At 43.3% G+C, this 144,179-nt stretch overlaps 1 protein-coding gene and 1 non-coding gene across 3 annotated transcripts; both read left to right on the forward strand.

Annotated features, from left to right (window-relative positions):
- Positions 1 to 25,177: 25,177 nt before the first annotated feature.
- On the forward strand, positions 25,178 to 118,300 carry SLC44A1 (solute carrier family 44 member 1). 2 transcript variants are annotated; one of them, XM_077817929.1, is made up of 16 exons: positions 25,178 to 25,404; positions 56,718 to 56,807; positions 59,592 to 59,734; positions 71,369 to 71,505; positions 84,545 to 84,638; positions 89,686 to 89,855; positions 92,651 to 92,740; positions 94,758 to 94,897; positions 95,711 to 95,897; positions 99,405 to 99,570; positions 103,095 to 103,251; positions 103,479 to 103,562; positions 105,520 to 105,657; positions 107,451 to 107,687; positions 112,906 to 112,986; positions 115,850 to 118,300. In XM_077817929.1, exons 1-16 carry the CDS (start codon positions 25,378 to 25,380, stop codon positions 115,871 to 115,873), a joined length of 1,965 nt encoding a protein of 654 aa, XP_077674055.1. In that variant the 5' UTR covers positions 25,178 to 25,377; the 3' UTR covers positions 115,874 to 118,300. The 2 variants fall into 2 exon arrangements, with proteins under 2 accessions (XP_077674055.1, XP_077674054.1); XM_077817928.1 differs by lacking the exon at positions 115,850 to 118,300 and having other exon boundaries at positions 112,906 to 113,196.
- On the forward strand, positions 64,981 to 65,087 carry LOC144265461 (U6 spliceosomal RNA). Its single transcript, XR_013346278.1, has one exon. It is a non-coding gene; the product is annotated as a U6 spliceosomal RNA (small nuclear RNA).
- Positions 118,301 to 144,179: the final 25,879 nt, after the last annotated feature.

The raw sequence follows: 144,179 nt of genomic DNA on the forward strand, positions 1-144,179 counted from the left end.
GAGACGTCCTGCTCCTCTGGCCACTCTGGCCCAATTGAGCTGGAGGGCCAGCCTTTTATAGTTCCAGTTCCTGTCCCGCTCCTCTGCTTCCAGCGGGGTGACCACAAGTATCCCAGTTCTGCCCACCAAGGGGCGGTCATGGTTCTCTCCCCATCCGTCATGGAGGGAGACCATGCCCCCTCGCTACACATTGCTAAACTATTTAACCAACACACAGGTAAAAATCAACAAATGAACGTCAGGAAACAACATAAAGCCCCCCCTCCCCCCTCCCAAAAAACCCTAATTGATAAAAAACATTAAGTTATACAGTAAATACAAAATCCCTGGTAGTACCAGTCACACATTGGGGTCAGTAACACTGCATCCTAATTAAGGCACATGTTATTCAAACCAATCATGTTCAATGTCTGGGTACTAATACTAAATCCGAACCCAGCAATATTTAATAAATTGGTTACTGTCCATTCAGTAGGTTATCTAAAACACAGCATTCATAAAAAAACAACTAACCCTATGTCAGCTACTGGTATATCACAAAGCAATAACCAAAGAGTGACAATCAGCAGTAAGGGTAACCCTGCAACATGAATAAGCAGTACCAAGCAGTAACTAATTACAAAACATTTATATATAAAGGCCTCATTTGTAATGTCACTCCTCCAAATTTCTGTTTTACTTCTCATATACATAGCATAGTGGAATACAGTGCCTGCTTCAGCACTTCACAGCACTCAGACGACTGCCCGGTAATAACCCCAGGTAATAACCCCAGGTAATAACCCCAGGTGCCCTACTAAAAATGTGTTGCTCTCTGCAAGACCACAAGGGTCGAACTACAACAGCAAATTTAAAAAAAAATGGTTATGCTGAATATAAGGTGGTGTCATATGTACATATACGTCCCATATACATATATACCCATACACACTACAAATATATACACCGTATCCATATTATTCATATATATTAACTATTTGGAAGTGCCTCTATAGCTCAATAATAAAACTACATTCCTCAATCAAAGTCCCAGTCCTAACATTCCCAGGCCCACCATAAAAAACTGCAATCAATCTGTCCATCAGTCATACAAAAAATGCAAAAACTAAGAAACAAATGGGGGGGCATAAACGTATAAGTGGATGGATCTAGACTGTTCTCAGTGGTAGCTGATGACAGAACGAGGAGTAATGGTCTCAAGTTGCAGTGGGGGAGGTTTAGGTTGGATATTAGGAAAAACTTTTTCACTAGGAGGGTGGTGAAACACCGGAATGCGTTACTTAGGGAGGTGGTGGAATCTCCTTCCTTAGAAGTTTTTAAGGTCAGGCTTGACAGATCCCTGGCTGGGATGATTTAGTTGGGGATGGGTCCTGCTTTGAGCGGGGGGTTGGACTAGATGACCTCCTGAGGTCCCTTCGAACCCTGATATTCTGTGATTCTAGGATTCTAAGTGGTAAAGTAAGGTAACCACATAACAGTGTTTAGCCCACTGGGTCATCTTCAGTCCATGCATTATGCTTTTCTGGAACGATGGGTACACATCCTCCCCATAAAAAGAGAAAAAGTGGGGGAATGTAGTCGGGGGCGGCTCTACCAGTTTTGCTGCCCCAAGCAGCCACCGCCAAATGGCCGCCGCCAAAATAGTGGCGGATCTGCCGCGAAATTGCCGCCGCCCCCCAGAAGAGCGGCGGGGCTCCCTCCCAAAAGCCGCCACAGCGGGAAGAGTGGCGGAGCTGCCACCAAATTGCCGCCCCGGGACACGACGGCCGCCCCGTTCTCACTGCCGCCCCAAGCACCTGCTTGGAAAGCTGGTGCCTGGAGCCGGCCCTGAATGTAGTAGGAAGAGAGCCTGAAACGTAAGGCCTTGTATCAGAGGCCTGGTATGAGGCCTGAGGCCTGAACTAAAGTAGCTGTCAAAACTTTGCTGCCATAAAGCAAAGTTAAGCTGTGAGCAAGGTGCTCACGGACTCTGGCAAGAACAGGGCTGATATTGCAGAAACACATATTCCTAAGGTACAAAAATATACACGCAACCACATTGCAGGAGGGTGGTACCAGAACACCTCAATACCAACACATTCCCACAAGATAAAAGGAACACACTGACCCATCCTAAAGATAAGGTCAGGATGACAGTGAGATGTACGAGGTGATGGGTGGTAACCAGCTATGTCAGAGGCTGTCAACTAACTACGTCAGAGGGGCAGTACGTAACTTGTTTTTATTAATGTATAAAATGGAGTCTCAGAGGGAGTGTCTCTGGCTGGCTGAGGGAGGAACAGAAAGTCCTGCCGTTCACTGAGCTGGTACATTGTTACAGGCATACATGTCTTAGTGGTGCGGTACGGTCTGCGGGATATTAGTACCGTGCTTCGTCGACAATAATCCCGGCTGGGTGCCTTCATACCTTAACGGATCTTGTGCTCATGGGATGGTTCACCCGAGGTCTGCTGTGCCAACTGTCTGTTAAGAGCTGGGACAGCACACAGGGCAAACACAAACACGCAGCCAAACATCTTGCCACACATTTTGTTACAACATGTTAAATCCAACCTGGGCCACTCACAAACAGCCTGCAGGTCACCCCCTGAGTGTCTGTGTATAGCCCCAGCCCTGGGTCAGCAGCCTGTCAGCAACACTCCAGCCACACTCTGGCTTCCCCAGCTTGATCTCCTACTTGCAGGGTGGCCCCACCAGACTCCCAGTCCCAAATTTTTACCAAAACATGTGTTCTGCATTGACCAACCATCTCCCGGGCACTTCTGATTTTAGAAGTGCTTTGCCCCTGTAAGCGGTCAATATTCAACAGTTTGCTACTTTAACTAGAGTTACCAAACAGTTCCATTTAACACAACACTGGATTAGTTTTGATTAAAAAATAAAACTAGTTTATTTAACTACAAAGAGAGATTTTAAGTGAGTACACATACACAGTATTAAAAGTCCAAAATGTTTACAAGTGAAATAAAGAGAAAACGCTTTCCAGTTGGTCAAACTTAACAAGCTAGACTTGGTTCAAGGTAAAATCCTTACCACATGTTCCCAGCAAAAGGACCAACAAAATTCTCAAGTCAGGATCTCCCCCAAAGTCAATGGGCTGGATCCTTTGTCGTCTTAGGTGAAAGAGAGAGAGATGCCTTGGGATGTTTTTGTCTCTCACTTTTATAGTCCAGTCTCCCTTTGAAGTGGATTCTTTTGAGGATTACCCTTCAAAGCAAAGTTTATTCAAACAATAAAGAAGGTGATGTGGAGTCTAATGATGAAAGTGGCTCCATGCTCTTCTCCCCTCTGTGTGCTGAAATGTGGATTTGCCTTGTCTCCTGCCATTTGCCCCTCTTACTGTCTCAAGGACCCTATTTACTACTTATATGTAAGGCTACAATTTAGTCATGGGTATTTAGTCATGAGGCTGCTTCGGCCAGCGGGGGACTGCTGCCTGGGACCGCTGGAGCAGCCCCTGCTCCTGCCAGCGGGGACCGTGACTTCCGCAACCTCTGTGACAGACATGGAGCCCTACGTATATGCAAATTGAGGTAAGCAGATGTTCTTTTGTTTAGGAGAGACCTATTTAACAACTTTTGCCTAGTCAAGGCTGTGTGGGCTTGAACATGTGCTAACACCATCTTACAGGGGGAATTCATAACTTCACATATAACGTTGCTGCACACATTTCACCAGGATATTATTGACCAGCAAATTATTAGTTTTCAAATAACACCTCACAAGGAGTATTTTGTACAAAGATTATCACAATGACGCGTAGGGCGTGAATACAGAGGTGCTTTCGTTCACAGCTATAGTTTCTTCTGTAAACAGAGAAGCTACTGTTCTGTGGGATGTTTAATATCAACTTTAAAAAAAAACATGGTGGAAGTGAGCTAAATGCTGAACCGTCCACTCTTGCCAAGACTAAGTTATTTTCTTAAATAAACAACTTGCTTTTTCCAAAGTGATACTAAAATCAATGGGAGGCGCTGGACATTTGAAATTCAGGCTACTTATTGATGGGGCTACAGATGGAGTTGGGCTACTACCTTAAGCCGTGGATTTAAAAAATAAATAAATCTTGGCTTTTATTCATACAATAATACTTCACATTTATTCTGAGCTCTTGGCTGACAGGCTCTCTTTACAAACCTGAATTAGTTAGGCTTCAAGCCCCTTTGACATCCATTTTAAAGATGGGTGAAGTGAAGCACAGAGATATTTAAGTCATCTGGGGAATAATCATGAGTGAGTATCTTCTGACAGCAAATCAGTGACAAGGTTGGGAATGAAACCCTGGATTTCGAACCTTCCACAGAGTAAAAACTTCCCGCTGAAGCCATGTGGAAATTACTTTTATACTGTGGTGTGAACTCGGGCTCCACACCACCCTTTCCTCCAACCGCTAAGCTACAGTCTCTCTATACTACAGCCATGGCACTGCCATTCAAATCCCCAGGGGACTATCTGGCATGGTCACGTATTTTTAATTGAAATAACCCAAATCAGTCATGGTCTTTGGAATATCTCCTGAGATTGGAGGAAACGCCACTAAGAGGAGACATCCCATCCAAAAGGCTATAAAGGAACCTGAGATAGACAATAGGCTGGAGGTTGCCTCATCTCTTTTCTCTTGTTTTGGACTGAGAATAAGCTGTGTTTCCTAGGATGGATGCTTCCTTCCATGACATTAAAGAGTGTGGAGTGGAACAGTTTCAGAGTAACAGCCGTGTTAGTCTGTATTCGCAAAAAGAAAAGGAGGACTTGTGGCACCTTAGAGACTAACCAATTTATTTGAGCATAAGCTTTGCATCCGATGAAGTGAGCTGTAGCTCACGAAAGCTTATGCTCAAATAAATTGGTTAGTCTCTAAGGTGCCACAAGTCCTCCTTTTCTTTTTGAGTGGAACAGCGTGTCCCTTCACAGCCCCTCTTCCTAAGAAAACAAATCGCAGGTCCCTTCCGTGCAGTTTTTAATACAATGACTTTTCTCTGAGAGATTTATTGTAGCAGCTTTGCAAGAGATTTGTAGCAAGTAGTGTCCCGCCTGTAGTCTTACATCCCAATGCCACAGCCATAATTCTCCCAGAGCGAAATGATAGAAGATCACAATGGCTGCTAATGTATTATGATGATACTGTCTCCGCAGGAAAGATTGCACTTGGCTTTCAGCATCTCATTTGGACGACAGGAAACTTTCCTGTCAAACCGAAACAAACAATGCCATCCTGGTCACGACTGTGAGATCAAGTGAAAGAAACTTAATCAGCAGTGGCTAGTTCATTTTGAGGAGTGTTTTCTGGGGGCTCAATTTCTCAGTGTGCTGATATTGGAGCCTTCCAGTGCTAGGCCGCAGATTTGAGCATGGCTAAGGCTGATAACGATTTAAACATCTGTCGGGTGTGAAAGGAGCTGTTCTCTTAGGGCAGTTCTTCATGCACAGGAATCCGGTGCTGGAGTGAAACCCATCAGCTTTTTAACAATGCAAAGCAACACTACACAGTACTTCAATACAGGAAGGGAAGATCACCGAGCTTTGCTGAAACTGCAAGGGAGCAAGGGTGAGGTAAGGCAGCAAAATGACAGTGTCACTTCATAAAACTGGAAATGGCCCAGGATATCCACCTACTCTTTTTAAAAGTTCTGCGGGGCCTTAATGATCACAAGTGTGTAGGACCTCCAGAGTACATCTGGCCCAAAAGAAGGCACCTCCCCCAGCACAGGGCACCAAGAAATCAGTTCAGAAAGGATGAAGGAAGACTTCCTCTCTGATTGCTTGCGCCACTTCTTGCAGCACCCTACCTCTTCTTTGGAGGCCTCCAATCCAAGTACTGAAATGGTCCCATCCTGCTTAATGTGACTTGCATAATGACAGGTTTCAGAGTAGCAGCCGTGTTAGTCTGTATCCGCAAAAAGAACAGGAGGACTTGTGCCACCTGAGAGACTAATAGATTTATTTGAGCATAAGTTTTCGTGAGCTACAGTGCATCCGATGAAGTGAGCTTCACGAAAGCTTATGCTCAAATAAATCTATTAGTCTCTCAGGTGCCACAAGTCCTCCTGTTCTTTTTGCTTAACGTGAGGAGACACAGCACCATCGCAGCACTAGCTCTAGGGAATGCAACTGCAGGTTTAGTTCTGTGCCTTGGGCTCCCCAGAGTGGTCACTGGCTTGATAGTCCCCTCTGATGCCAGTCAGGCAGTGCAGAATAACTCTCAGCCCTAGGGCAAGGTCTTTGATCTCCTGACTAACCATGTGCAACTTGTTTCGTCAGAGGGGAAAAGCTTGTGGGGCTGAAGTGTGAGGAAGGTTAAAGCTCTCAGAGTTCCTAGTGAGAGGGAGACCAATTTGAACCCTTCTCCAGCTGAGTCAAATTCACCACTGGCACAGCCATCAGCAATTAGGGTGCTAGCCTGGGACCCAGGTTCAATTCCCTTCTCTGCCACATCTTCTCATGTGATCTCGGGCCCGCCACTGAGTCTGTCTCCATTCCCCGTAACAGCACTTCCCTACTTTACTGGTCTGTTGTGAGAATAAACTAGAGATTATGAGCTGCACAAATACTATGGCAATGGGAGCATTAAAAGTACCTTAGATAGGTGGTGAATATGGCCTACAGTCTGATTTGCAGCATATTGACCTGACTCTCTTCTCTGGTACAAGTCTGACTTCAGTGGACTTACTCTGATTTGCAATGAACGGAGGATCAAAACCTGTTTCTTGAAAGTTCACATTATGGCATGCTGTAGGGAAGAGACTTTAAAAACAAAAAACGGATGAAAACCATCAAACAGCCTGTGGTGTTTACCCCCACACCAGCCCTGAAGGGGTTAAGGTGGCCGAGAAAGAAACAATGAACCTTCACAGATGCACCTGATGGGAGGCCCATGGCTTTATAAACACTAATTGCTGGGGGAGAAGTGGGGAAAGGATTATAAAGAGAGGATGTTTGCATAGATGCCAACTTTTCCCGGCGCTGGTGGGTGCTCGACCCCCTGCCCAGCCCCACCCTGACTCCACCCCTGCTCTGCCCCCTCCTTCCCCTGCCCCGTCCCCATTCCAACCCTTTCCCCAAAGTTCCCGCCCCGGCCCCGCCTCAACTGTTTTGCGGCGGGAAGCATTGGGAGCTAGGGGGAGAAGCAGGGAAGGCGCGCTCAGGGGAGGAGGTGGAGCAGAGGCGGAGGTGAGCTGGGGCAGGGGGGTGGGGATCTGCCAGTAGCTAGAGCACCCACAGAGTCGGTGCCTATGGATGTTTGTGCAATAGGGTGTTATAGAGAGAGAGAGTCTTTAATCACTCTCTGAGAGCAGAGGAAACAACAACCACCACCACCACAACCCTGCAACTAAGCCCTGAGATCCTAGCCTTGAAGAAGGGAGAACCCCCACGGAGTTGTGGGATAGAAAGCCTGAGAAGGCAGGGTAGGGAGAAGCCCAGGGAAACAGCAGCAAGGAGGGGGGCTGTGTAGACCTTGGCTGCTGGTTGTAGGAGTAGGCTGGAACCCAGTGCAGAGGCAGGGTCTGGGTTCCCCTATCAGTCACTGGGAAGTGGCACAGGATTGTCGGAGGCGCCACCCTGAGAGCTGGTCCGGTGCGACTTTGATACAAAAGGAGTGGGGGGACTACACAGTGACCTAGCCAGAGACCTGAGCTGTAAACAGAGAGCATTGTGAATTACAGCGAGACCACTGCAGTGATGGAGTGACCACCAACAGGGGGTGCTGTACAGGGGAAAGGCCTCCATGCCGCTTCTGGCGAGGTGGAGCTGCTCTCGGGGTGGGTAAACCTGTTACATGGTGGAGACTTTCCAGAGTGGATTCCTAAAGTTAGATACGTAGGGTAGGATTTTCAGAAGTGCTCAGCATTGGCCTAACCTTCAGTGGGAGCAGAGTTAAGTCACTGCTGTGCTGTCTTGAAAACTCCATCTTTAATTCTATATATTTGCACATAACTAAGGGGACTGATTTTTAAAAGGCACTGCTATCATTGAGCTGAAATGGAGCTTAGATATGGTGGTACGTGCCTAGCTCCTATAACTTGAGCTTTCTCAAATGCTTCCTTCTAATCTTCTTGTTTTCCCCCTCTGCTTCCTGGAGTGGAAACAGGTTGGAAACAGGGTACATTTTTTTTAAAAAGCGCACCTCTTTGTTTAGAGATCTGGAGCTCTGAAAGGCATTTTGTCATTTAGGGCTTTCTTTCTCTGTGTTGCTGTCTCCCTTTCTCTGCACCATATGAAGCATCAATAAATTCTAAGCTGTCATTTTGAGATTAGAAATAAAATGGAAATAGAGACAAAACCAGTACTGCTTTGGCTGAGGGGAAAAGGGCCAGATTTTCTCACTCATACTAAGGCCCCTTTACACCAATGTAGAAGGCTTAAATAAGGTGTACCTTTTTAACAGGAAGAGTAATTAACCATTGGAACAGCTTACCAAGGGTTGTGGTGGATTTTCCGTCACTGGCAATTTTTTAAATCAAGGTTGGCTGTTTTTGTAAACAATCTGCTCTAGGAATGATTTTGGGGCAGTTCTCTGGCCATGCTAGACAGGAGGTCAGACTTGGGCCAGTCCCTTCTGGGCTCGGAATCTATGAACTGCTCAGGGAGTTAACGTTCATTGGGAATTTTTCAGCTGAACGGTTTTTCCATCCCAAAATGCTGATTCATCAAAACAGAAACTTTTCATGGGGAGCATACCAGTTTTGACTACACTTTAGGTGTGAAAGGTTTCTGTGGTCCAAGATATAAGAGAGACACCCATGACTAAAGCCCTGGCTGGGATGATTTAGTTGGGATTGGTCCTGCTTTGAGCTGGGGGTTGGACTAGATGACCTCCTGAGGTCTCTTCCAACCCTAATCTTCTATGATTCTACGACACTGCACCCTGTATTCTTCATAGTTGTATGATTATGATATGACATAATTATGATGCATTTTGTACTAGATGTGTCACGGAAGGTGTTATTGGAAAAGTTATGATCTGTGAATATGATTATCCTATTTGTATGCATGTATCCTTTTTGGAACTGCAGTTATGAATATTGACGATGTATCTGTATTTCTAATGTGGTTACACCTGGGTAACACCCACTAGGCAAAATGCTTCCAGTCTAGACAGCTGGTTGTGAAGGCCCTATTCAAGGTAATCATAGAATCATAGAATATTAGGGTTGGAAGGGACCTCAGGAGGTCATCTAGTCCAACCCCCTGCTCAAAGCAGGACCAAGCCCCAACTAAATCATCCCAGCAAGGGCTTTGGCAAGCCTGACCTTAAAAGCTTCTAAGGGGATTCCACCACCTCCCTAGGTAACGCTTTCCAGTGTTTCACCATCCTCCTAGTGAAAAAGTTTTTCCTAATATCCAACCTAAACCTCCCCCATTGCAACTTGAGACCATTACTCCTTGTTCTCTCATCCACTACCACTGAGAACAGTCTGGATCCATCCTCTTTGGAACCCCCTTTCAGGTAGTTAAAAGCAGCTATCAAATCCCCCCTCATTCTTCTCTTCCACAGACTAAACAATCCCAGTTCCCTCAGCCTCTCCTCAGAAGTCATGTGTTCCAGTCCCCTAATCAATTTTGTTGCCCTCCGCTGGACTCTTTCCAATTTTTCCACATCCTTCTTGTAGTGTAGGGCCCAAAACTGGACACAGTCCTCCAGATGAGGCCTCACCAATGTCGAATAGAGGGGAACGATCACGTCCCTTGATCTGCTGGCAAAGCCCCTACTTATAAATCCCAAAATGCCATTGGCCTTCTTGGCAACAAGGGCACACTGTTGACTCATATCCAGCTTCTCATCCACTGTAACCCCTCGATCCTTTTCTGCAGAACTGCTGCCTAGCCATTCGGTCCCTAGTCTGTAGCGGTGCATGGGACTTTTCCGTCCTAAGTGCAGGACTCTGCACTTGTCCTTGTTGAACCTCATCAGATTTCTTTTGGGCCAATCTTCTAATTTATCTAGGTCCCTCTGTATCCTATCCCTACCCTCCAGCGTATCTACCTCTCCTCCCAGTTTAGTGTCATGTGCAAACTTGCTGAGGGTGCAATCCACCCCATCCTCCAGATCATTAATGAAGATATTGAATAAAACCGGCCCCAGGACTGACCCTTGGGGTACTCCACTTGATGCCGGCTGCCAACTAGACATGGAGCCATTGATCACTACCTGTTGAGCCCAACAATCTAGCCAGCTTTCTCTCCACCATATAGTCCATTCATCCAGCCCATACTTCTTTAACTTGCTGGCAAGAATACTGTGGGAGACTGTGTCAAAAGCTTTGCTAAAGTCAAGGAACAACATGTCCACTGCTTTCCCCTCATCCACAGAGCCAGTTATCTCGTCATAGAAGGCAATTAGTCAGGCATGACTAGATTAGTCTGGCATGACTTGCCCTTGGTGAATCCATGCTGACTGTTCCTGATCACTTTCCTCTCCTCTAAGTGCTTCAGAATTGATTCCTTGAGGACCTGCTCCATGATTTTTCCAGGGACTGAGGTGAGGCTGACTGGCTTGTAGTTCCTAGGATCCTCCTTCTTCCCTTTTTTAAAGATGGGCACTACATTAGCCTTTTTCCAGTCGTCCAGGACCTCCCCCGATCGCCATGAGTTTTCAAAGATAATGGCCAATGGCTCTACAATCACATCCGCCAACTCCTTTAGCACTCTCGGATGCAGCGCATCTGGCCCCATGGATTTGTGCTCTTCCAGCTTTTCTAAATAGTCCTGAACCACTTCTTTCTCCACAGAGAGCTGGTCGTCTCCTCCCCATGCTGTGCTGCCCAGTGCAGTAGCCTGGGAGCTGACCTTGTTCGTGAAGACAGAGGCAAAAAAAGCATTGAATACATTAGCTTTTTCCACATCCTCTGTCACTAGGTTGCCTCCCTCATTCAGTAAGGGGCCCACACTTTCCTTGACTTTCTTCTTGTTGCTAACATACCTGAAAAAACCCTTCTTGTTACTCTTAACCTCTCTTGCAAGCTGCAACTCCAGGTGTGATTTGGCCTTCCTGATTTCACTCCTGCAAGCCCGAGCAATATTTTTATACTCTTCCCTGGTCATTTGTCCAATCTTCCACTTATTTTAAGCTTCTTTTTTGTGTTTAAGATCAGCAAGGATTTCACTGTTAAGCCAAGCTGGTTGCCTGCCATATTTACTATTCTTTCTACACATTGGGATGGTTTGTCCCTGTAACCTCAATAAGGATTCTTTAAAATACAGCCAGCTCTCGTGGACTCCTTTCCCCCTCATGTTATTCTCCCAGGGGATCCTGCCTATCAGTTTCCTGAGGTTGTCAAAGTCTGCTTTTCTGAAGTCCAGGGTCCGTATTCTGCTGCTCTCCTTTCTTCCCTGTGTCAGGATCCTGAACTCGACCATCTCATGGTCACTGCCTCCCAGGTTCCCATCCACTTTTGCTTCCCCTACTAATTCTTCCCGGTTTGTGAGCAGCAGGTCAAGGAGAGCCCTGCACTTAGTTGGTTCCTCCAGCACTTGCACCAGGAAATTGTCCCCTACACTTTCCAAAAACTTCCTGGATTGTCTGTGCACCGCTGTATTGCTCTCCCAGCAGATATCAGGGTGATTGAAGTCTCCCATGAGAACCAGGGCCTGCGATCTAGTAACTTCTGTGAGTTGCCGGAAGAAAGCCTCGTCCGCCTCATCCCCCTGGTCCGGTGGTCTATAGCAGATTCCCACCACGACATCACCCTTGTTGCTCACGCTTCTAAACTTAATCCAGAGACACTCAGGTTTTTCTGCAGTTTCATACCAGAGCTCTGAGCAGTCATACTGCTCCCTTACATACAATGCAACTCCCCAACCTTTTCTTCCCTGCCTGTCCTTCCTGAACAGTTTATATCCATCCATGACAGTACTCCAGTCATGTGAGTTATCCCACCAAGTCTCTGTTATTCCAATCACATCATAATTCCTTGACTGTGCCTGGACTTCCAGTTCTCCCTGCTTGTTTCCCAGGCTTCTTGCATTTGTGTATAGGCACTTGAGATAACTTGCTGTTTGTCCTGCTTTCTTAGTATGAGGCAGGAGCCCTCCCCTTTCGCGTTCTCCTACTCATGCTTCCTCCCGGTATCCCACTTCCCCACTTACCTCAGGGCTTTGGTCTCCTTTCCCTGGTGAACCTAATTTAAAGCCCTCCTCACTAGGTTAGCCAGCCTGCTTGCGAAGATGCTCTTCCCTCTCTTCGTTAGGTGGAGCCCGTCTCTGCCTAGCACTCCTCCTTCTTGGAACACCATCCCATGCCAAAGAATCCAAAGCCTTCTCTCTGACACCACCTGCGTAGCCATTCGTTGACTTCCACGATTCAACGGTCTCTACCCCGGCCTTTTCCTTCCACAGGGAGTATGGACGAAAACACCACTTGCCCCTCAAACTCCTTTATCCTTCCCAGAGCCACGTAGTCCGCAGTGATCTGCTCAAGGTCATTCTTGGCAGTATCATTGGTGCCCACATGGAGAAGCAGGAAGGGGTAGTGATCCAAGGGCTTGATGAGTCTTGGCAGTTTCTCCGTCACATCGTGAATCCTAGCGCCTGGCAAGCAGCAGGCTTCTCGGTTTTCCCGGTCGGGGCGGCAGATAGATGACTCAGTCCACCTGAGGAGAGAGTCCCCGACCATCACCACCCACCTTCTGCTCTTGGGAGCGGTGGTCGTGGAACCCCCATCCCTAGGACAGTGCATCTCATGCCTTCCAATCGGCGGAGTCTCCTTCTGTTTCCTTCCCTCAGATGTATCATCTGGTCCACTCTCCGCATTAGTACCTGTGGAGAGAACATGAAAACGGTTACTTACCTGTATCTGCACTGCTGGTACATGGACGCTCCCCTTTCTTCTTCTGGAGGTCACATGCTGCCAAATTTCTTCACTGTCCTCCTGTCCCCGCTGCACAGCCTGCTCTGAATCTCCAGAACATTGTGCTCATAGAAGCATATCCTGACCTCTGTCCAGGAAATCTTCAGTTTCTCTTATGCAACGCAGGGTCGATACTTGTTTCTCCAGACCTTGAACCTTCTCTTCCAATATGGAGACCAGCTTGCACTTTGTACAGACAAAGTCGCTTCTGTCCTGTGAAAGAAAGACAAACAATGGCACAGGAAATGCTGGTCCCAGGTGAAAAGGATTTCTAGCCTGGCAGACCGCTTGTATCATCCAGTGCATACAAGTGTTGTGACATGCAGTGCAGGTCACAACAGCTGAACGCTCCCCATCCATATTACCTTCCTTCTACGAGCTTCCTCAGGAGTTGTAATAACTACTCAGAGAAGCCGGCAAGATATAAGCCTCAGTGGGCTCTCCCCAGGCAAACTCCCTCTGTTAGCCTCTCTGCGGTTCGCAGCTGACTGGCTTTTTATAACAGGCCCACTCAAGGCTCACCTGGAACAAAGCACTCTCAATTCACACTTTTCAAACAACCAATCAAGCACACGGTCAAACTGTCAAACTGTCCCCACAACAGACAGGCAGATACTTACCAACACGTCGTTTGGCTGCCTGCTCTGTACACTGCATGTCAGATTTTGTGGAAGAGCAGTGACTTTACAAGGGAGCATTGCATAAGTTCCTCTTCTCTGCCTCCTTCCCCTCCCTCCCAGCGCTTCCCCGCCGCCAAACAGCTGTTTGGCGGTGCTTAGGACTTTCTGGGAGGGAGGGGGAGGAGCAGGGAAGTGCTGTGTCTCCACTCCTCCTGCTCCCTTCCAGAAAGTCCTAAGCCCACCAAACAGCCGTTTGGTGGCGCTTAGGACTTTCTGGGGGCGGGGAAGGAGTGGGGATGCAGCATGCTCCGGAGAGGAGGTGGAGTGGGGGTGGGAAGAGGTGGGCCTGGAGTGGAGCGGTGACGGGAAGAGGCGGGCCTGGAGCATCCCCCACCAAAGTCGGTGCCTGTTCTTCTCCGGTTAAGCTGCTACTGCTGCTGTGAAGGTGCTTCCTAGTGTCCTTGCCTGCAGTGGACTGTGCCTGGGTGGGGTAAGCCAGGGGCACTTCCCAACCACAGTACAGTACTGTACTGTACAGTATATAATGCCTTTTGTCTGCCCCCCAAAATTTCCTTGGAACCTAACCCCCCGCATTTACATTAAATCTTATGGGAAAATTGGATTTGTTTAACATTGTTTCACTTAAAGTTGCATTTTTCAGGAACATAACTACAACGTTAAGTGAGGAGTTACTGTCTAGATTGGTTTTCTAAGATTATTCCCAGGGCAAGTAACTGAGTCTAACTCTATATAATGTACATTATCAAGTGGAGTACACTTCCACAACAAATAAGCATGTAGTGGGAAGAAGATGGTGGTGGTGGTTCATTCTTTGTATTATTGTAGCATCTGGATCAGGGCCCTGTTGTGAAAGGCACTATGCAAACACTGTGACAGTCTGTAATCTTATGTTCACCCTTTTAACATGTCTCTGATCATTTTTGTACAATGTATCTTGGGTGGAGCATTGGGGCATTACCCCCCAAACTGCAAGCCTTGGGCAGGTGGCCTGACTGGAGCTGCCCCCCACAAATACAGAAGTCAAACTATGCCTATGCAAAGTATGCCTTGTGAGGTATCATTTGAAAACTCACAGTGTGCTGAACATTATTGTCCTGGTTAAATATGTGTGGCAACATTGTATGTAAAGTTATAAAAGTCTACTGTATAAGGCATGTTCCAAGTCTGGGAAAAACAGATGCAGATCAGTACCCAAGAGGCAACAGGCTAGCAAACACCTCAGCTATGTGTCAACATAATCAAATGGACTATTGCCTCGTTAAGTGGCCATTTTTTGGTAGGCAGAAGTGTGTGAGCAAGAAATTTACATAGTGGCAAAGAAACACCTGGGAGTTCTGTTCCCCAGACTTCCTGTCTCCTTCAAAGGGAAAAGAACTATAAGAGATGAGAAGAGAAGCCCCCCAAACCCTCCTCCCTTTCTCTCTGTTTACAGCATCAGTGGCACCTGAAGGAACACTGAAAGGGAGGAGAGGTCCTGACTGAAGGAGTTCAGCCAATAAAAGTGTGTGGTGATAAAAACCTTTTCTTTGAATTCATTTAGCTTGTTAAGTATTAGTTTGATTTTTATTTCTTTGTAACCAATTCTGACTTTTATGCCTCATTACTTGTAATCGCTTAAAATCTATCTTTCTGTGGTTAATAAACTTGTTTTATTGTTTATCTAAGCCAGTGTTTTTGGATTGAAGTATTTTGGCACCTCCATTTGAAATAACAGGGTTCGTGTACATTATTTTCTATTAATGAAATGATGGCCTTTCTATGAGCTTGTATTGATTAGGGGGATGCTGGGCAATACAAGATGCATGTTTCTGGGGGCAAGTCTTTGACTGGGAGTTTGCTGGTGTCACTCTGAAATATAATTCAGGAGTGGCTGGCTAGAAGCACTCATCATTCAGCTGGCAGTGATTTTGTACGCTGGAGGCTGTGTGTGAACAGAGAAGGAGCAGTAGTTCTCACAGTGAAGCAGTGTAAAAGACACCCCCATTTGGAGAGTTGAGGGGACACAGCTGCCCATCAGTCCAGATTGTACCCTGGGTATTGTTGCAGACACACTGTAACTTCTCTGTGGGCAGGGACTTCCTCTTATGTGGGGTATGTCATATGACATACAGAGACTAGCCAGAACAGAAATATTTGCTGCTAGTCATGTTTAATCCTAACTCCACAGAAGCCTGAAATCAATCTATGCAATAGGACTGTGCTTGGTCAGATACAACTCTACACTGTCTCTGAATGTCTCTTATGTGGTGTATGCTTAAGAGTATGGAACAACTTTGGTGTGAGGAGCTGTGATGGGGTGAGCTCCCCCCACTAGCCCTGCAAGAGCTGAATTGAGCCAGGTGGATCCAGTCAACTAATTAGGCTGCAAACCAGGGAGCTTTAGGCCACAGGCAGCTAATTGGAGAGAGGCTCACTTGTGCAGGAACAGGCAGGGCCTATAAAGCCAGGTAGCTGGTTGCTGACAGGGCTACTGGAAAAGGCCACAGGAAGGCAGGCGGCAGAAGTTACTCCCTGGGAAGAGGGAGGCCTGTTTGGGGGCTGCCGGAGATAGTCTGCAGTTACTCGCTGGGAGAAGGGTTCTTGGATCTGGTACATCCAGAGAGAGTAGGGGAACCAGAGTGGTAGGAAGCAGTCCAGGGGAGGAACAGTGAGGTCAGAGAGAGGGAGCCCAGAACTGCTGAGCTGAGGGTCCCTGTCTGGAATCTGGAAAAGATGATGGGCCTGGGTTCCCCTATCAGCCACCAAGGGCATGGCATAGAACTGAGGCAGTGAATGGGAAGGCTGCCTAGGATTGCTGATGGACTGTACCCCAGAAGGGGGATCTCTGAGTGACCTAGTCAGAGGGCTAAGTCACAAAGGAGACACTGAGGCTCATGGAGCTGCAGACCAGAAGGAGAGACAGAGTAACAGCATGTACACTTAGGAAGGGGATATCTACCTCAGGTGCTAATCCCCAGAGCCACCAGCAGGAGGTGCCAACCAGCAGTGAGTGATGTGCCCTGTGAAAAGAGGGTTTCAAAACACTGGGACTTTTCAGCATGGAGAAGAGATGACTAAAGGGGTGGGGAGATATGATAGAGGTCTCTAAAATCGTGACTGGTGGGGAGAAAGTGAATAGGGAAGTGTTGTTTACGCCTTCATATAACACAAGAACCAGGAGTCACCAAATGAAATTAGTAGGCAGCAGATTTAAAACAAAAAAAGGAAGTACTTCTTCACACAACGCACAGACAAGCTGTGGCACTTGTTGCCAGGGGCTGTTGTGAAGGTCAAAACTAGCTAACACAACTAACTGTCTTCAAAAAAGAACTAAATAAGTTCCTGGAAGATGGGTCTTTCCATGGCTATTAGCCAAGATGGTCAAGGCTGCAACCCCATGCTCTGGGTTTTCCTAGCCTCTGATTTCCAGAAGCTGGGAGCAAACAGGGGATGGATCGCTTGATGATTGCTTGGTCTGTTCGTTCCCTCTGAAATACCTGGCATTAGCCACTGTTGAAGGACAGGATACCTGGTTAGCTAGACCATTGGTCTGACCCAGGGTGGCTGTTCTTATGTAGTGTATTAAAAACTGTGGTCAAATTACAAGCTATAATTATATTATAAGGGGTTTCCTTGTCCTCCTTGAGGGAAGTATGCAATCTGAATCTTGTGCAGTAAGTCTACAAAGAGCCAACCTAGCGCCAGCAGGTGGGTTGTGCCTGTCTGCCTTAGGGATCAGCCTGCTTTCTTCTCTTTGTGTTTTTGGTTCCTGTGCTGAATTCTAAGAAATCTAGTGCTATCTTGCAACCTTCCAGAAAGATTTGTTTATATTTTTATCTAACTTCTGTGTATAATGTGAAAATAACATCTCACTCTCTAAATAGGCAAGAGTCCTAAAGGTTGGGAAAAAGAAAGTGTTGTTCCTATTTCATAGTGGGAAATTGGGGCAAAAAGAGGATAAGTGCCTTGCCCAAAGTCAGACAAGAATTGATTCTAGGTTTCTTGATATGCAGTCTAGTGTCAACCATGAAACCAGTGCAGTGTTAACCACAAAATTATACTTCCTGCTAGAGGACTCCTCTAATAACTCAGTTGTGAAAGTAACTGTGATAGTAAACTCATGACCATGATCGATGTAAATACTTAGATGAAATGAAATAAAAGAATCAATGAGGATGTATATAAGTAGCGAAGAGACTTTTGTAAGCATTAGATAGAAAATAAGAATTCCTCCTTCTGAGGAGGAGACCTGGATAACTAGGGAGAAGTGATACCACTTACTATTAAACTAAGAACAGCTAAGATTTCTGACTCATGATTAAAGTTATGATTTAGACACGGAGGTCATGGCAGTCACGGATTCTGCAACTTTACTGGACCTCTGTGAATACTTCAGCTGTCAGCCACTGAAGCGGTGGCTGGAGCCATGGCTGGGGCTGGAGCCGGGGCTATGATCCCCAGATGGCCCCATGGCGGGGGCCGCTGCTGGAGCTGTGCACCTCTGGCCCCTGGTGGGGACTGCAGCTGGGGATGTGTGCCTCTGCCACGGCTTGTACGGTTATTTTTAGTAAAAGTCAGAGGCTCTGTGAATTTTTGTTTGTTTGCCTCTGATCTGTTTGTGACTTTTACTAAAAATAACCGTGACAAAATCTTAGCCTTGCTCAGGATCCATTTTCCATATGCCAACTTTTGTTGTGTGTAGGGTGGTTGTAAAATGTGTCTCAGTCTAGTCATCTGGCCTCTTTTTATTCACTAAAGGCTTGTCACCAGTGACCATGGAGCTTTCACACCAGCTACAATGGTGAGTCATTAGAACTCAACACCGGCCTATTCAGAGTGAAACTCCTTGGGCCAATGGGTTTGCTGAAGCTGAAAGAAGATTCCTCCTGCCCTTCAGACAAGAGGAGGAAGTAAGGGAGAGTGGAAATTCCCCAAGAAGGACCAAGGGACAGAAGTGACAAGGCAAGAGATTATAAAAAGACTCACAGGGAGAAGGTGCAAAGTGCCATTAACCCAAATGTCACTGCGGTGTTTTCTGACCAAGTGCATTCCTATTGCATGGATTGAATTCAAGCTGCCGTGGAGTCAGCATTAAACATGACTAGCAGCAAATGTTAGTGTTTTGGCAACTCTCACATTTACAGTTGTCACTTTAAATATATTTAACACATGTTAAAACACAACTAAAAGTCAAGAGTAGACCTAACCCTTCTGGGGCAGCTGGCTTCCCCAGAGCACTCCCCTCCATGCAGAGGGGGGCTCTTGCCCTTGTGGTCTGACACAACAATGTCAGAGCCAGCTTGCCATGGAGTCACAAAGCTTCCTTTCTCTTTCTTTAGTTGTGTGGTATCTGCTGCTCATTCCAGGCCTCAAGAACAACTTGGTTCCACCAACCATATGTTTTATACCTCCAGAGTCTGCATTGGAGTCCAGGAACTGTTCCTATCTCAGGGCCTCTGGGAACACACTCTGGGTGCAGTTCTTATGTCTGGCACCCTGTCCTGTGGGTGATGGGCAGCACGGTCACAGCTCTGTCTCTGGAACCACTGCGGAGACCTTAGAGTCTCTTCCTTGCTTAGCCTTCTGGTTTACCTCTTCAAGGGGCTACATGCTAGGGGCAACATAAAATGCACAGACATTTTGCACAGGATTTAACTCACAACTGCTCTTTCTTTACTAGCACAAGAAATACAGAGAGCTATACAAAAATAATAAACCCTACATGCATTTCCCTGCCTCAGTTTCCTCACCACTTCAAGGCATACTTTGGCTGACAGAAGTCAGGGTCCTCTGGCGCCATCCAGGGTCTTTCCATTTCAGTGCATGGCTTGGGTTCTAAAACATGGAGTCTTCTCCCCAACTTTGTCTGCTCTGCCCTTGGCCGGTCCTCCCCTTTCCTCCTCCTGCTCAAACTTCCGGTGTGATTCTCTGCACCTTCCCCCTGTGAGTCTTTCTATAATCTCTTGCCTTGTCACTTCTGTCCCTTGGTCCTTACTTCCTCCTCATGCCTGAAGGGAGGGAGGAATCTTCATCTAGCTTCAGCAAACCCAGTGGCCCAAGGAATTTCACTCTGTATAGGCCAGTGTTGAGTTCTAATGACCCTCCATTGTAGCTGGTGTGAAAGTTACATGGTTATTGGTGACAAGCTTTTACTGAATATATGTAGACAGTGAGGCATTCGTGATACAGCAGTTTTTACAGCAACAGCTTCATCATATTTATCAGAATTTATAAGGTTTCCAAGATCATAGCACAGGGGCAGGGCTGCATGTAAACATAGGAATTGCCACATGAGATTCTGGCAAGCTCCATCAAGTGCTGGCCTCAGTTACTGGCTCTTCACGGGTACTGCCAGAAAACCCTCTCCCACTTCACCATAGACACCTCAGAACTGTTTTTTCAAAAGCTCCATAAATCTTTCTTGATGAGCAAGGACCCAGCACTGAACGTTCATCCTCACCTCCATTTAGAGGTGTTTGAAATTACATGGGTTTGACCTCTTTTCTCTCACAATCCCATTGGGCTCCCAGAAGCCAGTGTTTCAGGGAGCTGTGCTGGGTGAATATCTAACGTCCGGTGCAACTACAATAGTGTATTACAGAATTGGTATGGACATGGGGCAAAACTGGATTCACCACATTGTAGGTGCTTACTGTAACCGATGTGACAAATACAAGTAAATCTTGAGACTATTGTGTAGTAGTAAGAGAGCCTGAGACATAAGTCCTTGTATTAAAGGCCTGGTATGAGGCAGGACCTGCTTACAGAATCTAGCAAGAACAGGGCTAATATTGCAGGAATACATATTTTTAAGAAGTGCTAAGCACAAAGTACTTATTCAAACACATTCTGATATCAAGTGGTACCAGAACATCCCAATATCAAGGATGGTACAAAAACATTTCCCAAGGATAACAGGAACACAGACACCTTTTAAGAGATAAGGTCAGGATGACAGTATGTAATAGAAATGTTTTGATTGAATCAATATGTACAAGGTGATGGGTGATAACTAACCACGTCAGGGGACAGTAACTGTCAGAGGCAGTATGTAATTTGTTTGTATTAGAGTATAAAGATTTATTTTAGAGGGAGTACCTGGCCTGGTGCCTTCGTACCCTAATGGATCTTGTGGTCATTGGGCAGTTTGCTCAAGGTCTGCTGTGTTGGCTGTCTGCACAGAGCTGGGGTAGCACATAGGGAGAACACACATACTCAGCCGAACATCTAACAACTTATTGTATTTAACTTTATGAATGTTAATGAATTGTTGTGGGCTAAGGATTGCATTCTACTCCATGGGGGAGCGTTATCACAGCTCCTTCAGGAACTGAAAACAGTGGTGGCTAATTACTGCAGTCCTTGGGAGCGCAAACTGCTCAGCGAAGTATCTCCCCCAGTGTAGTTTGCATATAGTTCAAGCCAGGTTTTCAAGAGATGCAGGAGACCAAAAACAAACATGAGGTAAAAAGAGCAAGCTTGATATGACAGAGAGGCCTTCTTTTTGATTTAACAAATGGACATGATGTTTTGCCTAAGGGAGGACCCCACCCTGGTGAAGGTTGGAAAGACTGGAACCTACCAGGGTCCCCATAGGATAGATGGATGACTTCTGGTACATTTAGTGGGTATTTAGACCATTGTATTGTTTTTTATATTTTTTTCTGGGTGCTTTTGTTCCTTAAATATATGTACTCTGCTTTGGAAGAGCTGTTCAGTCACTGGTAAACCACTGTCATTGTCCCTGGAGAAAAAGTGAAAATGACAGGGGCTGAACGCTAGTCAGCTCTGCGTGGGGTAATTGCAGTGAGATGCAGCGTAGCTGTAGCCTAAACCTCCTGTCAGGAAGGAGAGGGATGGCTAGCGGCCTGAGATCTCCGAGGGGATTCCTTGAGATGACTGTAGAGGGGGGTCAAAGATGCAGTTACGCTGAAACTTACATTTCTGCAATCCTAAAGGCTCAGCTATGAGTGGCTCAGATCTCTAGTGTAGACATAGCTTCTCTCAGAACCCACATGGCTTCCTGGCACAGATGTAGTTACTCTGGGAAGGATCCCAGCGAAAGGGTGATAATTGAATTCTTCTTGCCCTGAATTAAAACACATACACAAAAATCTAAAGTGTGATGCTAACCCTGGTCTACGCAGCTTGTGGAAGTGGGTCTATTTGCCCAAATAAACTATGTCAAGGGGGCCAGCAATATCCTCAGTGATGTTCTGGGTGGAAGAAAAGTATTTTCTCAACTGTGCCCCCATATCCTTGAACTTTCAGGTACATACATTAGGGGTGGGGGGGACGCGGGGGAGGTTTGAAATGTAAAGGCTATAAACCCTTCCCCCTGCTGTTGTTGTTTAGTATATTCTACATACCCAGATGCTTTAGTCTGTCTCAATTACTTTCACTGATAGTATTAGACAATTACTAGAAATCCATATTTTTCCCAGCATCGAGCTTAACTTTTGGTTTTAAATCCTTCGTCTTATATCTTGCTGCCTGCTCTGACCTTGTCTCAATAGCAAATTGAGACTGGTCTGTCTGTTCCCTGGCTCGCCTGAATTGGCACTGCAGGTCTAACAGTGCCCCCTGAGTAACTGTCATTAGAAGAGCCACTTCAGCACAGCCAGCAACTGCAGATTTCACCAGCTGCAGAGACTACGTAGCGCTAGGAGGATAGAAAAGGAGGACTTGTGGCACCTTAGAGACTAACCAATTTATCTGAGCATGGGCTTTCGTGAGCTACAGCTCACTTCATCGGGTGCATACCGTGGAAACTGCAGCGACTTTATATACACACAGAGATCATGAAACAATACCTCCTCCCACCCCACTGTCCTGCTGGTAATAGCTTATCTAAAGTGATCATCAGGTTGGGCCATTTCCAGCACAAATCCAGGTTTTCTCACCCTCCACCCCCCCACACACAAACTCACTCTCCTGCTGGTAATAGCCCATCCAAAGTGACAACTCTCTTCACAATGTGCATGATAATCAAGGTGGGCCATTTCCTGCACAAATCCAGGTTCTCTCACCCCCTCACCCCTCTCCAAAAACCTCACACACAAACTCACTCTCCTGCTGGTAATAGCTTATCCAAAGTGACCACTCTCCCTACAATGTGCATGATAATCAAGGTGGGCCATTTCCAGCACAAATCCAGGTTTTCTCATCACCCCACCCCCATACACACACAAACTCACTCTCCTGCTGGTAATAGCTCATCCAAAGTGACCACTCTCCCTACAATGTGCATGGTAATCCAGGTGAGCCATTTCCAGCACAAATCCAGGCTTTCTCACCCCCCCCCTTTTTTTTTCCCCCCCGGGGACACACACACACACACAAACTCACTCTCCTGCTGGCAATAGCTCATCCAAACTGACCACTCTCCAAGTTTAAATCAAAGTTAAACCAGAACATCTGGGGGGGGGGGTAGGAAAAAACAAGAGGAAATAGGCTACCTTGCATAATGACTTAGCCACTCCCAGTCTCTATTTAAGCCTAAATTAATAGTATCCAATTTGCAAATGAATTCCAATTCAGCAGTTTCTCGCTGGAGTCTGGATTTGAAGTTTTTTTGTTTTAAGATAGCGACTTTCATGTCTGTGATTGCGTGACCAGAGAGATTGAAGTATTCTCCGACTGGTTTATGAATAATTCTTGACATCTGATTTGTGTCCATTTATTCTTTTACGTAGAGACTGTCCAGTTTGACCAATGTAAATGGAGTAACAGTTGGTGGTACATTCATTTAGGCCTCATTGACTCTGAGGGGGCTCTGTGCAGCTACAGGGATCTCTTCATGTGGATGAACCCGCAGGAGCCAGGGTATGCATGCATGCACGCACATATGTATATAGTTTTCAAAGCAGCCACACGATGCAGTTTTCTTCCAGTGAAGGGTGTGGTTTAGAGTAGATGCCTTTAGTAGGTGGTATGAGGAAAATCTCTCCCAGAAAACCTTATGGAAAAACTTCCACCCGCTTCCCCCCTTCTCTCCCCCCCCCCCCCCCAAATCAGCATCACACAGACAAGAGCTGTATTAACAAGGAGAACATTCAGTCACATTTTATCTCAGTTACAGAAGAGAGACTAGATTGGAATAATGGGGACAGGAGCGCATATATAGTGAGGGTTGTCAAAACTTGGTTTTTTATTTGTTCATATAATTTTGATGGATCTTTGTTTTAAGCACTTTTTTTATTTGTATCTAAATTTTCACAGTTGCAGGAAATTATGGGCTGGATGGATTAGACAAGGAGAGGCCAGGATAATTATTTAATGAAGTAGATGCTGTGATTCAACAAGATAAAGCTTTATAACTGTTACAACACAAATTGTCAACAACACATGTCAAAATACACAAAGTATGGTTCTTTTTTCTTTCTTTGCTTATCTGTAAACTTTATCAATGGAACTATGTTTTCCATCAGTTTGTGCCTCTAGAGCAGGGGTAGGCAACCTATGGCATGCAAACTGATTTTCCGTGGCACTCACACTGCCTGGGTCCTGGCCACCGATCGGGTGGGGGGGCTCTGCATTTTAATTTAATTTTAAATGAAGCTTCTTAAACATTTTTAAAACCTTATTTACTGTACATACAACAACAGTTTAGTTGTCTATTATAGATTTATAGAAAGAGACCTTCTAAAAACCTTAAAATGTATTACTGGCACACAAACCCTTAAATTAGAATAAACAAATGAAGACTCGGCACACCACTTCTGCAAGGTTGCTGACCCCTGCTCTAGAGTGATGGTGATATTTACTAACATTTGCCAATAAAAATCTAATCGTTCCATGCCTATACATGTTTAGTACATGTTTCCTCACAAAATACACCATGGACCTGCCATTCAGAGGGGGTGTGCACTCCAGCTGAAGTGAATAGGATCGGAGGACGCCCAGCACCTTTGGTGATCAGGCCCTATATATCTTCTTCACAAGGCAGTGTTGGCAACTCTTTTGTTTTTATAAAAGCCCTCGGAGGGCTGGTTTTCCTGGGTCTCCCCTATACTGAAGTCCAGTGATCTACCCAAGAAGCTCAGCTTTCATTTAAAAATAGAAGTTTCGAGTCCACGTCTTGTGGAAAAGCTGGAAAATAGGGAGCTTTAGTGGCCAGGAGGCAATTTTTTTTAATAAAATTCATTATTTTTTAAAAGTCCTGGGCCAGTTGGGGGCCTGACTCGGCGGGCCCGGCCACACTGAGAGGCGGGGAGTCACGCAGACACGCGACCAAAGCACGGACTGGGGAGTCAGGCAGGTGTGGGATTTTGGGGGGGCAAAGCAGGGGGGAGGCCGAAACGGGTCGCAGGCACGAGGGAGGGGCCAGAGACAGGCCGACGCTGAGGGGGGGCAGACAGACGGGCACCCAGGCACGGGGGAGACGCCCACAGCTGCCCCAGGGCAGGACACGGACACCTGCTTGGCTGGACAGCAGGCAAGCGCGGAGCCCCCCTCGGGCCGGAAGTGGACCGAGCCCTTTCTGCGGCGGACAGCAGCGCACACGCCCTATCTTCCCTCACGGAGGGCGGAAATGGCCGCGGCGCGCGCCAATCTGTGCCCGGGCGGGCGCGCCGAGCCGGCACTCGGCGCCCGCCGCACTTTGCGGCCTCGGCGCGGCCGGCGGGTTGGTGAGCGGAGCAGGCCCCGCCCCTTTCTCCTGAGCCGCCGCCGCCGCGTCGCGCCGCCGCCGCCGGGGGAGGATGAGGAGCGCGGGGCGGCGCTGCCGAGGGACTCGAGCCGCAGCCGCGCTCCAGTGACCGACCGAGCGACCCGCCCGCCTGCGCGGAGGAGCCGGGCGAGGCCGGAGCGGCGCCCCCACTGCCCTGGGGCGGGTGATCGCGGCGGTTGGATGCCCGGTGCCTAGCGGGGACCCCCGGCCCGGCTCCCCCGGGGCAGAGACCCGCGCCCGCCATGGGATGCTGCAGCTCGGCCGCACACGTGAGCGGGACCCCCCCCCCCCGCACAGAGCTCCCCCCCCCCCGCACTGCTCCCCCGTGTGGGGACCCGGCCCTCCCCCGTGCGGGGACTTGGGGGACACGGGCCCCCCCGTACGGCGCCACCTTCTTCCCAGATCCCCCCTTGCAAGGCGCTCCCCCACCCTTCCCCCCCCGCGGGTTGCGGGGCGCCCCTCCCCTCCCGGTGCCCCCCATCCCGGATTGCCGGGCGCCCCCCATTCCCTCTCCTCTCGGGGACCCAGGCGACCCTCCTCCACGCGGTGCCCCCCATCTCCTCACCCACTGGGACCTAGCCCCCCGATACGGCACCCCTTTCCCCATGGTGCCCCAGCTCACAGGACACCCCCGTCCCTGTTGCCCTGCTTCACACCCCGCCGGCTCGCCCCCTGGGTGGGCGGAAGGTGAGGATTGGGGGACACAACTTCATCACCTTGGGAGTAGCGCCATCTGTTCTGAATAACTTCTCCTTTTTCGCTTCCTAGGGCAGGGCTCTCCTCTGGGCAGAGCATCCCCACCCCTGACCCCACTCTGCACTGGGCCTGGCCAGCCATCAGGTTCCCCAGCAGCCAGGGGAAGGGCTCCAGTCAGGCTGCAGGGCCAGGTCCTCTCCCCATAGCCTCACTAAGCCCTGTAGCTTCTTTCCTCACTCTGCCCCAGTTTGGTCTTTTTTGCCCTTGCTGCCTCTTTCTTCCTCCCCAGGGTGGTGCTGCCAGTCTCCTAGATGGGAGCCACAATGAATAGCTCCACCCCATGCTCCAGTTTGCAGCTCTGTCTCCCATTTTAACATTCCCTTTGAGCACAATGCTCAGCGTAATAACATGTTTCCAGGGTAGAAATGTTGCTATGTCCTACATAAACACGGGTACCAAACTATAGCCTTACTTTTCCACAGCCCTGCATCTCTCCCCTCTTTAAAACTACATTCAATTAATAGATTTTAAAATCATGATTACATGGGGCAATTGCGATACTTTAGTTGAAGTGCTAATAACTCTAGTCTTCCTATGCCTTTGGTATTTCCCATCAGCAGGCAAAAATCTGACCTGCTAGATGTTAGGTCATTGATTGTAGGGTTTTACAGCTACTGCCCCTGTTTGAAGGCAACATGAATGGTAGTGTGGGTGGCTCCCAAGCACTGTAGTCATAAATGTAAATTTCCTTGGTGATTTCATCTGTCTCGAGTTGACAGTCACAAAAGGGGAAGGTGTGTGTGTCTGAATATCCATTTCTTCTGCTCCTAATGACTCATCAATGGTATGAACTGAGTGTTCGTGTCCTGCCACATTCAGACAGCTTTCTTACTAGGACTCTAAAAACACTGCTCGGAGCTTTCCAGTTGCACTAGGCTTCCCCTTTTCCAAACTGCTTTCATAACTATTTCACAGGCTCTCCTTTGCATTTTTCTTAGCCGTGGATCAAATCATCCATTCAGCATCTAGTCTGTGTACCTGGCATCATTATTACCCTCTTTGTTCTGTTCAAAATCAAAAAGGTTATCTATGTATCACCTTGGAGACCTTTCATGAAGAAGGAGAAGTAGAGAATAACTAATTGTTTCATGCTTGGTACAGTTATAGGTTTGCACTGTTTAAATTTTCCAGCTGGACTTGTATTTGTAAATCAGGGTTCAGGAGACTGTTAATACTATTCTGTTGAATCTTTCAACTGGATTTCCTTATGACTGGCAAGTTGTGTGGTAAATGAGTTTTGTGTGTCCTTTTATATTCATAAAAATCTCAAGAACAGTTGACTCTCAAATTCCTTAACCAGGGTCCTGGTGGATCTTTTCAGATAATCCAAAAGAAAGTGTCTGAATATTTTAGCAGCTGCTGTTTTACTTAATCTGTTGGTTGTTGGGTAGGATACTAGAAATTTAGTGGTGCCTCTGTCTCTACCACCCTACCTCAATACTTAGTGCCGGTTTGGGTTCCTCTTTTCTCTTTCCTGCTGCTTCTGTAAATCATTCCTGCATTTCTACTCCATCTCCTTGTTTGAGCAAAGCTCCATCAGACTCTCTTGCTACTCCATGTTGCTGTCATCTACTGCCCCTTGACTCTTCCCCAGCCTGCTTTCTCTCAGATTTGACATGTAACTCCTTTTTCCTCTCATCACAACCTCCCACACTTATTCTTGGTGACTTCAACTTCTGAGTTGATGTCTCATTGGATTCATTAACTACACAAATCCTTGCCTTCACTCATTTGATCTTCAGCAGTGGATCAAATCATCCATTCAGTAGAAAAGCTGGTCACTTGACACTGACTTCACCAGCTATCTCTTCATCTCTGAGCTCTCATTATGCAAGTTCCCTCTTTCTAATAGCCACTTCATCTCTTTTAACGTAGATCACTTGCCCCCTTCCTCAGGCTCCACCTGTGCCTGATGTGACTTCCGTCCCTTTCAAGATGTCCATGCTCTCCCTCCAGCATTGACTTTGCTCTTCCACCATTTGTTTCCTCTGCTCCTGGTTCTATGCAGACACATCTCTGGAGAGAGTTCCTTGGCCACGTGGACTTATTTCATTGCAGTGTTTCTTTCTTCTTCTTCAGCTCTGCCATCTTTCTGGTCAAACAGTCATGCATTTCATAATCCCTTTTGCTTATATGCAGTCTTTGACTGTGTCCTTAAACACTCCTCTCTCTATGCCATATCCCTCTCCATACAGGAATTTGCTGACTTCAAAGGCTAAATTGATAAAATCCTTACCTTCATTTCACCTTTCTCTACTCAACACCTGTCATAAATATAAAGGGAAGGGTAACCACCTCTCTGTATACAGTGCTATAAAATCCCTCCTGGCCAGAGGCAACATCCTGTTACCTGTAAAGGGTTAAGAAGCTCAGCTAACCTGGCTGGCACCTGACCCAAATGACCAATAAGGGAACAAGATACTTTCAAATCTTGGCGGCGGGGGGAAGGCTTTGGTTTGTGCCCTTTGTTTACTGTGTTTCCTCTCTCTTGGGACAGAGAGAGGCCAGACAGAAATCCATCTTCTCCAACCCATTCTAATCCAAGTCTCCAATATTGCAACCAGTATGGGTAAGCCAGGCAAGGTGGATTAGTTTATCTTTTGTTTTATGTGAATTTTCCCTGTGTTAAGAGGGAGGTTTATTCCTGTTTTCTGTAACTTTAAGGTTTTTCCCAGAGGGGGATCCTCTGTGTTTTGAATCTGAATACCCTGTAAAGTATTTTCCATCCTGATTTTACAGAGGTGATTCCTTTACCTTTTCTTTAATTAAAATTCTTCTTTTAAGAACCTGATTGATTTTACATTGTTCTTAAGATCCAAGGATTCGGGTCTGTGTTCACTTGTACAAATTGGTGAGGATTATTATCAAGCCTTCCCCAGGAAAGGGGGTGTAGGTCTTGGGGGGATATTTTGGGGAAAGACGTCTCCAAGTGGGCTCTTTCCTTGTTCTTTGTTTAACACGCTTGGTGGTGGCAGCATACTGTTCAAGGCCAAGGCAAAGTTTGTACCTTGGGGAAGTTTTTAACCTAAGCTGATAAGAATAAACTTAGGGGGTCTTTCATGCGGGTCGCCACGTCTGTACCCTAGAGTTCAGAGTGGGGAAGGAACCCTGACAACACCCCTTTCTGTATGTGTTCTGTCAGCTCTCTCCATCTCCAGCTCGTCCATCTGCCCAGTATCCCAATCCTCTTAACCATCCTAGCCCCCTGCATTCTTTCCTTCAGTCCCTTGCTGTCCTCTTTCTTTTCCCTCCCAATACAATTATGGTCTAATCTCCTCTATCTTCAAAACTAACCATTAACCCCTGCTTGCCTCTCTACCGACACTACCTTCAAACTCATTGAATATGCAGTTTACAACAATTGCCTTGAATTCTCTCCTTCATCTTCATTCTAGATTCATAGAACTGGCAGGGACCTTGAGAGGTCATCTAGTCCAGTCCCTTGCACTTGTGGGAGGACTAATTATCTTAGAATCATAGAATATCAGGGTTGGAAGGGACCTCAGGAGGTCATCTAGTCCAACCCCCTGCCCAAAAGCAGGACCAATCCCCAACTAAATCATCCCAGCCAGGGCTTTGTCAAGCCTGACCTTAAAAACTTCTAAGGAAGGAGATTCCACCACCTCCCTAGGCAACGCATTCCAGTGTTTCACCACCCTCCTAGTGAAAAAGTTTTTCCTAATATCCAATCTAAACCTCCCCCACTGCAACTTGAGACCATTACTCCTTGTCCTGTCTTCTTCCACCACTGAGAATAGTCTAGAACCATCCTCTCTGGAACCACCTCTCAGGTAGTTGAAAGCAGCTATCAAATCCCCCCTCATTCTTCTCTTCCACAGACTAAACAATCCCAGTTCCCTCAGCCTCTCCTCATAACTCATGTGTTGCAGACCCCTAATCATTTTTGTTGCCCTTCGCTGGACTCTCTCCAATTTCTCCACATCCTTCTTGTAGTGTAGGGCCCAAAACTGGACACAGTACTCCAGATGAGCCCTCACCAATGTCGAATAGAGGGGAACGATCACGTCCCTCGATCTGCTGGCAAAGCCCCTACTTATACATCCCAAAATGCCATTGGCCTTCTTGGCAACAAGGGCACACTGCTGACTCATATCCAGCTTCTCGTCCACTGTCACCCCTAGGTCCTTTTCCGCAGAACTGCTGCCTAGCCATTCAGTCCCTAGTCTGTAGCTGTGCATTGGGTTCTTCCGTCCTAAGTGCAGGACCCTGCACTTATCCTTATTGAACCTCATCAGATTTCTTTTGGCCCAATCCTCCAGTTTGTCTAGGTCCCTCTGTATCCTATCCCTCCCCTCCAGCGTATCTACCACTCCTCCCAGTTTAGTATCATCCGTAAATTTGCTGAGAGTGCAATCCACACCATCCTCCAGATCATTTATGAAGATATTGAACAAAACCGGCCCCAGGACTGACCCCTGGGGCACTCCACTTGACACTGGCAGCCAACTAGACATGGAGCCATTGATCACTACCCGTTGAGCCCGACAATCTAGCCAACTTTCTACCCACCTTATAGTGCATTCATCCAGCCCGTACTTCTTTAACTTGCTGACAAGAATACTGTGGAAGACCGTGTCAAAAGCTTTGCTAAAGTCAAGATACAATACATCTACTGCTTTCCCTTCATCCACAGAACCAGTAATCTCATCATAGAAGGCGATTAGATTAGTCAGGCATGACCTTCCCTTGGTGAATCCATGCTGACTGTTCCTGATCACTTTCCTCTCATGTAAGTGCTTCAGGATTGATTCTTTGAGGACCTGCTCCATGATTTTTCCGGGGACTGAAGTGAGGCTGACTGGCCTGTAGTTCCTAGGATCCTCCTTCTTCCCTTTTTTAAAGATGGGCACTACATTAGCCTTTTTCCAGTCGTCTGGGACCTCCCCCGTTCGCCACGAGTTTTCAAAGACAATGGCCAATGGCTCTGCAATCACAGCCGCCAGTTCCTTTAGCACTCTCGGATGCAACTCGTCCGGCCCCATGGACTTGTGCATGTCCAGCTTTTCTAAATAGTCCCTAACCACCTCTTTCTCCACAGAGGGCTGGCCATCTATTCCCCATGTTGTGATGCCCAGCGCAGCAGTCTGGGAGCTGACCTTGTTCATGAAGACAGAGGCTAAAAAAGCATTGAGTACATTAGCTTTTTCCACATCCTCTGTCACTAGGTTGCCTCCCTCATTCATTAAGGGGCCCACACTTTCCTTGGCTTTCTTCTTGTTGCCAACATACCTGAAGAAACCCTTCTTGTTACTCTTAACATCTCTCGCTAGCTGCAGCTCCAGGTGCGATTTGGCCCTCCTGATTTCATTCCTACATGGCCGAGCAATATTTTTATACTCTTCCCTGGTCATATGTCCAACCTTCCATTTCTTGTAAGCTTTTTTATGTTTAATATCCGCTAGGATTTCACCATTAAGCCAAGCTGGTCGTCTGCCATATTTACTATTCTTTTGACACATCGGATTGGTTTGTCCCTGTAACCTCAACAGGGATTTCTTGACCATTCCTAACAGGTGTTTGTCTAACCTGCTCTTAAAAATCTCCAATGATGGAGATTCCACAACCTCCCTAGGCAATTTATTCCAGTGCTTAACCACCCTGACAGTTAGGAAGTTTTTCCTAATGTCTAACCTAAACCTCCCTTGCTGCAATTTAAGCCCATTGCTTCTTGTCCTAGCCTCAGAGGTTAAATAAAAAATTTTTCTTCCTCCTTTTTGTTACAACCTTTTACATACTTGAAAACTGTTACCTTGTCCTCTCTCGGTCTTCTCTTTTCCAGACTAAACAAACCCAATTTTTTCAATCTTCCCTTATAGTTCATGTTTTCTAGACTTCTGATAATTTCTGTCGCTCTTCTCGGGACTTTCTCTAGTTTGTCTATATCTTTCCTGAAATGTGGCGCCCAGAATTGGACACAGTACTCCACCTGAGGCCTAATCAGAGCAGAGTAGAGCAGAAGAATTACTTGTCGTGTCTTGCTTACAACACTCCTGCTAATACATCCCAGAATGATGTTCTCTTTTTTTGTAACAGCATCACACTGTTGACTCATATTTAGCTTGTGGTCCACGAAGGCCCCCAGATCCCTTTCCGCAGTAGTCCTTCCTAGGCAGTCATTTCCCATTTTGTACGTGTGCAACTGATTGTTCCTTCCTAAATGTAGTACACCTCTACCCCGATATAACACGAATTCGGATATAACGTGGTAAAGCAGCGCTCTGGCGGAGCGGGGCTGCATGCTCCGGTGGATCAAAGCAAGTTCGATATAATGCAGTTTCACCTATATTGTGGTAAGATTTTTTGGCTCCCGAGGGCAGCGTTCTATCGGGGTAGAGGAGTACTTTGCATTTGTCCTTATTGAATTTCGTCCTATTTACTTCAGATCATTTCTCCAGTTTGTCCAGATCATTTTGAATTTTAATCCTATCCTCCAAAGCACTTGCAGCTCCTCCCAGCTTGGTATCATCTGCAAAACTTTATAAGCGTTCTCTCTATGCCATTATCTAAATCATTGATGATGATATTGAACAGAACCGGACCCAGAACCGATCCCTGCGGGATCCCACTTGTTGTGCCCTTCCAGCATGACTGTGAACCACTAATAACTACTCTCTGGGAACAATTTTCCAACCAGTTATGTACCCACCTTATAATAGCTCCATCTACGTTGTATTTTCCAAGTTTGTTTATGAGACGGTCATGTGAGACAGTATCAAAAGTTTTACTAAAGTCAAGATATACCAAGTCTACCGCTCCCCACCCCCACCCCCCCCATCCGCAAGGCTTGTTCTTGTTGTCAAAGAAAGCTATCAGGTTGGTTTGACTCAATTTGTTTTTGACAAATCCATGCTGACTGTTACTTATCACCTTATTATCTTCTAGATGTTTGCAAATTGCTTAATTATTTGCTCTATTACCTTTCTGGGTACAGAAGTTAAGCTGACTGGTCTGTAATTCCCCAGGTTGTCCTTATTTCCCTTTTTTTATAGATGGGCACTATATTTGCCCTTTTCCAGTCTTCTGGAATCTCTCCTGTCTTCCATGACTTCTCAGAGATAATCGCTAATGTTTGAGATATCTCCTCAGTCAGCTCCTTCAGTATTCTAGGATGTATTTCATCAGGCCCTGGTGACCTCTTTAAGACCTCTAATATGTCCTAGTAATTTTTAAATTCTTCCAATCTAGCTTCCACTCTCTCTCCTCTGAAACTGCTAGCAGTTCTAAAGATCTGTTCCCGGCCAAGTCTCAAGACTTCTATTCCATTCCTACCCTCTTTGATAATATCAAAAGCAGCAGATGTCAATCATCCTGAGCACTCTCCCTGGAATTCTGCAGAACTGTCCTGTGATTGGTTTCAGAGTAGCAGCCGTGTTAGTCTGTATTCGCAAAAAGAAAAGGAGGACTTGTGGCACCTTAGGGACTAACCAGTTTATTTGAGCATAAGCTTTCGTGAGCTACAGCTCACTTCATCGGATGCATAAAGTCAAAAATACAGTGAGGAGATTTATATACACACAGACCATGAAAAAATGTGTGTTTATCATACACATTGTAAGGAGAGTGATAACTTAAGATGAGCTATTACCAGCAGGAGAGTGGGGTGCGGGGGAGAGAAAACCTTTTGAAGTGATAATCAAGGTGGGCCATTTCCAGCACATTTCCAGGAGTTAACAAGAACGACTGAGGAACAGTTTGGGGGGTGGGGGGGGAAGGAGGAATAAACAAGGGGAAATACTTTTACTTTGTATAATGACTCAACCGCTCCCAGTTTCTATTCAAGCGTAAGTTAATTGTATCCAATTTGCAAATAATTCCAATTCAGCAGTCTCTCGTTGGACTCTGTTTTTGAACTTTTTTTTGTTGAAGAATAGTCACTTTTAGGTCAGAAATCGAGTGACCAGAGAGATTGAAGTGTTCTCCAACTGGTTTATGAATGTTATAATTCTTGACATCTGATTTGTGTCCATTTATTCTTTTACGTAGAAACTGTCCAGTTTAACCAATGTACGTGGCAGAGGGGCATTGCTGGCACATGATGGCATATATCATCTGTCCTGTGATTATTCTCCTATCTCTCTGGTTGTTCTCTTCGTTCTGTCCTCCACCACTGTCTCTGGAATTACTTGTGAGCCCCTTCCTCTTTATTTATTTTTTTTACTTTACAGCTTGTTTTATCTCCTTTTATCTCAGTGGTTCTGAAACTTTTGTACTGATGACCCCTTTCACGCAGCAAACCTCTGAGTATACCCACATTATGAATTAAAAACACCTTTTTTTTATTTTTAAGACTATTATAAATGCTGGAGGTGAAGCGGCGTTTAGGGTGGAGGCTGACAGCTCACGACCTCCCACATAATAACCTCATGACCCCTTGAAGGGTCCCGACCCCCCGTTTGAGAACCCCTGCTCTATCTAATCCTGCACTACTGCATGCATCTCTGATATCATCTGTCCTTGCATGCCTCACCATCAGTTTAAGTTTAACATGACTAGTACTAAGCTCCTTCTGTTTTCTTTCACACCTTCTCAACTGCCCCTAGCTGTCTCTGTAGAAAACACCAACATCTTCCCTGTCACTCAAGACTTTAATTTGGGAGGTATTTTTTATTTCTCCTTCCTTACCTCACACACTTAAGCTATATGCAAATACTGTTGCTTCTTCAACCACAGTATTTCTCTGATCTGTCCTTTGTTTTCTATCCCTTCAGCTAAATATCTCATTTGGGCCCTCATGATTGACTGACTTCATTACTGAAATGTTCTTCTTTCTGATCTTCCTGACACTCACATCACCCCTCTTCAATTCATCCAAAAGTTGCTGCTAACATAGGCTTCCTTGCCTGTTGTTCAGACCGTGTCATCCCTCCACTGATGCTCCATCCACCTAAGGTTTGAAATGGTCACTGAAGTCTTTGCATAACTGCTCTGCCCTTGTCTCATTTTTCATCAGCCCACCACCTTTGCTGCCCCATCAATGCCAACTTCATTGGCCCATTTATCAGCTTCTCATACAAATGTATCTATGCTGTCTCCTGTGCTTACATCTATGCACAAGGTTTCTTCTAAAGACCAGCTACAGTTATGATGCCATTGGGGACACTAACTTATGATGCCGAGGGGGGTGATGAGATGTAAAGAGGATTAATTAGTATAGCTTTTTTATTTACAGAAAACCTCTTAATTGTTATGCTGTGGCCCATCCCCACCTTGACCACTATACTAATTTTTACCTGTTATTTATTTGTCTGTAGAGTGTGAGCTTCTCAGGGGAAAGTACCTAGCATATTGTGAGTGCTAGGTGAAACTTTAACAAAGCCACGGGCCAGACTTGTGATTTTTTTTTTTTTTTTTTTTTTTTTTTTGGTGGGCACTGTGAAGGGGGAAGGTGGTAAGAAAGGCACTTGGCTGTGGGAAAAACCACTTCATAACAGTTGTGAAAAAGTAGCTCTATGTTCAGACTACATGAAAGTATAGCAGAGTTTTGTGTAGCTTCACTGGGGTAGTAGTGGTGCCATAACAATTTCTGCTGTTCTCTGTTAAAATGGTCTTGGGGTTTATCCAAGAAAGCCCAAGCTTAAGCTCAAGGAAAATGTGGGTTTTGTGTTGTTTTATTATGAAGTTCTTTACCTTAATCAGGGAGAAAAACAGAATTTGCCGTTGAATCAACAGCTCCCTTTTTGACTCTCTGGTATTGAAGATACCACATTATTTCTTTCCACCCATTAATAGTTTTGTTTGTTACTGACTGAATTGTTGACATACTTCTGTACTTGTAAACTGGCTGATCAGAACTATGGGAAGTGTTTCCTCACAACATTATCAGAAAGAAAGCAATATATCAGAGTCTTAATATATAAAGGTTTCAGAGTAGCAGCCGTGTTAGTCTGTATTCGCAAAAAGAAAAGGAGGACTTGTGGCACCTTAGAGACTAACCAATTTATCTGAGCATAAGCTTTCGTGAGCTACAGCTCACTTCATTGGATGCATAGATGAAGTGAGCTGTAGCTCACAGCATCCGATGAAGTGAGCTGTAGCTCACAAAAGCTTATGTTCAAATAAATTGGTTAGTCTCTAAGGTGCCACAAGTCCTCCTTTTCTTTTTAATATATACACTGTAACTAGAAAGGTTGGAAATGTACTCTTTTCCTTATACCTTTTCATTGCATTAGATTAAGATTTGTGTGAGAAGGGCTTGGAATCTTTCAGGCAGTATAGTGCCATGAGTGGGATAAACAAAGAACATTTTATTCTATATACTTCTAGTTGTGCCCTTGGCTTTACAGATAAAAGAATACATTGCTGCAAAGGCCAGTGATGACAGGCTGTGCAACAACTTCCCAGCCCCCTCAACTCTCACATGCAAGGTGTTTCAAAATAAAACGCTTGGAGTTAATCTCAAAGCAATTATTTTCATAGTCCTGTTGATAAAACTTGGTTTTCCTAATATATCTCTGAATATATGGATGATCTGTTACTTACCAGATGGAATGCTGCATAGGGAGTTACTCTATACAACGTTGACCTTAGTTACCACACAGTGGTGAGATATTTTGCAGTTATACTTGTCTGAAATGTTAAAAATAGTACAGCAGGTATATTTGTGTTCCATTGATCTTTTATCAGTTAATTCACCAGTTTATAATTAAACACAGAATTGTTTCATCTTAACTTATTAAATACAGAAAACTAAACTTAATGTAGTAATTAAAATTGCAAATTAAAATGTACATGCATCAGAAAATAAAAATACTAAAGTTCTTATTGTAGTGTTAACTTGCCCACTGTGTACATACTGGCTGCTAATGTATACATTTAACAGCCTAAATTGTAATAAAAAAGACTACAGACTTACACTGTGGCTGAATTATTCTTGATCTTCATTTCCTTGCTTTCTGTTTAGTATAGTACATGGACCTTACAGTTGATGCACTGTGACAACAAGTAACAGGTCCCTTCCTTAAGTAGCAGTCAGTGTGAAGGCATAGTGGTTATACACACAGCACAATACAATACTCAGCAAGTGGAACATGAAGTATAGTCGTAGCTGCAATGTATTGTTGAATAATGGATTTGAAGCATTTGTGCTGTTAGTCTTAAGATTTCAGATTTAAGTCAATTATATGTAGTTTCCCCTTTTGAGACAGAATGGGGCATGATCCTTTTAAGCGTGGCATTGTATAACTGGCGTCTGGAACTCAGCAAGTTTTATTTTCAGCCGCTTAATACATACGGCAAATAATGATCCGTGGCATTCTAATTACCCTTTTGTGTGTGTGTGCATCTCAACTGCCCTGCATACGTGGGCTTGAAAAATTATGCCCATTAGTCAGTAGTAAATGGGAAGTTTTCCCTCATGAGTTTGGGGACTTACCCCATAAAATTCTGTGGAATGTAAATTTTGATTAAAGTAAGTCTCCAGCCTTTTAAATGTAAAGTAGTGCAGTGATGTCCTCCAGAGTCTGCAAACCACACAACCACAGAGCCGCCGCTGCTGCTCACTTCTTCTGCAGCAGAACAAAATTAATGACTATTTTCACTGCAATTCAGTAAGCTGGGGTAATAGTAATGGCAACAACAAAAACCTTATGCAGCAATAAGTCTTAAAATCCAGGTCTACAGACTCCGTCTCTCAGAGCTCTCTCTATGGCACTAAAAATGGCTGTTTAGATATTTGGGCTCTGATTGGGGCTCAGGTTGTGTAACCCACCCTCCTCCCCAGGCTTCAGGTAACTTTGCAAGTAACTTTTTAGTTCTGAATGCAAAGGAACGTTTTTAATGGTGGCTCCCCCCCCCCCCCCCCCCCCATTGTGACCATTGCTCACTGAGGTCTAGCCCTACGTGAAGATTGACATTACGGCATTCAAACCATCTCTGAATTATCTGTATCAGAAATCTTTGCAGTGTTAATTTTTTTTTAACCTTTTAGCCTTTGAGTTATCTGAGGAGGCTGTCTTCAGACTTTAAAACGCAATCTGTGTATTGAGACCAGTCTTGGAAAGTCTTACCTTCAAATGAGAATTTTGCTGGAAATTATGCAAACTAGAAAAGATAGTCTTGCAACAATAACCACAAACGCTGGAATAAAAACCTATAATATGCTGTTCCCAACCTACCTTGTGTGTAAAAACATTGTGTCAACCTGTAGATTTTAAGCTTGGTGGTGGTTTTTCACTGCAGGTGCTGTACCCTGAAATTGTCCACTTCGGTTTGCCCCTTACGAAAAGAGGGCAAGCTTATGTTAATGGATCATGGTGCGGTGAAGATGTCAGCTGTCTTTCTACTTTTATTCCTTTCTTCTGAGGAAGTCTTCTCACTTACTATAGCTATACTTGTATAATTAGCCAAAAGGGCAAAATACACTTTCAATTAAATGCATTTCAGGGGTTACCAGTACTTTTTTGACTGACCTAATTATCTTTTGCAAGCTAACTTGAGTGCAACTGTGCATCACACATCTTTTCTTCTTTGAATTTCTTCTACTTGGAGAAGCTGGTGGAAAAGGCTTTCATTCTTTCCAGCCTCTGCTCCTGGAAGCCAATTTTTACGAAGTGTGCTGCCATGTGTCCTTTGCCTATTGATCTGAATTTTTATTCGAACTACCAGTTCATAGTCAGTGCTTGGAAAAGTTTAATTGTACTGGTTCACCACATACTGTAGGGCACAATTCTATATTGGGGGAGGAATGAAGAAGTCCTATTAGTTCATCCAATCCATTTTTAATATCCGTGATTTTATGAAGCAGTTCTCTTCCATTGCATTTGATGTTATTGTATCAAACCTCCAGCCATCCTGGGAGTATTCGAGAGACACTGAATTTTTGACATTTAAAAAAAAAAAGGCAGAACTTCTTACAGATCCTTTTCAGGCTGTCTGTGTACATCATAATGGAGCAAAAAGGACACAAATCTTAACGCCTTTGTTTTTGAAGACCATCTTTAAATTTTTAAAGATTGCAAGTAGGGAAAAAAGCAAACACAGTTTCAACAGACCATACCCTATGTAGTACTAGAGCTGGAGATTTATCCTTTGCAGTATTTTGAAGCTGGGATTCCAAGCTGCTTTTCATATGGTAGTTCCTAACTGTAGCTAAAGATAATAGCTGCTAAAATAAGGGGCAGGGGGCATGTGAGCTAACCTGGTATTCAGAACGTACTGATATTACGGGCTGGTGATTTGCTGAATGCTGTGTGAAGAAAAGGAGTCCTTGTGGCACCTGTGTAGCACTGGTAAGTTAAGAAGCCCAGCTTTCCAATAATACTTGTTTCTGAGATGTTTCAGAGTACCAGCCGTGTTAGTCTGTATTCGCAAAAAGAAAAGGAGTACTTGTGGCACCTTAGAGACTAACCAATTTATTTGAGCATAAGCTTTCGTGAGCTACAGCTCACTTCATCGGATTCATACTGTGGAAAGTATAGAAGATCTTATTATATACACACACAGCATGAAAAAATACCTCCTGTATTCAAATAAATGCAAATTAGTAGTATAACCCCCACATCCACCCAGCCTATATCCCTGTTACAGGAAATGTGCAAACTTGTGCCTTCTTTTTTCTTTTGCAATGTTGTTTGCTGTCACTCAGATTTTGGTATTCATACAAGGCTTTCACCAAGCTTTTCTCCCTGCTTCCATATGCAGTGATATGGAACATGCACGTGGCTAAGGCAAGCAGGATTTGGTTCATGGTGTTGAATTTGTGATAGTACATTCATTTCCAGGACAATATTTGTCTTACCACATGCTTATGCAAGATTACAACTTCACAGTAGGATCACCAGGTAGAGAAGCTCATCTTTGTTTGTGAGGGAAAGAGCTGTTCTGAAATAACTGCAAAGGCAGTATAGAAAGAAAAAGACTTTAAAGTTGCCTTTGTGTAGGTTTTCAAGACTGGATTTGTTTATCTTTAAGATGCATTGGTGAAGCTTCTAAAGAATTTGGTTTATAAATTGTTTATTAGGTGGGGAAAAATGCAGGATAGTTTCTAATGTTGGATATATAGTCTTGCTGTGGTGTCTGTATGTTCCTGTATCACCAAGATCAAACCAATGAAAACAGATTTTTAAAAAAATCTAAAATGAGATTATGCCATAATTGTATTGGAAATAATAGAAAATGCAAACTGTATGTTTTCCCTCTTAGAATGCTGCTGTCAAGGTTCCACGAAACTCCTTAGAACTGTTCCCTTGTCGTTTTTTTTCTGCTAGAAATGTGAAATGGCTTGTTCTTTTCACTATGTTGAACTTCAAAGTCCACTCATAAATCGTCAGATTTTATTAAATGCAATTTCCCGTTGACAAACCAGTTTGAGTGAAGGACACCCTTTAAGCAATTACTTAGCAAATTGCTATAAGTGTCGATGGTGGATGGCAAGATCATTATTTCTTACAGCAGCACTGTGCAGGTTGAGGTCTTGCAATAGCTGTGATGTTTCATGTCCTCAAGTTCTAACTTTAGAAACTGTAAAAGGAGGAAAAATTTCTTTCATTTGAGACAGCTACTCATCAGACTCTAGGGGAGCGCATAGGAGGAGGGGCAGTTTCCTCTGTGGAATTGTCCTAAGGTCTCTAATTTGATGGTTCTGTCTTGCTTTTTTCCCTCACCCTAATTTCACATTTTGATGAAGCTAAAAATAAATTAATTGGAACTAACTTGCAGATAACTGTTAAAGATATAATATAATACTGTTCTAATAAGACTTCAGAATATTCTATTATTTAGGTCTTGTGATTTCAGAGCTACAGTGGAATTCAAGGAGTCTGTGAAGCAGATTGTATTTACTGCTGATTATACAAAAATGTGAATGAAATAATTTATATTATTTCAGCTACAGAGAAAACTACTCTGAAAATAGGGTGTTTTCTTTGGTGTGAATAGGTCAGTATTAGAGATTGTGATTTGAGAACTATTGAAAAAGAGAAAAAGCATCTCAATATTGATATTCAGATAGATTTAAACACACATGATTTACATGTCATGTGGAGTATCCTTACTTATGATGGATAGTTCTGTTTTCTAGCCAAATGCCTGCTATTTTCAAATAGGTGTTTTGAAGCACTTTAATTAAAACACTTTCAGTGGTGGTTAAAGGTATGGATTTTTCTCCCATAATAGGTCTATATTTGTAGCTGTCAGATATCAACAGGTATGCTGTTATACCTGCTACCGATTTGCCAGTTCTATTAGGTTTCAAGATATGTAATGGCTTTGTATGTTGTCATAGCTGCAGTGAAGGTACCTGTCTAATCCTGTGAAAACAAAGTAATAAATGAGTCTTAGAATCAACTGACTGCAAAGATGACTTAATTGTAATCCTATGACATTGATCAATTCATAAATGGTTTGTAAACAAACTTTTTCAAGATTGTCAGTTTCATATTGCCTCATCGATAATATATTAATTCAAGTGTCAATTCATGCACTCTAAATTACACTTAAATTATGTTGAAAATTTGCAAATACGGTGTAAGAAGTAGGGGATCACTTCATGAAGTAGTAGGTGTGGGATCATTGCATTAGTGTTATGTTTAGTGCCTGAAGAAGAACAGAATGCAAGACATTCATTCCCCTCCATTACTGAGAATAGTTTTGTAGTGCTGTACAATCAAGACTGCTCCTTCCCTTCCTACCAGAAGTGTTGAGTTGTGTGAGCATGCAGAACAGATGCACATATGCAGTATAGAAGGTCTTATTGAAGGAAGGGAGAAGTATGGTCACCTAGTGGGTATGTCTACACTGCAATAAAACATCTTCAGCAGTCCTATGTTAGCTGACCCAGGCTTGTGGGTCTATAAAATTGCAATGTAGATGTTTGGGCTCAGGTAGGAGCCTAGACTCTGGGACCCAGGGAGGGTCCCAGAGCCCAGGCTCCTGACTGAGCCAGAACATCTACACTGCAACTTCATAGCTGCACAGACCAAGCCCTGCGAGCCCTAGTCAGCTGACATAGGCCAGCCATGGATGTCTTATTGCAGTGTAGACATACCCCAGTGACTCTTCCAGACTGGCTTTGTCTTCTGAGGTATTGCCTCAGGATGTGAAAGTCCTTCGGGTACAGACCCAAGCTCACAGGAGACCCTGTGCTCAACTAATAAGGACCCTATAATAGTAAGAGAATAACTTGTAAAAAAGCTCATGAGAATTCTTTGCTAATCTACAGACACAACAAAGTTACCCTAAGAAATATCATTAAGTGTTTATTGTATGTCTACACTACGAAATTAGGTCGATTTTATAGAAGTTGATTTTTAGAAAGCGATTTTATGCAGTCAATTGTGTATGTCCCCACTAAGCACATTAAGTTGGCAGAGTGCGTCCTCACTACCATGGCTAGCACTGACTCACGGAGCAGTACACTGTGGGAAGCTATCCCACAGTTCCCACAGTCTCCGCTGCCCATTGGAATTCTGGGTTATGCTCCCAATGTCTGATGGGGCAAAAACATTGTCGTGGGTGGTTTTGGGTACATGTCGTCAGTCTCTCCTCCCTCCCTCCCTCCCTCCCTCCCTCCAAGCAACTGCAGACGATCATTTCCTACCTTTTTTCCTGGGTTACCCATGCAGATGCCATAGCACGGCAAGCATGGAGCCTGCTCAGCTCACCGCTGCTGTTGCGAGCATTGTAAACACCTCGTGCATTATAATGCAGTATGTGCAGAACCTGGCTAAGAGACGGCAGCATGAGGATGATTGTGAGGAGGACATGGACACAGATGTTCCTGAAAGCATGGGATGTGGCAATTGGGACATCATGGCAGCAGTGGGGCTAGTTGATAGGGGGAGGGATAGCTCAGTGGTTTGAGCATTAGCCTGCTAAACCCAGGGTTGTGAGCTCAATCCTTGGGGGAGAGGCATTTAGGGATATGGGCCAAAAATTGGGGATTGGTCCTGCTTTGAGCGGGGGGTTGGACTAGATGGACCTCCTGAGGTCTCTTCCAACCCTGATATTCTATGATACAGTGGAATGCCGATTCTGGGCCCGACAAACAAGCAGAGACTGGTGGGACCACATAGCCTTGCATGTATGGGATGATTCCCAGTGGCTGCAAAACTTTCGCATGCATAAGGCCACTTTCCTGGAATTCTGTGAGTTGCTTTCCCCCGCCCTGAAGCGCGGGAATACCAAGATGAGAGCTGCCCTGACAGTTGATAAGCAAGTGGCGATAGCCCTGTGGAAGCTTGCAACGCCTGACTGCTACTGGTCAGTTGGGAATCAATTTGAAATGGGCAAATCTACTGTGGGGACTGCTGTGATTCAAGTAGCCAATGCAATCACTGACATTCTAGTATCAAGGGCAGTGACTCTGGGAAATGTGCAGGTCATAGTGGATGGCTTTGCTGCAATGGGTATCCCTAACTGTGATGGGGCGACAGACGGAACCCATATCCCTATCTTGGCACCGGACCACTTTGCCAACCAGTACATAAACTGCAAGGGGTACTTTTCAGTGGTGCTGCAAGCACTGTTGGACCACAAGGGATGTTTCACCAACATCAGCGTGGGATGGCTGGGAAAGGTGCATGACGCTCGCATCTTTAGGAACTCTGGACTGTTTGAGCAGTTGCAGGAAGGGACTTACTTCCCAGACCAGAAAGTTACTGTTGGGGATGTTGAAATGCCAATAGTTATCCTTGGGGACGCAGCCTACCCCTTGCTCGCATGGCTTATGAAGTAGTACACACGCAGCCTGGACAGTAGTAAGGAGCAGTTCAACTGTAGGCTGAACAAGTGCAGAATGGTGATAGAATGTGCCCTTGGAGGTTTAAAAGCTCGCTGTTGCTGTTTGCTGACTAGGTTAGACCTCAGCGCAACCAATATTCCCATTGTTATTGCTGCTTGCTGTGTGCTCCATAATATCTGTGAGAGTAAGGGGGAGACGTTTACGGCGGGGTGGGAGGTTGAGGCAAATCGCCTGGTTGCCAGCTTTGAACAGCCAGACACCAGGGCGATTAGAAGAGCACAGGTAGGCGCGTTGCACATCAGAGAGGCTTTGAAAACCAGTTTCATGACTGGCCAGGCTAAGATAAGACAGTTGTGTGTGTTTCTCCTTGATGCAAACTCGCCCCCTTCGTTGATTTTAATTCCCTGTAAGCCAACCACCCTCCCCCCCCTTCAATCACAGCTGGCAACGGAAATAAAGTCACTATTGTTTTGAAACCACGCATTCTTTCTTTATTAATTTTAAAAAAAGGGAGATAACTGATAAGGTGTGTCCATCCCCAGACACATTAACAGACTTTTCCAGTAGCTGTACTGGCCGCGAATGCATCCCAAGTCTTCAGAGAAAATCAAACATTAAACACTATTGCTTTTAAACCCTGTACTGTAGTTACAAATGTGCACTCACCAGAGGTGCCTTCCCCACCTTCAGGATCGGGGATCCCGCCTTGGGCGGGTATTGGCTTCAGGGTGATGAAAAGATCCTGGCTGCCAGGGAGAACGGATTCACTGCGCAGTAGGCAAGCATTCTCCTCCTCCTCCTCCTCTTCCTCATCCACAAAATCCTTCTCTGTGTTGCGTGAGACTCCCCCCTTGCAGGTGTCCATGGACAGTGGTGGGGTAGTGGTAGGGTCCCCCCTAAATGCCATGCAGCTGATCATAGAAGTGGCATGTATGAGGGCTTTGACCCAGAGTGGCCATTTGCCTCCATTGTCTTTTGGTAGGCTTGCCTGAGCAACTTGACTTTCACACAGCAGTGCTGTGTGTCCCTGTTGTAGCCTCTGTCCATCATGCCGTGTGCGATTTTGGCATATATATTAGCATTTCTTCTTTTTGATCGGAGTTCTGCCTGCACAGATTCGTCTCCCCATACAGCAATCAGATCCAGTGTCTCCTGTTCGCTCCATGCTGGAGCTCGTTTGTGATTCTAGGGGGACTGCTTGGTCACCTGTGTTGCTGAGCTCGCCACGCTGACCAAACAGGAAATGAAATTCAAAAGTTCCCGGGGCTTTTCCTGTGTACCTGGCTAGTGTGTCGGAGTTGAAAGTGCTGTCCAGAGAGGTCACATTGGCGGGATAGCTTCCGGAGGCTAATAATGTCAGTTTGCATCTGCACTCTCCCAAATTCGACCCAGCAAGGTTGATTTTAGCGCTACTCTCCTCGCCAGGGAGGAGTACAGAAGTCGATTTTAAGAGCCCTTTAGGTTGATGGAACGGGGTTGCTTGTGTAGACACATTCGTTATAAAATCGACCTAACACGGCTAAATTCGACCTAACCCTGTAGTGTAGACCAGGGCTTAGTAATGACTTTTGATAAAAAACATGTATCGTCTTATTCACATACTAAAAGTTACTTTCTAACCTGCTGAAATAACTGACCACATGTAATGGGGTATGCTGTTTTGGGTGGGGCTGATAGGACAGCCAATATTTATTCGTCATTGCAATGTAATGAAATGTCTTAGTAAATTGGGGCGGGGGAAATCAGTGGGGCAGGGTGGAATGTTGTCTGAGGCCAGATCTACACTAAAAACTCTTGCCGATATGTCAGTTAGGGGTGCTTTTTTAATGATGTTTTTATACCGGCCGAAGCTCTGTGTAGATGCAGTTATACCAGTTGTTTGTTGCTTGCTTGTTTTTTTGTCCAGGAAACCAGTATAAGCTGTAGCAGCTGGAGAACATTTTTTGCTAGTAGAAATTGCATCTACCCTAGGTGGGTCGTCTGCCATTTATAACTATACTGGCCAACCTTTTGTAATATAGCCTGGACCCAAGAGAGGGCCCAGAAGCCAGTAACCTCTTAGTTCTGATCTCAGCTTTGATAGCCACTGTATGGCCTAGGGCAAGTCAGTGTAACCTGTCTTTGTTATCTAGCAACTTGGGCTAATATGTCATACCTTTGTGATATAGGTGGGTATCAGGAGGTTTAATTAATGCATGTTTGTACAGTGCTTTAAAAACAAAGCACTATGTAAATTCAAGGTAAGGGCTGATGGATGATTTGGTGAATCATCACATGAATGGTGATTTGGCTTTCACCATTTCAGGCCATTGCTTTGAGCACTGAAATCTTAAATCCTTGCACTGTGAATACTGTGTACTCATACACTTAAATAGTTAACCTGAGCTGCACCTTTCCCCTGTAGCACTTTCCACATAAAAGTGTGTGGGTTTTTTAGGGACTGACTCATGGTATCTGCAGGGTAATGTGTGGTCCTAGAGTAATTGTTGTCTGCTGAAGTACAACTGAATCACTGTTAAATATGGTAGGTCAAGTAAAGCATTGCCATTATCATTGACATGTAGCTATGAGGATCATGAAGTCCCTGTTCTAGGCCTTCCAGAAGCACTTGAACATCACCTTCATTCAGTAGTAGTCTCTGTAAATCTTTCTCACGCACGCGCGCGCACCCAGATTATCTGGTAATTATACCACACAAAAAACAACTGAAAGGCAAAGACTTTTCTCCTTGACTGGTGAGCTGCCTTTCTCATACACGACCATAATTGTCATCTGAAAATGTTGCCTTCCCCACTTCATTTCCTTATGGATGTCCAGCTGCTAGTTTAAACTCAGTGTGACCAAAACAAAGTGCTTAATCTTTTCTTTCCAGCTCTCCACCTCCCTCCTCTCTTAGTTGCTGTGGTCAGTAACTACCATCCTCTCTATTGCTCAGGCCCATAAACCTGTGTCTTTTTGACTCCGTCCTCTCTCTAGATACACCTATCCAGGCAGTGTCAGAATCTCCCTGCTGCTTCAGGCACAACATTTCTGTGATCTGACCTTCCACATTTTGAAAACTCTCAGCCAGGCCCTCATCAATTCATGTCTCAGATACTGCAACTTTCTCCTCTCTGATAAATGGGATCTCTGCCCCAGTTATTTTCATTCCAGACACTGCTGCAATTCAAAGCAAATTTGAAAAGACTAGAACTTCTGACAAACCCAAATCAGCCAGCTGTAATTGAGACATTGATCCCTGTTTACATTCCAAGAGCGATACCAACCTATATTGCTTATTTGTCAGATTTTTCTAACCAGCACTTTCACTCTCTCTCGTGTCTCCACTTCTTCATGAGAGAAACGACCTGTAAAAAAAATCTGCAAAGTCAGTGTTGTCCTTCTTCGGATCTCACCTCTGTCAGTTTGCTTACAAAATACTTGACCGTGTCTGAGAAGTTGGTGTGCTGTGACAAATGCATGTCATCTCAGTCTTAGGCCATCTTGCCCATTTGTATCGTATTTATCTGTTTTTTATGGTCTTATGCTTGGATCTGTTAGATTTGGATGGTGCCTAGAACAATAGGGGCTAGAGCCTGAAGATGCTACTGCAATAGAAATAATTAAAACTTGAACAGGATGTTAACAAATGGGGGTGGCAACTTTCTTGTCAATGTAGCACGAAATAAACAATTTGAAGAAATGATTAATTGGTCTGTCCTGGCTTTGGAATCTTTGACATCTCGTGTGACCTCTTCTAAAAGAGAGAACTTCCCCAATATATAATTCCTAGAGCAGACCTTTTAGAAAAACAGCCAATCTTGATTTAAAAATTGTTGGTGATGGAGAATGCGCCACGACCCTTGGTAAATTGTTTTAGTGGTTAATATCTCTCACCATTAAAAAATTATGCTGTATTTCCAGTCTGAATTTGTCTGGCTTCAACTTCCAGCCATTGGATCATGTTATACCTTTCTCTGTTATACTGAAGAGCCCATTATTAAATGCTTATTCCCCATGTAGGTCCTTACAGACCGTAATCATGTTGCCCCTTAACCTGCTCTTTGTTAAGCTAGATTGAGCTCCTTGAAGTTATCAGTGTAAGGCATGTTTTCTAATCCTTTAATCGCTCTTGTGGCTCTTCTCCAAATCCTCTCCAGTTTATCAACAACCTTCTTGTATTGTGAGCACCAGGACTGGACATAGTATTCCAGCAGAGATCGCATCAGTGCCAAATAAAGAGATAAAACAACCTCTCCCAACCAAAATACCCTGTTGATGCATCCCAGGCTCGCATTAGCTCTTTTGGCCACAGCATCATATACAGAGCTCATGTTCAACCAATTATCCACCACAACCCTCAAATCTTTTTCAGAGTCACTGCTCCCCATCCTGTAAGTATGGCCTACATCCTTTGTTCCTAGATGTGTACATTTACAGTTAGACATACAAAAATGGATATTGTTTGTTTGTGTCCAGTTTTTAGCAAGCAACCTTGATAACTCTGAATGAGTGACCTCTCCTCTTCAATATTTGCCACTCCCTTAATTTTTGTGTCATCAGCAAACTTCGTCAGTGATTATTTTGGTTTTTTCCAGGTCTTTGATAAAGCTGTTAAATAGCATAGGTCCCTGTGGGACCACACTGGAAACACACCTGCTTGATGTTGATTCCCTGTTTACAGTTACATTTTGAGACCTATCAGTTAGCCAGTTTTTAATCCATTTAATGTGTCCCATGTTAATTTTATATCAATCTAGTTTTTTAATCAAAATGTCATGCAGTAAAAGTCAAACACCTTCCAGAAGTCTACGTATACTACATCAACACTATTACCTTATCAACCAAATGTTGATTTGTGTTAATTATATTACCTTCCTTTAATTCTTTATTAATCGAGTCCATTGCCCATTCCCTTATCTTTCCTGGGATTGATGTCAGACTGAAGCCTGTAGTTACCTGGGTCATTTTTTTTACTCCTTTAAAAAAAATTGGCACTATGTCCTGAGTGTGCACTGAATGGACCTAATTTGTAGGTCCACTACTTGATTCTGCAAGTGGGGCTAATACAAGAAAAGCATCTGTACAAAGAAAACTGTGTTCCTATTTTGAATTCTGAGGTATGACTGTATCTATCTCATGCTCTAGGCACTTCTGCTATTCATTAAAAGAACAGTTAATCAAATAGCAAACCTAAGCAGCTAATCCACCAGCAGTTCTCAACAAAGCTCCCACCTTACATAGATGAAGAAGACCAAGCTTTCTAGTTTACACAGAGCTGCTCTTCAAGTTACATGCTTTGTTCAGGGGCAATACCTTCTGTAAGCTAGCAGAACAAAAATAACAGCATCCCATCATTTTAACAGGAAACTGTTACAGTGGGGCAAATGGTAAGGAAAAATATCAGTTTTTGCTTATCTTGTCTGTATGCTTCTTGCATCAGCAAATGCTGAAGGAATTTTAATCTGTCCATTCAGAAGGCTGAAATCAGTAGAAATGTGGATTGAGGGCTGCAGGCAAAGCTTGTCACTGCAATTTTGATGGTGCTTCAGTTATAATGTAGGCAAAAAGTGGAGGCCTACTGCAGAAGAAACACAATCTCAACATTTGTGTTAAACCTCGTGATGACCATAAAGTAAATATTTTGGACACTTGAACATAAGTAACTAAGGCTAGTAATCATTTGCATAGAATAAGATACACTTTTCAAGATAAATACATGATCTGAATGTGTATGACATCTTGATATTTTTGGGAGTTGAAAATCAGGTCGTTAATTGTCACATACATTGAGTGTTCGTATTGAGAAGTCTTGCTTGACACTTTGCTTTCGTGGAGCTGTAAACCTGATTTAGCACAATTCAGGATGTAAGTAAAGATATGAAAACAGACTTAATTCATCCATGTAACCTTTTAAATACCTGTTAAAATCATGGCTTTCATGTTTCCTTTTAGAAAGATAAGGTTGGTAAGATAATATCTTTTTATTGTACCAACTTCTGTTGATGAGAAAGACAAGCTTTCAAGCTTACACAGAGCTCTTCTTCAGGTCTGGGAAATGTACTTAGAGCAATGTTTCTCAAATGCGACTGCCAGGGACTTTCCGTGGGGGCGTGCTTTGCCCCCCACCCATCACCAGGCTTTCATCATCCCTTCCCCCTCCCTCCTTCCCTGTTGCTTCTGGATGTGCTGCCCTGCACCACCTCTGGAGACAGATGGGGCACAGTGTTGCAGGAGCAAGGTGAGTTCTTCCCAAACCCCCTCCCCGCCAAGGTGGGTCTGCAGGCTCCAGTGGCAGGACTGCGGGAGCCTGCCCATGCAGCCCCGGGCTCCGACCCCGGGGCGGTGGATACTGACCCCTCCGGCCACGTGGTCCTGGGCTCCAGCTGCGGGGCTTCAGCCTCTGGTTCTGGCTGTGTGGCAGCAGGTGCTGGCCTCTGACTCTTGTCCCTGGGTCCAGCCATGCGGTGGCGGGTGCTGGCAGCAGGCTCCAACCTCAGGGCTTCAGGCGCCAACCCCAGGTTCCAGCTGCAGGGCTTCAGTCTCTGGCCCCCAGTTCTGGCCTTGTGGTGGCAGGTGCTGGCCCCGGACTCTGGCTGTGCAGTGGCGCATGCTGGTCCCAGGTGCCGAACCCCAGTCCTGGGTGTGTGGCAGCAGGCTCCGACTGCGAGGTTTCGGGCTTTGATCCCTGTTTCCATCCGTGCGTTGACAGGTGCTGACCCCCATCTCCGGCCGCACGGCCCCAGCCCTTAGGCGCTGATACCCTGCCCCAGCCACCCCAGCCCGACCCACAGCTCTGGTCCCGGGCTCCAGCCATATGGTGGTGGGAACTGGCCCCAGGTGCTGACCCCTGGCCTTAGCCACACAGCAGCGAGTGCTGGCTTCAGCCACACATCGGCGGGCGCTGACTCCTGGCTCCAGGCTCTGGCTGTATGGCAGCAGGCTGTGGCCCCAGGCGCTGACCTACAGCTCCAGCTGTGCATCAGTGGGCTCCAATCCCTGGCTCCGGCCATGCGACAGCAGGGCTCATCACCCATCTCCCTGGCCCCCCGCCACCTCCTACGGCCCTATATCCATCCTGCCCCCTATCGTCCCAGGACACTGCTGCCTTCCTGGCCTCACATCCATCCCACCATCGCTTCTGGCCCCAGTAGCCTCCCCTTTCAACCCTTCTCTCCCCCCGCCCCCAATCCAGGGATGGGTCCTGGGACTTACTAGCTGTCTGGAAGGCTGTAAAAAGTGATGCTTGTATGTTGGTTAATATCACTTTTCACAGCCTCCCAGATAACTACTAAGTTTGCTGTGAAAAGTGATATTAACAAATATACACACATCACTTTTCACAGCATTATTTTTATTATTGAATCTGGCAAAAAAAACCCTACACATCCAAATCATTGTAATTTATATATGTATCTGTGCATATTTACTTGTTGTTCTTAAAGTGAATTAAGTATTTTAGGGGAAAGTGTCAGTGTGGCCACCAAAAAATGTGTTCGTAGAACCACTTTTAGAGTGTCACAGCTTAAATACAAGGCGGAACAATTGTTCGGCATAAGTTGTTAACACATTTCAAGAGACCATTCAAGGTGAATTGGCCCGTTAACACTCCTTCACTAATAGGGAGTAAAAGGGGTTGGAGAACAGCTGGGTGGGGTGGGGGAGGGGTATTTGTGGATTATAGATAAGGCTGCATTTTAGTTACGGGTTTTTTAGTAAAAGTCATGGACAGGTCACAGGCAGTAAACAAAAATTCATGGACTGTGACCTGTCCATGACTTGTACTATATACCCCTGACTAAATCTTGGGGGTAGGGCAGTCCAGGGGTGCCACCGGTGCTCGGGAGTGTGTGTGGTGACCCGGGGGCACTATGGGTGCTTGGGAGGGGCTGGCTAGGGTGGGGGTGGGGGTTGGAGGGGCTGGCAGGCTCCCCTACCTGGCTCCGCACGGCTCCCCAGAGGCGGCGACATGTCTCTCCCTCAGCTCCTAGGCGGAGGTACAGCTAGGTAGCTCTGCGTGCTGCTTCCGCCCCAAGCGTCGGCTCCACAGCTCCTATTGATCAGGAACTGCGGCCAATGGGAGCTGCGGGAGCAGTGCCTCCGGGTGAAGGCAGTGCTCAGATCTGTCTGGCGGCTTCTCTGCCTAGGAGCGGTGGGAGAGACATGTCGCCACTTCTGGGGAGCCCCCTGAGGTAAGTGCTGCCCAGAGCCCTCACGCCCTCCTGCTCCCCAGCTCCCAGCCTTGAGCCCCCTCCCAAACTCCTGCGGCTGCTGGAGGAGGAGGGCGCAGTGGCCCGAGTCTGCCCCAGCAACGGCCAGGATGGCTGGCCCAGGAGCGGCTCAGGCAGCCCCCAGACCAGCTGCTGCAGAAATCACAGAGGTCCCAGAAAATCACAGAATCCATGACAAACTCACAGCTTTAATTACAGATTGTTATAATAAGCCATTAATCCAGTGTCTTTTTTTTTTTCAGTCCATGTTTTTTAGGGTCTGGCAAAGTTATGAATTTAAGCTCCCAGGCTTGTCTTTAGAAAGTGTTGTGTAGGTTTCCTTTGAGGATGTGGACTGAGAGGTCAGATGTAGGGTGATCATTTTGTGAAAAGTGTTTATCCACAGATGATACAGTGTTTTTTGTCTTACTGTTTTCCTGTGAGCTCTCCTAAGAGCGTAAGGACTGTCTGGGTTCACTCACGTGGTTGTTGTTGGGGCATTTAGTGCACTGGGTGAGGTACACCGCATGTTGTGATAGGCATGCGTAGGACCCATGGATCTTGAAAGTTGTGTTGGGGGAAGTGTGTGTTTGATCATTGTAGCAGTGGAGATTTGTGTCTGCAGCTTTTGCATCTGTTGTCCTGGAAGGCTTTGGGGCTGTCCAGTAACTTAGCAAATGAAATGGATTACCTGTGGTAGCTGTGAGTAATTCCAAATTCTTGTCAACACTCTTCCAAAGTACATCCAATGGCTTTTAAAAAATTGTATTACAATATTTCATTTGAAACTCATCAGCTTCTTCTCTTTCTGTTAGCACTACCGGTAAATAAAAAATATTGTGAGATTTAGCAAAGCCAGAAAAGATCCCTGGAGAGAGCTTTAAAGACATTGAGCATGACATTACATGAACTTAATTTGTGCAAATATGACTTAATGCGAAAATCTCACTGCAGATGTTGTTTTAAGTGTAAGGGTCGCATCATTTGAAGATGGTTGGTTTGCATGGGTGTAGCTGAGGGCATCATTTGGCCTGCAAGCACCTGTTGTAGTGGTGATAATGAGAGAGATGAAAAGAACCCAGCTTGACTGTCGGGGCACGTCTACCTGCAGCTAGCCCATGACCCTCCTACCTCTCAGGATCCTAGCCCGAACCTGGAAGTCTACAGTACTATTAAACAGCCCTGCGGCCCGAGTCAGTTGGTATGGGCGCAGCCACAGGTGTCTAATTGCAGTGTAGACATACCCTCAGAGCCCAGAGTGAGTTTGTGTGGTCGGCAGATAACTTTCCTGTGTAGACCAAATCTATGTCTGTATAGCTAAATTGGTCAGGGGTGTGAAAACCCCCCACACTCCCAACTGACATAGCTATGCCAACATAACCCCCAGTATAGACGCAGCTATGTTGGTGGCGCTTCCATCAATGTAGCTTAGTTGTTTGGGGAGGCGGTGTTCCTACACCAATGGAAAAAACCTTTGTCGGTGTATGCTACGTGTACATTTCAGGGCTGTGCCAGCATAGCTGTGCTGGAAGAGTCCCCGTAGCATAGACATACTCCTAGGAAATGCAGCATATTTGCAAACAGAGCAGACTTTATACAAAAGTCAATGAGGCAGTTAACAAGGAACCCCACACACTCAAAACCATTTTTTTAGGGAGAGAACCACAAAGTGCTTGAAAGACTGACTCTTGCTCCATGTCTTACTGCCATGGTTGCAGTTGGCAGAGGCACTTGTGCTGGAGTCCATTCAGTACAAAAGAGAAGGAGCTGTTTGCAGAGTGTTTTCCCATTAGAGGCCCTCAACTTTGTAATCTATTCTCTCCCACCTCCCTGGTATGAAAACCCAAATCTCATATTGTAGGGACCATTATCAGTTACCCAGGCTCTTGAGGGGAGAGGGGCACAATAGAAGCTGTTTTTGGGGAGAGGGAGAGTGTTGATCGGATTGTTTTTTATTGAGATTGGGGAGTTATGGTGGCTTGGAGATATTTAACAGCTGTTGGCTTTCGTTTTGCTGATTGTATTTTTAAATTTTGGCAGAGGCACCTAGAGCTGAGGGTAGGCACTTCTGTGTATATTGTTATAAATTGAAATAAATAATATATAAGCAAAGTACCGGAGAGCATTTCTGACTTGCCATCTGGAAGTGGTAAGAATATCTCTTTCAAACAGTTGACAGTGAAGTCTTACCCAGCTAAACACCTCATAGGCATGTTTTATGAACACTTAAAGAAAATCTGAGGAGAGATTTCTCACATTTAAAACTTCCTTTTTATTGACAATCTGTTTGACCATGATATTGGGAACTTTGCTCATTGTTCACAGATTGCTAGGTGGCTTCTTAGTCAGGTCAGAACTTCTGCAGTAATTCAGTCTCTCCTGTGTCCTTCAGCGTGTTTCATCTGTCCACTTAGGTGGGAATGTCTCTCCTCATTCCTTCCAGTCCCACAGAATAAAGAGAAACTTACTGCTCAGTGGGAAGAGGGCTTTGCATAATTGAATAAAACTCTAGAAACTAGAAGGCAGATTTTATTCTTGTGGGGTTCCCCAGCTTGCCTTTTAAGGCTTTGTGTCATTGGGAGTGACATTATATGAAGAAGGAGAAGGTAGTGTTTGGAGTAAAGAGGTTCATGGCTCACTCCACAAGAGCAGCCTCTACCTTTTCAGCAGAGAGAGATGGGTATCCTTACAGTTTCATGGCACTAGAGTTGATGTGGGCAGCCTCTGTGGATGCTAACTTCAAAAGCCAAGTCCATGCTGCAGGATGTCCTTTATAAGGTACCTTTCTGGTTCCTGGTCTGGAGTCAAATTCCAGAGGTTGCAGTTCCCAGAGTCTGGGTCTGCTGGAGTTCTTATCTGGAAACTTAAATTTCTTCCAGGTCCCTCTATGCCAGCCCAGACTGAGTGGGGTCACCCAGCCAGCTCCTCTCATGGAAGGCAGTGATTCCCCAAGAGCTGTTACTTTATTTTCGTGTCAACAGCCACTGATTAGAGGACTCAGGCACTGCTTGGACAAATGCAGAAAGGCTTTAAAAATATTAACAGATACCATTGTAATGAAACTTCATTTCAAACGGGGTCTGTAGTTCGAATGCAGAGGATGAGGAAGATGCAGTTTTTCTTTCATTGTATCTAGTTTGTAGTTTTCTAATAACTTTATTTGTAAAGGGTATTTGTGTTTGCAAATTGAGCTAAAGATGAGTCTTGAATACCCCAAACCATCTTACTAACACATTTTAGCTAGTAATACAACAGCCATGTACTACAGACTTTCTGCTTTTGATCAGTCTGCAAAGCTAGGTGCTGGAGATGGCAAATGTCAGCAAAGTTTACAATAGCTCAGCTTTGGCAGTTCAGTTTCCTGTTCTGATTTCTCATCTGAAACTCCAACAAACTCCAGTAATGAAAATTTAAGGTTTTGGCAGGTTGCCCTTCCTACACAAGAGGTTGGAATCTTTAGTTGTTTCTTTATATCCCAGTTTGTGCTCTCCCATAAAGGTATAGAAGGCCATTCTACACCTCTTCTGGACTACAGTCTGTGTTCTGTGATCCATGCCCTTACTGAATGGAAGAATAGCTCTCCCAAAGATCCTTTTAAATGCCTAAACTTTTGGTAGGGAGATGCTACAAGCAGTAGTTTCCTGGAAACTTACTGAAAGAGCTTTGTTGTCTCTGCAACTTTATTATTGTTAAAGTGAGGTGTACTTTTTTCAACCTTGGATCTAAATCAAAATTTTGATCTGTGAACAAAATTCTAGTGCTATACTTAATTTTGCTTTGTAGTCAATATGCATTCTTCCCCTAGCTGTCCTAGGGAAGAAACGTAGCTTAAACACCTCTTCATAATTTTTTAATTATAATGAGCCACTATAAGTAGAACAGACTTTATGAAACGTACACTTGTGGGCAGCAGGTAGCCATTTTTATAGTGCAGACGGTTAAGTCCAGCCTTTTATCCATTGAGGTATTTCTGTCATCTGAAACAGCAGCAGAGTCTCTTTCTTGAGAGTTTTAACTTAACTCCAGACTCCTTCCTTTTAATAAGTTGACACTACTTGCCTGAATTGCAGAACTCCACAGCTGCCTTTTCTAGGCAGATTTAAAAAACTGTTCCTCAGACAGCTATATTTTACGTTCTTTCTGTCTGTACTGTGCTGTTAATCCTGCCATGGAAGTGTTTAAAGCTGACGAGTTTGTGAAAAGCTTATCCTTTTATCCTTCTTGGAAAGCAGATTACTGTACATACGGTAGCTGTGGAAGGGTACAGTAACTAGTATTGTAGATCTCTTGAGTGACGATGCTTATTTCCCCTCTTCTGCTAGAGCCAGAAATATGAATAAGTGAAATGCTTTCTGAATTCAGCATTGCTCTTATCCACTCTCTTTTGCAGATTCTTATTGCACTTACCCTTGGACACATTACCTTGACTTTCTGTTGAATGGTTCCATTAGCCTCACTGTAGTTTAAATAATTATTGTACATTTTACAGTATAGATGAAGTAATTTAAGGGTATGTCTTCACTACCCGCCAGATCGGCGGGCAGCGATCGATTCAGCAGGGATCGATTTATCATGTCTAGTCTAGACACGATAAATCGATCCCTGAGCACTCTCCCGTCGACTCCTGTACTCCAGCTCCACGAGAGGCGCAGGTGGAGTCGACAGGGGAGCAGCAGCAGTCAACTCACTGCAGTGAAGACACCACGGTAAGTCGATCTAAGTACGTCGACTTCAACTACCTTATTCATGTAGCTGAAGTTGTGTAACTTAGATTGATTTCCCCTCCCCTCCGTGTAGACCAGGGCTGAGTATCAAAAGATAAACCCAGATGAATATCAGTGCCCTAAAAACTACTTTTTGAAGCGCTTTATTATTAGCAGAACATATTTTATTGAATTGACTTCGTAACCATTGTCTTTATCCCTTTTTCTCACCCAAGAGCTCCAAACGAGAATGGAAGCCTCTGGAGGATCGCAGCTGCACAGATATACCATGGCTGTTGCTGTTCATCCTCTTTTGTGTTGGAATGGTGAGTAAAATAAGAAAGATTTTAAATGTTACATAGGCACAGACAGTTTTCACTCGTGAAGAAATCAGATTTTGAGATTAGAAATTTGGTAACTTCAGTCAGTGTCTAGTGTACTTTAGCATGGCAAGTATCAGTTACGGAACAAGAACTTGCTTGATTTTGATACGTTTTTGTAAGGCAGTGTCACTATGCACAGATCTAGTACTTTCACAGGGTCTCATAATTTGCTGTGGACTCTGTCTTGCCACAGAATTGTGTGCATCGGAATCTAAGCTACTTTTAAAATAAGTTTCTAGCCCTCGTGGTTGTGAAGAAGTCACTCTAAACTTGGCCTATTTTTTTTTTTAAAGGCTATCATCCTAAACCTGTAGATGTCTTGAAAAAATAGCTTTGAGCATAGGGAACTGTTACCTTAATCTCAACAGGTTGCTAGTTCTGAAACTGAAACAAAAATGGCAATGTAAACCTCAAAATTGTTGATATCCCTGCTGATAACTTTAGCAGAGCCATCCAGTTAATACGCTTATTCCCCAATCCAAACCTTCTTCCCAAGCTGCCCCAGGTGCCAAAGCCTTACTGTGTTTTACCCAGGTGCCAGAACATTTGGCTTCCTCCTGACAAGTGCTTGGATGCAGATAGATGTTGTTAAATTACAAAAAAATAATTGCAGCCTAGTGAAAATTCTGTATCGTGTTTTTTGCCTTTTTTGTATGGAATTAGGCAGGATTGCTTACATTATTCTAGGTCCAACCCACCGCCAATTAGAGAATAACTCTCCCTTTCACATCCCTGGTTTCTGGGATGATGCTCTCTGCCTATGCATCTCAAACTTTTTTAATGTCTTTATTTTACAACCCTGGTGCACTGCAAGCTCATAGCTAACTTGCTCTTCACTTAGCACCCCTTTGGTATTTTTGCGATCCATTGACAAGTTTGATTTTTAACTCCAGTGCATATAACTGACTGTTTAATCCAGAAATGCCCAGTTCTATATATTTATTTGGGGTATTAGACCATACAAATTAGGTACACACAGTTGCATATGCCCCTCTTTGAAAATTAGATCCCAGATTGTGTTACGTTTCACCCTTTGCTGTTACCCGGTCTGTTGTTGGCAGTGTCCTGCTGATACAACTCCATACACACCTACAACTGCGAATTTTTCCTTTTGTGTGGTGTACTATCCTACAGCTTTCTTGTCACACCAATACACTGTGCAGAGCAATTGTCATATCATCACTGCCTTGGGGAGTTGCAAATAAGTTCAGGCGGTTACATCCACCTTCCCTCGCTTTGTGGCTAGATGGGAGTAGAATACTAAAATAGATGGAGGAGGATCCTGAAACTTCTCTGCTGTAGTGTAGAGTCACAATGTGGAAACCGTTAAGAACCTGAGCATTATCCTACGTAAAATTCTATTGCTTAAAAGGAACTAGAGCTTTTACATGAGTGGTGATGGATTCAAGAAATTGACAGTAGGAGCTGCAAATCAGCTTAATTATTACTAGCGATGACCTTTTACTCCTCCTTTGCTTTGATGTCCAATGTTAAGTTTATGAATAAGCTAATTCACTATAAAACAGTGACCTGCACTTCATTTGGAATTTCTCTCTAATCAACTTGTCTCCTTCAGTATTGGTCCCTCCTTAGCACTGCGTTGTCTCCCCCTCCTAAGGCTTTAAAGCTGTCAATGTTTGACTTCTCCACACCCTCCTTCCAATTGCCTTTTCCTTCTCAGTTGATTCTGTTGTGTCCACTTGTAACTTCAGACGCTCTTCTGCACTTGTTTCCTTTGCCACCCGCCACTAACTCATTCTCCCACCAATCTCAAACTTTGGCTTACCCCTCTTATCTTCTTCCTCTGGCATCACTGGACACTTAGAGACAGCATAAGGACTATCTTTCTCTGCTCAGGATCTTGCCAGCCTAATTAGTTGTAAAGAGATAATTGATGCTTTCAGGCATGACCTCCTTACGCTGGCCTCTCTGCATTTCCCCTCCACCCCCAAACTTCCCCTTTAATATCCGATTTAAGCTCTTTGAAAAGTTAGTCAATAGCCCAGTGAGACCTGGGTCTCTCTTCTCTAAGGCCCCTTTTCCCTCTTTGCTCCACCACGTGCTCCTTTTGTGTGCTTCCACTGTTGTTTCTGTTTCTTTTTCTTCCATGTGTCCCCCATACCTGAAATGTCTTTCCTGGCCTGGTCTGCCCTGCCTCCCCTTCTGCTTAAAATGCACTTACTCCAAATAGGCCTTCTTTCCCTCAGAAGTGTTAACAAGATGTTTGAAAAATCTTACAAACAAAAATACCCTAACTATCTGGAAATTAACGAGCTGCAACCCAAACTTCACTAGTCATGCTGCATTTATTGCGCTCCTTCCCTGCCCCCCTCTCCTTTACAGTTGTGTGCTATCTGCCTAGATTGTGAGCAGTTCACCTCAGGAACTTTGTTTTATGCCTGTCTTGTAAAAGCACCTAGCACACCGTTGAGCCTGTTCAGCTAATAAATAATTTTTAGCACATCTGAATCATATTTTTAATTAGTGTTTGCATTTAAATTCACAACTGTCTGTTGTTCCCCACAGTGGTTCTTTCTTGATTGACTTAGACTTTTCCCTTTTAAATGGAAGGCATTTCAAAGAAGGGTGCAAGAAATTGGACTGCTTTCCTCTGAAATAGATGAATTACAGCTGACTCTTCCCTCATGACCAGCTCCAAGGAGAGCATTGTTAAACTGTGTTTCTGACACAGTTGCCATTGAACCTTTTATCTGTTTTTTTTCCCAGGGTTTTATTTGTGGCTTTTCAATAGCTACTGGAGCAGCTGCAAGATTGGTTTCAGGATATGACAGTTATGGAAATATCTGTGGGCAGAAGAATGTAAAGGTGGATGGAATAGTCAATAGTGGTTTAGACCTCACACAAAAGAAGTGAGTATATGCCTTTTCCAAACTAGTGGTTGATTGAACCAGAGTCTGTTCTCAGTTGGAAGTAGATTGCAATAACCTGATTGGGGGGGGGGGGGGGAATATTCTGACTCTTTTAGTTAATGTGTTTAATTTTTCCTATCTAGTCCTTGTCTGAATTTCTCTTGCTTAAAACCTTCTCTAACAACCAGTAGCCTGCATTTGTGAATGTGCATTGTGGAATTTGTAATGTGCGTATAAACAAGGTAATCTGGAGTATCGCTTTCTTCTTGGCATCTCATTATATAGTTGTGTCCAGCCGTTTGGTACAGTTGATCATTGGGGCTTTACAGACTGACCAACATTTTCAAATGTTCCAGGGATGAATGAGGAAAGCCAAGAAACGGCTCTGAACAATTCAGAGGACTTTAGAAAGCAAAATATCCTTTAGCTTGGAAATCAACACTACTACACTGTATCGAGACGATAATTAATGAAGTCTGAAATAAGACTGCAGCAAAGGATAATGAAAAACTAAAAGACCTTATTAACTTCTGGAATAGTCTTGGTTCACCTGTCTTCACGCTAACAAACCACTCAATACATGCAGATTGTTTTGTAAGGACGCTTGACTGAAGGTTTGATTATTTGGAGAGAGTATTGGAGTTTTCTTGGCAACTTCATTTGGAAGAGTAATTTAATGTGAATAATTAGGAAATGCTATCACTTTTTCTGAAGTAATCTGAGTTGGTTAAATAAAATCCAGTGACAATTAAACAATTTATTATGTAAATCTGTAAAAGTTGGAGGCCTAGTTTGATGCTTGGGCATCAAGTGGCATTTATCCCTTGGAAACCAAAACATAAGTACTTGCCATTTATTTAATGGAAAAAGGATGTCTTTCAGATTGTTCTGTGGGGTCAAAATTGCATGTTTTATCTAGAGAATTGAGCAGTACATAGTATTGAATTTAATATTGTTGTAAACTGTGACCTATTTCTGCGGGAGGGACAGGGGGAGAGCATAACTACTTAAAGTAATGGATTGACAACTCTTTAAAACGGATTTGATCCTTTCTGATGTTACTTTTAAACTTTCAAAGGGCTGAGCAGCATCTTGGACTGAAAGATCTAAAGAGTGGTCTTACAGTTCAGGCCAGGTGATAATTCAAAGTTCATAAACTTCCTAATAATTAGCCTCCAATTCCTTTTTGTAAGGCTGGTAACTATCCTATAAAATCACCTGATGTTTGAGTTAGCAATCTGCTACTCATTTCACAAGCAGCATTTCAAAAAGTAGATGAGAGGGGTGTGTGACTGCATTGGACCACTTTCTCACTGATCAATTAATCATGGGGGTTTTTATATCTGAGAACGTTGTGTCCTCAAATCTAATTTCTATCAGCTGTCACATGGAAGAGTACTTCGTTGTATTATCCTTTCACATAAAACAAAGGGACATCTAATGACGCTGAAAGGCAGCAAATTAAAAATGATAAAAGGAAATACCTTTTTTTACCTACGCCGTCTCTCTCAATGTATGGAACTCATTGCCACAAGATATCACTGAGGCCAAGAGTTCAGTAGAGTTCAGGAAAAGGATTACTCTTGTATGGCTAACAAGAACATCCAATTATGTCACATGGTTAAAAAAAATTAAGTGGTATAAATCATGATTTTTTTTTTTTTTTAGAGCATAAGACCACTACTACCTGCCTGGGGATAAGAAGAAATTTTCCTTATGGCCAGATTATTCCATATCTGCACATTATAGAGTTTCTTGCACAGTCCTCTGAAGCATATGATACTGTCTGGCACACTAGACTAGATAGAGCTCTAGTCTGGTCTAGTATGGCAATTCCTATATATTAGCAAGTGATTTCCCCTGCCTCCCCCTCCCCCCGCCTTGTTTTTCACTGTCTTGAAATTGTTTCAAAAAGGGCCCCATCTGATCAGCATCTGTTTCTATCCGACTGAGTTCTTGTAGTGTCAGAGGTACAATGCACAGGATTACTTCATACGCTCATCTAAATTTTATAGTAATGCTTTTTACAGTCTGGAGAAAATAAGCTTTTTCTTCCTAGCCTCTCTATCATAAACTAAGCCTTGAAGAAAGAGTTTCTTGCTCTAAACTTCCAGGGGATCCCTGAAGATATTTCCATTTGCCTCCTCTTATAGAGTAATTTTATCTTTAGCCTCCAATCAGAAGCAGACATGTTAAATTATCTGTAAAATAGCATTATCTCTTCCTGCTAAATCATAGTAACATGTAGGGAATGTAATGAGGAAGTGAAATTGACACTATTTGGGAAAACTTGAGCTATAATATGTGTTTGTGCGGGTGAGGGGTCCTCTGAGTGGAATGATTAGCTGAGTACACATCAGAGTCTGAAAGAGTATCCTGACTTAAGTTTTGTAGGGTTTTCACAGCCACATCTTTGCGTCAGAAATTGACTTTGCCTTTTCTTGATTACAAAAAGAACACAGCATAGTTTCAATATGCTTTGCGCTGGGAGACAAACCCTTGGAGTGCAGTGAGGATCTGACAGCCAGTTCCAGACCCATCTGCCTACTCTGAAGAGGTTCATTGCCTTTTAGAGCTTTGCCAGGATTATGGGGTTAAAATTATCTTGATGTGCTAGAGTAATTGGCAAACAAAATTATGAACACATTGACAAGGTACAAGTTGTTCAAATGCCAGTCCTAACTGGTATTTGACCTGCTCAGTCTTGCTGCTTGGGCAGAATGAAGGTACTATATATCCTTCTAAAAAACTACAAGAAGAAATACCCTGCTTCAGAGAATTGTCATCCAGTGACTTTCAAATGCTAGCAAATTCTCATGATCCCCAGAAGCAAAGACTTTAATGGGCTCTTTACTCAGTGCATGCAGGTAGCAAATGGACAAATGGGAAGTTTGCAGCGTACATGCAGAGAAAATACATGAGCTAAATTCTATATGCCCCACCCAGAATTGGTATGAATTGGGTGAACTTTTTAATTCATCTCTCCATTATTGCAATGAGTTGCTTGTCGATTGCAGTGAACAGTGGTTCTGCACAGTGCTCATTTAAATGTCTAGAGATGTCTTGAGAGATGACAGGAAATCAATGAAATCTACAAAGTTAGGAACATACAAAATGCTCTAAGCCAAGACAGACTTGTATATTGTGCTAGCTTGCTGCACAGTTAAAGGTTAACTGTTTGTGGTTTTAAAATAGAAGAACACAGGATACTTGGAATGCAAAACAATATCTTTGCCTCTTCTCACTTTTATATTTAACTTCTGCTAACTATGCCATCCATGCCTGTTCAGTCATGGTGAAAAATAATCGGGCATTTGCCCAGTAAGCCTATTGGTCATGTGAAGGAATGAATCATAGAATCATAGAATCATAGAATATCAGGGTTGGAAGGGACCCCTGAAGGTCATCTAGTCCAACCCCCTGCTCGAAGCAGGACCAATTCCCAGTTAAATCATCCCAGCCAGGGCTTTGTCAAGCCTGACCTTAAAAACTTCCAAGGAAGGAGATTCCACCACCTCCCTAGGCAACGCATTCCAGTGTTTCACCACCCTCTTAGTGAAAAAGTTTTTCCTAATATCCAATCTAAACCTCCCCCACTGCAACTTGAGGCCATTACTCCTCGTTCTGTCATCTGCTACCATTGAGAACAGTCTAGAGCCATCCTCTTTGGAACCCCCTTTCAGGTAGTTGAAAGCAGCTATCAAATCCCCCCTCATTCTTCTCTTCTGCAGGCTAAACAATCCCAGCTCCCTCAGCCTCTCCTCATAAGTCATGTGTTCTAGACCCCTAATCATTTTTGTTGCCCTTCGCTGGACTCTCTCCAATTTATCCACATCCTTCTTGTAGTGTGGGGCCCAAAACTGGACACAGTACTCCAGATGAGGCCTCACCAATGTCGAATAGAGGGGGACGATCACGTCCCTCGATCTGCTCGCTATGCCCCTACGTATACATCCCAAAATGCCATTGGCCTTCTTGGCAACAAGGGCACACTGCTGACTCATATCCAGCTTCTCGTCCACTGTCACCCCTAGGTCCTTTTCCGCAGAACTGCTGCCTAGCCATTCGGTCCCTAGTCTGTAGCGGTGCATTGGATTCTTCCGTCCTAAGTGCAGGACCCTGCACTTATCCTTATTGAACCTCATCAGATTTCTTTTGGCCCAATCCTCCAATTTGTCTAGGTCCTTCTGTATCCTATCCCTCCCCTCCAGCGTATCTACCACTCCTCCCAGTTTAGTATCGTCCGCAAATTTGCTGAGAGTGCAATCCACACCATCCTCCAGATCATTTATGAAGATATTGAACAAAACCGGCCCCAGGACCGACCCCTGGGGCACTCCACTTGACACCGGCTGCCAACTAGACATGGAGCCATTGATCACTACCCGTTGAGCCCGACAATCTAGCCAGCTTTCTACCCACCCTATAGTGCATTCATCCAGCCCATACTTCCTTAACTTGCTGACAAGAATACTGTGGGAGACCGTGTCAAAAGCTTTGCTAAAGTCAAGAAACAATACATCCACTGCTTTCCCTTCATCCACAGAACCAGTAATCTCATGATAAAAGGCGATTAGATTAGTCAGGCATGACCTTCCCTTGGTGAATCCATGCTGGCTGTTCCTGATCACTTTCCTTTCATGCAAGTACTTCAAGATTGATTCTTTGAGGACCTGCTCCATGATTTTTCCAGGGACTGAGGTGAGGCTGACTGGCCTGTAGTTCCCAGGATCCTCCTTCTTCCCTTTTTTAAAGATTGGCACTACATTAGCCTTTTTCCAGTCATCCGGGACTTCCCCGGTTCGCCACGAGTTTTCAAAGATAATGGCCAATGGCTCTGCAATCACAGCCGCCAATTCCTTCAGCACTCTCGGATGCAACTCGTCCGGCCCCATGGACTTGTGCACGTCCAGCTTTTCTAAATAGTCCCTAACCACCTCTATCTCCACAGAGGGCTGGCCATCTCTTCCCCATGGTTGATTTGCTCTCCATTTCTTTCCTTGTGTGACTTCATCTTAATTTAAAAACATATATTATGGTAGCAGCTCAGATTCTTTTTTTTTTTTTTTTTAAAGTAAGACACTAAAATACACACACACCTACCCACCCACCCCCGGCCAAAAAAAAAAAATCAATGTTATTATGATGTAAACTTCAAAACCCACTTCATCAGATGCATGGAGTGGAAAATAGAGGCCGGTATAATACACAACACATATAAAAATGGGAGTTGCCTTACCAAGTGTGTGCTCGCTTCAGTAGCACATATACTAAAATTGGAACGATACAGAGAAGATTAGCATGGCCGCTGCGCAAGGATGACACGCAAATTCGTGAAGCATTCCATATTTTCTTTTGGGGGGAGGGATAGCTTAGTGGTTTGAGTATTGGCCTGCTAAACCCAGGGTTGTGAGTTCAATCCCTGAGGGGGCCATTTAGGGATCTGGGGCAAAAATTGGGGATTGGTCCTGCTTTGAGCAGGGGGTTGGACTAGATGACCTCCTGAAGTCCCTTCCAACCCTGATATTCTATGATTCTAAGTGTGGGGTCAGTGCTAACGAGCCAATTCAATTAAGGTGGAAGTGGGCTATTCTCAACGGTTGACAAGAAGGGGTGACTACAAAGGGAGGAAAAATCACTTTTGTAGCACAAATGAGGCCAACGTAATTAAGGTGGCCCAATTCAAACAGTTGACAAGAAGATGAGAGCGTCAGCAGGGGAAATTAGTTTTTGTAGCGACCCGTCCACTCCCAGTCTTTATTCAGGCCTAATTTGATGGTGTCCAGTTGGCAAATCAGTTCTAGTTCTGCAGTTTCTCGTTGGAGTCTGTTTTTGAAGTTTTTTTGTTGAAGAACTGCCACTTTTAAGTCGGTTGTTGAGTGTCCAGGGAGATTGAAGTGTTCTCCTACTGGTTTTTGAATGTTCTAATTCTTGATGTCTGATTTGTGTCCATTTATTCTTTTGCATAGAGACTGTCCTGTTTGGCCAATGTACATGGCAGAGGGGCATTGCTGGCACATGACGGCATATATCACATTGGTAGATGTGCAGGTGAACGAGCCTCTGATAGTGTGGCTGATGTAATTAGGTCCTATGATGGTGTCCCTTAATTAGATATGTGGACAGAGTTGGCCAGGGGGTCTGTTGCAGGGGTTGGTTCCTGGGTTAGTATTTTTGTTGTGTGGTGTGTAGTTGCTGGTGAGTATTTGCTTCAGGTTGGAGGCTGTCTGTAAGCAAGGACTGACCTGTCTTCTAAGGTCTGAGAGACTCTGTCCTTGCGTCTGATGAAGTGGGTTTTAGCCCACGAAAGTTTATGCCCAAATAAATTTGTTAGTCTGTAAGATACCACAGGGACTCCTCGTTGTTTTTGCTGATACAGACTAACACAGCTACCCCTTGGAAACCTGTCTACATTTAAGCTTCTTAAATGTATGCCACAAGATATGCGCTTCAGCAGTTAACTTCGCTGTGAACTTGAACTTTCATATTCTGATTTCTGAATATTTAAACCTGTAGCTTTGATATTGCAATTTACCTTTTGAATGAAATTTAAGAAAAATTATAGATGTAGGCATAGGCACTACCGATGAAGAGTTTAAAATTCCAGATAGTTACTGGGGTTGGCCAAAAACTGGGCATGTCCACAATTACATCAGTTTAATCAAGTATTTTTGCCTCTATAAGTAATTCTCCTCCCTCTTTTCATAATCCAAAACATGTTTTAAGAATCAATAGAAAAAAATATGTTTTGGATTATGAAAACACTTGACGAAGATCTTGTAATTTCATTAATCCAGTATGTTGGCTGTTTTAAAGCATAGGTACAGTGCTACCAACTAAAAATTTACACATCTAGTATGTATAGGTTTATTATGGTATGATTCATTATTTTCCTATTCCTGTAGTGTAATCTTGAAGTAAGTTGAACCAGCCCAAGTAAGATAAATAATTACCTTTGTTTGCGTGGCTGACTTAACTAGTGTACTTTGGATTACTTGTATCCTGCATGTTTGGAACTATAATTTCACAGTTCTTTAGGCAGAACTGAAATGGGTTCTGTAGTGACTTACCATGGATCTTTATTGGTGCCAAAGGTCCCTGGATGCTTTAGATTTCTTCTGACATCTTTCACCGAGCCTTTCCAACACTGTAGCCAAACCTCACCTCAGAAAGGGAAAAGCCATGAAGAAAACAAAACTGAAACCAGCTTTGTGCTCAGTCAACTAGCTGCCATAAGTGGTCATTTAAATAATTAGAGGTGAATGAACTCTCCCGATCTGCATTGGGAACAGTCAGTTGGATTCAGGTAATCGTTTACAGGGCAATGTTAATGAGCTCACTGACCTGATTCTACTTAGCCATTAAAAATAGCAGACCCTTCCTACCAACTCTCTCTAGCTCAAGACCTCCATGATATGAAGCATTAACAGAACACAACAGTGGGCTTGTGTACGCTTACATTTTATAGCGCTCTAACTTGCTGGCTCAGGGGGGTGAAAAATCACCCCCCTGAGCGCAGCAAGTCAGAGCTCTTTAAAGTGCTAGTGTAAACAGGCTCCAGGCACTGGGAGCCGCGCTCCCAGCACTCGGAGCTAAGCCCCTCGTGGAGTCCCAGGAACGCTGGGAGAGCTCTCTCCCAGTGCTCGCGCGCGACCACACTCGCACTTCAAGGCGCTGCCGCAGGAGCGCTCCCGCGAGAGCGCTTTGAAGTTTCCAGTGTCACCCTGCCCGGTGTTCTTAATAGGAGAATCTCTTGTGATGGCTCAGTGTAAAGAGGAAGAAGTCTATCAAGATCCACTCAAAGCTGTGACATGTTGAAGTTGCAAAAAGAAAAGGAGGACTTGTGGCACCTTAGTGACTAACCAGTTTATTTGAGCATAAGCTTTCGTGAGCTACAGCTCACTTCATCGGATGCATACTGTGGAAACTGCAGAAGACATTATATATACACAGAGACCATGAAACAATACCTCCTCCCATCCCACTCTCCTGCTGGTAATAGCTTATCCAAAGTGATCACTCTCCTTACAATGTGTATGATAATCAAGTTGGGCCATTTCCAGCACAAATCCAGGTTTTCTCACCCTCCACCCCCCACACACAAACTCACTCGCCTGCTGGTATTACCAGAGTGATCACTTTAGATAAGCTATTACCAGCAGGAGAGTGGGATGGGAGGAGGTATTGTTTCATGGTCTCTGTGTATATAATGTCTTCTGCAGTTTCCACAGTATGCATCCGATGAAGTGAGCTGTAGCTCACGAAAGCTTATGCTCAAATAAATTGGTTAGTCTCTAAGGTGCCACAAGTCCTCCTTTTCTTTTTGCGAATACAGACTAACACGGCTGTTACTCTGAAACATGTTTAAGTTGATTGGTCAAGTTGTCAGACTCAAGTTCTCAGAACTGATGCCTTCTTTGTTCATTTCAGCCAAGATTACTCCTGGCCACAGGAAAACTGGGATCACAGGGAAGGGAGCAGGGTCTCCAGATGATTTTTTAGACTAGAAGATAAAGAGCTCTTTTAAAAGTGGCTCCAAATCTTTTCCCATTACATTAAGGGCAATGGTTAAATTCATAATATCAGCACGTAGAGCCCTCTCAGTCACCCTACTCCATGTTTCATCCAAGAGACTCTTCAAGAGTACAGACAGGAATTCCAAGCAGCTCAGATCCATTAAATTAACTCTGGCTTTACTGTACAAGAGCCTGTGAAATACTATCTTCTGGTCTGGATCCCTGTTCTGCAACCACCATAGCCTGCCGACAGCATGTGTCAGAGTTCTGGGATGTGCCTCCAGAAACAATCTATGCGTTCCCTTTTGATGTTAAACTATTTGGTTGCATCACCCAAAAAAGCACTTGAACAACTGAATAAAATCATCCCTAACCAGTCTCATCCAGGAACACAAAGTGACTTCAAATATTTTGTCACAATTGCAACTTCCAGTAGTATGAGAATTGCCAGTTGTTTCACTCTGCTAGGACCAGACAAGTCTTATGAAACACCAGTCAGAGAGGCAACGCTTGAATAAGTTGCTCTTCTGGACACAAGCCATGTCAGTTCATGAACTGGGGTCCCTCTTAGAGGAAGACAGAAGTATTTTACTTCAGGTAGGTTTCCTAGAGAAGTCCAAGAGTCCCCCTATCACAGGAACCCAAGAAGTGACAGTGTTAGACAGCATAGTGAACTTACGTTGCTTTTCTAATTCCAGAGTCAACTTTTCTAACTTAGGGCCTGATCCTGTGAGGTGCTGAGTATGACTCACTTAAGTCAGTGGGAGCTGAAGGGTGTTCAGCACCTCACAAGAAGCACTCAGTGACTCTCAAAAAGTATGATTTAAGGTTGTAGGCTCCACCATAGCTTCCAGTTTCATTCTGAAGCTGTATTGAAAACTTTGCCTGTCAAATGTACTCGAAACCAAGGAGTACTTTAATGTTTAGGTTATATGTGTCTATTTAATGATACATTAACAGAATGCTTCTGTCAGGAATGTAGATGACACCATAGAGCTATGCTATACCTGTAAATTACAGGACCAAGCTCAAAATTACATGATTTTCCTCATAAAATAATCTGTGTAATTTTCCACTTCCACTGAAATTATACCTCGCTACTAATAACAAGAACTCAAGTAAACAAAGAGAGTGGACTGACTCTCCTAACTTGCTCTTGCCAAAGGATTCCTGATTCAGTTGTGCTGTTATTGTATTATTATTCATGGTATAGTATCTGAGTGAAAGCTATCCACTTCTGGGAATAAGACTAGGATTACCACCTGTCTTGTATATTTTACTTTTCTAGTTTTTTTTTTTTTTAAATATTAGTATCTTCAATTCTAGCTACTCAAAAGTGTTTTAAATCGTGGAGATTGTGCTTTTGCTGAGAGAAATGGGGAATCAAAGGCTTAATACACATGTATTACTATGTGTAGTTACCTTTGAAAACAGCTGCCAGATAGAATGTGAAGTTCACAGTTCCCAGTTGTGTGACAGCCCCTAATGTTTGTAGAGTATTGGATGGATATAGTGTGCGGGGGAGACAGAAATTAAAAAATGATCCAAGGAGTGGAGGCTAATACCTAGGGAGACTGAAAGCACTACAGTTTCACTAGGAAAAAGAACATTCAGGGCAGAACATGAGCAGTTTATAAATACATTCAAGTTAATGTAAATGATGACAGGGATTGATTCCATTTCAGAAGGTAGGACGTGAAACTAGAAACTGAGAAATTGAGGCTAAATAGTAATAACTTTTGTACGTTGAAATTGGATAATAGAACGGACTACCCAGAGTGAGGCACCATCACTGCATATAGTCAAAATGATGTGAGAAAAGCCAGGAACAGTAGAAAGCCTATATGCAAAGGGTCAGATTGTATGACCTGTGGTATTTTCTGTCCCCACTATCTGACACTATGAATTAGACGTAGCCTGTTCTGATTATTTAACAATAAACATACATGTGGACATCTTTGCATTTCCCATAGAGGTCTATTATTAGTACTGTAGTTTCAGAAGTATTTCCTTAAGGAGTGTGGTGTAAAATTTACTTTTTATTGTCCCCTCCCCCCCCCAAGTTAATCTCAAGCTATCAAAACCAGTAAAACTGTTTAAATGGTCTGTAATGGTATTTTTGCTAGTGCACTGGGCTGAGAAGCATTTCAACAGTTGGATCAACTGAAAAATGTTTTTGCTAGGGTACTTCACCGTGTACCTGTTACAAAACAATTTATAACTGTCTTCAAGTGTACTGTGAGATGAAATAGGCTTTCTGAAATCAGAAGAGATTTTTCATCAATGTTTTTAATAGAAAGAGTTCATGTTCTTAACATTTTGAATGAATGAGACCAGCTCCAGAGTTAGATTTTGAGATAAGACATATATAGGAAGGAGATGTTTGCTAGGGAGTTGATAAACAATGCACATTTCACAACTTTGGGTGTTTTTTAAATCATGATGGAGTTCATGGAAAGGAGGTATTTTAAAATACTGCACTTACACAGTAGATAGATTTACCTGAAATAGCTGAACAATTTTTATGCTTCTAAATAAATACCAAAATGATCTATTCAATATTATGGACTAGTGGTGTGAAAAATCAATCTGAAACAAAAAGCTTGAGTTATTTGAGTTACGTACATTTATTAAAGCATCTTGAGCTTTCTTTTCTTTTCATTTCTTTTTATGGTATACATACAACCTTTGTGGGGGTTTTTCCACTTTGTATTTCAGGGGACAAGATTGAAGATTTTCAAGTTAAGTTTCAAGCAGGAGTTAATGTTCACAACCTCTTTATAACTGTGGAAGCTCGTTTATAATAGAAGTGCTGAGGCTGTACAAACAATGCCTCTTGAATGTACTGAAGTCTGATCAAATGTATTAGAGCATTCCCATTGTACAATATCAGACTGTACATTCAAGGATCCCTACAGTGCATACGTTCAACCTCTGATAGTTTCTTTCTGTATGTGCTTATGTGGCATTGCCCTAAAATAAGGAATCCTGAAATTATTGTTATGGTTGACATTATTTGTTGATGTCTTGGTAGAATTTTTCTGCTAGAAACAAAGTTTAGTTTGTCGTTTACAATATAAATAATTCAGTCACTTGTTTGTTTTTTTTCCTGTTGTAGGTATGTGTTCTTTTTGGATCCATGCAATGTAGACCTGGTACATCGGAAGATCAAATCCATTGCTCTGTGTGTAGCAGCTTGCCCAAGGAAAGAGCTAAAAACTTTGGCTGATGTTCAGAAATTTGCAGAAACTAATGGTATGAGGAAAGCACATCCGTTTTTTCCTCTGGAGCCAAATACGTTTGTTTAGTATCCATAGATATAAGAAAGATAAAGGTGCCTTAGACTTAGCAGAACTAAAACTGAATTGACAAAACATGATGGGAAATACCAAGGGGAATAATTTCTAGTATTCTTATAAAACTAAAACTAACAGTAGCCATTTCTCCTTGCCCTGTTATCTACATGAAGGTCCTTTTTAAAGTTCATTTTCTAAAAGAAGGAAAAAAAGGCAAGACATAACAGGAACTTGACCAAAGGGGTTTTACATTGTATGGACCTCTGCCCCTCCATTCTGGAAGCTGCTGCAAGCTACTGCTCCAGGTAGCCTTCCTACGCTGCTGAGTCTTCCTTGCAAGTATTGGATTGGTGAGATCAGTACCGCTATTGAACTGCACTGGAGCATAGTGTCTGCCAATGAGTGGGTAATAATCCTGTTTTCATTCAGTACTGCAGTGCAATTCCCTGTTTTTCAACATTCTTATTGTATTTTGTGTAAGGTAAGCATAAGAGAAACTATACTGTTGAACGAAACTGACTCAATTCCTTCCCTCCCTCCCCCCCCCCCCCCGGTACTGTGCTGCTTTGTTATCCATGGTGATATAGAATCATAGAATATCAGGGTTGGAAGGGACCTCAGGAGGTCATCTAGTCCAACCCCCTGCTCAAAAGCAGGACCCATCCCCAATTAAATCATCCCAGCCAGGGCTTTGTCAAGCCTGACCTTAAAAACTTCTAAGGAAGGAGATTCCACCACCTCCCTAGGCAACGCATTCCAGTGTTTCATCACCCTCCTAGTGAAAAAGTTTTTCCTAATATCCAACCTAAACCTCCCCCACTGCAACTTGAGACCATTACTCCTTGTTCTGTCCTCTTCCACCACTGAGAATAGTCTAGAACCATCCTCTCTGGAACCACCTCTCAGGTAGTTGAAAGCAGCTATCAAATCCCCCCTCATTCTTCTCTTCCGCAGACTAAACAATCCCAGTTCCCTCAGCCTCTCCTCATAAGTCATGTGTTCCAGACCCCTAATCATTTTTGTTGCCCTTCGCTGGACTCTTTCCAATTTATCCACATCCTTCTTGTAGTGTGGGGCCCAAAACTGGACACAGTACTCCAGATGAGGCCTCACCAATGTCGAATAGAGGGGGATGATCACGTCCCTCGATCTGCTCGCTATGCCCCTACTTATACATCCCAAAATGCCATTGGCCGTCTTGGCAACAAGGGCACACTGCTGACTCATATCCAGCTTCTCGTCCACTGTCACCCCAGGTCCTTTTCCGCAGAACTGCTGCCTAGCCATTCGGTCCCTAGTCTGTAGCTGTGCATTGGGTTCTTCCGCCCTAAGTGCAGGACCCTGCACTTATCCTTATTGAACCTCATCAGATTTCTTTTGGCCCAATCCTCTAATTTGTCTAGGTCCCTCTGTATCCTATCCCTGCCCTCCAGCGTGTCCACCACTCCTCCCAGTTTAGTATCATCCGCAAATTTGCTGAGAGTGCAATCCACACCATCCTCCAGATCATTTATGAAGATATTGAACAAAACCGGCCCCAGGACCGACCCCGGGGCACTCCACTTGACACCGGCTGCCAACTAGATATGGAGCCATTGATCACTACCCGTTGAGCCCGACAATCTAGCCAACTTTCTACCCACCTTATAGTGCATTCATCCAGCCCATACTTCTTTAACTTGCTGACAAGAATACTGTGGGAGACCACCAATATCACCAACTTAAGGCATTCTGGAATAATTATAACAGAGTTAAGCATCAGTGTTAGAAAAGCCCTCTGATAAGTGACCAACTTTGGGACTTCAAAAGGTGAGGAAGCCAAATGTAAATATTTGGCAAAAATCCCTTCTCGTTGTTCTGTTATTCAGCTGTCGTTACTCTGGTTAGTGGTTTTTTTTCCCCTTAAACCTTGGCACTTGATCTTTTTGCATCTCATGGCAGAACACTTCTGCTCATTAGCTAATAGTGACAGTGTTACTGTTTTGAGCACAAAGCAGAGAATTGTTTGCCTGGAGCCCCTTTTGGTGGAGGCCTGGAGGTGCTGACTTCCATTAACTCTTCAATTTCAAGTATCTGAGGGTGGCTTTATTTTATCGTATTAATTTTGGCTACCTCTCATTTTTGATGTACAGTGGCCTTCTAGTGCAACTAAAGTGAAGGATTCAGTAGGAGAAATTTCTTCATCAGAGCCTCTTGTAATATTTAAACGTGGCCACTTAAGCCTAGTGTCTTTCTCTTGTCTGTGCGTGACTGGTGTTGTTTTTCTGTGTAAGTCTAACTTGTGCTGGGAAAGCAAAATTCCTTTATTATCCTGTGATAACTACAGTATATTCGGCATGACTGTCTTTGTTGAACTGAACCAAAGGCTACACGATTTGCTAAAATGTACTGCATCTTGTGCTAAAGGTGATCCAGGCTAACCAAAACTCCTTTGCACTTGCTGTATAAAAAACAAATGCTTGTGAAATGTTTTAAAATTGGCATTAAACGGAATTGCCTTGGTTCTTGTAAACTTAGGCCAGGGTATCTGAAGTCTAGCACTTATTGCAGGGAAGTGTCAGCCAAAAGTACGCAAGGGCTTTGATCCCTGTTTTCTAATCCATATTCGCTCAGTGTGACCTTGGGCCAGTCATTTAGATTTGAGGTAAACTATTTTGAAGTTTCAGAGTAGCAGCCGTGTTAGTCTGTATCTGCAAAAAGAACAGGAGTACCTGTGGCACCTTAGAGACTAACAAATTTATTTGAGCATAAACTTTCGTGGGCTACAGCCCACTTCATCAGATGCATGCAGTGGAAAATACAGTAGGACAATTTTATATACACAGACAACATGAAACAATGGGTGTTACCATACACACTATAATGAGAGTGATCAGTTAAGGTGAGCTATTACCACAGGAGAGAAAAAAACCTTTTGTAGTGATAATCAAGATGGGCCATTTCCAGCAGTTGACAAGAACGTGTGAGGAACAGTAGGGGGAAAAAATAAACATGGGGAAATAGTTTTACTTCGTGTAATGACACATCGACTCCCAGTCTTTATTCAAGACTAATTTAATGGTGTCCAGTTTGCAAATTAATTCCAATTCAGCAGTCTCTCGTTGGAGTCTGTTTTTGAAGTTTTTTTGTTTTAATATTGCGACTTTTAGGTCTGTAATCGAGTGACCAGAGAGATTGAAGTGTTCTCTGACTGGTTTTTGAATGTTATAATTCTTGATGTCTGATCTGTGTCCATTTATTCTTTTATGTAGAGACTGTCCGGTTTGGCCAATGTACATGGTAGAGGGGCGTTGTGAAGTTATTTTGAAGTTCTGCATTATTAACATTCTAACTGAAGTAGATGCTGAATCGAAACTGAGCTTTCATGTTGTAAATAAATTAGCACCCACAAAAAAAATGTAACCAGAGTACAAGATCACTGATGAACACTATGCAAGATGGTGAGAATACAGTTATGAAATCTTGTCATCCCCTGCTGGTACTTCTGTTTAAATTATATCAACTGTTTAGGATCCAAAGCTTGAATAAGTTAAACTTGTTACTTGCTGGAAATTTACTGCCTGCATTCTAAATGGTTACAGCTCCATAGTTAAGGTTGAGTTGAGTCTGGGTTAAAGCAGATTCAACCTTTTTCTTAAGTATGAAGAATAGTGTGTCCATGCCAAAATTATGGCATCCACCGAATTCAGGATATTTCTGAGAATTTGAAAGTAAATCCATTAACTAACCTAGATTGAAATTAATTCGGAATGGGGCCTTTAAGAAATTGTGTTTCTTTGGTGTCAGACCTTGTAATGTCTCAGATGATCTTCATAATGGAATCACACACTCTTCAAACTTTCTGCATTTTTTGAACTCCATTGAAATCTTGTGCACAGGCTACATCTGAATAACTGGATTGTAATTAAGCTAAATTAATGACTGTTGTATTTAGTTAGGGTTGTATAATATTCCCAGAAAAGAATTAGATTAAGGTGGAGGAACGTTGGAAATACATATATGTACGTTAAGATAAAAAACATTACAGGGATATCGTAACTACCCCCAAACCAACTCTCAATTTCTTGGATTTATAACTTTTCAGGTTAAATTGAAATTCCAAACACACTAATGTGTGAAAATGCACAGTTAAAGGACCCAAACAACCTGAACTCTGCCCTGTAGTGACTCCATGCAGTAATCGTACAGTTACCATGGATGAACATAGTGCTTGTTGGCCAGATTGAATTAAAATAATTTTTTAAGACAATTAGATTTTTTTCATTTTCTTCCTCATCATGTCCCATAGTGTGTATTTAACCCTGGTCACCAAAAAGTGCCTTTATATATGCATGTGCTATGAAATCTCGGGTCAAAATTTCTGAAAGTAGGAACCTAAAATTAGCCACATGCATCTAAACAAGTGGTCTGATTTGTCAAAAGTGCTGAATGTGTGGCATCTAGCATTAACCTTGGTGGGAACTGCTGGCTGTTCAGCACTTAAAATTAGGCCACTAATGACTAAATGTGGATTTAAGAGCCTAGAATTAGGCTTCTATTTTTAAACATCTTGGCCTGGATCTCACTTGCAGAGGTCTGTAGCCAGGCCAATCCAGCAGAGGTCCAGGTGGATGCTACTCCTGGGGCAGTTACTGAAGTAAAAGACTAAAGGAGAAAAGTCTGCTGTAGGAGCTGACCCGAATGAAAATATTAAAGAAAATCAAGCTGATTAGGTCACATTCAGGCATCTTTCTGAGTTGAGGCTGAGGGTATTGCAGATTTGAGCACAAGCCAAGAGCCACCACACACTGTTTATATTACACCAGTAGGTTGAAAATTGAACTGAAATGGAAAGAGACACTGAATTAGTCGTCTTATCGGAGTTGGGTTCAGAAGGCCTAATCTGCTGACTTTGTAGAGATTTCTTTGGGATGGGTCTGAAAGTAAAATGCACACAGCTATTGTGAAGAAATTGGAAGCAGCTGTAGATAGGGGAAACTATTGCCTCAGTGGTCTCTGGTCTGAGCTATAATGGCTTCTTCTTCTGTACACGTAATAATCAAAGCACTGCTTTGAAGCACATCACTGGTACCTGCCCTAAAAACAGATGTGTTGGAGATAATGTGGAGTGAACTGTACATTTTTTCCATATTTTGTGGAAATGCGCAAAGGTTAGAAAATGTTGGTTTTCACTCCTGAGAACCGTTAAGAAAATCGTAGCCAAGGAATAATTATTACTGAAGCTCCTGGTTGTGCTGTTAGGTTTCCTAGTTAAAGGCATGTTGCCAAGGAGAAACTGATTTTACACCTCTTGGTTTCTGCCAGACCTCATATAGCCTAAAGCCATTATTTGAATATAAGTACAATTTTGAATGGCTGTAACCGATACAACTGATGTTTTGGTTTGATTATTTATGGTTGAGTAGTACTGCACGGAGGTCTTGGGGGCACTCCTCCACAGTAGCCTAGAACTGTCTGCATCTGTCAGCACTGTCTGGTACACTTATACTGAAAACAGAAACAAGTCTTTAAAAAAAATCACAAAACATGTTTGTATTCTGCTCCTGGGAATGGGAGTATAACCAGTGAATCTCTCTCCCCGGATTGTGCTTGCATCAATGACTCTGTATTGCAAAGAAAGTAAGCTAAAAAGCCACACTCATTTTTAAGCTCCATTAGAAATCTGTGGGAGGAGAGAGAATTGCTGTGTACCAGAGGGAAAGGAAATCAGTAATATTTTCTTTCAAGCTTCTATCTACTGATAAAGAATGGAGAGCAGAAAAGACAAAAGGTCTTGGGCAGCATTCTGCCTTTTTTTAAATAAAGGATTGCAGCTGAATATAAAAATACATCTTTAAGGCTTCTCTGACTCACTGTAGGATAGATAAATATTTCTTAATCTCATTTTTGAATCCAGTTAGTTGCTGTGGCAACCATGATTGGATATCTCCGCTATTCCTCTTTTGCAGTCTTATAGATATTATTTATATACCTTTTATGAAGATGTAAATAATGTCTCGTTCCTTAGAACTCTCTTGTAGGCTCTAGAGAATACTCCCTTCTTTATTTGAATCCCAGAACTATTTAATAGAGAGCTTTAATTTCTCCCTTCCTCTGATGCTTCCTCTTTACTGGCGCCTACTATGTTCCTATGAGACAATTAGGAGTTCAAGAAACTCTGAATATCCAACTGCCTATTCTCCCTCCCTTTAAAAGTGTATTTAATGTTTCTGAAAAATGCCAAGTGGCAGTGCTGGAGAATGAAGTCCACTGTATCAGTAGAGCATAGTAAGCAGTACAGTCTGTCTTATTCCACCTTGTCTGTGGCTTCAATCACTACCAGCTGGAACCACCTGTAGTGAGAAGATAGTTCAGTGGCCGTGGCTATTTGATGGTTAGCCTCTTTAATGTTGCCAGTAAAGGGCATCATTTATGATGGTGAGGTCTGTGATGTTCTCATGTGTGCACCATTCCTCAGTTCACATAGGCCCCTGAATTAATGTTAGGTGAGAACTCCTGATTACCAGTGACCTGGAAGTGAAAGTCTCTGTATCTTATTACTGGACTCCTCCCCCATCTAGCCCAGCACCTCTTGATCCCATGACGGAGCATTAAAACCTGTGGCTTCTCTTTCTAGGAGTGGAAAGTCAAACTGCTTTCCTGCCTCTTTTTGAAAACACACACACAAATAGGAATCTCTGGCATAGGAGGTCTAAATTATGTGTGTTCTTAGCGCATACATTCTAGGTAAATTTGTTCCCTGTAGCAGTTTAGCATTTGACTGAGTATTATTGCAAACTGTCAGGTCCAGCAGACACAGAATGAAGAAGAGCTGGTCAGTCTCAATATGTTTCTTTTTCTGACGTCCTTAAACTTTGTGCACTTGCAAGGGCTCAAGAAAGTCGTCTTTGTGAGAACAGCCCTTGTGCTCGTCCCCCATAGGAATAATTTGTCTTAATCACATGATGATCTTCTCCTTGTCCTACCAACCTGTCTCATTTATACAAAGAGTGGTTGGCAGTGGAACATACCTTACCATGTGAAATAAGCGCTCATGCACGTTTCTGATTTGGTGAATTCTGGGGCAGATTCCATAGCCACAATTTAGTGCAGAACTGTGCTCTAGTATCTGAGGTTTCATTTCTTTTTAAAGTAATGTTACTAGCACTTGTATAGCTAGAGCAGGGAACTGATCCCATTTTTCTTAATTGGCTGTTGACTCTGAAACCTAATGACAATGCAAATGGCACCCTGGTTAACTGTTCACTGCTGATCATTTTAGTAGACACTGACTAGATTTAGCTGGGCACATGAATATGGGGCAAATGTGTGGATGTGGAAGGTGGTAGCTGTAAATACCTGCTGGGACGATCAAATGAATTAAACCCTGCCCAAAATTTACAAGAGCCTCCAGGCCTACCCATCCTGGGTACCAAAAGCCCAGGTTGCCACTATCCATCTGTTAATCCCTTCAGCCTCCCTCCACCAGCCTGTACTGTGAAGACCTGTCAAGTATCATCCATCTTGAGATTTATTCTTGCAGTTACAAGATCTGTCGTGATTTTGATGAGAGACAAACTCCCCCACAAAATAGTCTGTACTCAAGGAAGTGGGCACTGAGCTGCTTGTCTGGAGACAATCAGATGTATTCCACTTCGCCTTCTGACGTACTGTTAATATTTCTGCATACTTATAACCATTATTAACCAAGGTCTCATACACCTTTTTACAGGCAACTGTCAGTCATTTGTTTTACAGTGCCCTCTGAGTCTCACTTCAGAGAGAGCTAGGAATAGAACCCGCTCTCTAATATGACAGTTATAAATCTTTTCCTCTTTGCCACACTACCTTTCAGAAGAACTGGGCCAAATGACTTCATGTAACCCAGGCTACCAGTGTGGTTCTGTCTCCCTCTAGAGAAGAAACCATATATGGAAGATCATGAATCTGCTATTTCCTCCATGCTCATGGTTATGGCCCTTTACTGTATGAATTAGGGGCTTGGGGTTTTAGATCCAGAGGTCCCAGATTCAGTTCTTGCAGACAATGCAAACAGGGATATCCTTACATTACACTAGTCTGTCCAGACCACCACTAAACAATACTGTTTCCAGAGCCAGGAACAATGCTGATATACTCATCATTTTGCTGTCATCTCACAGATAGTTGTATAACTCATCAGCGAAGTATACTGTGGTCCTCCAAGTGGATAACAGCATTATTTTCCCCACTGGCTTTATTCCTATAACTCTGTGGTGTTACATGTTCCCAGAAAAAAATGGGAAGACCTTGTTTGCATTTTGTATAAAAATAAATGCCCCAAGGAGTACTGTACTGAAACACATCTTCATTTCTTAAATCACCGCAGTCTGCTGCAGCATCATAGAAGGCAGATGGCCATGTCACATAATTTAGGTGCAGCTTCCTCCAAAGTTTACAAGGTCTTCAATATTTTGCATTCTCCACTGGAGAGAGGCTTTTCGGCACAATCTGTTCCCCTTGTCCTCAAGCTTTTACAGCATCTTTATGCAATTCATGTTAATTGTGGCAGCATTTTTAAGAGTACCGGGGTTAATAACTGCTTAGTACTTGAATGATCAATCCCAAGCAAAACAGAAGGCAGGATTTCAAAGGAAGAAATGTTTGCTTTCCAAATCAGAGTTCAAAGCTGGCGTTCTCAGTTTTTCCAGCTGTGGGCCACAGTAAAAGGGAAAGCTTGTCTCCTGGGTCACTTCCCCTCCTGATCATGGTCACATCATAGCTCTCAGGTGACTGGACCACGTGTTTATGAAGAAAAGTAATGTTAGGAAAGGTTTCAGAGTAACAGCCGTGTTAGTCTGTATTCGCAAAAAGAAAAGGAGGACTTGTGGCACCTTAGAGACTAACCAATTTAGTTGAGCATAAGCTTTCGTGAGCTACAGCTCACTTCATTGGATGCATACTGTGGAAAATACAGATGATGTTTTTATACACACAGACCATGAAAAAATGGATGTTTATCACTACAAAAGGTTTTCTCTCCCCCCACCCCACTCTCCTGCTGGTAATAGCTTATCTAAAGTGATCACTCTCCTTACAATGTACATGGTACATCCATTTTTTCATGATCTCTGTGTATAAAAACATCTTCTGTATTTTCCACAGTATGCATCCGATGAAGTGAGCTGTAGCTCACGAAAGCTTATGCTCAAATAAATTGGTTAGTCTCTAAAGTACCACAAGTACTCCTTTTCTTAATATTAGGAAAGGAGCTAAAAATAAATGCTATATCTTCAGAATATAATTTAGTAGCAAGGAGAAAAGAGCACCGTGACCCATAGTCCTGTGGACCACTAGCAAGAACTCGGGACTACAGCATAAGAGAGTATTTTCATAAGCCTCAGAACAAGCAGAGCTCTCGAGTCCATCTTCTACAAGATACAGTTTGTTGGCACTCTCCTGATTACATCTCCAAATGTAGCACACCCCCTTGTGTAGGAAATAATACATTTTGCTGCCCTTGATTATTTTTCAGTTGGCTATTTGGATTCCAGCAGGAATGTTCCTAAACCAGTTGGAATTAATGGTGTTTCTGGTCAATGTGTTATTCCAAGTAAGGCTGATTAGGTCTAGAGAGCTTTTATCTCTTGCAGACTTGGAAGCTCATACAGTAGCTGAATCCCCAAGATGTTCAGAAAACAGCCACCAGAATAGCATCCAGGGTAGCTGCTTGTGGGACTGGGGAGAGGAAGGCAAAAAGAATAATCTCCTTTCTTCCTCCTCCTTCAAGCCACAAAGTGCATGGCCACTACTGGAACCCTCTGGCTGGTGGTTCTGTCTGTGTTTCCATCTTGCAAGGACAAGTGTTGGCTCCACCTCCACTCCTCATTAGCCTTAAATGTTCATGCGCAGGGATATGGACAGAGGCCCTGCAGATATGAGTTTATATGCAAGGGGTTCAGCCCACACTGGCTGTGCTCACTAGATCTGCTGTCATCCGCTTTCGCTGTGAGATCTAGGCCATTGACGGCAGGGTGCTCTGCAGACAAAGGGAAGGAGACATGGTTTGGGCCTTTAGATATGAGAACGTGGGGTTGGGCCTTCTGTTAATACAAATATCTTATAGATCATTGCTAAAAATGAGTAACAGAGGGAAACAAAATTATTAGACTTCTAGGCTTGCTCAGATAACTACATCATAAATCAGCAAATGATTCTCCTTACTCCCTTCCCCGACCTCATGTGCTGACTTTGGTATCCTTTAAAAGGTTCATGATATCTGAACTGAAAAAATGTTTCTCCTTTTATTTACAAGGTGTGCTGGGCATGTTGATGGCTCCTTTTCCTACTGCTAGCCCTCTTTGGCATGTCTATGACTGTTCATGCTCACGTTTAATTCAGAATTTTTATATTTCAGTACAGATGTTCAGATTATATAGCTTTGCACTATTACAGAACCTTTCATCCAGAGAGCTCCAAGTGCATTACAAATAAGTTTTGCAACACCTCTGTGAGGTAGGCAGGTGTATTATAGCCACTTTTCAGATAGGTAAGCTGAGGCATAGTGCTTCACCTTTACTCCTGGGGCAATTCTGCGCCTCTACAAATGCGCAGAATTTATGTTCCCCGCAGATTTCTTTGCTTGCCTGCAGAAAAATGACTTTCTGACAGGAAAGCAAAGGGAAGCCACGAGAGCGGTCATGCAACCCTTCCCAGCAGTATGTTTCAGGTACCCAGGGCAGCCACCAAAGAGGTAAACGACTGGGGGCAAGACTGGGGAAGACCCGGCTAGTGGCTCCTACCCTGAGCTGGGCTCAGCTGCTAGTCCCGGCTGGGCTGGGGAGGACAGGACTTCCTTTTTCCTGCACAGCATTCAAGGCCGAGTCAGACCCACTGCCAGATTTCTCCCCCAGCTGCAGGAAGCTCTGCAAGCTCCCTCTTCCCCCCGCCCCTGTGCACCCAGACCCCCTTATACCCAGACCCTCCCACCGAGCCTCACCCCCCCCCCGATGAGCTCCAGTCCCCCAGCATCTGGACCCGCCCACCGAGATCCCCACACCAGACCCCCTGCAAAGCTCTGTCCCCCTCCACAGTCGGACCCCTCCCCCTGCTGAGCCCCAACCACCTTCACGTGGACCCCCCTGCAGAGTCCCATTACTCTTGCACCTAGAACCCCCCAACAAGCCCCTGTGCATCCAGATCTCCCTACTCCTGCACTTGGATCCCCCACTGAGCTGCCCGCACCCAGATTGCCCCACACAGAACCCTCTCAACCCCCACCTGGATCCCCCCACGCTAAGCCCCTCCATGCTTGGATCCTGCCTTGCTGAGCCAGGCTGTTTCTAGGCCAGGCCCGGTCCTTCCACTATGTCAGGGTTTGGTGCAGCCTCACCGCTAAGTACGTGTCCCAGAGGGAGCTTCACAGCTGTCTCCCACCTCTGTGCAGCCAGTGGCCTGTGCTCCCCAATTCCATGCTAGAGCATCCACATTTATTTGACAAATAAAATTTGCAGAATTTTAAAATATTATATGCAGAATTTTTTATTTTTTGGCGCAGAATACCCTCCGGAGTATTTATCTAAATGGCAGAACTGGAACAAGAACTCCTGATTCTTGATTGCCTCTTTCAGCCACCTGTCTTTCTTTAATGATCTGCTAAATACAGAGATGTTCATCTCTTCCTGAAAAATCTAAACCATACAATTGAGGCTCTTGAGACTGCATGGGATACTTTGCACTGGTACTCCCAGGCTGTGCCCCTTCTCTGTACAAATAGAGGACTCCTTTCTGCAGGGGTAGCAAATGGGAGGAAATGCTACTGTGTGGTGCAGCACCATTAAGCCCAGTTGATGCTGGCTCAGCAGTTTTTAAAACTGTGCTTACACATGGTTTGAACTTGATTGTAGCCAACCTGGTCTCCAATACGGTTTAACTGGCCAGCGCGTGGAGAGGGATTCAGCTTTGTTAGAGCTGCTGAGCATCCATAGAGTTTGACAATATAAACACGAGAGCACTTCTCCGTACAGATCTTCAGCTAACTCACTCTTTAACCTCAATAGTTGGTCCTCTCTTTACTCCCTGTAAAGCACATGAATTGTAGTTTAAAAAGAAAACTGAATAATTTCTTTTCATCGTGGATAGGTTTGGCAGAATTTGATTTTTATTTTTGTATAATTTTGATGGATAATATCTGTTTGTATTTAAGCAGTTTTTTTCCCAGTGTTTAGCAATTTTAACTTTTCACAGTTGTGGGGAAACTAGGGGAAGGAGCGGCTCAGACTATAATTAGTTACTGACAGTAGACGATTCAAAAAGTTAAAACTTTCTAACCATTAAACTCAAATGATCACCATCACGTCAACATATACAAAGTAAATATTCTTAAATCAAGCTGAGTTGTCAGGCAGCATTTTCTCACTTTGCCCATCTGTAAGTTTGGCCTGCTATCGATGGAAATATTTTTTTCAATTCGTGGGTGTACAGTGAAATTTATGTTTACCAATAAAAATCTGTTCCTTTGATGCCTAATCATGGATGTTGTCTCTATGCAATTTTGATGCATTAAGAAACAGTTGGGGGTGGGGGAGACTTATTTCAAGGAGTCTAGTGATTTATGTCCTCTTTCCTTTAAAAATGGACTATGAATTTAGCCTTTCTCTCTTGCATGATCAAAGGTGGTAGGAAGATGACCCAACCATGGAGAAAAGGGCCCATCTAATGCAGCGTACAGTGGGCTTGATTCAACGTTCTATTACAAAACATTTTCTCTAGTCTTTTGTAACTCTGAAGTCAATGGAGTTTTAGCGGTGGGAAAGTAATGTAATGGAGTGGAGAATCAGGACTATTATCCATTTCATAAAAAGAAAAGGAGGACTTGTGGCACGTTAAAGTCTTTAAGGTGCCACAAGTCCTCCTTTTCTTTTTGCGGATACAGACTAACACGGCTGCTACTCTGAAACCTGTCCATTTTAAGATGATTTGCTGGACAGGAACAGGAATATTAGATTTTTGATCTTGTAACATTTTTTTTCTTTCAACAGGATCAAATTTATGTAGCTATGAACTACAGTCATCTGAGTACACTACTGATCCACAGGCCTCTAAGCTTTGTCCTAAGCTCCCGGTTCCAGAGAGGTAAGTTTTAATGGCTTCTTGTCTAATTGTTCATTTGTTTGAAAAAGATTTCACAAAAACCTCACAAACCACAGTTTAGGTCTCTCTGTAACATACCTGTGTTTGTTTTTAGCATGTTAACTCTGTTGGTACAAAGCTCATCTTTAAAGAGACTCTGTCAACATAACACTAAAAAAAAAAACACAAAAAAAAACACAACCTACTGTGTTACTAGTGCTATTAAAACTGGAATATTCAAACTACTATTTGATGTTCTATACTCAGTTTTGTGCAATGGGCTGCAATGTGTTTGCCACGCTGAGGGCTGGCTGCATTTTAGCGATGCTGTTTGTACACAGCGTTATGAAGGGCTTCGAAATAAAAGGTGATATATGCACATAAAATATTACGTTTGTCATTTATGGTGTTTGCTTCTTGCACTTTACTCAGCCAGTTAAACTCGGTGGGTCTGTTTCATTTGCTGGTTCTCTGTTGTGTCTAAGTTTCCAGCACTGGGATGCTTAAACGGCAGAAAGAAGAGAAAAAGCCCAAATACCTGAAGGCACTCCTGTTCACGTATTACTACGTTTGCTCTAGTTTTAATGCTTAAAATTTCAACCAAGAGCTGCCTTGGCTGTTTTTGGTAAAGTACACGGTAGCGATTGTAACAAAGAGGATGCTGCTGGCATTGGGAGCCCAGCTGTGTGTTTGAAGATTAGAGTGCTGCCCAGAAGTAAAAGGGCAGTCAGCACTTCAGCTATACAGCAAATTTTGAGTTGTTCAGCAGTGCGATTATTTTAGGGCTCAGTCCTGCAAACACTTCTGTGAGTAGTCCCGCTGTCTTTAACAAGATTTCTGCAGGGGTGTTTGCGGCTTTGGTCTTCTGTGTTTTAGCTGAAATTGAAGGGGCTTGACAATGCAAACAGTTGCGACCAGTCATAGGTCTTACTTCTTAAAGAACCTCAGTCTGATTATATCTGTTCACAGTCAGGCCATACATTCTCTGCATGGACATGAGTGTTTGTAAAGGAAAAACAGAGAAAAGTTCTGGAGAGGATATGTTGTATCCATTTTAGGACCTGTTGTTTTAAATGTCTTTTGTTGACCTCCATAACTTACCCAAGTTTTTAAATTGACTACGATAAGCAGCAACTCAATAACAATAACATACTTTTTCTGAATCTTTATTTGTGGTTTTTTGTTTGTTTTTTTTTTTTACTGCAGATCTGTAGCCTATGCAACAGACCTAGGCATAGATGCTGCACTACCTAACTAAAATAAATACAAATTCCAGTGTTGTTTTGCATACTCAAATGGCTTGTCAGTTTTAATTTTTGCCAGAATTGTATGTACTTTTCTTCCTAAACATTCCCATGTCATTCAATTGGATTGAATTTTGCTTAATAAGCAAGCACGCAGGTAGAATGGAGTGTCGTGTCACTTTATAATACAGTGCAAATTCCTGGCAAAAATGCTTTTTAAAATAGTCAGAAGGAGTTGTTATGTCAGTGGAGGGTTTCTCCATTTTATTCTACAGTTATAAGTTAAAATAAAAATAAAAACATTCATTAAATTTTAAAGTTTCCCAAAGTTTGACTTAACCCCCCCCAAAAATGAAAGGAAATGCCCAATAGTTTGCCTTTAACTCACATTATTGTGTTCTAGATAAGGTGCCACAAGTACTCCTTTTCTTTGTGCTAGTGCAGTTATTGGAGAGAACAAGCACATTGTGAAGAAGAAATGAAACGGTCAGAAGGATGGAAAAATAAAATAAACTTCAGGAAGAAGGATGTTGAGGAGGAAAACTCCCTGTTGTTCCCTTCCTGGAAGCAGCTCGTCAGCTGGTGTAAATTATATCATTCTATTGAAGTCAATGGAATAGCTCCATTAAAGTCAGTGGAGCTATGGCAACTTACATCAGCTGAGAACTGTCCCCTGCAGTTTCCCAGTTGATCATTTTGGAGATAAAGTGTTCCTCATGCCCTGCAGAGGAACCCAGAGATCTTGGGGGACTCTGACATTTCAACTTTGGAACTCTGTCCTTACTCGTTTTGGCTTCCTCACAGCACTGCCAGAGATAAGCACGCCCTCCAGTAGTGCCTCCTGGAACTCTTCCCTGTGCTAGAGAGCAGTTTCACTGCATGAAAGTGGTTTTGGAGCAGGGCCTCTAGCCAGTTTTCCCCTTCCTGCTTGCCTCTACCTGTTCCAGCTCTGCACAGCCCTGCAGAGGAGCTTCCATTGAGTTTGGAGAGAAAAGGAGAGCATATCACAGCATCAGAACGCTCCATTCTGTTGGCTTAGTCTCCTCTACATGAGTTGGTATATATCAGTTATGGGGACTCTAAATATCTCACATCCACCCCTGTTTTGAGGCCCACCTAATAGAGAACTACTCTGTTCTTAACTCTGCATTCATTTCCTCGTCTGTATCCAATTAAACTGGACTCTTAATATAATTTCAATGCAACTGTCATATTTGTGCTTTTTTTATTTATTTCTCATCCCCTACTAGGCAGATTCTGCCGATGTTGATCATGATGATTAAGCAGCAGATTATTCTTAGAAGCTTATAATTTCATTTAAGTATGTAATGTCTCAAGGTATAAGCAAGGGGCCTTATCAATAGCAGAGGTCACTATGACTAGATTTATTATTTCATTTTTTGTTAAACAAGGCACATCACATGCTCATTGAGTCAGAACCACTGAAATGGAAACAGTCTCGTGCTGCATTCTCAAGAGTCTCATTTATTCAAAAAAAGGTTGTAATAACCACTGACCTTATTTTTTATTAATTATAACAGTTTCTATTTAACTATTACACATAAAAACAGGTAACTTAATATGTACAGTATAATTGCTACAAGCAAGAGGGATATGAGGAGATTAATACAGGAATGCTGTGTGATAAAGATAAAGAGTATATATTTCTCCTCCAGGACATATTGCTTCTAATGGCTTTTTTCAGAATGTCTGTTTTCTTGTCAAGATGTAAAAAATTGATTTTTTTTTTTTGAATGTTTCAGGATAAAAACTGAGCTTTGTCAGAATGATAGCTCTAATTTTCGGTATAAGCCTGTGAAACGTTGTAAGCTTTCTTAAAATTGGACCACGTGCACGAATTAAAAGTTAAATGCAAAGCCCTCTAATTTCAAGTTTTTCAAATTTCATTGCATACATTCTGTGGAGACCTGCGAGATGCTAACACATTCCAAAACTGGCTCCATCTTATAAAAAAGCTGAGGGAATATATAGGCTGCTCTCTAAATGGGAAGGCCATTACTATGGGTTTAATTTGATTTTTAACAGCTCTGACTAAATGTGTAACTGTTCTGCTTAACTGCTGGCTTTACCACTCACTGAAAGCAGGGTATCAGCATAAGCATCTGCAAACGCATTTACTTAGTCAGCACAGTTGACTTAAAACCTTAAAAAATAACATTTCTTTTTATTTAGAAATGTCTGTCAGTTTCACAAAAGCATGGGAATCTGTTAATTATCTAGTTATGAGGGTGACCATAAACTCCTCCCAATTCTGCACTGAATAATTAGACAATTGCTTTTTTAGTATATTATCTCCCTCGTCTCCTCCACCTCCCCAAAATAATAATGAATAGAGGGGATATTCTTAAAGTAGATGAGTCTAACCCTTCACATTAGAAGTGAGGGTTAAAATTTTGGTAAGACTCACAATTTAAAAAGAGGTATCTGGTACATGAAACCTCAGGCTTCAAAATCACTACTAAAATAGGAGAATCCCAAAGGGATAGTGTGCACTGGTGCTTCATTATACTGAAATCTTGCAAATAAGTCAGTAGGAACTGTTGGAGAGGAAGGAAAGAATCTGGAGGTTTAAAAGAAAATTCTTCAATTTAATGTAAAAATATATTTTATTCATTGGATTCAATTACAAGCAAGAGAATATTGCTAATAAAATGGAAAAGAATAATTAAAAAATAAAATAGACAACCTTGATAGTCTTATCTAGTTTAGGGTACAAGAAGATGCAACTCCCCAGTGGGCAGCATTGGGAAAATAATGTCTCACGTTTGTGCTCTCCTGTATTATCTGCTGGTGAACTGCATCCCAATGTCTGTTTACTGGGGTGAGAAGTACACCGGACCCTCGCGAGAACGCAGGATTTAGGATCCATGCGCGGTACCGCATTAACGTGGGGACCACGTTAAAATGAATTGCAATTAAAGTAATTACATTTGGGATCCATGGCCGTGACCGCGTTCTGTGCGAATTCGCGCTATATAGATGTGCGCCCTATTGAGGGTCCGGTGTATAATGCAAAATGTCAGTACCCCTTGAGAAGGACTCTTAATACTAAAAAGAAAAGGAGTACTTGTGGCACCTTAGAGACTAACCAATTTATTTGAGCATGAGCTTTCGTGAGCTACAGCTCACTTCATCAGATGTATACCGTGGAAACTATTCAGGGTAAAATGAATAATTAAACAATTACAGGCCTCTTCGTTGCATTTTTTATAAAACATTTAAAGACTTATTTAGCTGAGGTAATGTAAATAATTACTGTAATTTTCCTATCCTATGACCAGAATAAACATAAGAAAGGGAACGAATAAGATATCTTTAACATGGCTGCTTGGCAACAGTTGTAAATGGTGACATGTTTTAGATTAATGTATATTTTTGCAACTATAGTACAATCATTTTTAGATGACTTTTTTGCTACAAAAGTGGGTCAGTATTCCATTTTGAAGTCAGTGAAGGGCATTGTTTGAGCTGGTGTACCACATGACACTTGAATGACAGATGTTTAAGCTGAAATAAGAAAACACTCTTTTGAGAGGCGGAGGGTAATATCCTGTTGGAATATGCATGCTGCCTTCTTTACAGAAATACTTGTAAAAATTGCATCACTCCTCATTGTGACCATTGTCATTCTAGCAGCACCTCTGCATTAAACTCACAGCTCCTTGTTATGGTGTTATGAGGGTGGAGAGTATTGCATCAATTCACCTTTCATTTGTGTGTTGATGTGGCATTTATATTAAGTAGGAGTAATTTTTTTTCTGATTTTTTTTTTCTTGTGTCACCAGTGCACCTATTCCATTCTTCCATCGCTGTGCTCCTGTGAACATTTCCTGCTATGCCAAGTTTGCAGAGGCCCTGATCACCTTTGTCAGTGACAGTAGTGTCTTACACAGGCTGATTAGTGGAGTTATGACCAGCAAAGAGATTATAATGGGACTTTGCTTGTTATCACTAGGTAATTGTTTTTCTCATTATTAGCTGTTTCATAGTACTGCGATAGGAGACTTTTAACATCCTCTAGCCACAACATGAACATAAAACATATACAGTAATAAGCCCTCAGGAAACTGTTCAAATGCTTTTTACTCAGTAGCCAAATAACTGTTTCAAAAGAAATATACATGCACATTCAGTTTGTATTTAAGATGGGGGGGAGGGGTTGGACATTCTTCAGTGCTCTTGCCACAGCTGTTTAAGTCAAGGAGAGGCAGCTGTACTTTCTAATGCTCATTTGGCCCTTTCGCTCACAGTTTTGCCCACTCCCTGCACCTCCTTCTAAAAATGAGAGCAATGCATGGCATTATGCTCTCAGAAACCTGGGACTTAGGCTTCTTTTTGTGTGTATGGCTTAGCTATTTGGGCTGGGATTTTCAAAGGAGCGAAAGGAAGCAATTGTGTTTGGCTCCTTTGAACCTCCTAACCTTGGTTTCTATGAATGTAAATGTTGCAAGTGTGTTATTAAAAGCTGGGAAATTCCCAATTCTGGGCCTTAGGTTTCTTGTCGATCACTGATATCACACCAAAGTGAAGTGATTGTTTGTTTTAAACAGACTCTATAAATGAGGGTAAATTTGGATGCACACAATTTTATTACATTTCTGATCAGCTGACTTCATTGGATTCTTAGTGTGAGGCCCTTAACCTCTTAAAAAAGCCAACCCCTGCTGTTACAGCCATCTGTCAAGAGTGTGTGGTTAAAGAAAAAGAAATGACGACTGACTGTAGGGTGCCACAGAGTCTATAGCAGCAAGATTCTGCTATAGCCGATCTGTCTCTGTAGTAGAGAGAGAGAGAGAGATCTTGACTGAAAAAAAATAAAACGCAAAATCACTTCTTGGAACCAGCTGCAAAGAAACCCACAGAACTATTTCTTCCATTGCACTCCGTGGTAATAATAGTGGACCTGTAATAATTTGATCTAACGGTAAAAAGAAAATTAAGAATTTGCAAACTTGTAGCTCTATTAGTAGGGCCCTACCAAATTTATGGTCCATTTTGGTCAATTTCACGGTCATAGGATTTTAAAAATTGTAAATTTCATGATTTCAGCTATTTAAATCTGAAATTTCACAGTCTTGTAATTGTAGGGGTCCTGACCCAAAAAGGAGTTGGGGGGAGGGGGGGGGTCGCAATGTTATTGTAAAGATTTTTTTTTGTTTTGTTTTTTTGCGGTACTGCTAACCCTACTTCTGCGCTGCTGCTGGCAGCGATGCTGCCTTCAGAGCTGGGCAGCTGGAGAGCGGCGGCTGCTCAGGAGCCCAGTTCTGAAGGCAGAGCCGCCACCAGCAGCAGCGCAGAAGTCAGGATGGCAGGATAGGGTATTGCCACCCTTCTGCGCTGCTGCCTGCAGAGCTGGGCACTCAGTCAGCAGCCGCCGCTCTCCAGCCGCCCAGCTCTGGGTAGCTGCACAGAAGTAAGGGTGGCAATACCACAGCCCCCCTAAAATAACCTTGTGACCTCCCTCCCGCAACTTCCTGTTGGGTCAAGACCCCCAATTTAAGAAACACTGGTCTCCCCTATAAAATCTGTATAGTATAAGATAAAAGCACACAAAAGACCAGATTTCATGGCAGGAGACCAGATTTCACAGTCTATGGCACGTTTCTCATGGCCGTGAATTTGAAAGGGCCCTATCTATTAGCAACACTATATTTGGATTAGTGCCAAATTTTACTTTATATAAAATTTTTCAATAAATAATGTAAAATTAATTTAGTCCTTTAGGTTAAAGGAGGATAAAAAATGTGATTGCTTTCAGATCAATTTTTATGCTCCCTTAATTAAAAAAAATCAGAATGTTAGATCGTTTAGTTCACAAAGACGACCACAATGCCTTTCCCTTCAAAATGTAGCTAGTGCACACACAATACATGTTAGTGAGTGGCAATTTAAGGAGGATTTTAGCATGCTGTGTCTGTATGTCGGTGGGACTAATACAATGCCCATGCTGGCTCTCTGTGAGGGAAGTAGCTTCCCAAATGATAGGTGCACTATGAAAACAGATGCAGAAATATTTATGTACCAATCCAAATTAATGAACTTTGAAGTGGCATGTTGCATATAATGCCATAATGCCAAGTGCACAAAAATGGGGATTTAAGAGATGAGAAATGGGAAAATAATAAAGATTGGAGGAGGAAATGTGAAAATTGCAAGTAAAAAATTATTGCAGAATCAATAAAACTCATTAAAGTACCCAATGTGAATGATAAAGATAAAGAACAAAGCAGTAATTTTTTCCTTGTAACAAACATGACATCTTAAATTACATACATCATAATATCTGCACTTGTTTAGCATGTGTGTTTGCATGCGAGTTCTCCTCTGCTGCTCAGAGTTGTGCAGTGTTTTCCCAACTCATAATATTAAACTCACACTTCTGTCATGTCCTCTTGTTTGTTTTGTCACTGTCTGAATACATCTGTGTGGGTAAATTATGTTTGATATATAGTGTACTATGTAAATGCACACATGCTCTTGTTACTTAGCAGAAGCAGGAATTGTAGAGGCTACCTGACTTTCCTTGTGTATTTGTATAATAAGTTTGAAAGCCATGGATGGGGGGGGGACACTTCCTTTTATAAAATATTCTATTAATATGCAATAAGATTATTATTAAGATGATAATATTATCTTTAGTGTAGTGAGTTCAATTGAACTTCCTCCCCCTTGCTCGCGAAAAACAACACCTTTGTAGCATGTTCCTGTTTGAAATAATTGCTCTGCTTATTATATTTTTCTCTTCTGCAGTGCTGTCCATGATTTTGATGGTGATAATCAGGTACATTTCAAGAGTACTGGTTTGGATCTTAACAATTCTTGTCATTTTGGGATCGCTTGGTAAGTCTTGTTCATTTCCTTGTTTTTGAGAACCAAGTTCTGATCTCTCTCCCGCAATCGCGAGGTTAATCAGCGTCCTACTCAGAGCCACTTCTTTTTTTCTGCTTTACGTTGACCTGTCTCAAGGTTCCATGGGGAAACTGCTATCCTTCTGGCTGAGGAGGACTGGATTAGATTAAGTCATTGCTGCTCTTTACCCAGCCAGATAATTACTGCACCTCCTGCTTGGCGGATGAGTACACACAGCCCGTGACAACCTGGAGAATGAGACACCAGGAATCTATTCAGAATCCTTACACTGCAGTATAGAGCCCTGTGGGGCAGAGCAGCCCCATTCACATTTAGGAGAGGCCCTTAGGGGGTGCCTGAGCTCTGCTCAGTACATTTAAGCAGAGGGGAACATGGGTGGTTTTCCATCACTTTTCCTCCTCTTTGCATACCTCTTCCAATCCTGGGGACTACTGGGGGAGCAGGGGGCTAGTTAGGCCCCCAGAGCAAGTAACAGTAGCCTGAAGCTGTGAGATGAGTTAGACATGCTGGCTTTAAGATGCCAGAGATTCCTCTACATAATGTGAATTCCCAGTTGTCCCATTAGGGCTGCTTTCTGGCAGCTTTGATCTACCCCATTAACTTCAAATTTTGTGGAACTGAAGTTTTATATTGTTGATCTTCAATAATGCAGCCAAAATATTGGGTATGGGCAGGAGGTTAAATTAGGTGACAGCCATGATTTAAGGTCCCGTGACCTGCCAGAGTTAGAAAAATTTCAGTGGGCCGGTAAAAATACTTTCAAGATCACTTAGCTTTTCTGAACTGCCCCACTGACATCTTATTACATGCTGAAACACAGCACCAAGTGCAAAGACCTTAAAAGTTATGTTTTGTGAGACACGCTGCTTTGTTTACATTAGTTCATTGTTTTTGAAAGCCCCATATGGTCGGTAGCAAATGTGGAATTTCCTGAGTCCTACACCTATCTTTTGAAACGAATAGAATCCATCAGCTAAGATTTTGGCACTTTAGATAGGCACACCGCAGCTGAGTCTCAAACCTTGAGGAAAGGAGAGGAGAATTGGAGAGAGAAAAGACATATCAAAAGAAAAAGGTTAATTCTTTGGAGGTGTGGAATCCCAGATCAAAGGGAAGGTTCTGTCTTGGAAAAATGGCTAGAGCCAGAGAGTGAAATTCTGGCCCTATTAAAGTCAATGGGAGTTTTGTCACTCCCATTGACTTCAGTAGGGCTGGGATTTCCACCAGAGAGTTTAACGGGAGATGCTTCCCTCTCTTCTTAGCCTTTTATTTTTATTTTTCATTTTCCCACCTCACGTGAGGTGAGCTGGCTTTTCCCTATCACTCCTGCACTTCCAGTGCAGCTCTTCTTCAGGCAGGAACACCTATCTGTGATTTATTTGAGGTGCTGTTTCCGGTGTCATGGATTTTCTCCCCTTTCCTCTCTCTGTCTCCTGGTTGCTTCCTTTCCTCTTTCCTGGTGGCACTTCTCTCTGAAGTGTTTACCCTTTCACTTATCCACCTTTCTTTGCTCTTCTTGTTTCTCTACATCCTCTCTGGGGCTCCCTCACTCAGTTCTTCTATTTTAATATCCCATGCACATCCTACCACATCATCATCCGTTCCTGTCCTTCCCTACCCCCTTCCAGTCCTCTAATGCCTGTCATATCGGAGCAGTATCTGTCCTTACCATGCCTCCCCTGACTAGTGGCTTCACCCTGTTCTCTCTAAAACCCATGAAATGAGGAGTACTGATCCAAGGGGCTGCATGATTTTCAGGTGGACCTAGCAGGGTAGGAGCAGTGCAGGGAGAGTACCTGTTTGATTAGCAGGCAAGTGGGAAGCCAGAGCACTCCCCCTTCAAAATCCTTCCTTTCAGAGTAGCATCCGCCCACTTGGATATTTTCTGTCAGTTTAGACTATGCTGTGTTTGGCTGATTCCATTCTTTGTGCCTCTGTTCTGTAGAGGGAAATATAGTATTTGTCCTGTTTTTAATTCAAACCATAGGAGGCACAGGAGTCCTGTGGTGGCTGTATGCTAAGCAAAGAAACTTCGTCAATGAAACTCTTACTGCTGATCAGCTTCAAGTAGCCAAAGACAATCTTCAGGCCCTCCTGGTCTATGCCATTTCAGCTACTGTCTTCACGGTAAGTGCTTTGTCACTGACAAAATTGTATTCCTTTTTTCTGTCATTCTCGCCATGTTCTTTGGCTTGTCAATGCAGGTTTTGTAATGTGTGCAGGAAAGATTGAAAACGCTTCAGAAACAATATCCCTCTATGTTTTGTTGTTTCACTTTCTACTATTAAGCACTGTTCTGGTAGACCTATTCTTCTGATGCCAGGGGAGAGTGTATTGTAGGGCCTGAACCCACAGCTGGTTTGGGCCACTCTCAGAAGTCAGCTGGGACTTCCTTGCACAGAGCAGCTTCAGGATTGGACCCTTAATTTGTATGTTCACTTGCACTTGGATCCTGTTTGTCAGATAAATCAAACATGCAATGCTGAGATGATACCTCATAATTTCATTTTAGTTAGTAAATCTTGATACAGGCATGCACTGTAATTAAACCTTTTTATAAACTTATCTGACAAGTTCTCCAGGATCTGTTTCAAAATATAGGGCAGATTCTGCCCTCAGCTACACCTGTGCCATCTCATTGCTTTCACTGGGTTGCACAATGCAACTGAGTGATAGAATTTGTTCTATAGTCTTGTCAGTCTGAGTGTCAGTTCAGAAATGTAATTTAAAAGATAGCAGGAGTCACTAAGAATAGTTTGCATTGATAAATCAATCTCGAAATATTTGATGTAGGATTAAGTCATGTAAGCTTGCAGCGTTTACATAAACTGTGTTGGAAGTGTGATTAGTTTGCTCTACTTGAAGAGCCTGTGTTGTTTACTGCACCAGATGGTCTGCTTTTCATCACCTAAAATGTCAGTTGGAAACTTCTCTCCTCAGGTTATCTTGTTCTTGATAATGTTAATTATGCGCAAGCGAGTAGCTCTCACCATTGCCTTGTTCCACGTGGCTGGCAAAGTTTTCATTCACCTGCCACTGCTAGTCTTCCAGCCCTTTTGGACTTTCTTTGCCCTCATCCTGTTTTGGAGCTACTGGATCATGGTCCTGCTTTTCCTTGGCACTACAGGTATGTGGGTACATTGCTTCTTTTAAGTAAACACTAGTACTTTCTTGTTCAGACTTTAGATGTAGTTAAAATTTGAAAATAAGAATTGTTGTGCTCTGGTATATCCCTTTGACTTTGAATACTTTGAATGAGCACAGAGAGTACTTTAGTGCTGAAAGAGATTGCTGTGTTCTTGTGCACATCTGTATTCATCATCAGGTGTGAAGTTACCCATTGTTTGGTGCCCGGGAAATGGCTTTCTACCACTATTTTGCCCCCCTTTGATGTGAGGAAGAGCAGCTGCAGGGCTGCTGTAACATGCAAGCAGTAAGTCTCCAAGGGACTGTCACGCTAGCTGGGACCTGTTCGAACACAGTGTGTTCTGGTTATGGCATATTCCATATACGGTAGCGGGGCCTAGGAAAGGAAGGTGGAGAGTTTATGATGCCAACTTTATGCCACTCATAGATTTCCCCATGCCAGAGGAATACTTAGCTATCCTGTTAGGGTAGCTTTCAGACTGGATAGTGTCTCATTTTTGGCTGTCTCATTGATTTGCAGAGTTGCAGAAATTAAATACAAAAAAAGCATGTCAATACATCAGTAAAGACATACATGTTTTTTAAAAGTCAGGAAATGTACAACTTCAGCGGAATCCATCAATCTGGTTTTATCTTCAAAAATTAAACTCAGCACATCTTTTGAAATAATGTTCTGTTATTTCTGTTCCTTTCTGTGTTTAGAGGGTATTTTGGCTGGACCTGAGATAGACACCACCAGCCATGCTCAGGTCTGTCCCTGGTCCTTCTTCCCCCTTCTCTGTGCACACAACCAGCCACCTGCTGCTTGTAATCTATTCATTTTCAGCTCTGCTGCAGCTGTTACCAGTAAACAGACCCCAGCCAGGGCTGGTGCAACATCAGCAACCTGATAAGGTGCTGTCAAATACACAAACTAAACAAACAATAATAGAGGGAAAGTATTCTGTCGTCTCTCTGTTATGGTGATTTTAGGGATTACTTATAACAATCACATGCAGATAAATGTAATTTTCAGGTTGATGGTATCCTTTTTAAGGTTCCTGCAGAAATATTAATATAGTCACTTGCCATAATATTCAACATATATGCAATGTATTTAACAAAAGTAAAAGGAATAGAAAATGCTAGAGACATACAATATGAATATGCTAATGTTACTGTAGGGGCCATAACTCTGCATTTCTTGACTTTTTAAATATATCTCCTGTGACATGAACATTACATTAACAGTTTTTTGCATTTAATTTTCCTCCCTTTCATTGTAGAGCAAAGGGTTAAAAAACCCAGAGACGCTCCTCTAAGGACTTATGGCAGCACAAGCAATTTAGCCACTACGTAAACTGATAAATGCACATTTCTAAAAGGACACATGCATGCACAGAGCATCGTTCAAAACGCAAATGCACAGTAGCCAATTTTCTGGTGTTTGTGGCAGTCTTAGGGCTGGTCTACACTAGACAGTTAGATCCACCCAGCTACCTTGCTCATGGGTGTGAAAAATCCACATGCCTGAGCGACATAATTAAGCCAACCTAAGTCCCTGTGTAGACAGCGCTTCCATCGACTTACCTACTGCCTCTTGGGGAGGTGAATTTACTACAGAAATCGCTGTAGGAAGTATCTACACTGAAGTGCTAAGCTGTGCGCTGTAGCATTTTAAGTGTAGACGTAGCCTTGGCAGTGGACATGCTCCTCAGCAAAGAGGACTTTACACACCCAGTTTCAAGATAAAGGCCTAGAGATTCACCATAGAAGTTGCTGGGGTTCAGTAGAGGTACAAGGGTTTGCCTGAATAGAGGAGTTTGTAGGAATGGGGCCTAAATGTTTAGCTGATTTTAGTTAGTTCTGTACAAAACGGTGGCAGTAACTTTTCAAAATGGGAAATGTGTATTTTTCAGAAAGTTATAAGCATATGAGGGAAGAGGGTTAAATGAAACTTGAAATAGTGGGTTCACTAGTTCACAGATGCTCTAATACATTATAGTAATTTTAACACTTTTTAGATCGTAAAACTGTTTCGGCCTAACTACGGGAAAATATTTGGGATTTTGGGGCCCTGTTTTTAACAAGGGACAGAGATAACAGAATTTGTTCTTGGTTTTGTTTGTTTTACTGCTATAAGTTTAATTTTAATTATGAGATATGATGTTTGTTATCTGGAGAACAATGAGTCACACTATTTTTCTTGTGCCTGAAAATGGTTATGGTCCCAATTCTGCATTTTGAGCTGTGCAGGTAGACAGACCCCTGCACCCAATGGACCCAGTTGCATCATCAGGGCCAAAGTTTGGGCTTTAATAATAAAAAGCTTTGCTCCGTTTTAATTGTTGGTAACCTCAGCCCTGGTCCTGCATGTGCCTAATTTTATGCACTGTGAGTTGTCCCATTGATGTCAATGGGACAAAATGTTTTGCATTAAAGTTAAACAAATATTGAAGTCCTTTGCAGAAACAAGGCCATACATACTATATATCAATATTTCCCAAACTACTAAAAGCCAAAATGTATAACATTTCTAAAAATGAGTCAGAAGAAACTGCTTTTCCAAATAGTAATTTACTAGAACAAAATTATTTTGGTATTGGTGTTTGTCTTCCAAGGTTCATACAAATCTGAAACCACTCACATAACAGATCTAGTGCAAACCTAAGTGAAAACACTAATGGCTTTCAAGTTGGATCTGTTTTATGCACCTGTTATGTCCATTCTCTGTATTTTCCTGAACCTCTTCTGCTGTTCACATCATTCTGATGGGTGAGATGGACCTCCACAGTGAGTGCTAATGCTTTTTGAAATAGAGCATCCATCGCCTGAGGAAATCCTGACACAATGTCAGTGAGCTTATGTGAAAGTGCTACTTGGATCAGACAAGTCTATTGGGTTTTAAAATATGTATAAAATTCTTTGGGAAAAATCTTCTCTTCTCAAATGCTGCTAGTATTCTAGCAAATAGATTTTGTTATTCAAATATAGACAAAACACACACATAAACACTTGCACCATCAAGAAATAGAGGTGACCATTAATGTTGTTTGATCCTAACTAAAAAATACAAATTATGATCTTTAAATAAATTTCTGCAATTTTTGCAAACTATGGATATGAACAGAGGGTGGCAGAAAATTCAGAATGACTTAGGTTTCCTTCCTTTACATTTTGGAATAAGAAATCATTCTGCTTTATAATTTTTTTCCAAATTGCCACATGGCTAACAATTTTTTTTTTTTTAACTTGGATGTTGAGTGTGCTCTGGAGAATTTTAAAATCCTTTCTCTGCATAATTATTAACAGTAATTAATAATTCTGCAGGCTGACCCAGCAATATTATCTCCATTATCAACTGTCCAGCTACACAGGTGTTAACGCTTTATTAGTAGACAGAGCTATCACTCTTCAAATGATTGAGAGTTATTAGCTGAATTACAAATGGTTCCTTCTTTCTAAGTTGATATTGGCTATCTGCCTTCTTTCTCTGATTTGTTTCTAGGTAGCCCTGTCCTAAATGAACAAGGGTTTGTGGAATTCCGGGTTTTGGGCCCTCTACGATACATGTGGTGGTACCATGTGGTAGGGCTGATCTGGATCAGTGAATTTATTCTAGCATGTCAACAGATGACTGTAGCTGGGGCTGTTGTGACATACTATTTCACAAGGTGAGAACTTTTCAGACAGCTTTTTCTTGAGAGACCTAGTAACTGAATCATCAAAAATAACTGGGGCCAGAGCTTGTGGTGAAATGAGCAGATGTGTTCTGCCTGAAAGCTGAAAAGCAAAAGCAAACTCCTAAAATAAATAATATGTTTAGCTGGTTTTGTTCAATTTAAAGATGTTAAGCACTGCAGTCTTGTTTGCCCCTATGTCCCATATACACAATTAAGACCTAGATGATTCATTTTTTAAAAAAAAAAAAGTAAAAAGCACTTTGACGTTCATCTGTTGTCAGTAATAACGCCGATAAGCGCCATTTAAATTAAGAGGATTGGCACTAATTGACTGGGATTACTTAACTGAAAAATACAGTCCTTCAATTCTTTACACCCACTCATTTGTCTGTTTTCTAAGATTACAGAAAGTCCCATTAGAGCCATCATTTTCATATGAATTCAGGCAAGATTATATACTAATGTTCATGTGAAGCAAAATGTATATATTAAATCTCCGTGTACCATCACTGTGCATGAGTCCTAAATTTGTAAATCATGCTATACTCATATCAGCTAATGCACATGTATCTCAAATGCAAGACAGGGATGCATCCCATGTTTTTAGGATAATAACTCCTAATTGGTAGTATTGTAGTGTTCAAAAATAATGAGAATTAAAAATAAATAAACCTGAGCTTTTTTTAATTTGGTTTTTTTTAGTCTCTAGGTGCACCGAAATCATGTTTTTAAGCTTTTTTCTACACAATAAGGACTAGAAATTTTTTTTTTTTTTTAAATGGAAGCGGAGGTTCTTCAATCACAGAGCTAGGAGATAAGGCTTTAAGAAAAATTCTATCACGAGTCTTGCAATAATTTTGTGAGAATGAGCAATACTGAAGTGATATCCAGTGCTTTCGCTAACATACAACTGTTGGAAACATTTTTGATTAAGGAAAGAAATGGTGATCTTATTGAACTTATTCACCTCTTCTTTTTTTTAAAGTATATCTTTCTAAAGTGAAATTTCTCAAAATGTAACCGTGATATTTTATAGTTCACTATATATTTGTTTAAAAAAAGAAATCTCTGTGCTCAACAATCTGATAATTTAAGTTACACTTCCCATTCCAAATGGTCTCAAAGTAGTATGCAAACAATAGAGATACAGCACCTCTGGAAAAACGCAGCTACTTCTGAAGCAGAGGGCATCAGCGGTGATGCACAGCAAGAGTGGTGGAGTAAGGGAGGAAAATGTCAACCCATGACAAAGCCTTTATGCCTTATTAAAATTGCCATAGGGTCATCAGTGTCCATGCAGAGCAGAGCAGACCAGGACTTTGGTTTAAATGTTCTCTCATATGAAAGATACCTTACCGTAATTTATTTTCATTGATATCCGGCAACCATTCATTTCATTGATGTCCCTGCTGTGCTATTTTTACAAATGTACAGTTTTCAAAAATTGTACATAACTAGGAAATACACAGTAGGCAGGAATAGTCCTGCTGTGGCATGGAAGTGGGTTAGATGATTTAAGAGATCTTTTGCATCCTCAACATCTGTGAGTTTATTAACTGTATTTTACCTGAAGGTAAATGAGTTTGCTCTTACCTGCTCCCTATCCATCATCCCTTAATGGGAATTTTGAGTTATTAAATATCCATTTCCCTCTACTACTTCGTTTTCTTGCATATTAAAGTGTGGTTCTAGTCTGAAAAGTGACTGTGAAAATAGTATACTGGGGTTCCACATTGTTGTTAATGATTTCTAGATCAAATGTACATAATTTGCATACAGAAAGATTTTTGTTTAACTGCCAGCCCTGAACTCTCACCTAGGGATCTGAAAGCCAAGACAGGCTCTTTGCATTTCATGTAATGCTACCAGTCATAAATAGTCTTGGCAGCATTTGGGTTTTTTTTATTATTTTGATGGATAATATCAATGTTCATTTCAAGCATTTCATTCAATATTTATTTAAATTTTCACAGTTGAGGGGAATGATGGAGAAAGGTCAGAATTATTTAACGACCGTAGACAATGAGAATCAGAAATTTAAAACTTTTATGACTGTTAAATCACAAGTTGCCAACATCCTCTGTCAAAATATACAAGGCAAGCATCCTGAAATCAAACTCAAGGAGCATTTTGCTTACTCTGCCATTGTGTGTGTATGCATGTGGTGAAATTGACATTTATCAACATCTACTGGTAAAAACGTATGCTTCCAAGCCTAGCCATAAGGTTCTGTTGGCCAGGTTAGGCCCTCGGTTACACTTGTACAAGCCAATTGCCTTCTTTCATTTGCACAGATATAACTGGTTGGAACTAGGTAAACTGTTTTTTGCAAGAAGAAATAGAATCCAGCTCACTGAAAACTGACTTCAGAATGCTAACAGGAGCCAAAAAGTGTAAAAACATTTTTTCCTCACTGAAGTCAGCATGAATCAGTACATGCAGGGAGCAGGTCTGTGGAATTAGAAGGTGCCACTTTTTTATATTTTTCAAGTGAAACCACCCTTAAGAATAGAAAAGGAGGACTTGTGGCACCTTAGAGACTACCCAATTTATTTGAGCATAAGCTTTCGTGAGCTACAGCCCACTTCATCGGATGCAGTGAGCTGTAGCTCACGAAAGCTTATGCTCAAATAAATTGGTTAGTCTCTAAGGTGCCACAAGTACTCCTTTTCTTTTTGCGAATACAGGCTAACATGGCTGCTACTCTGAAACCTTAAGAATAGGTTTTCCTAAATTCAGGGGAGGCATTTTATTATTGGAACATTGGCACTTCATTAACATTAATCCTATGATACTTGTATCACTGAGTTGTTGTTTTTTTTAATACTTATCGGGCGCTCTTTCACTAAATGCTGAATGGACCTGCTGTAGAGAGGGAAATAGTGATGGCTTGCTTTAGAGGAAACAAATACGAATGATAAGAATACATTTCTTAAAAGCTATATCAGAAGACTGAATGTGCATTCAGCTCGTCTTATAAATACATCCCTATTTCCCCTTATAAATACATCCCAATAAATACTTGGTTACAGCACTGTATTTTGTTTTAATACTTGATTCCCTGGCTTTGTGGATAGGTATATTCAGAAATACAAATGGTCTGAAAACAGCTTTTGTGTAATGAATGTATATATGCTTTTTCCAATATATAAAATAGGGAAAATCCTAAAATAAATTTGGGGGAGAGGAGGGAAAGACTTAAAAATGTTGAATTAGACATTCATAAAAGTGTAGAGCTTAAAAAATTGATTGGTTAGGTATAACTATAGTGCAGGCCAGTATCCCCGCACAGCTCAGCTGATGACTCATCCTCTTCCTGTTATTACATTGGAGCTAATACTGTTCTATACCCTGCTTCTCAGTGTATCAGCAGTGTCCACTGAAGACTAGAATGAGACCACCAAATTGCTTTTCACCTATGAACTCAGTCCAAATTTGTCTGTAGGTGGTTTTTCTCATCTGAAGTCCATATTGATGATACTACTTTATTTTATTTCTCTGCTGATTTTCCACAGGGAGAAACGGAATCTGCCATTTACTCCTATTCTGGCATCAGTAAATCGCCTTGTCTGTTACCACCTAGGAACAGTGGCAAAAGGTTCTTTCATTATCACATTAGTGAAGATTCCACGAATGATCCTTATGTATATTCATTCCCAACTCAAAGGAAAAGTAAGGGAAACCTACTTCTTATTAAAATACTGGGTTCCAAATGCTTGAAATTTGATCCTAAGTTCTGACCAAAAAAGTAAGTGTGTTCATGAAACTTACGGGCTGATTTCAGAATATTCAGCCCTTAAAGTATAGTCCATGCATTTAAATGTAATGGTCATTCATGTTCTTTGTCCTTTGGGGGTTTTTTAATGTATTTGGGTTTTTTTCCCCTGTTGCCATGCTAGGAAAATGCCTGTGCTCGATGTATGCTGAAAGCTTGCATCTGCTGCCTTTGGTGTCTAGAAAAGTGCCTGACTTACTTAAATCAGGTAAGATTTTATATACTATGACTTTTTATATAAAGGCTGACAATTTATGTGTTTGAGGAAGGATAGTCTTAAACCAGAAGATGGAGTAATTTTTTCCTGAAGTTGACACATGTTAAATTGTACTTTGGAACTTGATTGAACCTATGTACCTCAGTCATGTCCCCATTACTGAAATTAAAGTACATTGTGATCTCACTGAGGCTCATTACATTAGTCCTCATTTACAGCGCCTGTGTGAAAAATTGTCCACATTTCTCTTTCTGGAAAAGACATTTTGTCCTTTAAAAATGACTAATCGTGTCTAAGCAATATAGCATTAGTTTAATGGCTGAATACAACACCCCCGGCACCCGTTCTCCCCAGGTACATTTAAGTCTGAAAGTGTAGTTATCATAACAGAGTGTGGAGCTTTTCTCCTTTTTAATATTTGAGCATCACATATTTGAGAAAATGTGTTTCTTTCAAGTCTCCTCCTTTAAGGCTGTGTCGACACAGCAGATGGGAGGTGCCGTTCCCATCTCAGGTAGATGTATACATACCAGTTCTGCTTGAGCTCGTGTGCTAGAAATAGTAGGGTAGCTATGGCAGGTCGGGCTAGTGCCAGAGTCTAACCATGTCTGAGATCCCGAGTATGTGCTCGGGTGGCTAGCCCAAGGTGCCACCTCAGCTACCACGCTGCTATTTTTAGCATGCTAGCTTGAGCAGAGCTGTCACGGGTACATCGACCTGAATTATACCTCCCAGCTTCAGTGTAGCATTATCTAAAGAAGGAGAACAACTGTGACTTGTGATGGGTGGTTTAGTCATATCTGTTTCCTTGTGGGAGAGTTGTGCTATAGTCTGTTAATATAAATTTCTTTTTTGCTATTTGATTTGTTTCTCAAATTTGAGACAAACATTTTGTATGATGGAGCTCCTCCCTCTTTGATTTCGCAAACTATATGATTGTGAACCCAGCTACCTTTGTAAGCGAGCTCACTTTCCCCTTGGGTCAGATTAAAGTCGTACAGAACTTGTACTCCTTGTAGAACCACAAGATACGTTTTTGGAAGCTGCCTTATTCAAAGCTCGGTTTTCAGAGTTGTGATGAAACTACAAGACAAAACCCTATAGCATACCATAAAGTTCTAGTGTGGGCATAGTCCTGGCCTGCCCTCACCAGGCCTTGTTTTTGAATTGTCTTGATGAAGATTGTTAGTGACGTGTGTAATTATTGGAAATTGTCTTTGTTACCTATACCTTACCTAGTCAGTGATGCTGGACAGAACTAAAAATGCTTTCTTTTCCAACATCTAGAAAGCAACTTCTCTGAAACACATGACCCTCAAACTATTGTATGTCCTGAGAGAGATTTTTTGTCCAGCTGCTTAATTAGGTAGTAATGTCATTGCTCATCTCCTACTCCTGCAGCGAGATTCCAAATGATTTTTCCACTAGCATTTTGCTGTGAAACTGATATATATGGCAAGAATAAGCAAGGCAGGTGGAAAAATGGTTATTCCTTCCTCTGTTGTTCTCTGTCTATTGAGTCAACTACTGCCCTGGGGGGACTTGGTTTCGCAGCTTCAAGGTGAGCAGTGACTGGCTCAAAAGCCAGCACAAATCCTTGCCTTTTTTGTTTATGAAATCAGCAGTGAGCACTGACTGGATTTTTCATTACACAGTTCCTTTCCTCCCTAATTCTGGGATGGAGCTGGTTGTCTTGAAAGTGAGTGTCATGTTACTCAGTCCTCATTATTTATTGATTAGATTTGTACCTTTAAAGATCTCTTATTAAATTAAGTGTCTCATGACATTGTGTTCCCTGTTGTGGAAGGGGATGGAAGGAGAAAGTCTTGTTGCCGTAGCAGATGATTTCTTGGCAGGTAGATAGATATTGGGAACACGAGCTCTGGGGAATGTTGAAGGAAAAGGGACAGTGTGTCTGTGACTAATTCTTCATTTTGCTTTCCCCCAGAATGCATATACAGCCACAGCTATCAACAGCACCAACTTCTGCACCTCAGCAAAGGATGCCTTTGTCATTCTAGTGGAGAATGCTCTGCGAGTGGCTGCCATAAACACAGTGGGAGACTTCATGCTGTTCCTGGGAAAGGTATGCCTCAGGGGTGTACTGTTACAGACCTGGAACAAGTCTGCTTGCTGTCGGAAACCTTCCCTGTACATTGTAGCTGCAGTGCAAGTACCTCTGAGAGCTTGTTTTCCCACTGCTGGGACCCATTCCATCCTGCTGTTTCCAGTCAGGAACATGATTTAGAGGGCCGTGAGCAGGAAAGGGAAGTGTAAAAGACTCTCCGGATGGTGGTGGGTAAGACTGGTCAGACAGTGCGTGTTGCAGGGGTTCAGCTGAAAATTCCTTTGACAACGGACAGCTGAAAAAAGTCTGGCCAGAAGTTTTTGGTTTTCCATTGAAAAATCTAAAAGGTAAGGAAAGCCGACAATTCCCCTAACAACTTGTTTCATCAAACCTCAGTTTTCCTTCAGAAAGAAGTTACCCCTTTTCAACCAGCCCTTGTAGTAGGGGTGGAATGGGAGGCAGCAGGACCTTGTATTGGCAGCTGGGAGTTGCCCATTGTGGGAGTAAAGAGGAAAGAGTTGGGATCAAGTATATTCCAAGGTAGAAAGATTACTAAGAACTGCTGTTGCAGCTCCATTTTCTATTTGTTTAGGAAAAACCAGAACCCAGTACGTTACTGTTCCATCTGGGCTGACTTTTTGTGTTTGTATTTACTAAATACTAGTCCAGCCGCCTCAGATGTAGCCCCACAAGTACGCATCAGCATTGGGGCCCTTCATGGAAAGAACTGTCTGTCCTCTGTATGCTCCTCTCCATGTATTAAATCAGATTACAGTGGGCTGAACTCTTAAGTGTGGTTTTCTAATCCAGTAAATAAACAAATCAATACAGAGTGATGGGAATGAGCACATAATGAAGATACAGGTGCCTTGGGGGTACTGAAGTGAGCAGTGCAGTTCTCTGGAGTACTCTAACATGACAGGAAATGTCTCCATCAAAAAATGGCTTTCAGATCATTGGGTGAACAGAAGGGTGGCAGTAATGCTTAAATAAGCAGTGCAGACTACCAAACAGTGTTAGCTCCATGGTGCTGCCTGACCAGCCCCGTTCTTCTTTCAGCTTAATGCAATATCTGAATAATACAGTGGAAACTGACCTATTTTGCAGTGTTTGATTTTTTTAAATGTAGAGATATGGTGTATTGTTCATAAAAACTACATGGACACCCAATATGACGTTTCATAGGGCCACTCATGCTAATTTTTGAGAAACTACCTGAAAGAGATGTAGAAATGCCTGACACTGTTAAAATCAGAGTGAGAAATGAGGCTTATTTTACAGTGGGGACCTAATACACAAGGTAATTCTTAGCAGCCTTCCTGTTGCAAATAGGAGGGACAGGAACAAGCTGAAGGGATATTTTGTCTAAGTGTGTGTTTGCAAGCAAAATTATTATAAAGCATATTAGTTGATGGATCTGGGTATATTAATTTTTATATTCTGTAAAAAGTACAGACCTAGAACTGATCCCTGACCCGAGGAGTTTATCATTTGAATAAACTGACAAAACAGCAGAGTAAGATTCTGTCTTACTAGGGTAAGTGACAGCTTTGTATTTACTCATGTGAATTAGCTTTTGGGGCTTTGAAGAGACGGTATTCTCCTCTGCTCAGGCACAGCATTGAAAACAGCTCTGGCTGGATCCAGCGGCACGTGGGCTTTAGTCATATTTCGTGTCTTGTGGTGGAGTCAGTGACACTGTAGCATCCAGTTCTCCTACACCTGTGAGATTAAAGTCTGTGCACACGTACATGAAAAATAATCCAACGGCTTCTGCAATCATTCTTGTCTTTTTGTTTTCTTTGCTTCAGGTCCTGATCGTTTGCAGCACAGGCTTGGCAGGGGTTATGTTGCTGAACTACCAGCGGGATTACACAGTGTGGGTGCTGCCTCTCATCATCGTCTGCCTCTTTGCTTTCCTGGTTGCTCACTGCTTCCTGTCAATTTATGAAATGGTCGTGGATGTCCTCTTCTTATGTTTTGCCATTGATACAAAATACAACGATGGAAGCCCTGGTAGAGAATTCTACATGGATAAAATTCTCATGGTAGGTTAGTTTTCCTCCCCTCTACCTTGAGTCAAAGGAACTCTACTATCTATAAAGAATTTAGTGCAAGCTTCTGATGCCATTCAGCACAAAAACCTCAGGGTCAGCCTTTTTTAGAGACCTTTCTCTTGGGTACAGAGGAAAATATGACTCACGTCAATAGTGCCCAGGTTGGGGTTTCTTACCCAGACCGACAAACCAGCCTTTGCTCAGACATTATCTCTCTGAGTCCTCAAATAGCGGCACTTACCGCCCCTCCCTGGAGTATGTGTCTGAGCCCAAGTTGCACCTCATCTGATAGGGACAAAGTAGGCCATGTTGCAGTTACACTAGATGTCTACACTAGAGACCTTACAGTGGCACAGCTGTACCAATGCAGCTGCACCACTGTAAGAGCGGCTACATCACAGATCTATGCCAACAGGTGAGAGCTTATCCGTCGACATAATTAAACCACCCCCAATGAGTGGTATAACTATGTCGGCGGGAGAAGCTGTGCACACTATCACTTAAGCCGGCGAAACACATGTCGTAGAATCATAGAATATAAGAGTGGGAAGGGACCTCTGGAGGTCATCTAGTCCAATCCCCTGCCCAGAACAGGACCAATCCCCAACTAAATCATCCCAGCCAGGGCTTTGTCAAGCCTGACTTTAAAAACTTCTATGGAAGGGGATTCCACCACCTCCCTAGGTAACGCATTCCAGTGTTTCACCACCTTCCTAGTGAAAAAGTTTTTCCTAAAATCCAACCTAAACCTCCCCCACTGCAACTTGAGACCATTACTCTTTGTCCTGTCATCTGCTATCACCGAGAATAGTCTAGATCCATCCTCTTTGGATCCACCTTTCAGGTAGTTAAAAGCAGCTATCAAATCCCCCCTCATTCTTCTCTTCCGTAGACTAAACAATCCCAGTTCCCTCAGCCTTTCCTCATAAGTCATGCGTTCCAGACCCCTAATCATTTTTGTTGCCCTTCGCTGGACTCTCTCCAATTTCTCCACATCCTTCTTGTAGTGTGGGGCCCAAAACTGGACACAGTACTCCAGATGAGGCCTCACCAATGTCGAATACAGGGGAATGATCATGTCCCTCGATCTGCTGGCAATGCCCCTACTTATACATCCCAAAATGCCATTGGCCTTCTTGGCAACAAGGGCACACTGTTGACTCATATCCAGCTTCTCGTCCACTGTAACTCCTAGGTCCTTCTCTGCAGAACTGCTGCCTAGCCATTCGGTCCCTAGTCTGTAGCTGTGCATTGGATTCTTCCGTCCTAAGTGCAGGACTCTGCACTTGTCCTTGTTGAACCTCATCAGATTTCTTTTGGCCCAATCCTCCAATTTGTCTAGGTCGCTTTATATCCTATCCCTACCCTCCAGTGAATCAACCACTCCTCCCAGTTTAGTGTCATCCGCAAACTTGCTGAGGGTGCAATCCACACCATCCTCCAGATCATTAATGAAGATATTGAACAAAACCAGCCCCAGGACCGACCCTTGGGGCACTCCACTTGATACTGGCTGCCAACTAGACATGGAGCCATTGATCGCTACCCGTTGAGCCCGACAATCTAGCCAGCTTTCTATCCACCTTATCATCCATTCATCCAGCCCATACTTCTTTAACTTGCTGACAAGAATACTGTGGAAGACCGTGTCAAAAGCTTTGCGAAAGTCAAGGAATAACACGTCCACTGCTTTCCCTTCATCCACAGAACCAGTTATCTCATCACAGAAGGCAATTAGATTAGTCAGGCATGACTTTCCCTTGGTGAATCCATGCTGACTGTTCCTGATCACTTTCCTCTCATCTAAGTGCTTCAGAATTGATTCCTTGAGGACATGCTCCATGATTTTTCCAGGGACTGAGGTGAGGCTGACTGGCCTGTAGTTCCCAGGATCCTCCTCATTCCCTTTTTTTAAAGATTGGCACTACATTAGCCTTTTTCCAGTCTTCCGGGACTTCCCCCGATTGCTGTGAGTTTTCAAAAATAATGGCCAATGGCTCTGCAATCACATCCGCCAATTCCTTTAGCACTCTTGGATGCAACGCATCTGGCCTCATGGACTTGTGCATGTCCAGCTTTTCTAAATGATCCCGAACCACTTCTTTCTCCACAGAGGGCTGGCCACCACCCCATGCTGTGCTGCCCAGTGCAATAGTCTGGGAGCTGACCTTGTTCGTGAAGAGAGAGGCAAAAAAAGCATTGAGTACATTAGCTTTTTCCACATCCTCTGTCACTAGGTTGCCTCCCTCATTCAGTGAGGGGCCCACACTTTCCTTGGCTTTCTTCTTGTTGCCAACATACCTGAGGAACCCCTTCTTGTTACTCTTAACATCTCTCGCTAGCTACAACTCCAGGTGTGATTTAGCCTTCCTGATTTCATTCCTACATGCCCGAACAATATTTTTATACTCATCCCTGGTCATTTGTCCAATCTTCCACTTCTTGTAAGCCTCTTTTTTGTGTTTAAGATCAGCAAGGATTTCACTGTTAAGCCAAGCTGGTCGCCTGCCATATTTACTATTCTTTCTACACATCGGGATGGTTTGTCCTTGTAACCACAATAAGGATTCTTTAAAATACAGCCAGCTGTCCTGGACTCCTTTTCCCCTCATGTTATTCTCCCAGGGGATCCTGCCCATCAGTTCCCTGAGGGAGTCAAAGTCTGCTTTTCTGAAGTCCAGGGTCCGTGTTCTGCTGCTTTCCTTTCTTCCTTGTGTCAGGATCCTGAGCTCGACCATCTCATGGTCACTGCCTCCCAGGTTCCCATCCACTTTTGCTTCCCCTACTAATTCTTCCCGGTTTGTGAGCAGCAGGTCAAGAAGACCTCCACCCCTAGTTGGTTCCTCCAGCACTTGCACCAGGAAATTGTCCCCTACGCTTTCCAAAAACTTCCTGGATTGTCTGCGAACCATTGTATTGCTCTCCCAGCAGATATCAGGGAGATTGAAGTCTCCCAGGAGAACCAAGGCCTGCGATCTAGTAGCTTCTGTGAGTTGGCGGAAGAAAGCCTCGTCCACCTCATCCCCCTGGTCTGGTGGTCTATAGCGACTCCCACCATGACATCACCCTTGTTGCTCAGGCTTCTAAACTTAATTAGGTTTTTCTGCAGTTTCATACTTGAGCTCTGAGCAGTCATACTGCTCCCTTACATACAATGCAACTCCCCCCCCCCCTTTTCTGGCCTCCCTGTCCTTCCTGAACAGTTTATACCCATCCATGACAGTACTCCAGTCATGTGAGTTATCCCACCAAGTCTCTGTTATTCCAATCACATCATAATTCCCTGACTTTGCCAGGACCTCCAGCTCTCCCTGCTTGTTTCCCAGGCTTTGTGCATTTGTATATAGGCACTTGAGATAACCTGCTGATCGCCCTCATTCTCAGTATGAGGCAGGAGCCCTCCCCTCTCACATGCTCCTGCTTGTGCTTCCTCCCGGTATCCCGCTTCCCCACCTACCTCAGGGCTTTGGTCTCCTTCCCCTGGTGAACCTAGTTTAAAGCCCTCCTCACTAGGTTAGCCAGCTTGCTCGCGAAGATGCTCGCAAGCATCGCGTTTTTTTCACACCCCGAGTGACATATGTTCTGCTGACATAAGTGGTAGTGTAGACATGGTCTTAGTTTCTTTATTTAAATGTCCCTCCCCCCACCCCCCACGTACATCTGATAAACTAGAAATGGGGAAGTAAAAACCCTCTTAAAGCCAACATTAGACTGAATTCAGAGAGAATTTCCTTGCTCCTATTTCTCTACCTGCTATAAGTAACCATGGAGTCCATTTCTCACTTCGCATGAAATGTTTTCTCATGCCTAAACTAGAGAGAGACTCAAATCCCAATTATTCTTAACATTCTGATTTCTGAATACTTGTTGGGAAGTGTGTCAGGATTGTAACCCTAAACCTCTGTTGTGTAGTGCCGTAGGTTGTATAGTAAGTAATACTAGCTGATTCCATTGATATCAAATATAGAATAATAATTGAAAATACCTTACACTCACGTAGCACAGGTAATTTAGTAAGATCACTATATATAATCTAGCACATGAAATTTAGAAAGATCACTCTGTGTGCACGGGCGTGTGCGTGTGTGCAGAGAATCAATGTTCAGATTGGCCGCAGAATTGTAAACAACAAAGGGATTCATAGATATTAAGGTCAGAAGGGACCATTATGATCATCTAGTCCGACCTCCTGCACAATGCAGGCCACAGAATCTCACCCACCCACTCCTGCAATAAACCTCTCACCTATGTCTGAGCTATTGAAGTCCTCAAATCATAGTTTAAAGACTTCAAGGAGCAGAGAATCCTCCAACAAGTGACCCGTGCCCCATGCTGCAGAGGAAGGCGAAAAACCCCCAGGGCCTCTGCCAATCTGCCCTGGAGGAAAATTCCTTCCCGACCCCAAATATGGTGATCAGCTGAACCCTGAGAATGTGGGCAAGATTCACCAGCCTGGTATCCAGGAAAGAATTCGCTGTAATAACTCAGATCCCACCCCATCTATGCGATAGATATCAAAGTACTAGTGGCATGGAACTTCCTACGTGATGCTTGCACCTTTACAATAGAAAGAAGTATTGAAATACTACAGAGCTATAGCATATCTGCTGATATCTTTAATAGCAGGGTGTAATGCCTGGCTGCTTCCATTTGATGTTATAACAAATGGAAAAGGCAGTGTCCATGGGGGCAGGGAAATCTCACAAGATGAGACCCTGGATGTGGAAAAGTTTTGAGAAATTGTGTTCTGAGGGATTAGAGAAAACTAGGAAGGCATTGCTAGAAGTAAAAATGAAATCCCAGTGTATTTTTTTCTGTTACAACAGCTTGATAGAGTTGTAATACTACATACTACTTTAACTGGACAGAATATAATGGCTGGGGTCTGTATTTATTTTGTGCCATCATCAGAATGTGGATGCCAGGGATGGGTGGGGACATGGTAAATGTGATAGTTTGTACAGGCAGGATGGTTAATACTGTCTGAAGAATCTTTTGATCCTATATGGGAAATCTGAGTGCCAAAGGGGTAAGAGGCAGAGGGAGGTGGTATCTCTTGTTTCTTGTTCACTTCTTGGGGCAGAACAGATTACTTTTTGTGACGTTGTCAGGGAATTTTATATGTGAGCCATCGGCTTGCACATTCCCTGGCTGTACTTCAGTATACAACCAGCGGAAGAAAGATTAAGCCACTTGATTTATTTTGCAGGAGTTTGTGGAGAACAGTAGAAAATCAATGAAAGAATCTGGCAGGGGAGGTGGAGCTGAAGGCAGAGAGCTAAAACCAATGGTAGGTGCAGATGAGGAGGTGGCCATCCTCCAAGAATTTCACTTTTACTTCCTCTCCCTCTCTGTCTTTACTGACTGCACTTCTTCAGGGGAAGTTTTTGTTCTTTGTATCACTCAAGATGTTCTGCTTTTTCTGTTTGTGAGCTTGCCTATCACCTGGATGGCAGAGTTTTTGTCACAGCTGAGACCATCTCCTGTAAAAGTAAGCTGAAAGGAACTGTATCTTGTGAAATAGAACTACAGTGGAAGAATCAGTTGAATTAGGATCAGGATTGCAGCAGTGCCCACTACACGCTAGTTGGTGCACACAGAAGACAGTCGTCTTATTTTGTAAGATCTGTGGGGCAGGGTGTATGATTAATTACTAGCATAGCCCAACTTAATCCTCTTTCCATTGGGGAACTAAATTCTGAATTTTGCATTCAATATAAAAGCCTGAAGGACACTTAGGAGCTGACTCCTAAAACAATGGGGCCATGCACGTCAGGGTCACACCAAATGATTTTAAAATGTGGCGAGGGATTGGATACAGCGATTCCTTTCAACCTGCTTAAAATAACATTTCTCCCAGTTGTTTGTTTTTTATTGCTAACTATTTATGTTGCTGTCTCTTGCGCTCTCTCTTTCCATCTCACATTGTCAGATACAGGGACAATGCATCACTTATGCTTCTGAAGTCTTAACCACCAGCTGTTTTCACTCACGCTGTGCCTATTTGAAAGGCATTGCATGTTTAAGTATCCTGTAATAAGGAACATCTGTAACTAATACAGATAATGGAGTTATCCATCTTGCAAGGTGAGCTTGGGACTTGGAGAACTGGGAGCCAGGCTTTCTGTGTAATAAGAGATGGGCAGGTCTGACTGAACTAGTTAGAGATGAGCCTGTTAATACTGATGCTAGAACAGCGTTTCCTATTACGTCAGTACCTGCCATGGGGTATAGTGGGGTTTATGTTGATTCCTCCAACAGTAGGTAGTAACTCTTTTAAATCATAAAAAGTAATGAAATCAAAATACATTTCCTTATAGTAGAAAATTCCTTTTTAATATGGCATATATAATGCCATGCTGTGCCAGCATTTGGATCTAGGAAGATTGAGTCCCTGCTCTCTGATCAACTCTGTAGCTGTGAGGCGTGTTACGCTACGTTATTTATACAGTCAGTTCTAGCATACCAACCTAGATTAGAAATGGTCTTTCATTATTATGGGTGCCAAGAGTTGGTTACTGTTGTCGTCTTTAGAATTGTGCAGAGTAATTCCCATGCACAACTTCCACAGCGTATAGACACTTAGTCCAGTGACAGTGGTTTGGCTCACTCATGTGTAGTTTAGTTCAAACTTCCCCTTGCACAGTCTTCTGGAGGGCCAACGTTTTAGCCATGACTGGCCTTTCTCCACCTTAAAGTATTTGTTAAAGAATAAGTGCTGTTGTATATCTAACTATAGAACAAGAAAGTTTTCATATGTATGATCTACCATTTTCTTCAAGGAGTAATTCCAACTAAGTGAACATTAGAAGCAACTGCTGGGATTTTCAAATCTATCTAAGGGTATGCACAGCTCCCATTAAAATTAGTGGGAATTAGGTGTCCAAATCTTCTAAGCAGCCTTGAAAGTCCTAACCTAAAGCTTTTCACTCCACTCCCAATTCAGAGTACTGGTTTATATCAAGTAGTGTCCTAATAACGTCCACCTTCTAGCTAGTGCACACTGCTAAAGACACTAAAAGCTGTTGGTCCAGCACTTTCAGACTTGGTTGTTTAAGCTCGGTTCCTACCTCCATCGGTAGACCCTGTGAAAAGACAGACTGCACGTCCCCATTGACACAGCCTTCAGAGGGAGCTTTGCATGCTCAACACCCTTGGAAGTGAGGCCTCTTGTTTAGGAGCCTACCTTTAGGCCACTCAGGTTTTGAAATTTATCTTTTAGTTCCTTACAGAGGATTGCTAGAGAGATGGTGTGAGCGTGGGACAGGAAGGCAGGAACTCCTACATTGTATTTCCAGTTCTGATACTAACTTGATTGTCTTGCACAAATCATTAGGCCATATTTTCTGAAGTGGCTTCCAATTTTGGGGTGCCTAATTTCAGCTGCATGGAGTCCAGAAAAGCAGGAATTGACCACTAATATGGATAACGAGAACATCCAGAGCTCTAATAGTTAATGCTGACCTTTTGGAAAGGATCTAAAACCTCATGCTTCAGGGTTGAAGCCCATCTCTAACTATTAGAGATTAGGATAAAACCTTCATGGGGCGGGGCAGATTATCACACATCTGCTTACTGTGAAATTCGTTGCATCTTTCTCTGAAGACCATTATCAGAGAGGGTACTGGATAAGATGGACCCATAGCTCTGATCTGGTCCAGCATTTCCTCTGTTCCTAAAGTGGAGTCCCCAAAAATTAAAGGCCACTTTTGGGAGTTTGGGCCTTCACTGCTTTGCCTCAGTTCCCTCATTTATAAAGTAGAGGGAATGTCTCTCAAGAGTTTCAGAGTCACAGCCGTGTTAGTCTGTATCCGTAAAAAGAAAAGGAGTACTTGTGGCACGTTAGAGACTAACAAATTTATTAGAGCATAAGCTTTCGTGAGCTACAGCTCACTTCATCGGATGCATCAAGTACTCCTTTTCTTCTCTCAAGAGTGTGAAGGATTAGTTCAGAAATTTAAATGGCTACCTAGAATTACACTTCTTAAAAATCTGAGTGGAAACATTTAGGAGTTGTCATATCCAAAGAGACTGTGTAGGTTCAAGAACAAGTCATTTCAAACTTTACTATTTGTAGTGATCCTTTTGGATCAATTTCTTCAGTTGTCCATTGCCATGTGTCTAAGACTATACTATATGACTTTGTTTTCTAGGCCCCTGGAGCAAGTTCATCTTGAAACTAGCCAGCCATTATGGAACCCATTGACATTCCAAAACACTATATATAACTAAGCAGCCAAAATCAGAAAAGGAACAGGGATTTAATACTTTTTTTAATGATTATTTTTGTGAAACATGTACTCTTTTCATACGGGTGGCTTTTACAAGCAACTTTATCATTGTTCCTTTTTTAATCATTGTGGTCATGGAAATGTTAAGATTCTTATCTGATTAAGATACAATCTAGAGGAGGAATCAGTTATTTTAAAAAAAATTAAATCAAAACTATTGGGTAGAGTATCAGATTTATCAGGTGTCCCTCAAAATTGCAATGTAACCGAGAATTATGTTTAAATCGGCTCCTTTAGGATTTTATATTTAAACTCAAATGCATCAGTGACTTCTGGGGAAATGCTTCAGATTTAAAAAACAATTAAAATTGTAGGTGTTTTTAAAAGGGTTTCAATGAGAGTCATAATTATAACTCATTTGTAGTCAGTCATTTGACCCACCAACCCTAATGGGGCCTAGTGGGGTTACACATTGTTTTGTTTATAAATTTCAGATATCAAAATAACCAACTCCTCAGGTATTTAGATGTTGTGGGAGCCCCTGCATTTCTATGAAAGAGAAACCAGAAAATGGGAAAGGATGAGTTTTATATGCAACTGTTTTCCGTTTTACTTTATTTTTTCCTTTGAGTTCAGTAGCCTCCTTTGCACTTCATAAGGCTCCTTGGAAGAGTATGGATTCTCCAAACGAGCAGTCGAACAAACTGATCATTAAAACTCAGCCTTAGCCATAGTCCTCATGATTCATTCATGACTAGATATAAGGATGCTGGACACGGGGAGAGAAACAAACTGTACAAAGAGTATTGTAAGTTGTTTTTATTTAACTCCAGAGAGATTTGGGAAGTGTAAATGTAAATGGCCAGGCCTTGGCTGTTTTCTCATTCATATTAGTATGTACTGTAGCAGGTGGGTAAAACAGGAAAGGGTAGATAAGCATTTCTTTGGAAATGACACTGCCATGGTATCTAAAGTTATCCACTGACCATAAGAGAACTTGTTCATTTTAATTCTTAAGTGTTTAAAAATTTTCATTCCTGAAGCTTACCAGATATGAATGCTAATACTCCGTTGTTCAGCTTATTGTAATGGTAAATGCTTAGTGTATTTGCTAAGAACTCACGATCTGTTCATGCTATATACTCCTTTTTGTTACAATTTTTTAAGAAAACTATTTTTGTTAATGTAAAGTTAATATTTCAGAGCAGAATTTTTAAACTTATTGCACTAAATACGAGCTCTGTAAGAATAAATAATGCCTCAATGGTTTGTTCACTCCATACAAGAAAATCTTTTGAAGGAGAGCAGCCCTTCCAGCTAAGCTTTGCAATGGATTAAAGAGGGATGTGTGGAGAAGCATACGATTAATGCCACCAGGGTTTTATCAGCAACTGTTTGCTTATGTGCTTCCTTTCAAAGGATCGGACCTTTAAACTGCTGCTGAAGGTAAAAGGCATCCTGTATTTTTTTAATTAATGAGTGCTCTTAACAGTTCCAGTGGTAGCTAACTCTTTCTGTTTCTATAAGTCATTTGATACTTCAATTTTTTTCGGACTTCTTGCAATAAAGATCAGGATTAATAAAAAGGATTTACCCCTTTCATAACACAAACCAAACAGTATGAATATAAATAAACTGTAGCTGTTTGAGGGCAAAAAACTGGCTTAGGCTCTGATCCTGCAAATACTTACGCAACTGTGTAGCTTTATTCAAGGAATTAGTTCCATTGGCTTCAACAGGACTGCTCGTGTAAGTAAAGCTATGCACCTGTGTAAGCATTAACTGGATCAGGGCTTTAGTCTGGGATTTTAATTGGAGCACTGGGTAGGTCTCTCAGTGTAAATTACATGTATCTGTCAGGACGTTTGGAAGACATTAGAGCAGCCTTCATTTGTGCACGGAAGGAGTTTCTGCTACATCAACGGCTAAAAGTGCAATAGCTCAGCTGCAGCTCTGGAGTTTGGACACTCAATACTTGCATAGATCAGTGGGGTTTGGCAGCAAGTTAAATACTGGCTCAGCAGGATCATAGAAACTGGATTCCAAAGCTAAGAAAAGGATTTGTCATATACCTAGCTACTCCACAGGGACTGCAGCTTACACCCTGTTTCTGAAGACGTCATTTGACGTGCTCTGACGGAAGCCTTGGATTCTGCTCACTTTGATGACCTAACATCAGATTCCTGCCATGAAAAGTTCCACAACTTTGGGTTCTCTGCTTCCTGGAAGCTGTGGGGGGAGGGGGTGCTTTTCAGTTAACTTACAACTGGAACTGTAATCAGAAACAAATTTTGTATTTTTGTATAACTTGCCTGTGCACCATTTTTATAACAGGGCCTGTTTTACAAATAAATTGGTTTTATTATCACAGTGTGTAGAAGTTATGGACAACACTTTTGTATGGGTAGCTGTAATTTTCAAGTTATCTATCATTATGAAGTTCTTAATCACTTCACGTGTACCATTCCTTAGTGTGTGTACAGCATGCTTTTCAGTTACAGAGTAGGGTCATGCCTTACTGAGCGATCACAAATGCCCTGGCTGTTCGAAAGCATTCCTTTCCCACGCAGGCTTGTAGTAGCACTTCAGTGTTTTGGATGCTCTTTGAAACTTACTTTTGCAGCAGACTACAAGCTGTCCTCTTCCTTCCTAGTCCCTCCTTTGTGTGTGGGGAGAGAGGCGGAAAACAAGTCTCTAGAGAAAGTTGCTTGCAGAGCAAGTTTTAGACGCTCATTGCCTATCCTGATAATGAGGGTAGTGGGAATGTGATTTCTCTTGCAGTAATATCTACACGTGGCAGCTGAGACACTGGGCACTGGCAGTGATAAAGGATTTAGACATTTATTCCTGTGTGGTTATCAAAGCTAGTGTCAGTGCTACCATTCCCTCCTGCACTGGGCGACTCTTACTGGCGAGGGGGTGGCTGAGAAGGATAAAGTTGGAGAAGCCATCTCCTTAGGATGCCCCTGATGCTTAAAAACTCTGCGTAAGCAAGCAGGATTAGCGATTCAACCAGGTCAGCTTGGATTTAAAATCCTAGCCTGGGTGAATGACAGCACATTTGGATTGTAGCACATTATGCAACATACTCCTAGCTTTGGTCACGTGGGCTTGAAAGATCAGAAGACTTGTCCGCTACACTTCAGGTGGAGGCCGAGCAGTGTCCGGCCCTTCCTGCCTCACCCTCCTCTTTAAGGACAATGTGCTGGCCACAGGGAGAACACACCTACCTGCGGAAAAGCTCTCATTTCTATATTTCTCTTTCAGCATAGGGGCACCAAGCAGCTGCGCACCAGGTCCCCTTTGCCCCACTGACCTCAGCATGTGACAAGGGCATCCTCGCCTCCCCAAGGCAGTGATTCAGGAGATCACCTGGACTGACTGGGTGATTTAAGGTGCTTCCCCACCGCTTTGTTCTGAGCCACTTATCTCCTGCTGAGACCATCCCCTCTTCCTCACAGCAGTTGCAGTCATTGCACTTGCCATGTTTGGGAGGACATACCGCCACCTGGGAGATCTCAGCACTGCTCCACAGCTAGCCTCTAAGCATGCGATGCAAACAACTCAAGATGCATCCCCAGCCCCTGTTCTTAGTTTGATTCCTGGGGTTGCATTCAACCCCAAGTGTGCCTGTTGGCAGGTCTGTCTTATGTACAGCTTTCATTTGGCTCTGTAGCTCAAGAGAGTCTTGTTGTTAGTGTGTGACCAAGAAGAGAGGCACCTAAGTGGGACTCACTCAACCTGGAAAATCCAGTTATGGGCCCCATTTACTCACAACTAATCTAGGGCTTCTCTAGGGCTTCTCCAGTAGTTTCTGTGTAACTCCCTCTGCTGGTGATAGCTGCCTTTTGAAAGGGCTTTCCCCGCAATAAGCAACTCCCTTGCAACGAGACGCCCCCTATTGCTGAGCACACTGGCTGGTGGCTCTCCCAGTGTAGAATGGTAGAGACGAGAGTCCCAGCTGAGTCAAAAGTTCGACCAACTGATCTGCCAGGATTTGAGTTTCTTTCTAACGTGCCCTCATGACATGCACTTTAATGGTTTGCTCTGAGCAGTTAAAATGTATTCTATGAATGTATGTTGTGGATTCAGAGTAAGATGCATCTAGCAGACTTTTGTATAGTATATAATCACCAAACAGTGATCATTTTGGTCTTCATGCATATTACACATTGTGTTAAGTAATAGTCATTTAAGAAGTACTGTGGACCAGATCTAAGAGTGGGTATCTAACTTTAAGCGCCCAGTTTTGAAAGTCTTGGCCTGTGCTTATACAGTCACTATTTTCCTAATCTAAGCATCAGTTTCATAAAGTGTTTATTAGTAATAGGTCCTGAGCTACATTATGGCTGAACAAAGCCTGTAGTTTTTCAATTTAATATTCCCAAACCCAGCTCTAAAACTAACAGATGTGTCTGAAACATTGTGCACACTCTGATAACAAAGACATTCGGTTAAGTCACTTTTAAATGTATTTTTTAAACAATGTCTTTGTGGACACTTGCTGTTTCTTATTGCCTATGGGCAGAGACTAGTAAGTTTCTATGTTTCATATGCTGTCTAGCCACCTGTATTCTCAAGCTACTTTCCTTTATGGATAGATTAGAGAGGGCTGGGGTCTCAACTGTTTTGTTTGTAGCCTGGGATGTGTTATGGAAAACATTGACAACCGTTAGTGTACCATAGTGCTGCAAAGTTTAGCTTCAACGTAGCAAAAGAATGCAACCAAGCCAAAACGATTTTCAGTGACTTTCTAAAATCATGAAAATACTTTCCTATTCACATTAAGCTATTTGACTCAATTTATTTTTTCAATGGATTTAGCCACCTAACATTCTCTTTAAAGAAAGAAATAGCTTTTGAACAATTAAAACTCTTTGGGCAAGTTTTCTCCCCAAAGGGGAAAACATGCAAATTATAATGCTCTGACTATAACTGTTCTCTACAGGAAATTTCAGAGGAATTAGAACAGATGGTTGTCTGGAATTTCCATAGTGAATCAGCAAAAATCCTATAAAAATAGTTGGTAGAAATTCTATTAAAAAAAAACAAATGACCAAGTACTATGGGATCAAAGCCTGTTTTGTCTTACTGCTGAAATTGGTTCCAATTGATGTTCAAATAAGCCAAGCAGGATTTGATCCTTTGGTAGATTCTGTAGAAATGTGGATGTACCTTAACAGGGAACGAAGACTGCTGCAAGGTTTTAAAGCAGAACCACCACCAGTCTTGAAAACTGAACTGCAATGCTTTAAATAAATTCAAAGAATGCTTTGGTCTCTGAAATATTTGACGGAAGACATAGGTAGATTAAATTACGAGCAGCAAACAATTTAAAACTACCTTAAGGTTGTTTTCTCTGCAGCAGTTAAAGGCAGCACCGACCCCTAGAACAGCAATGCCTGCAGTACAGGTATTAACTTGCACAAGATGAGACAATGCTTCTCTTGGCAGGTAAAAATGTGTGTTGCTGGGATTTTCAGAAGAGTTTAGGAACGCAATTCCTGTTGATAGTCAGAGGGAGTTCCACGCCTCCTTTGCTCCTAATGCAAAAATACTTCACTTACTATAATGTTGGGATTGGGTAGATCTTTACCAGGAGAGTGAGAGCCCAGGTGTAAGGTAGGGGATCTACTCAGCAGAAAAAGGCCAGAGAGGCAGTCAGCAAGGTCTCTTTGCTGCGGAGTAATATATTTCTAACAAAGCAATGCAAGTTAACATGAGCAGAATAAAAAGAAGCCTCCAACCCTCCTTCCCTGGAACATCTGTGCAAAGAGAGGGGGAAAGAATGGGAGTTTCACCCTTAAATGTAGTGTGAGCAGACCAGGCTCTTACTCCACCACATGCTCTCTCCTGGGTGAGTGGTACATTGTAAAGCAAATCTGAGTGGTGCTTGGTTTACAAGAACTCTTGTTTCCTTCCTGCCATTTTGAAGGAAGTTCTCTTTGTAATAGACTCATTAGACCAAGGCTTTGGCTGAGTTACTGAAGTCCTCAAATCACGATTTAAAGACTTCACATTATAGAGAATCCACCATTTACTGTAGTTCAAACACAAGTGCCCTGTGCTGCCAAGGAAGGGGTCTCTGCCAATCTGACCTGGGGAACAATTCCTTCCCAACCCCAAACATGGCAATGAGTTAGACTTCAAATGCTTATCTATTTTACAAGCTGGAAGCCCTAGAAGAGATGAGCTGAGAGAACGGATGGTAAAACGTAGATACACCCGAGCACAGTTATGTCACAAGTGATCCCCTCCTGCACCAAGAAGATTGGGAATCACTAGCTGGCTGGTGGACCTCGCTGAACTGCTCAGGGTCTGAGATGGGTCTCAACCACAGCTCTTTGGCCACAGTAAAGTAGGGAATACATCTTGCTTCAACAGGGCTGTAGGTAATGACCTTGATTTTTAACAGGTAAGGAAACAAGATGACTGGTACATGTTTAATTTTAGGGGTGAGGCGAGGTCTGGGAGAAAATAGGGGAAGGGGAGGCTCTTTGCGAAATAGTACTGCACTTACATTTGCTAACGCTCATTCTTACAGGGTCAGATCTGCAGCTGGTGTAAATGTTGCTCTCAAGACAATGGTGTTTCACTGATGTACAGCAGCTGAGGATCTGGCCCACAGCGCTGTCCACTCCCACACTCAACATGTAGGCTGCAGGTGTTGCCCTCCTGGCTTCACTGTGATTAAAACAAGCATGTCTGTGATCCAGGAGCAGAGAGTGATGGTAGAAAGTCGGTAGCTGGGAAGGGACATGTCTCCAGAACAGCAGTGGATTAGAATGACACATGGCCCAGATCCACAACTTAGCTACCTCCTTCCTCTCCAAAATAGCCTCCAGTTTCCTTCCTCAAAGCCTGAGTAGTGTGTGCCATGCACCCTGGCTAAACTGGGGTTTCACAGCATCCAGCCCCTTCCTGTGTCCACCTTCCCTTCCATAGTTGTGGGCCCCAAGGGGGCAGACTGGACCCAGCATGTGTCTAGGAATCCTACATTGGCAGTAGATGGCAGCCATTAGATGAGTGCTCTGCTGCTTGCTGTCCACTAACTCCTTGGTGCCCACCCCCAGTATTGCAAGGGGCCTGCCTTAATCCTTCCCTGCTACCTAAACAAACCAGTCAACAGGATTTTACTTACTTCTGCAGACCAGATAGGCATTAACAAAAGTTGCCTGGAGCCCTTCACAGCTGAGTTTCATAGGCATAAAGAGGTCAGACCCTTCTTAGTGTCTCAGAAAGCATACACATATACTCTTGCAGTTTGGCAAGTGTTGGTTTTCCTCTTTTATGGTCTCTTAGCAAGTAGGCAATAAGGAAGGTGCAGCCGTCTACCAGCAGATTGGCATTATTTTTGTACTGTTTGGATTGTATCACAGAGAGTTACTATATTTGATACCGAAAAAGCGGGGAGTCAAAATCTGTTTGGAAATACTGGTTTTACAGACCAAACATGGCTTAAGTACTTGCAGATGGCGTTGTTACAGTCTTTACCACTACTTCATCCTGGTGCAGGCTTTTCATCCAGATCACGCATACTTCTAATAAGGGGATCAAACCCATGGAGTGTATTAACAATTAATGTTGAATCTTGCTGGTCCATTTACTAAGAAGTGCGCTTCTTTCCAATGGAATGCCACCTCCTTTTGGAATAAAACTAGTTAACGTGATGCTGTTTATTGTTGTCTGAGAACCTGAAATGTGTTGTAATGAAAATTGTAAATGGTGGAGGGAAGGGAAATTAACAGTTCTGATCTAATATTAGATTTTCTGTGTAAACTGACTGTGGCAGAATACTGATGCAAACTGTATTTTAGTCTAACAAATGTATAGAATTTTTTTATGTATCAGAATAAAGTTTTATAGGAAAGACTTTCGTGTCTACTCTGTTGGCTCGTAAGATGCTGTCCCTTACAGGGTGGCTTAGTAGAGAGCGGGACTGGGCTTGGTGGGCAGATTTTGGCTCTAGATTAAACTTCCCCTGATGGTATATGTAATAAAGACTTAGAACTACAATGTGGTCTATCCCCACTTGGATATTAAAATGTGTTAGCCATCATGTTTCTTATATGCACACCTTTTTTTCCTTATGTAGGCAGGAAACAAATATGTTCAGATGTCTGTCCAGTTCCTCTCTATCTGAAATAACACGTTTGCAAGCAAATATGCATGAGCATGTTATTCTAATGCCCCCAGGCTTAAAAAGGCATCTCTAATATTAGACCATGCTCCTCATAGTAATACCTCATTACTACCGACAGTAGTACCTAGAGCTCAAAAGATCGGTATTCCATTGTGTTAGGTGCTGTACACGGACAAAGACATGGTCCCCACTCTGAAGATTTTACAGTCTAAGGCCCCAGTTCTTCAGTGCTTTATACATGTGCTTAACTTGGAGTCTCATGGCACATTTTTAAGCTCTTTCAGGATCAAAGCCCAAGAGGACAAGTAGCAGAGCAAGGATGGGAGTGCAAAGAGGCAGCATACTTCTGTGGATAGGAAACTGGACTCAGGAGGCCTGTGTTTTCTACTGCAGCCTGCAATGTGACCTTGAGTGAGTCTGTGCCTCCCTTTTCCCATCTGTAAAATAGGGTAATGTTACTTGCCCCCAGAACATGAGTGGGTAGTAAATGGGACACCCACTTTAAGTTATTTGAGATCAGATGAAAGATGTTCAATAAAAGGTAACTTATGAGATCATATCTGAGCACCTCACTGTGGCCTAGTTCAGTGGGATCAGAGAGCTCCCCTCCTTTTTCCCAGCATGATAGCTATAAATTTCCTCTCTTGTTACTGCCGGTTTCTCAATGGACTATAACAAGCCCTGCAGAGCGGTGTTTTCTCCCCGTTATCCTTTATTTCCTGCAAATGCAATGCTTCGGAGGCTTTAATTTAACTGGAAGCTATTGCCAACTCAAACCTTGACGTTAAAGCCATTGTGAAGAATCCCTAAATACAATTAGGAGGCATAAAGGACTGATCAGCCAGTCAGAACGTTGGACTCCTGCATACAGATGGGGCCTCATGTGGTGGAACTAACTACCCCTAAATTAGTCCATTTTAACTGGGAAATTCCATTTTAAAGTGACACCAAGGGACCAAACATCCTCAGTTCTAATGCTGCGGGTGCGTGCGCTGGCGAGCACCAACCGTGTGCTAGGTGTTCTACGGCCAGGTAAGACAGCTCTGCCGGCCTGCCACTCCACACAACGCGACCTAGCTTTCCTTCGGGCCTCAGTGCGTTGTAATGTCTCTGATGGTGCCCCAAGGCCACGTCCGTTTGGCTCAGAGTATCTCATTCACAGTTTGTCAGCAATTAAGCTGCTCCGCTTGGCTTCATGGTGGTTACGGCCTGGGGCCAGAATGGAACTGCACACACACACTGAGGTCATTCGGAACTCAGCTGGCTCCTGTTGAGCTTTGCAGGTGTAAAGACTTCAGGAAAAGGCCCTGAGACCGTCACAGGCCGGCTCCCCATCTGCCTCAACTCCCTCTGTGGCATCGCTGCCCTGAGGCCCCCAGCGCTGCCTTGGGAGCAGCATTGACTCCTTTTTTTTCTGAACCAAAAGAGACTTGCACCTCTGCGGGGAGAGGAAAAGGGAAGGCGTAGAGGATGGGCCTGGGGAGATCTGGACAGGGATAATGGGGAGGGGGGTTGGAAGGGGAGAACAAGCTTGGAGACCTGAAATGGAGCTTGACCTGGGATGGCTCAGGGGGAAGCCTGTGATGAGCATGCAAAGAGAATGGGAACCAGCGGGATAGAACTAAGAAGACGAAACCCAGGGAAATAGATGGGAGGGACAGAGATTGTATGGAAGGGTGGACGGGAACCAGAAGTAGAGGGGAAGGAAGATGGGTGAAGTACCAGGTACAAGGAAGAGGAAAATGGTTTAGGGAAAGAATGAGAAGAGGGTAAGGGAAAACCAAGAGAGAGCACCAGGAAAATATTAACAGGAGGGAAAGTGAGAGTATGGAATAGAGAGACGTGAAACGTAGGAGAAGGTAGGAGAGGAGAGCACAAGAAATGAAAAAGCAACAACACACACAACTGCGTCATTCTGGAACACACAGAATTCCACAGTCAAGATGGTCAAAGTGCAATAATCAGTGTTTAACCCTGGGTCATATTGTCTGCAAAACAACCCACATGGGACCAGCTCTGGCACTGACAAGTCGAGACTATGGGGCAAAAAGTTTATCCTGACGATTGACTTTACCAATAAGCGCATGTTGCAGATTTGGCAATATCAAGACCAAATCTGTACCTCTGGTCTTAAAATCTACAAATATCTGACTCACTAGAGTAGCTCATTAAATGTCCATGTAGTGCTCAGGGTTGCATTTGGTACCCTGACAAGGCATCAAAGGAAAGACAAAAGTATAATTACAAAATAGAAGTCACAGAAATGTAGGGTTGGAGGAAACCTCAAGAGGTCATCTAGTCCAGCCTGTATGCTGGGGAAGATTAAGTATACTTAGACCATCCTTGACAGGTGTTTATCTTGTTCTTAAAAGCTCCATAGTTTTACCTTCTAAAAGAAGGCAGGGATTTATGAACTACCCTAAGAATGAAAATACCCAGCGACTATTATTCCCCCGGAAAAAAAAACCATGAACACTTTTCTCTACTAAAGTCAGACGTACAAAGAACTTGTTCCCTGTAGACAAACCCTGGTGAAATTCAGTGTAACAGCCTCGGCAGCAAACCAGTATCCTGGCTCTGAGATACCTTTTCTTTTTCCTAGAGTGACTAGCCACGCCGCGCAATCTGGGTCTGATCCCTTGACTACCCAGGTCAACTGGAGGCTTTTTTCCCTCACTTTGAGTTTATACAGAGCCTTAGGTCTACCTCTCTTTCTAGCTCAGGAGTCTCTCTTTGCTGTAATACCTGAGCACCTCACAATTTTTAATGTGTTTATCTACACAATCCCCCTGTGTGCTGGGGAAACAAGGCACAGAGAGACCAAGGCCCAGAGCCTCAACTGATTGCCATGGGAGTGAGGTGCCTTTGCAGATCTGGGCCTAAGTTACTTGTCCATGGCCATACAGGAAGTCTGTGGCAGAGCGGAGAAGAGCTGATTCACAGGGTAGTGCCCTGTCTGCTGGCCATCCTTGCTGTCTCCCATGTTCTAACTGGGAGGCCTTTAGATTAAAGCCAGAGCATGACTTGGGACCCACATTTGAGCCTGAGATTTGGAGAGAAGCAACCAGACCCATCCCATCCACTTCCATCGCTGACATCAATACCCAATATACATTTTGTTGCCCAGAGTTTTTATTCCTCTAGGACTTTGCATTTAAAGTGGGGACTCTGATGTCTAAAACCTGTCAGAAACGTAATTTAAACAGAAGGGCCTTTTGTCATTATTTCTGGGATTGTGGCTGACTCAGGGCTGTGATTTCATGTCCAAGGCATTCTAGTGTGAAATACCTGTTCAACCATTTATTTGTCTCCTGCCTGATTACTGTCAGTTCGGGTGGCTGGATAAATCAACCCAGAGGGGTCTACCGTATGCTTTATTTAGGGCATGTAAAGCTGTACTGGGCTCAAAGATCTGTCCCAACATTGTATTTTCTTAAATTTTATTGCATTCAAGGTAAACAAGGAACAATTAGATGACAAATGAAGAGTATGAAATATATCAGATGACAGCAATACAAGGAAAGTAGCTCTGCGCAGCTAGGTGCTGGTCCATCATGGGGGCTTCTCAGCGCTACGGTTATACAAATGATAACAAGGGGGTGTTTCTTTTTTGCAGTTTTAAAAAGAAGCAAACCCTTCTGCCCCTTCTAGAAATGCAGGTCTGAATTATCTGGATTTACACTGCAGCCAACTTGAAAGTGAACCCTGATTGAAAATGGAAGTGATAGTTACACTGTGCAGAAACTGTTTCATTTTTTGTTCACATCTACACTATTGCCAGCTCCATGTGGTCCAAGATCATGGATCAAGCTCCCCAGGATCATGAGTTTGGCTTGTCAAACAGCTCGAACATGTGAGGACAACATGCAGGTGTACGGCAAAGAATATTAAGTTTAAATAATTGAGCTTTTCTCATTCCTTGCCATGCACATTCGCTCAGTCTGGTTGTCAGTGATGCCGCCAAATCATCTAAAAATGCCATTTCATATTTTACCACAGTGCAAGCAATTTACAACTTTTTTAGTGCTTCCACACACCGCTGGCCAGTCTTGAAGAAGCATCTTGAACAAAAACTTAAACCTCTAAGTCAAACTAGATGGGAAAGCAGGATAGACGCTATTAGACCATTCCAATATTCATCAGGAGAGATTTACGATGCACTATTGGAAATAAGCCAGGACTTGTCGTATGATCCTTTATTTCGACATGAAGCTGAAACATTGGCTCAGAAAATGATGCAGTTTCAATCTTCATGTTGCACAGTTCTTTGGCATAATATTCTAAATCAAATTAATTTGACTAGCAAAGTTATGCAGAACATAACCATAGACATATCCGAGGCAAAAATGATTTTGAATAAAATGCTGGAATATTTTAAAAAATACCGTTCAGATGAAGGATTTGAAGAAACTGTCAAAGAAGCAACAACAATAGCAGAGGATCTTGATTTTGAACCGACGTTTGCACCTCAACAATTCATTCATCCTCAAAAAAAACCAAGACAGTTTTGTTACGAGGCTCGTGATGATCCTATTCTTGATCCAAAAGAAAGGGTTAAAGTTGAATGTTTCTATTGTATTTTGGATGTAGCTGTAACATCCATTGAAGAAAGATTTTATCAGTTGCATGGTCATTGGGAAACTTTTGAATTTTTATATGATATTGGAAATATTAAAAATCAGTTTTCCAAAGACGACCTGACCTGCATTGAGCACTCAATACTGATAATGCTGCTAACATTGATGGAGTAGAATTGTATGATGAATTAATAGCGTTATCTGAGCTAATAAGTCCTAAAACTTTCCCCTCTAAAAGTATTAGAATTTATAGCAAGAAATGATTTTTTCACTCTAAACACTGCTCTAGCATTAAGCATTCTTTTAACATTACCAGTATCAGTGGCTTCTGGTAAGCACAGTTTCTCAAAACTGAAATTACTAAAGAATTATATGAGTCCACCGTGTCTCAAAATCATTTGTCAGGACTCGCATGAATTTCAATTGAAAGGACCATTGCAAAAAATTTAGATTTCACTGAATTATTAAAAGACGACGCAAGTATAAAAACCAGAAACATTCAGTTGTTATAAATTCTTTTAATTTATGAGAAACTGGGTGCACTGAAAGACGCTAATGTTTTTCATGACAGTGTATAGTTGAACCCAAATTGTTTGTAATTGTGATTTTGTTAAAATTAAAGGAGTACACGAGTAGGAAATTGTTTTATTTCACTAACTACAAATTTTCTGTTTTAATTTTTTTTAAATTTTAAACAGTCAAAAAAACAAAACAAAAAAAACTGCAAAGTGCAAATGTGTAAAAGCCACAAAAAAAAGGGGGCGGCAGCCAAAAAATGTTTTGCTTGGGGCAGCAAAAAACCTAGAGCCGGCCCTGCCCACACCCTCACTTTGCAGGTCATCTTTAAAGGAAAGAGAGGTGGAAGAAGTGACCAAAGGCTCCTTTGCAGAAGCAAAACAGCCAACCTCAAAGAATTCAAAGTTAAAGGGCGTTTACACAATCTCCAGGGTTCACACTTTTCTAACCAGCTCGAATACATAAGCCTTTGCAGATGGGACTGTAGGGGACATGGAAATGGCACTAAGCAGCAAGACATGACACAACAATATAAGAAGGGGGCTAGAGTAATTGTGGGCAATACAGAGATTTAAGGTGATGGGAGCGGTGCTGATAGGACTCTTGGGTGTCTTACCTTGCAAGAGGCCCTGCAACACCCAGAGCCAATGCTGGAAAAGAATGGAACTGATGCCAAATCCATGCACAAATGTGTGTGCAAATTGGGGACACAATTACTGCACTAGTGCAGCTAATACAAAGTTACATGTGGAATTACACAAGCAAGTTAAGCTCTCGACTGTATGTGTCTAGTTAGAAAAGCTAGCAGAGTCTTGGGGGTAGCAGTGACAAATATCTTGCAGTGAAATAGTCTGTGGTTTATTTAGAAAAACAGCCCTCCCCTTTGCTGAGTGAGTCGGTTAATTGTCCGTACAAAATACCAGCTCCAGTCTCCATCCTGCAACCTATGTACTGCCAGCATGTGTCAGCCTGAGGGCAAAGCCCATGACGAGGGACGTACAGCATTGTGTTTCTAGAGCTTTGCCGCTTCATCTATTATCATTTCCTTGCTCCTGTAATCACAACATGCAATGATCATAAAAAACCTGGCAGGAATTAAAAATATTCCAACTAAATAGCCAATTAGCCAGCCACTGCTTTGCAACTTGGCCGTGAAATAAATAGCCTTTGGCTAGCAAGGGCAATTGAGAAATAAAATTGGTGCTACGATAAAGTGCCATTCTGAAAAGGTTTCTGAACTACTGAGCCTGGCTCCAGCATAGCATCGCAGAAACACCCCTAAGCATCAAATCCATGTTTCCTAACATATGGACCATGTGTTCATCTAAACAACAGTTAACACACGCTAGTAATTCATTTTCCTTGTGGCCCAGATTATCGGTGTGAAGGAAATGGCCGTGCTTATAAAGAAGCAATGTTGTCTCTCAACTACCTTGGCAGGGCATTTACTCAATTTAACATCAATCCGCAAGGCACTCAAATACGCTCCTAGTCCCCTTGGCTTCACTGGAGTTTCACGTTATGCACGTGTTTGCTGTCTCTGCTGGACCTTTGTGCAGAGACATGCAGAGGGAATATGGACACACACTAATGTTTGCATCCACAGCGGATGCACCCTTATTTACTTATACAAGAGTTTCCATGGCCCTGTTAATGTAGCAGCTGGGTGACCCACATCATTAACATCACAATCTATATGCCTGATGGGCAGCGGTCTCCTTCCCTTACTCCGGCAAAACTCCCACTGACTTGACTGATAGGAGGAAGAGTTTTGTCTGACTGAGGTCTGCAGCATCAGGCGCCACGATGCATCCCGACCCACCAGTGTAAATTAATGTTTTCATGGGGGCTCAGGTAAAAAAAATCAATGTGGCTTTAAACACTTGTTTGTGGGAAGAATACGAGTAGGGTTTTCCCAATTTTAGATTAGCTGATCCTGCCCAAATGAGAGTCAACAACAACAACAAATGTTTGTGGGGTACTACGGAGACTGTCTGTGCTGGGAAGTATAAACCCTACGCTGGCAGTGACAGGGTTAAAGGGAGCTGGAGAGCTCAAATAGCCCATTCTGTGGTACCTGGACGGGAGACAGGTAATGAAGGATTGGCTGCAGCAAGGGAGGATCAGACTGGTTGGTTCCTAAAGGAAGGAGTGCAGGGTGATACAAGGGAGATAGAGAGTTGTAGGCTAACGGCTCTGAAGGGAGCCTGCAGTAAGAGGAAAGGCTCTCCTATCGGGGGAGAAGGTCCAGGAGAAGGCCAAGCCCTAAGGCAGACAGCCTGGGGGGAGACTGGGAAAAGGCTCCAACCTGAGGATGGGACTTCAGGGAGAAACCCCATGGCCACCTGGCTGGAGGAAGAGCCAGATGACTAGGGAGATAGCCGTGAGAGGCAGTGCTCTGTAAGGAAGCCAGAAAGAACTAAGCCCACTTTTATTTGTTGGGGTTTATTTTGGACTTTGGAGTACCTCAGAAGGGGCAGAACCACAGTGTGACCTAGCTGGAGGGCCACTGTGCAGGCCACTGGAGTCCAGAGGAGAAATGGGGAGGAGTTGCTGCAACAGCAGGTCTTGCCACAAGGGGGTGACTCTGAGATGGGAGAAGTCTGAACACTGCCCCTTGGACAGAGTATCACAAAAAGCTTTGAAGTGACTCAAATCTGAATGGCTGTGACCAGATGGATAGATATGGATGTTTAATGTATTGACTTCGAACCCTACGTCAAAAGAATATTAAGGTTGCAAAGTCAACCACTCAAGTTAGGAAGTGCCGGAATTAAGGTGTGCGTGCATTATGATATAGTCTTTAATTACATGATCCCATACTAATTAGTCCCCCTCCCCCCAGGATTGCTTCCTGGAGTTGAAATGAGAAATTACAGAGAAAATCCTGCTCATGCCCTGCAGCCCGGAGCTGGAACATGCTCAGTACTGTCGGCATGTAGGAGATGTGTAGGTGGAGCATCTCAGTGTACACGGACTATTTGGAGACTAGCTGCCAGATTCTACTAAGCCCCTACTGTGTGTGTGCAAATGGCATTTTTCAGAGGCCTTTCATTCTGCCAGACTTGGGTAGACTTTCACAGAGGTGACAAGGGGCAACCTTTTGGAACCATGGTGATCCACCTGTCCTGTCAAATGTCAATTCCTTGCTCTGAAGCATTAGAGGCATTAGAGCATCTCAGCAAAACGGTTGCCAGAATTTAACAAAGCCAAAATAACATCCTTTTCCTTCATCGTGGAAGCAGCTGAACCGTTTTTGCCAGAACTTTCCAACATCATCCTGAGGTAGATATCTGGCATGGATTCTAGCTGCCTGCCTGCCTAACACTCTGGCAGAGTTCTGGACAGTTGAGACAAGGGACTGCTAATGGAATGTACTAGGTAAAGCTGGGAAATACTTTATTTTTACTGAAATTGCTTTTGTCAAAAAGTTCAGATTTGGGTTAGCCAAAACACTTAGTTAATTCATGTCAAATTTGCTGAATTGTTTTGGTCAAATTCTCCTCTGCCCCTCCCCGCCCCCCTCACCCCCCGCCAAAAATACCCATTATATTCTGATAGAGTCAAAAGTTTTTTGTTTTGAAAATGTCGAAACAAAATGTTTTTAATTTTCAGTTCAAAATAACTACTTCAAAATTTTGTTCAGTTTTAATTTTAAAAGTAAAAGTTTGAAATCAAAATATTTCAAGTCAAAAGAAATGTTTAGTTCAACCCCAAACAAAATTTTTCTGACTTTTTAAAATTTGCAAGAAAACTAAAAAAACGATATTAGCCCAGCTCTAGTGTTATGCAACCTTACCTACAAGAATCTCTGCTAACTTTGCCTATAACGGAATGCACTGAGTGAAATTTATCCCTGTTCAGAGAGCCAGCTCAAGGCCTATGCACAAAATCTCATAATTAAGTGAATTAAAAAAAGAATTCAAATAAAACAAGGAGTTACACTAGCTGATTAATGGGAGTAATGTTAAATATTGTCACCAACTGAAAAGCCTTCAAATTACTCCGTTGCAATTATTTTCATCATGGGTTTTTTTTTTAATAACTAGGAGTTAGGAATTTTCTAATTGCTGGACTTGCTGGGGTCCATTTCAATGGGTTTGTCCTGTCTGCATGAGCACAAATTGTCTTCAGTAGCAATTCAGCACTTCTCAGGCACGGTTCTGTTTCCTAGCACAAGACGGGGCTTTAGATACCAGCCAGGAAAGACTGAATACTGATAGTGGAGATACAGTGCAAGTAGCCACGGGGATTTGAAGGGACAGAGATGACTTTTCCAATGCTTCTCAAGTGCAGGGGGGCTGGAACAATTTTTATAGTAGAGGTGCTGAGAGCCACTGAACCAAAGTGTAAACCCTGCCTCTACTGGAAACCCCTTCACGACAAGGAGAGCTGTACCGCTTCTCGGTCCCGCGCCGGTGCGGAAGTGATCCATTCATTTCTGCAGACACTGAGGTTTCTTTTTTATAATTCTGTATCTAACTCTGGCCACGGTGGAGATACCTTTCCAACATTCACTAAGGCAACACCACCTTAGACCTCACCCACATTCCAGCTAGTAAGTCAGGACACCCTAACTACAGTTCTCCGCAGACCCCGTTACAACCGGTTTACAGCTTCAGGATAGACCAGACCTAACTGGCCCCCATAGCCAGCCGAAAGCCTTGGACTGAGCTGGGTTTTAACATGATCATAAGGACATAGCTGGGCCCCATCTACATGAGCGCATTGGCTGCGCTGGTGGCCTTACTGAGTCTGAAACTACAAGGGGAGGAGTCAACAGCATCCAGTTCTTACCGTGGATGTTCACTCTGAAACCCAATGACATATGTTTAATGCCCTGATTCTGCAAAGAGCTGTGCATGGTCGGAAACCCCCACAGAGCCACATGGACTCCACTGGGAAATTAACTATCTCGAGCTAACTGCGGAATCAGGACCAAAATGTCACTGTTGTCTGATTACTTTAAGACATGCAGTGAATAGGGGTTCCCGGTGCTGTTGGATCTCATTAGTGATGAGAGAGCTGTCAGGGTGCCTAATTCATCCTCCTGGCATTACAAGATTGTTCCTACAGTACATCTCAGTGCTTTGTCCAATCCAGTTTTGAACCTCCAAAGCAATAAGGGAAGTCACAGAACCCTGAGATACTATTTTCTAGACTAATACATTGTCAGGCAGCTGCCTGATATTTTTCCTCGCTGAGTTTTCCTTTAAAAAAGAAATTCCTCCTCTTATTCCTGGGTGTACTCCAGGTGCTAAACAAACCACCAAGGGGAGTGGAATAGCAGCTGCTTCTGGAGAGCTGCCACCAGTAGGCTTTCTCCAGAACCAGTTCCTGATTCCACCCTGCTGGCAGTGTTAAGTCATAAGCCCCCAAACTAAATTTAAACACTCGTGAGACTCGCTGCCAGCACTCATGTATTACAGCACCATTGCTGGCAGAGGGTGCCCTGAAAAGAGCAAAAACTTCCCAGAGCACCCGCTGGGGTTGGAAAGGAGGGATGGTGCGGTCCCTCTTTGCCAGCACTACTGCTAACCCCCTGTGCCGTTGATATCATTGTTTCAGCACCTGCTCCATTGTTCTAAAGCCATGCGTGGGACCCCTGGATGATGCAGTTAGGTAAGCTTGATGCATTGCAGTGTCACCTTGAATGCTCAACGTCAAGATTTAGGTTCCAGTTTGTTACAATCAAGTTTATATTTTTTAAATTTCCTGCACAGTAAATCCCTGAAATCATTAACTGGCCCTATTCCCCCCTCCCATCTCAAAAGGGTCAGATTGTCAATATTTGTTTCCCACTGCCTGTGGTCCGGACGCCTGACCTGATCCCCATGCCAGATGTGCCAGGGCCTATGAGAGCTGCAAACAATGTTAGCAGATAAGAAGCTTGTCTTTGACTGGCTTAGCCCAAAATCAGGCGAGAAAGCACCACTGTCCCCTCCATGGCTTTGCTGGGACATGACCTGGCCCCTGTTTCTGTCCTTGCCTATGTCATTTCCCCTCTGGTTACCTAAATTAACATGCCGATTATTGTGCTCCAAGACGCGGCAAGAAGTTAGCCTTCCAGATCTAGGCTCTCTGTCCCCTTTATGTATGAATTAGATTCAATCTAAAACATTTCAGATAGTCCATTGAAGAGTTCTCCATCACCACACTTCTACGGAAACCCAGGAGTCAGTGTGTCCAAGTGTTTATCTTGTACCCTGCTTTCTTCTGCTGTTGAGCTCCGCTTTTGTTTGTGCATCATGCTATCTAAGGATATAGCAAGTTAAAGGCTCAGTCCTTCAGCTGAATGGCTCCTGAGTCAGCCCTGGCCTCTCGCAGGATCAGACCCTAAAGAGGTCCAAAAAAATTACTTTTCTGTGTGCTAAGCCACACGCTGACACTGCCTCTGGCTTCTCTAAACAGGCGCACTGACAACCTGAGCCCCCCTCACCTTTTTTCTTTTTTTAAACTAGAAAGGAAGTTTAATGGAGATTCTCCAGTACATTCCAATCTGGCAATATACACTGAGCTGACATCTTGATTTCTGCTGCGCATCATACAAACGCTCTAATAGCACTGAAGGACCACATCTTGCTGGCAACAGACTCAGTGTTTTGTGGAGAAGGGGCAGCCACACAAACATACCTGCCTCACCTCAGGCATTTGGCCTCAGACTCAGGTTTTTTGTGGGATTTCTCAGGCTCCAGAAGCAGCTTCCAAAATCCTGTTAAAGGAATATACAGTGGGGAGGGAACAGACACGTGGAGTCTGGTTAGGAAGGCTGCAAAGACAAGTCTTGAGACCCAGCGTTGTGCAATGACATTTACATATGGAGACTATTTCATTTTCCTGATGGAAAAAAATGCATTTTTTTCATGTCACTTTTTTGGGTCAGATAGTATAAAGGAGCTTCAGGGGCCAGAGTGTGACCCACCAAGATGAAAAATCACAGTCTCTTAAATTTGCCACTATTAGGCAGATGTCCTCAAAAGCACATGAGCCAACTGTGTATACCGAAGCAGCTGTTACTGCAGTGATCTCACAGCACCCTCTGCTGGACTTTCCACAAAGAGATTTGGAGGCAAAGAATGGCACTAACGATTTCTGGTGAGTAGGAATGAGATGAGATAGTGAAACAATTGGAGAACAAAAGGAGTTATTGTAACACAGGAGAGAACCAAAGGGACATGCTCATAAGTTCAGACTACCATGCTGTGGAAGGCACTCCTTTATCGCAGTGATGGGCATAGTCTGAATACTGGGGTAAACCTGATAACCATTAAAATTGTTTGTTGTACATTTGCAAAATTAGCTAAAGGACAAGCACAAGTTTGTTCATTTGCCCTGTGCCAGGCGATTCCTATTTTTAGAGATACATTTTCCTTATAGTTTAAAGTACAGGGTATAGGGTATAATTATGCCAAGGACAAAAAATGTGTATTCCCCTGATAAGCGGAACCCCTTCATTCACAACTGATGAGTTGTTTGGCTATAATGAAGGCGCTGGTATCCAGGACCGACAAAGCTGGTGTTCTCTATGTTGTCTACTCAGTCTATAGAATGGTGCAATTAACAAATGCTGCCTTGTGTGGTTGGCTTTGCAACAGGTGAACTTTTATTTTTCTGAAAGTCTAAGGGGACCCCCAAAACATTCAATAAAACTGGAGTTTTGCAGGCTCAGCCGGGATACACAGTTGCCTGCGATTAGACAGAGACACATTTTGGATAAGAGCGAGTATTTGTATTTTATGATTTTGAGCCAAGAAGGGGCAGTGTGTGAACTGCGCTGCCCCAGGACAAAGTTGTGACACAAACTCACAATTCCTCCCTTGCTGCCCTCTTGCTTAGGGGAGCAAGTGACTTCACCCTTTTCTATGGAGCAGCTTTTTCTTCCATGTGCCCCAATTGGCGATTCTGGGTAGAGGTTAGGGGAACCAGGGTTCCTCATTCTCTTCCCACCCTTTGGCAGAGGTAAAAACCATGTTGTTTTCTCAGATATTCAGTACAATACTTGGGACAGTGACTCTTCAGTAAGAGTCAGTGGTTCCCATTTCAGACAATAGCTCAAGCCCTGAAGTCCACCCCAGTGGCAGGGTTATCCACAGCTTTGGTGTCGCTAAGTTACCGGAGGTTACTCAGTCAGTTTTCATCTCATCTCCAACCTCTTACAGACTTCTCACATAAACTCCCTGTGGCTCTGGTTGGCTGCATTTCCCCGTGCATTTTGCTGTGCTCGGTGGAAGGGACACCCCTATGAGCTCCGGCAGGGATGGGGTTAAAACAGCTCCCCAAATTGCCAGTCTCCTATGCACTCAGCTAGCCAGCAGGTAGAATGGTTGGTGCTGCAAGCAATGAATGCCTGTGCTTCATTAGCAGCAAGCCAGCCAGTTCCTTGCGTTCTGAGGTCTATAAGCACACAGGCAATGTCAGGCACACTGCAACAGAGCAGGGGCTCTTGCAAAATCCCGTCTTTGGGCACGTCTCTTTCGGGCAGAATTGTAATCTTTGTCCTGGGGACTTCCTTTGAGAGAGCCACCCTCTGGCTCAATCATCATCTGGTGTGAATCTGGGTAGCTCCATTAATGGAGTCTTGTCAATTTACACCAGCCAAGCATCTGGCCTGTTTTGTCTTTCAGCTATGTCTGTGTGCAGCTTGTTGTATTTATTTCTGCTGGGCATTAACGGTGTAGGACATTGTTATGTTCGCTATGGTTTGCTGTTCCAAGCCTTCTCCGTGGGCCAGATTCGTTCTTTCACAACCATCAACTGCTCTCTAACAGGAATATGGCCCCGTTAGCCTATGGGAATCCCACGTCCGGTCCCTGGTCTCCGTACTACCCATGTGACAATTGCGTTCCCAGTAAGTTTTCAGGCCCCAGCCTATAACTCAATAAGTGAGGCTTCACCGCTTGCTGTACTAAACAGAGGGCACATAAGAAGCTTTGAAGTTACAGCACTTGTATATTGGGCGTATTCTACATACATTAACCCATCTGCATCATCCTACTCTTCAGGCCTGTGGTTCTACAGTGCCATCTGCTGAGCTTTTGCAATCATCTGAGTTACTAAAGCTCAACCACCTTCACCAGTTAAAGGTAATGGGTTCAGGAAAGCCAGGCCTTGACAATCTTTGTTGTTATATTTGAAAGACTCTGATTCAATAGATCAGCTGCAGACAGAAAAGCGACCAACGTGCATAATGCAAATAAATGTCCATTCTCACTTTTTTTGACGAGGGTAACAAAACAGTCTGCAGCACAAGACCAGGATTAGAATGTCTTGAGCCTATTAACAGGACAGTGGACAATCCTCATTAAGAAATGGCTTTAGGAAAGCCTGCATTCTCATTGGTTCAATAGCCACAGCCTAATATCCTGATTAACCACCAGCAGGCACAACCAGTTTGGTTACTGAAGTAAGTCAGATAAAAGCAGTGCCCCTTCAGCAGCAATTGGGCATTGAAGATGCAGGGTTCCATTTGTGAAATGTTTAGAGAGCCTTGGATAAAGAGATAGAGATATGCAGATTGCTATTGTTTATTATAGTGACTTTGTAACATTCCTTGATTTCTAATCAGCGGAAAACACAGCCATGTATACAATGCATTTTTCTAAAAAAATCAAATGTCTATGTTTTTTAAAAAACAATATGGATTACTAACCATGGTCTCTATTTTGCAAGCTTCAGAGTAACAGCCGTGTTAGTCTGTATTCGCAAAAAGAAAAGGAGGACTTGTGGCACCTTAGAGACTAACCAACTTATTTGAGCATGAGCTTTCCTGAGCTACAGCTCACTTCATCGGATTCATAAAGTGGAAAATACAGTGAAGATGTTTTTATACACACAGACCATGAAAAAATGGGTGTTTATCACTACAAAAGGCTTTCTGTCCCCCCACCCCACTCTCCTGCTGGTAATACATGGTCTGTGTGTATAAAAACATCCTCACTGTATTTTCCAAGTTATGCATCCAATGAAGTGAGCTGTAGCTCACAAAAGCTTATGCTCAAATAAATTGGTTAGTCTCTAAGGTGCCACAAGTACTCCTTTTCTATTTAGCAAGCAGCTCCCTGCTGGTAAATCTCTGCAGAGATGTCTGCCTGCACAGGATCAGGGCCCATGTTTGCGCTCATCTTTTCCTACCTGCTCCTCCCCCATTGTCGATTTAAATGTAATTTATAACCTTTTTAAAAAAATCCTTCCCAGAAGTCCTTGCTTCTCTGAGGCAAAGCTCCTCTCCCTTCTCTCACTGCCCTGTTATCTCCTTGTCTCTCCCCTGCTTTTCTGTCTCCTCCCCTATTTGTGTCTCTTCTCCCCTTCTTTTCTCCTGTTTCTGCTCCTGGCTGCAGGGCATTTCAAAAGGTTGTTTTAAAATGAGAAGTGACTGCTCTGCTGGGCTACATGGCTTAAGGCGAAGCCTTCAATGCCGAGGAAACTAGATTCAGAAGTATTTTTTTCAGCATAGGTCAGCTTGTTCCAATATGAACTTCTCCGTCTAAAAGAAGTGGTAGGTTTAAAAATCGTGTTGATTTTCAAAGCAGTCGAGGGGACACAGCTGGATTTGAAGATAGCCTCTATCCTGAGAGAGAGAATTCCTTAGCTATATCACTAGCGCACACAAACCACTTTGGGTTATTACTGTTTTTTGGTGCTTGCGTCACTTTCTAGTCAATTTCCTTCTGAGCCTCTCCAACAGTTGCCTAATGATGCAAGATTTGGGTTGCATACATAGTAACTAGGACGCATGTTTGTGTGTTTAAAAATTGTGTCCTCTAAAGTTTAAACAAGTCTTTGTTGATTGTCAATGGGATTTAGGCTCCTAAGTGCCTAAATCCCATTTGAAAATGATATTTAGGGGTCTAAATCAGCTAGAGGTTGCGACACTGAACACAGCAATGACTAAATACTTTTAAAAACCTGTGCCCCAGTGCACATCCCATTATCGGAGTGAATTCCACAGTCTTTTCAGTATGGGATATGACTCTTTCCTCTGTCCCTCATTTTGGTCTTTGTTACACATTGCATCCAGTTGAGAGGTATGCCCCAAAGAGCTTACAAATTTAGCATCTGAGAGAGACAAGAAGTGGATACAACAAAGAGAAAGGGAGGACAAAATAGTCGTGAAATAATCAAATTTGCTGGTTTATTATCATAAGCAGTAGTGACAGCACACCATGCTTAGTCACCTGCTTGGTAGTTGTCACAGCAGAAGTGGTAATTGAATCTAGCGATGTGTGAGCACTACTATCCCTAACTCTCAGCTCACCCAGGACAATCTCTGGATAGCTTTATAGATGACCTGAGAAAACATCACACTGCCTTTTCCTCAAGCAGAATGCCAGAAGGAGATAGATTAATTTAAGACTAATCAAAAGGCTTTTCTGGAACTTCCCCCTTCCTTCACTCTCCTTCCATGAGGAGATTTGGGCACCATGTATACTGTGCAACCTACTGGGTATCCTGTGTCTCATACTTAAAGGTGGTCAATATTGTCATAAAACAGTTCATTCTTGCCTGTGTGAGTGGATCCAGTCTGTTATTTTAAAACCATATAAATGAACAGCCTTCTAGACCTGGTCTTTATTCAATAAAAACTGTGTGCAATAAGCCACTTGCCTTACCAAGCCTCATGTCGTCGTCGTCCCCCCCACACACACATGAATTGTTAAGGGCTGGCCCTATCTGTTTTTTTGATGTTGCCAGGCTCTGTGGCATTCCCTACTCAGTGAGGTGTGTGGATGTCACCTACCTCTCCAACACCCAGAAGCATCACTGGCACCATTTCCCAGTAGTCCATGGACTGGTAGGTGCTCTGGTGTTTTTGACTCTGCTCAAAGAAAGAGCACCAATCATAAAAGCTCTTGGTCAATAAGGCCTTGGCTGGACAGACATAGTTATATGGTGTGACGGGGCAAGGCTGGATGGCTATAGAAAAGTAGTGGGAGATAGATATATTAGCTCCAGTCTAAACAAATCCCTGGTACCAGGTTAAGTGAAATGGAAGCTGCTCCAGGTCAATTAAGACACCTGGGGCCAATTAAGAACTTTCCAGAAGGCAGGGAGAATGCTAGGTTGATTGGGACACCTGAAGCCAATCAGGGGCTGGCTGAAACGTCAGTCAGGTGAGTGTGCATGTCAGGAGCTGTGGGAGGAAGTTGTGCTGTTGGAGAGGCTGAGTAGTACACACCATATCAGGCACAAGGAAGGAGGCCCTGAGGTAAGGGTGAAGTGGAGCTTGAGGAAGTGAGGGTTGCTGTGGGGGAAGTAGCCCAGGGAATTGTACATGTCATGTTTCTAAAAGGTCAGCTACCATAGCTGATACTATTAGGGTCCCTAGGCTGGAGCCCGGAGTAGAGGGTGGGCCTGGGTGCCTCCCCTCACCTTTGCCCCCTGGTTAATCACTAAGACTGGGAGACAACAGATTCTGTGCAAGGAAGGATAACTTCTCCTCACCTCCCTCGCTGGCTTATGATGAAAATGGCTCAGTAGACTGTGACCCTTGTCTCTAGAGAAAGAAGGGTTATGTGGAGGGTCACAGTGAGCCTCTGAGGCTAGCAAAATCCGCCAGGAAACATGGGACCCATGGAGGCAAGGACAGAGCTTTGTCACAATGGGTGCAAGTTTGTTTTAATTCACGCCTTTGTTGCACAATGGGTGCAAGTCTGTGTGGATGCTCCCCTTTTGTAGCAAGGGATCTGATTTCAATTTTGGTTAAGCTGACTGGGTTTTTTTAATAAACTACACCAAAATAAGACACTTTATTTCAAAATAAGGGCTTGTCTCTAGGGAAACTTAGTGAGCAGCAAGCCAGGGTGTGACTGTAGAGCGAACTAGCCTACCAGGCATAAGCTGGCCATGTGGGCTCTACTACTGCAAACTAAAACTTTCCTAAAAAGAAAATGAGTATTTGTGGCACCTTAGAGACTAACCAATTTATTTGAGCATATGGTCAAATAAATTGGTTAGTCTCTAAGGTGCCACAAGTACTCCTTTTCTTTTTGCAAATACAGACTAACACGGCTGTTACTCTGAAACCTAAAACTTTACTAGTGAGTCCTGACATACTGAAAACAGCAGAAGGTCAATCACACTGTGGAATTTCTAATCACAGAATCAATCATAGAATATCAGGGTTGGAAGGGACCTCAGGAGGTCATCTAGTCCAACTCCCTGCTCAAAGCAGGACCAATCCCCAATTTTTGCCCTAGATCCCTAAACAGCCCCCTCAAGGATTGAACTCACAACCCTGGGTTTAGCAAGCAAATGCTCAAACCACTACGGCTTGGTCTACACTACAAACTTACTTCAGTATAACTAAGTCTCTCAGGGGTGTGAAAAATTGACATCCCTGAGTAATGTAGTTATACCAACCTTAACCCCCTTGTGTAGATAGTGCTATGTTGACAGGAGAGCTTCTCGAGCTGACATAGCTACCGCCTTTCAGGCAGGTGGAGTTATTAAACCGACAGGACAGCTCTCTCCCATTGGCTTAGAGCAGTGGTTTTCAAACCATGGAATGGAAGGGACTGGGTCACGGCGGCTCTGGTCAGCATTGCTGACCAGGCCGTTAAAAGTCCCATCGGTGGTGCTGCCTGGCTAAGGCAGGCTAGTCCCTACATGTTCTGACACCGCACTGTGCCCAGGAAGCGGCCAGCAGCAGGTCCGGCTCCTAGGCAGGAGGGCTACGGGGCTCTGTGTGCTGCCCCGAGCACCGGCTGCGCACTCCCATTGGCTGGGAACTGGCCAATGGGAGCTGGGGAGGGGGCGGTGCCTGCGGGTGAGAGCCACGCAGAGTGACTTGCATACCTCCATCTAGGAGCTGGACCTGCTGCTGGCTGCTTCCGGGGTCCAGCGTGGTCTGTGGTGTCAGGACAGGCAGGAGGCCTGCCTCTGCACCCCCACTGCGCTATTGTCTGGGAGCCACCTGAGGTAAGCCTGTGCCCCAATCCCCTGCCCCATCCCTGAGCCCCCCCAAAGCCTGAGCCCCTTCATGCACCCCAAACCTCTTATCCCTGGCCCCACCCCAGAATCTGCACCCCCAGCCCAGAGCCCTGACTCCCTCCTGCACCACTGCCCCAGCTCAGAGCCCCCTCCCACACCCTGAACCCCTCATTCCCGGCCCCACCCCGCAGCCTTCACCCCCACACACCAACCCTTTGCCCCAGCCCTGAGCCCCTCCCATACCCCAAACCTCTCATCCCCAGCTCCATTGGATTACAAGCATCAACAATTTTCTTCAACTGGATCACCAGAAAAAAAGTTTGAAAACTACTGGCTTACAGGATCTCCACTAGATACACTACAATCTGTAAATTTGTAGTGTAAACCTGCCTTAAGTCTCCATAGAGACACGCCCTAAGTGTTCACACAAAGACTTACATGGAAAGAACAAGAGGTGTGGATTCAAGCAAGCCCTTTGGGGCAGGGGTTGTCTTTTGTTCTGTGTTTGTACAGCACCTAGCACAATGGGCTCCTGGTTCATGGTTAGGGCTCCTAGGCACTACAATAACACAATAATAAAACAGAAGTAATTAGTTCAGTGCAAGTTTGCAGATAAACCAGCTCTGAATTCTTTCACTTACTCACAGGTGGCTTCTGCTTAACCTGATTGCCACTCGCCATAATGTGCAGCTGAGATATAGGGAAGCCCAGTCCTTCACTCTAGACCAGGAACAAGCCCCTAGACTCTGCATACAGAGGAGCAGCTATCTGTTCTAGCTTCCACAGGCTACTTCCCACCATGACCCCTTTGCCATCTCTCTCTCCGTCAGCTGCTCAGCACCAGGCCTACCTACACCCTAGTTACACTCACATCCAGAAGCCCAACAGCTGGCTCTCCCATCCTCAGACTGAGGCAGGGAGCTTTTATGTCTTACTCTGGGTCCAGTCAGGGGCTCCTTCTCAGTACCACACCACCCTGAATGCCTCGTTTTGAACTTAAGGGGCTGATAACTCGTAGCAGTGGAACAGGCCTGGCTGTGCCTATAAAGGGCCCACATTCCCTGGTACAGTGGGGATTTCATATGAA

This window comes from Eretmochelys imbricata, chromosome 5 (assembly GCF_965152235.1).
Source record: "Eretmochelys imbricata isolate rEreImb1 chromosome 5, rEreImb1.hap1, whole genome shotgun sequence".
NCBI classification, from domain to species: Eukaryota; Metazoa; Chordata; order Testudines; family Cheloniidae; genus Eretmochelys; species Eretmochelys imbricata.

Excerpts from the sequence above, each read along its gene's own strand:
- SLC44A1 (XM_077817928.1), top strand. The coding sequence starts at position 25,378 with ATGGGATGCTGCAGCTCGGCCGCACAC. Across the intron at positions 89,856-92,650 it reads ACTTTGCTTGTTATCACTAG|TGCTGTCCATGATTTTGATG; the intron begins GTAATTGTTTTT and ends TCTCTTCTGCAG. Across the intron at positions 99,571-103,094 it reads GTGACATACTATTTCACAAG|GGAGAAACGGAATCTGCCAT; the intron begins GTGAGAACTTTT and ends GATTTTCCACAG.